The sequence below is a fragment of the Drosophila subobscura genome, chromosome E (assembly GCF_008121235.1).
Source record: "Drosophila subobscura isolate 14011-0131.10 chromosome E, UCBerk_Dsub_1.0, whole genome shotgun sequence".
NCBI lineage: Eukaryota > Metazoa > Arthropoda > Insecta > Diptera > Drosophilidae > Drosophila > Drosophila subobscura.
This window is the reverse complement of record NC_048531.1, coordinates 11,794,631-11,927,223: the sequence shown is the minus strand read 5'-3', so window position 1 is coordinate 11,927,223 and position 132,593 is coordinate 11,794,631. Positions and strand designations below refer to the sequence as shown.

General features: G+C 47.0%; 12 protein-coding genes across 25 annotated transcripts; 4 read left to right on the top strand and 8 right to left on the bottom strand.

Moving 5' to 3' along the window:
• The first annotated feature begins 12,547 nt into the window (after positions 1–12,547).
• On the top strand, positions 12,548–23,020 carry LOC117891331 (protein Optix). The gene is made up of 4 exons (XM_034796750.1): positions 12,548–13,615; positions 14,822–14,940; positions 15,003–15,252; positions 21,643–23,020. The coding sequence occupies exons 1-4, from the start codon at positions 13,329–13,331 to the stop codon at positions 22,445–22,447; spliced, it is 1,461 nt and encodes a 486-aa protein (XP_034652641.1). The 5' UTR covers positions 12,548–13,328; the 3' UTR covers positions 22,448–23,020.
• A 9,307-nt stretch (positions 23,021–32,327) lies between these two features.
• Positions 32,328–42,570, bottom strand: LOC117890974 (sal-like protein 1). Of its 2 annotated transcripts, none has more exons than XM_034796111.1 (5): positions 42,304–42,570; positions 34,642–35,853; positions 34,189–34,581; positions 34,001–34,135; positions 32,328–33,939 (listed from the first exon to the last, which is right to left on the bottom strand). In XM_034796111.1, exons 2-5 carry the CDS (start codon positions 35,851–35,853, stop codon positions 33,475–33,477), a joined length of 2,205 nt encoding a protein of 734 aa, XP_034652002.1. In that variant the 5' UTR covers positions 42,304–42,570; the 3' UTR covers positions 32,328–33,474. The 2 variants fall into 2 exon arrangements, with proteins under 2 accessions (XP_034652002.1, XP_034652003.1); XM_034796112.1 differs by having other exon boundaries at positions 34,189–34,548; positions 42,304–42,569.
• A 589-nt stretch (positions 42,571–43,159) lies between these two features.
• On the bottom strand, positions 43,160–44,386 carry LOC117892610. Its single transcript, XM_034798961.1, has 4 exons — positions 44,234–44,386; positions 43,900–44,174; positions 43,675–43,840; positions 43,160–43,607 (listed from the first exon to the last, which is right to left on the bottom strand). The coding sequence occupies exons 1-4, from the start codon at positions 44,235–44,237 to the stop codon at positions 43,468–43,470; spliced, it is 585 nt and encodes a 194-aa protein (XP_034654852.1). The 5' UTR covers positions 44,238–44,386; the 3' UTR covers positions 43,160–43,467.
• Positions 44,387–46,292: 1,906 nt separating this feature from the next.
• LOC117892608 (protein lingerer) lies at positions 46,293–54,570 on the top strand. Of its 10 annotated transcripts, XM_034798957.1 has the most exons (15): positions 46,293–46,721; positions 46,791–46,965; positions 47,035–48,215; positions 48,405–48,482; positions 48,542–48,969; positions 49,140–49,232; positions 49,347–49,451; positions 49,589–49,695; positions 49,776–50,284; positions 51,319–51,453; positions 51,536–51,661; positions 51,732–51,983; positions 52,055–52,210; positions 53,137–53,169; positions 53,649–54,570. In XM_034798957.1, the coding sequence occupies exons 1-15, from the start codon at positions 46,350–46,352 to the stop codon at positions 53,745–53,747; spliced, it is 3,849 nt and encodes a 1,282-aa protein (XP_034654848.1). In that variant the 5' UTR covers positions 46,293–46,349; the 3' UTR covers positions 53,748–54,570. The 10 variants fall into 10 exon arrangements, with proteins under 10 accessions (XP_034654848.1, XP_034654842.1, XP_034654850.1 ...); XM_034798951.1 differs by having other exon boundaries at positions 47,035–48,482; positions 49,152–49,232; XM_034798959.1 differs by having other exon boundaries at positions 47,035–48,482; positions 49,776–49,867.
• Positions 54,571–54,872: 302 nt separating this feature from the next.
• On the bottom strand, positions 54,873–55,675 carry LOC117892609 (vacuolar protein sorting-associated protein 28 homolog). The gene has a single exon (XM_034798960.1). The coding sequence runs from the start codon at positions 55,609–55,611 to the stop codon at positions 54,976–54,978; it is 636 nt and encodes a 211-aa protein (XP_034654851.1). The 5' UTR covers positions 55,612–55,675; the 3' UTR covers positions 54,873–54,975.
• A 365-nt stretch (positions 55,676–56,040) lies between these two features.
• On the bottom strand, positions 56,041–57,559 carry LOC117891451 (sugar transporter SWEET1). The gene is made up of 5 exons (XM_034796932.1): positions 57,361–57,559; positions 57,193–57,270; positions 56,717–56,946; positions 56,478–56,653; positions 56,041–56,420 (listed from the first exon to the last, which is right to left on the bottom strand). Exons 1-5 carry the CDS (start codon positions 57,432–57,434, stop codon positions 56,301–56,303), a joined length of 678 nt encoding a protein of 225 aa, XP_034652823.1. The 5' UTR covers positions 57,435–57,559; the 3' UTR covers positions 56,041–56,300.
• A 1,079-nt stretch (positions 57,560–58,638) lies between these two features.
• On the bottom strand, positions 58,639–63,009 carry LOC117890687 (multidrug resistance protein homolog 49). The gene is made up of 6 exons (XM_034795674.1): positions 62,860–63,009; positions 62,589–62,782; positions 60,730–62,531; positions 60,212–60,654; positions 59,527–60,135; positions 58,639–59,458 (listed from the first exon to the last, which is right to left on the bottom strand). The coding sequence occupies exons 1-6, from the start codon at positions 62,974–62,976 to the stop codon at positions 58,709–58,711; spliced, it is 3,915 nt and encodes a 1,304-aa protein (XP_034651565.1). The 5' UTR covers positions 62,977–63,009; the 3' UTR covers positions 58,639–58,708.
• A 3,908-nt stretch (positions 63,010–66,917) lies between these two features.
• Positions 66,918–70,068, bottom strand: LOC117890939 (cell wall adhesin EAP1). Its single transcript, XM_034796073.1, has 2 exons — positions 69,931–70,068; positions 66,918–68,481 (listed from the first exon to the last, which is right to left on the bottom strand). Exons 1-2 carry the CDS (start codon positions 69,932–69,934, stop codon positions 67,046–67,048), a joined length of 1,440 nt encoding a protein of 479 aa, XP_034651964.1. The 5' UTR covers positions 69,935–70,068; the 3' UTR covers positions 66,918–67,045.
• On the bottom strand, positions 68,592–70,069 carry LOC117890940. Of its 2 annotated transcripts, XM_034796074.1 has the most exons (3): positions 69,931–70,036; positions 69,739–69,771; positions 68,592–69,535 (listed from the first exon to the last, which is right to left on the bottom strand). In XM_034796074.1, the coding sequence occupies exons 1-3, from the start codon at positions 69,932–69,934 to the stop codon at positions 68,676–68,678; spliced, it is 897 nt and encodes a 298-aa protein (XP_034651965.1). In that variant the 5' UTR covers positions 69,935–70,036; the 3' UTR covers positions 68,592–68,675. The 2 variants fall into 2 exon arrangements, with proteins under 2 accessions (XP_034651965.1, XP_034651966.1); XM_034796075.1 differs by lacking the exon at positions 69,739–69,771 and having other exon boundaries at positions 68,593–69,535; positions 69,931–70,069.
• An 837-nt stretch (positions 70,070–70,906) lies between these two features.
• LOC117890088 lies at positions 70,907–83,894 on the top strand. Of its 3 annotated transcripts, XM_034794746.1 has the most exons (5): positions 70,907–70,931; positions 71,852–72,243; positions 72,313–72,474; positions 72,549–72,847; positions 83,885–83,894. In XM_034794746.1, coding segments are annotated over exons 1-5 (864 nt in total). In that variant the 5' UTR covers positions 70,907–70,921; the 3' UTR covers positions 83,886–83,894. The 3 variants fall into 3 exon arrangements, with proteins under 3 accessions (XP_034650637.1, XP_034650636.1, XP_034650638.1); XM_034794745.1 differs by lacking the exon at positions 83,885–83,894 and having other exon boundaries at positions 72,549–72,933; XM_034794747.1 differs by lacking the exons at positions 70,907–70,931; positions 83,885–83,894 and adding an exon at positions 71,399–71,530 and having other exon boundaries at positions 72,549–72,933.
• LOC117890086 (polycomb group protein Psc) lies at positions 82,413–96,288 on the bottom strand. Its single transcript, XM_034794744.1, has 5 exons — positions 95,429–96,288; positions 92,680–93,511; positions 90,694–90,784; positions 86,862–87,065; positions 82,413–86,749 (listed from the first exon to the last, which is right to left on the bottom strand). Exons 2-5 carry the CDS (start codon positions 93,464–93,466, stop codon positions 83,032–83,034), a joined length of 4,800 nt encoding a protein of 1,599 aa, XP_034650635.1. The 5' UTR covers positions 93,467–93,511; positions 95,429–96,288; the 3' UTR covers positions 82,413–83,031.
• Positions 96,289–110,099: 13,811 nt separating this feature from the next.
• Positions 110,100–121,421, top strand: LOC117890614 (protein suppressor 2 of zeste). The gene is made up of 8 exons (XM_034795555.1): positions 110,100–110,183; positions 113,707–113,968; positions 114,067–114,163; positions 114,284–114,451; positions 114,540–114,783; positions 115,021–117,580; positions 117,644–118,801; positions 120,149–121,421. The coding sequence occupies exons 2-7, from the start codon at positions 113,773–113,775 to the stop codon at positions 118,792–118,794; spliced, it is 4,416 nt and encodes a 1,471-aa protein (XP_034651446.1). The 5' UTR covers positions 110,100–110,183; positions 113,707–113,772; the 3' UTR covers positions 118,795–118,801; positions 120,149–121,421.
• Positions 121,422–132,593: the final 11,172 nt, after the last annotated feature.

Genomic DNA, 132,593 nt, shown 5'->3' with positions numbered 1-132,593 from the left:
TGCATTGTCATACAATGTACACATGACTCCTTTAACCTGTTAAACATATTGAATTTGTGGAGTTTAATACAACTATGCCGGCAGAAGCAGAGGCAGAGGCACCGCTACTCCTTTGATGGCAATCCTGATCAGGTTACAGCCGCACGTGGGCGTAATTTTGTCGCAATTAGGATGCGATTATGATAACATGCCCGAACGTCGTCGAAAGGGTAATTGAAGAACAGGCCAGACCAGGCCAGACCAGGCCAGGCCGTTCAACCCATTCCCTTCTTGGCTTGGCTGCTGCTTATGGTGCTGTGCTGGTGTTGCCACGTGCCACAAGACGCCTTCATCTGGCGGTTGGTCTGGACAAAAGTTTCAATTTGATATTCCTTTGCCTTGTTGAGCGTCTTGGGGTTGTTTCGGGGCATGGATTAAGTTTTCAGGCAACTGGAGCAGGCAGCATTCCGTGCTGTGCTGTCCTCTGGCTGGCATCTGTGGCTGCGGAAGTGTGGCTTATGCTTATGATGCCGAGAGGTGGCAGCCAGCCGAGGGAAATCAGCATTGGGATACGAGCGGACTTTGCATTTGACAAAGTGCGAAATCCTTTACACTTTGAAGACTGATTGACTTCTTATCCTTGAATGGATTTGAATAGAATTTTATTTCACTTTTCTTCGCTGCTAATGGGGGGTGCACAAGGAGTTGGGGTTGCTTGGTGGCATGCCACTCTGTGCCGTCGCTGCTTCTGCGTCCTATATAAACAAACGGAAGATAATCAAGATGTAAAACACAATCCGGCAGGCGGTGTGGCGGGGGGTCTGCCAATTGGGGGAGTGAGGGTGAGGGTGAGGGTAAGGTTGAGGATGAGGATGAGGGTCTTAGCACGGCGGCTGTAATTCAAAACCAAACAAAAAACCGTCAAAGAATCAAAAGGCAAGCGATGGCAAATTACAGATCTGTGAGATGTTACAGCAAAAACAGTTCGTTCCAGTTACAGTTGCAGTCGCCTCACAAAGGGGCGCAGAGACGGGGACTGTGGATGAAGAGCGGGCGATGGGGAAGGGGCCGTTGTAAAACGTCGCAGAAAAATTGTGAAACGGAATTTCGCTTTGTACTTGGAAAACTGTTATTAACTTAATGAAGGAGAAGAGTGTTGCGCGTCACATTTACCTGACACGTGATTCGGGATCCGTGCACCCGTGCGCTGGCATGCAGCATGTACCGGAAGCACTGGGTCCAGCAGGGGCAGGGGAATCACCCAGGGGCATCACCTAGTGCTGCAATGAGACTCTTCTTACGTTCATTATTTACTTTACTTATTCACACATTTTCATGGAGGCTTCTTTAGCTGTCGTCTAATCAATTGAAAGAAGTCGTTGGGGTAACGTGGAGGGTGCTTACCTCTTTTACTTTCTTTGATTACAAAGATAAGAAGAATTCATTGATTAATGAACAGAAATAACTAACTAAAGAAATAGATAGTCGCTCTTTTAGCAGATCAATTGAACAGCTTGAGAACAGCCCATTGGGTTGTATTATAAAATGCATTAGATTAAACAAACTGAGCAGAGTTCCAGTCATAGACTTCCACAGACAAAACAGCAGCTAACCAAAACAAGCCACTGGCTGGTGTAATTAAACAGAGGCTAAGAGGAGCACACAGACTCCACTTCACTCCCGCCACAGCCACAATTTAAACGACACATGGTAGATGGGGCAGAGTAGGGGCTCTCCACGCTCCACGCTCCACGAGTGTGTAACCGTATCTTCGCTTTGGGTTTGCCTTCGGCTCTGGCTTTGGCGCTCAGATGAAGCTCATCGGGCAAAGTGGCAAGTTAAGTAAACAGTTTCATTGTGCGAATTCAATTAAAATTTATTCAAAATACGTCAAAGGCAGCTACTCAAAGTTGCTTCTTCTGCAGCTACAGCTACAGCTGCTGCTGCTGCTGCTGCTCCTGTTGTTGCCGCTGTCGCTGCTGCTGCAACAAAGTATCTGCATCTGTGAAACTTTCGTGTGCACAGACACAGATGTAGCGGATGTAAGCTATATACATTGCTGTCCCTCTCTCTCTCTCTACCTCTCTCTTTTACGCTGTCTTGTGTGGCTGCCATTGGGGAAGAGGGCGTGTCGGCACTTGGTCACGCCCCACTACAGCAGAAAAGAGACAACCATATGGATGCAACTTGAAGGGAAAATAAATGCTCAATGAACACTCGCACACAGGCACAAGTCTACACAATGTGCGTGCAGCTGTGTGCGTGCCCGTGCCACTTGCCGCTGTTGTTGTAACTGTCTTTGAGAGTGGTGTAAATGGCAATTTGTCGGGCGGTGTGGCGATGGTGGCGTGGCAGAACAGAGCAGAGTAAAATCGCCCCCGCACACGGTAGCGAGTCGAGTCGAGTCGTGTTGACAGGCCGCATTTGCTAGCATTGGCATCCGCCTCGCTCATTTCTGCCATATCATCGCAGTCATTATAGAAACGATCATCATCATCCTCGTTGTCGTAATCATTGACCATGTTTGAAAAGTATTCCTCTTCTCTTAGTATTCCTTTGTGTGAAAACTACCTGCCACACCGTGGGGCCCATCCGAGGACAGGCTGTTCCTTTCCTCCACAATAACTAAATGTTTTGATGCATGGAATTATAAATATAACCTAAGATATCTGCATTTGCAACCCTTTTGTGATGTACTGTAGAAATAAACTTAGACATAAGCTATCCATAATCGTCTTCCGCTCCATTTGGAATCATTCTTAAAGCTTTCCTTTAAAAACCTTCCATCCCACATGTTTTGTCCGCCCCAAAGGACATTGGCAGTGACAGGAGGACAGGAGGGCAGGAGGACAGGCTCGACAATGGCTGAAACAGACCCGCTCCATGACATTGATGTGCACTGACGATGATTACGATGAAGTTCGTTGTGTTCGTTCCTCCTTGTCGCTGCGAATGTTGCTATATGACGATGAAGTAACAAGGAAGAACGACATTTCGCGCTAACGAATTCAATTGAGTTGAATTTTTCATTTAAGGTTTATTTAACTTTTTTATTCCATTTCCAGCAGCAGCAGCAGGCCTCGGGGATTCACACACCACACCGATGATGCTGGAGCGATGGTTGGTATGGAATGGGAATGGGATGGGATGATTGGAGATGAATGTGAAGAGTGCCCAATAGATATGCTTGCTATGCTTTTATGATTGTGCCAATGGCTGCTGCTGTCGCCACACACAGCACAGACACAAGCGAACTTATGCCTAATGGCGGGATTGTGCTGCCCATCCTCTTCTTCGCTCCCACTTGCCCCTGCAGCACACATTGTTGCGCTGTGTCGTTGTCAATATTGAGCTTGATTATTAAATGACACATTATGTGATTTCCAACATGCTCACTGGGGAGGAGGGGACAGCGGTCTGGCTGGTGTCGGACAGTCGTTCCAACTTCGAGCGTAATTCAAAGGAAACCCGATGGGGCGTCATCCCGGTCCATCTGTTCCATCCTCATCCACCGAGCAGCCAGTTACATGACATGGAAGTCATTTTGTAATACATTGAGTACGTGAGCTGATTGGGGCAGTAGTGGGGGAAGCGAGGGGTTAGCCAGCAAGATCTAAGGCTGTGAGGGTGATGTGTGTGTACAAATGGAACCTAAGATAGAATATAAGATAGCAATAATAATAGCAATTCGTTGGTTCTTCCGTGTCGAACATTTTGAATTTACAAACTCAATATTTTGTACTGAGCCCCCCTTTTGCTGCTGACTACGTCACTGGCCACCAGAGCTTATATTTTCCTTTTGAAATGGCGTCGCGCGTTCGTGCCTCACATTTTTGGGCGTTAGAAACCACTCCCACTGGGCGCTCCTTCCACCACTACCCCCCTGCAAACCCCGTACAACACTTGGCCGAAGGCAAACCACCCCCCGAATGGCAACAGAAACAGAAGCATAAATGCCACAAAAGCCACGTTAGCGGTACGTACACTCGGCGAACATTTCCACTCCACTGTTCAAACTTTGCAATACAAATAAATTGAAATTGCGCACATTATGTGTCCGCACGTACATACATACATACATATGTAGATATGTACATGCTCACGCCCATACCCACACACAAAGGAGAGGGCAATGGCAGCCACATTAAATGGCAACAATTTCAATCCCTCCTGCAGTCGGCGAGGAGGAGGGCATTGCATGGTAGTCAACGGGTCACAATCGTCACAGTACATGGAACGCCTATTGTGCGCCATAATGAAATTAAAAAATCAGTTACTGTTGTGCCCAACGAGAGGCCAAACGAACCCGAGCAACGGCCCAGCACGGCCACAGGAAGGACAGAGACCATTGACGCAGCCAGGGCAAGGAGGCAAGAGGCAAGAGGCAATAGGAAGGCAGGGAAGGCGCATTATGCCATTAGCAGAGGCCATGCCATGGTAGGCATACAAAGCACAATACTATATGTACACTCGTACAATGATTTCTATTTCTATTCACGAGTGAATCAGGGAAAAATTGAAAATAGGAATAAGGTGGCACACCAAGAATTGCCTTGTTCCCTGTTCCTGTCCCCTGTCCCCTGCCCCTCCTGCCCATGTCTGAAGCTGAAGTGAGTTCAAATTACAGCATTTGTGCAGAATGTTGGCATAATCTGAAACTCAGTCGGATACCACTGACTGACTACACGGATGAGTCAATTTACATAGTCATGGCAGGGAGGGAGGAGGGTTGGCTTTTCCCCCTCTCCCATTAGTTAGGGGTTAGTTTCTCCACGAGGAATGAACAAGTCCATGCCTTATATTTATGTGAATTAACAAAGCTAATTGTATAATCTACAAGGTTATTAATTGGAACAGTTTTAGGTTCACATCTTCCTAAGAAGGCAGCTGCTTTCTGGATGGAAACTCTTATCAGTTCGTTTTCCAAAGAAAATAACTTATCGGAGCATCTGTGTAACCACAAGCAAGTCCCGCGGTGTCCGATGCCCCGGAAATACTCGAATTGCCATCGACTGCTCCTGCTGAAGGTGATTCCAATGATTCGATTTCAGAAGTACCAACATTATGGAGCATTTGTGTGTGTGTGAGAGAGTGCTGTGCAGGTTCGTTTTGCTGCCTTCGTTTATTTCCTTTTCCGTGATTAGTTTGTGGATTTTCTTATAGTTTTCCTGTTTCCAGACAGGACGATGTTATCGATCGATTGACTCGGTTTCCCCGATGTGTCCTCGGCTGTGGCTTTGGTAATTTCCGCATTGGCTTTGGAGTCATGGGAAACCAGAGGGAAACGAGAGCGGCCTGCACCGGCCAAGGTGTAATTGGCATACCCTATGCCAGAGAGAGGGAGAGATAGCGGCTGACCACTGCGGGTCAAACCACCAATACAGCTGCGGCCGCAATCAAATGCGTTTAATTTTATTGCTGGCCTAACGTTAATTACAATATTATGACAGTTCTGCAGCTCGGCATGAATAATTATCACCTCATAAATTGTGACAAACCGCAAAGCGGCATTTACACATGGCCCGGTTGATGTCGGTAGCCTCTGCTTCTGCTTCTGCTTTTGCCTCTGCCTCTGCCTCTGCTCGTGTTCGCTGGGTCACCGGCCTGGGTCTGGGTCTGGGCCTGAGCCTGAGCCTGGGTTCGGGCTCTCGTACACTCGTATTCGTACTCGGCTCTGGCAATGATTAATCGCCCAAGTTAGTTGAGTCGCAGCCGCCAAATGCAATCAACGGGCAGCAGGCAGACCCCTCGGCTCTGCTCTCTAGCGATGGGTGCGTGATCTTTGTGATAGTTCAACTAAACTGAAATGTCTCACGGAAGAACGTGTAATCGTTATCTTAGTAGATACATATGTATCTATTCGTTTCATGTACCTTTATCTGTCCCTCAGCTAAACATCGAAACGAAATCTTGTTCTATCTTTGGTTTTAATTTGAAATCGAAATAGGGGAACTTACAAGTTGCATGGCAACGCGTGGAACCACTCATTGCTAGACCTGCTTCGGCTGAACGACGACTATACTCACGCGCCTGCCTCTTACCTGTCGACTTTTACCTGGGCAAGACATCGCATTACTACACCTCCACTCGACACTCCACACTCCACTTGACTGCCCTCCCGCCACTCCACTGGGCCGCGCCCCAAACGTAAATGTTGTGAAAAGCAAATCTAATTACGCGAATGCTCGCCGTCTATTTGAAAATGGGCAATTTCTCAAGATACTTATCTAATTAATAGCCAGGCTGTGTGGCACAGTTCCATTCACAGCCACACTCAAACACTCACACACTCGCACACTCACACTCGGAGACGTCAACACCCATTCCGCTCCTAATGAATTTGTGGCCAAGAACAATGGACAGCGGATATTACGGGTATACATATGTAGGTACAACATAGGTGATCGCTCGCTCCCTCTTGCCAAAACCCAAAAAACAAAAGGTTGCTCCGCTGGGTAGGCGTTACATTCATTTATATTTGTATGTCAGAGGTGGAGAAGGAACAGAGAGAGAGAGAGAGAGAGAGAGGAGGAAGGAACAACACCACACACAGTAATGTCACAAAGCATTCCCGTTCAATTAAGCAGCGAACGAACGAACGACAGAGCCGAACCGAGCCAGCGAAAGAGCAGCAGAAGTCAAAATACTCTCTATCTCCCTGCGTCTTCCCCCAAGGGGGGAATTAAAACAAAGGCAATCAACGCAATTGACCGAAGAAGAGACATGGAGAGGCAGAGTAATCGAGAGAGGGAGAGAGCAAGTGGTGCGCAGGCGCATCGAATTAAGCTCATTGCTCATTTGACGCGCAGTTTGACGTTCGTTTCTTTTGTGTGTGCTGGAGGGGGGAGTGACGGGGAGGGAGGCAAAAGCAGATCATTAATTGACACTCCCCACCTCCATCTACTAGTTTATAATTGAGTGCGCTCTTCTTGTCATACCCCGGCAGAGGGTATTATTTCTTGATCAGCAGCGAAAGCCCCCTGTTTCTTTCTTGTTACCGTTTTTACTCATTTATTTTTCGTATGGCAATCGACATGCGCATGCAGATACAAAAAGTGAGAGAGAGAGGATTGATCATTAGCTGCGGGTGGGGGGGCCACCATTGTCATTACTCGGAGCACGGAGTCAGCATGGCATAATGATGCTTTTTAGCAGCGATCAAGACGATCAGAGCTATCGCCAGTAATTATCCACTTAGCGCTTGTTAGGCAACCCAGCCCCGATTATTCCCACTTCGACTCCGATTCACATGCTTAGTTAGGCCACAATCAGTTGAGTCCCCATGGGAGAGCGGCCTGCAAGTTGACAGCAAAATGTCAATCGTATTGATGAATGTGCCGTGCAGTAGCCCATTCCCATTCCCATTCCCATTCTACGCTTTATAATGGGCAAACACGCTTGCATAATTTATATATTTATATGGCCAACAGTATCGCTTCCACGGACCATTTTCGATCAGATTATTTTGACCAAATATGGCAAATTCGATATTGTCCACAGGGACAAAAAGCAGCAAGCGAGAGGAGGGAGAGTTCCCCCACTGCAGTGCACTGGCAGCCCCTGGTGTTAATGACTTAATTAAACCACCAGGCAACCAGTCCAGTCCGAGGCTGGAGCTCCTCGACTCACCTCCTCTGCAGCGAGGCTGCAGCGGTGTCTGCTCCTGCAGTAGTCCGACAATTTCACACTTTTTGCGTGGCGATGGCAATATCAAAAGTGGCACGACTGGTCAAAGTGTCGCAAAAAACCCCAACACACAGGCTCACCTCACTCGCACACAGGGGCAGACAATGGCGTAGTCGGGGATTCATTTCGGAGGGACATTCAGCTGGCGATCTTCACTCGTTGAAGCTCTTTTATATACTCCTTCTGGCCAGGCCACTGGTCCGGGCTTAATCTTGCCTTGGCCACAAGATTTCACGCATGTTCCGTGCCGCGTATCACTTGACGATGGCTTCTCATGATGATGATGATGATGATGATGAGGATGCTCGTTTGCTCCTCTTCGTCGCGCACCTCTGCGGAAAGTTGATTAATATGCGCAGCTCTGACTAAACAGTAGCCGGGCCAAATGGTTCTGTCCTGCTGCTCCCGATACTGATGGGGCAGGCCTGGGCATGGGCAGGCAGATGACACTGAGCTGGTCTGTCGTCTGCCGTCTGCCGCCTCCCGTCTGCTGCCTGCCGTCTCCCGTCCACCGTCCACAGCGAGACTGTCTGACATATCCATTAGGCGGAACAGCCGAAAAGTCAGCGAGTCAGCCAGGCCAGCAAAATGCGGTTCGTTTGCCTGAGTTGTCGACCACGTCCCCATCATAATTATTAAATGCAGCTCAATACATTTGCCACGAATTGCCGGCATTCCTCCGCAACCTAATGCCCAAAGATATTTCTTGGGGCAACCGGAGCCGCCGTCGCCAGCCTTATGACTATGGAATGCAGCCCAATCGCACCAGAAGCGGGCAGCAGCCACAAAAATGTGACTGCGACTGCGACTGGGACTGAGGCAGGGACGACTGACTTCGATAGGGACTGGGAGTCCTCTAGGCTCCACACTCTCCACTCTAAACGCCGGCGCGTCTGCAGGAGCCAGAGCCGAAGAAGCAGAGCAACAAGAACGATGTAAATTAAACGAATACCTTGCCACAGCGCCGATCTTTCATCATTGAGGATGCCTGCCCCCTTCTGCACCTTTTGGTTTCTTATAAAGTTATTCCATCTCTTCATTTTCAATCAGTGCGACAGTAATTCTGGCTTTTTCATTTCATTTCTCGATTTATTGAATTTCGTATAAATTAAAATATTAAATATTTCCAGCGACAAACTTGTTAATTGCCAAGTTTTGCTTGTTGCCAGTTGTTATTCCCGGATGCGGTATTTTGGCCAAACATTTCATAACCTTTCCACATGGGTTAACGAACTGTAGTCCAAAAGCCACAAGCAACAGACGGGTATACGGGAGTACGAAGGAGAAACGAATTCATCTAACGTTTAAATTGAATTTTGATCCCTTTTTGAATGTGGCCCAGTGTGAGGTCCTCACACACACACAATGGGACACACTTGGGTCAAATTATTCTTTAAGAAAGCCCAACCAAAATATTATATAAATTAAATTGAATGAGATGTGATTGATACTGGCCACCACCCGCTGTATATTGTGTGTTTGATGTGGCACTTTCAACACCTCCAGGTCCAACAACCCTTGTCCCACTGTCGCTTATAAATATTCAGGTACATGAAATCAGATTAAGTTATTGCCAACAAATTGAGACCCAGACAAAGGGATACCAACTTACTTACCCTCGAGGGAGGACCAACGCACATCCTCGGCCAGAACTACACAAAAAACGAGCAATCTATTTAGATTTGATTTTCCAACAGACCCGGCCTGGCCCTGTTCCTGTTCGTGTCCCAAACCCCAGCATATGTAGGGCACACTAGACTGCAATAATAGAAATTTACTTTCTGCCCGCGGGCTCCCCAACGAAACCCCAGCAAGAGTTGCTCTGCCCTTTGTTGTTTGCGGTTGGCTTTTGTGGAGCGAAGAAGCCTTTAGTGAAGCCTGGCCAAGCGAGCATCTAAAAATTGCTTTTAATTGCCTTTTAATTGTTTGCGCAAAACGAATTTCAGCAGCCATCACGGCACTCGCATTTGGCCTAATTGCATGCGGCCTTTTTCCACTTTTTCAGCAGCCAAATACCGCCCTCCCCCTCTCAACTCTAACCATCCAAAGGATGCTACAACTGGAGAGGGCGCTATCCAGTGTAAGCGCGCAAATGTTGTCATTTAATGGACCACTGGGCGTATGATTCGATTGGGCCAGTGACACAGTTAGCCGGAGTCGAGAGTCGAGTCGAGTCGAGGAGTTCCACTCCGGAGTTGGATATTTTGATTAGCACCGCAAGCGCAATTGTCAACAATATGACATTATACGAGTACGGCAGCACTCCCCCGACAGAAATCTCGGTTCGTTACCCAATTCAAATGGAATCGCGATTGCTTTTTGAACTTCAGAGGGAAAATCTAGAGGGAAATCTGTTAGGATAAACGAATGAAATACATTCACCTGATTCTAATTTTAATATTTAGATATGGCCAATGGCGAACCCAAGACATGTTTCATTAGAGGCCTGTCCTCTAATAGATGAAAAATTAACGATTTCTTGAAGCTTAGAGTGTGTTCTTTTCTCTTGTAGTTCGTGGTCTATTATGCGATCCCTTTTTCTTTGATGAGATCTTCAATAGTACTCCCGAACAACACATCCAAATCCAACAAAGACTTTCACACCATCCCCGTCCAAAGGCATTTGCATTTATGTTTATTTCTCTGCCTTTGGGTGCATATCTTTCGATTGTATCTTTCGCTGCCTGCGTCGAATGTGGCTCATGAATGGTGATCGATACCATAATGAGCGTATTCAGAGGTCCAAGGAGCAGCAGCAGGAGCAGTCGCAGCAGCAGCAGGCGCTGCAGCACATAATGTGAGCCATGGAGATGCCGCAATGCGTGCTCTATCTTCTGCCTCATCCTCAGTATCTATGTACAGAAATATGCATGTATCTGACACACACACACACACACACTTGCATACACACGCACAGATATCCCTGAACAACGATTGCTGCTCACGTAATGAAATTGTCCAAAACGCTCAACCAACTACTCAAAAAGTCATCGTTCAGATTTAACAAGAGAGCCCAGCCAGCGGCGGATGGATGCCGATGCCAGTAGCTGGGGGAGGGAGAGTGTAGTGCGAGTGCCAGGCAGGCAATGGCGATGGCAATGGCAATGGCAATACATACATACCATGTACATGTGTATGGGGGCATTCGGGATTCGGGTGTGGGTTGTGGGGTGTGCCTCTCACTCTCGCGCCTCTGCAACGGTGGCGGCAACGAAAACTCATTTACTTGTGGCATGTAAACAACTAATCTGTTAACACTCTGGACAAAGCGCGAACGATACATTAGCGTGTTCTCTGCGTTGCGTCCCCCCCGCCTTCTCCTCAACGCTGTGGCGCCCCACCCTTTCCAGTATTTCCGGCTCCTGTCACCCAGCCGGAGCATGATGAAGCACCACCAGCGACAGCGCCACAATGGCAACTTTGCTCGTGAATATTTCCCTCGCTCGTAATCAAAAGTTCCTTTTTCTCTTTTCTCTTCTCCCTTTTGCCAAAATAGAAACGTGATTTCGTTGTGCAATGGGGTTTGTCTATGTGTGTGTGCAATTGGCGACAAGGATTCGAGGGTTTCGAAAACATAAGGACACCGAGTACATGGGTCAGGATCAGAGGAGTAAGAGCGTGAGCCACAACTTCAGGGGAATAGAGAGAGAGGGGACGAGAGTAGACGCTGCCAGACCACATGGTGTCAAACATTTTGCTACACTTATACAATATGTTTTAGCCACAGTGGGTTAAATATGCGAAAAAGCAGCAGTACAGTTCGGTGGACAATGTACAACTGTAACTTATAGCGAAACATTGCATTCTACCTTAAAGTTTTTACCCTTTACAGTTATGTAAATGTACACAGTCATTTTATTGCCTTAAAATTTGTATATCATATCTATGAACATACTTTTATTTCTGTTATTATTATTATTTACGTTAATGTTTCTTCTAGATTCTAAAAAACAATCAGGTATATGTCTTACCTGAATCTTTCATATAATTGAACATTATATAGTTTGCTTTTCCCAATAATATTTTAGATATAATCCAACAGATCGTAACCACTGTACTACCGTCTCCATGCCCTTCTCGCTGCCGCTTCCTGGTTGTTTTATTTGATTTCTTTATCAATATCAGAGCTGCCTCTGCCTCATCACGCCACTCCACTCCACTGCATTGTACCCCTAGCGTTGCCCCTCCACTCCACATCATATCACCATCCTCCCATCGCCCATCAACCATCTCCATTCCTAACTCCGATTTTAGACCCTGTTGTTATCCTGCAACTGCAACAGTATGGGCCCTAGAGTAAGTGTGTGTGCGTGCGTGTGTGTGTGTGTGTGTGTGTAGGGTTTATATACATTTCATTTAAACGAGACCCAAGAAACGGCGACTGACTGCCACTGCCACCACCGCAAGCGCCAGAGCGAGATGGCAGCAGGGAGAGTTCGGTCCCGGTCTGGGGTCGAATGGCGTTGGTCGAAGCGAGACGGCAATAGGAGCACAACGAACCACGCCCACTGCCACACCAGAAGGCCTCTGGGTGTATGGTGGTGTTTCAGTTTCACTATCCGTATCTGTATCTGTATCTGGCTGGGCTGAGAGTATCTGTGTGCGTGTGCGTGTGCGTGCCTGGTACATGGACTCGGTAGCCAAACTGGTCTGGCATTGGGTATTGGTATTGGTGGCAACTCGTTTCTGTTACCATATCTGCATCTGTGTCTGTGTCTGTGTGTCGGCGTATCTGTGTCTGCAGCTGGCAGCTGGCAGGCGGCAAGGCGGCGGCAGTAGTAGCAGTAGCTTGAGCTAGCTGCCAGAGTATCTGTATCTGTGGCGCGTCATTGTTGTGCTGCTGCTGCTACTGCTACTGCCACTGCCACTGCCACTGCCACTGACACTACTGCTGTGTGTTGCTGTTGCTGTAGCTATTGCTGTATCTGCTGCTGCTGCTGCTGCCGCTCCGTTCCGTACCGTTCCCGTCGCATAGTAGGCAGCTCAGTTACAAGACCATTATTTGACGTATTTTTTGCGCGCTCGGTTGGCCGTTTGGTTGGTCGCTCGGTACCTCGGTTGGTTGATCGGTTTGCTCGGCTGTATCCATAGCACGCCCATTCCCAGCCACAGTCACATTCCCAGACCCCCTTCCGTCGGAGGCTTGGATACAAAGTGGATTTTGGAAGAGAACTTCTGCAGTCTCATCGAATCGTACTGGCACTCGTAATCGCAATCGCACTCGCACTCGTTAACCGGGACCGGGTATCGCATTCATGAGCTGGCTCATTGGCATTCATTTGGATTCGCACGCCGACACCGCCAGTAGTGCGTCCAACGCAGTGGCCACCTCCTCATCCTCAGCCTCAGTCTCATCCTCAGCCTCAGTCTCAGTCCCAGCGATCGCTGTCAACTCCATCCCACGCGAGTGATCAAACCACTTAAATGATTCCTCAACGAAATCCTCAACTAAAGTGCTAACAAATACAACAGAAATAAATACACGTGGATACAGACGATCGATCCATCCCGTTCAGTGCTCGGTGCAAAAGTGTTTCAAAGTGAAGAGAATCCAGCGACACTCCACTAGGACTCCACTCCGGTCAAGTTGGTGGCAAGCAAGATTGCTTCGTTTCGGTGCAGAATAGTATGCGAATTCGTCCACAGTGGATTCAACGAATAAAATGGCCGTTGGACCGACGGAGGGCAAACAGCCGCCCTCAGAGAGCTTCTCGCCCACGCACCACCAGATTATAGCGCCCAGTCCGATACTGGCGGTGCCCACACTCGCCTTCTCCGCCGCCCAGGTGGAGATCGTCTGCAAGACCCTGGAGGACTCGGGCGACATCGAGCGGCTGGCCCGATTCCTCTGGAGTCTGCCCGTCGCCCTGCCAAACATGCACGAGATACTCAACTGCGAGGCGGTGCTCCGGGCCCGGGCAGTGGTCGCCTATCATGTTGGCAACTTCAGGTAGGATTCCATCCCATTCCTCAGACAAAAGCCCCCAGATCGAATAACCTCATTGCAAATAACCGGCAGGGCAGAGCAGGGCGAGCAGGGCAGCCTCCCTGATTAACCCCGACCCAAACCGAACCGAACCGAACCGATCTGATCCGCTCGTCCGTCGCTTGGTTATTCGATAGTTTTGCCCCGAGCTTTGTGCCTCGAACGTAATGAGAGCACAATGAGCTCCTAAATTAATAAACAAAGGAATTAATTTACTAATTAAAGAACTCGCAGCCATCCCAAAGCCAAGTGGAGCAGGCTTGATTAATAAAACACCGACCGACTGAACAATACAGGATCGGGGCACCAGGAATGGGAATGGTAATGGGAATGGTCCGGGCCTGTCTGGGGTCGGTCTGATGTTTCGGCTTCCGTCGCCACTTATAAAATATTCTCACATTACATTTGAATATCTAAGAAACAGCCGGAAACAGTTCATTTCAAACGAAATTTAGGCAGCAATAAGCTTTCAACGGGTCGCGATCACAAAAGGATCGCCAGAAATTAGCCCAAGTGTGGGATGGGATGGGATGGGATGGGATGTGATGGTGGGAGTCTTTCCCTGTAGACCCACTTAGTTATCAGTGAATGCCAGTTACAAGCTACAAGCCAGGCAGGTGGTCAAACAGGTCCCATTTCAAACTCGACTCGATGCAACTCGACGGCAATCGATATAGACAATTATCCGATCGATTCGAGTACACGCGACTATTTACGGTTGCATCAGGTTTTTGCATCTCGTCTATGACAAATCAAATGGGGCTGCCAGGCTATGAAATCTGACTACAATCAATCAATGTGAATGCACATAAAGAATACATATATACAGATACACATACATATGTACAGAGTACGAGTACGATTACGAGTTGTATATGCATATACGGATCTGTGCTATGGCAAGTGATTTGATTGCTTTGACTCGGCAAATAAACGACTTCCAATTAAAATCATTTGACGTACTCAGCGGAGCTGTCAGCGCCAGTGACGACAATAAATGTTTATGAAATTGTTTCAAAATACATATGGCTGCCCGATGGCCAGAGGGATGGAAATGGAACAACTTCGCAGCAGGATATCGAGTAGTCCCAGAGGGAGGGTTGGACTTTCGATAGGGTTGAAATCTTCTCTTATGTGCATTAACTTTGATTTCATCATCTATATTCGCAGGGAACTTTATGCAATAATAGAGAATCATAAATTTACTAAAGCATCCTATGGCAAGCTGCAGGCCATGTGGCTGGAGGCCCACTACATTGAGGCCGAGAAGCTGCGCGGTCGATCTCTAGGTGAGTGCCAAATACCCACAATAACAATAGCCTTTACATATATGTATTTTATCCATTTGCAGGACCCGTTGACAAGTATCGAGTGCGCAAAAAGTTTCCGCTTCCACCGACCATCTGGGATGGCGAGCAGAAGACGCACTGCTTCAAGGAGCGCACGAGGAGCCTACTGCGCGAATGGTACCTACAGGATCCCTATCCGAATCCCACCAAGAAGCGGGAGCTGGCCAAGGCCACAGGCCTCAATCCCACGCAAGTGGGCAACTGGTTCAAGAATCGCCGCCAACGGGATCGTGCTGCTGCGGCCAAGAATCGGTAAGTTTCACCGCAAACTTCTTCCCGTCTTCAATTATCCACTAGGGAGTCACATACCCTAGCAAATTCCAGCTCCAGCTCCAGCTCCAGCTCCAGCTAGGAGGTAACTCGAGATGGACTATGTAAAACGATATCACACATCCAATCCGTCTCCTTCTAAGCGTCCAAGTGGGTTGCTGCGGATCGCTGGGGGAGTGGGAGAGTGGGGGCCATACAGGAGCGTTTCCATTTCATTGATCCGTGCCGATACTCGTATGTGGCAGTGGCGGTGGCTGTGGCGGTGGCGGCACTCAGTGAAGCGTTCTCGATTTCTGCTGTTTGTTGCGGTCGTCGCTTTTTGGCCACATTAAACTGACCGCCGCCGACGATGACTGCAAAGATGGTGATGATGATGATGATGACGATGAATATGAATATGAATGCTGAATGATGATAACGATGACAATGTAAACGCAGCTCATGCTTCTCCTGAAAAGGTGCAATCGCTTGCAAAATATGACCAGAGCCAGAGATCGGGAAAGATCGGGAGAGTACGTGAGAGAAGGGGGGGGCAAAGAAGTTAAAACTCGACCAATTCGCGCGAAGTTGAAATGAAGAAGATCCCGCACAGAAGATGCCCACAAAGTGGAGGAGGAGTAGGAGAAGAAGGAGGAGGAGGAGGAGGAGGAAGGCAAGTTAAGTGGAATGACACTGCAAGAAAGGCCAGGACGGAGTCTCCGAGTCGAAATCGTAGTCCACTCAAGTGCCTGGCTGCTCCTGCAAATATTTCAAGTTCTACCTGCTAAACGAAAACGTATAAAAAATGAAACGGAACGAAACAGAGAGGCAGAGAGAGAGAAAGGAAAAGTAAAAGAAATCGAGACAACATTTGGCATTCTTCGGAGAGAGAGAGAAAGATCTTGAAGCGCAGCACAGCACCAGATATCCGAGATATCCCATCGAATCGAAGGGTCCGTGTTTATTAAGTTAGGAGCAGCTTCTGCGTCGTCTCAAATTGAATGAATCTGCACAAAGCGCCAAGCAACATCACTCACATAAGCCACCAATCCAATCCGTATAGCCCCGAAAAAGCCAACAACAGCCACATGCGAGAGCCTTTTGGAACGGGTCATTAGTTAAAATGATGGCGATTATTTCGCTTGTAAAGCAAAAGCAACACAGCAGCACATCAGCGGCAGCACAGCGGATGGATACGCGGCCATTACAACTCCATTCGTACCCGATCCAGAGCCAGCCGAGATCCAAAGCCCCAGCTCGAGTTCGAGTTGTTTTTTCGAGGTTTCGTGTAGTCATCGTGTTATTAAGCAGAGCCGGCAAAAGACTTGAGGATGAGACAAAAAAGCGCATTGAACACAAATGTCTACAAGCCATAAGATATCCAAAAGATAAATGTACATACAGTCATACAAAAATGTATCTGTATACGTGTAAACATATATAAAAAATATGAAATTAAAAGCCGTTCATATGCCCCAGCGACGGCAAGCAACCACTTCGACAGCGCCAGGCGATGGCAGACAGCAGAATATGAAGGGGATTCCGGCAGGACAGGACAGGGCAGGGCAGGGCAGGGCAGGGCAGGGTAGGGTGTAGGGGCCAGTGTCAGACCAATCTCACCAGAACCCCAGATCGAAAGCCTCAGAGACCTGGCAAAGAACAGGCGCTGACTGTTCAAGCATTGTGCGCTGAAAAATTGTTCACATTTTTGCTACTGCACTTGTGCAAACGGGGAGCAGAGCACAGAAAGATACACGGACAGACAGACAGCCAGACAGCCAGACAGGCAGACAGGCAGAGCAGCTGGAGTTGGAGTTGGAGCTGGAGCTGGCAATGGAGCTGTCGGCCCAAGCAAAACAAGATAGTGGTTGGAGGAAAGAGCCAAAGTGGTGGCTCCAGTTAAGATGGTAAATCAATCAAATACGCAACTTCCACCTGACTACCACTGTACACTCGTACAAGCTGGAGTATTAGAAAGGCTCCACAGAGAAAGGCAGGCAGCGCCTGCTCCCGAATTGAGTAATTAAGACATCAGAGATTGATCGACTCAACTTGAGTCTGTTCGAGTCAGCGGAAACTTGTCACGCTCTGATGCCTTCAACTGCCAAGTGTAGTGCCGCAGTTGCAGTTGCAGTTGCAGTTGCAAGATATTCAAAATCAAGATTGCAGCAAGATTATACAAGAATTCTGACAAGGGGGAGCCACTGGCAATGATGTGAATGGGAGAGTTGTACCTGTGCCTGAGATGGGCCAGATATGAGCGAAAGCCTCTCGAAGCGTGCAAATCTGCTGTGTGAGAGCAAGAGTCCATAATTGTTGAATTAATCCAACATTCATTGCGAAATTGACTCCACCAGCGAGCAGCAATTAAAACTGCCGCTGAGTCATCCGATATTTCACATTAGAAATCCAAAGTCGAAGAAGCTTCAATTCTTGGCAAAATTCATTCAAACCGAAAGCGGCGACTCGGGCCATTAGCCTTAGCCCAGCTATAGACTTGATTTTGATCAATTACAATTGCCACTTGATGATGCACGACAGCGATATGAGAGGGCGAGCTTGGCTCTCGGAGAAACCAGCCACAGAGCCACAGAGCCACAGAATGTGTGCCGACTGCTGCCTCGCCGCGATTGTTTTATTGCGTGAATTACACGAAACCGAAATGCGTGGCGTGGCTCGTGGACAGCCACTGGAGATTCGCCCACACGGATGGATGGCAGCGGAGATGCCATAGAGTCGATTGCCAAATTAGGGGCACACAGTGGGTGGGTGTCAGAGAGGAGAGCAGAGGCGAGCGGGAAACGAGAAGAGCAATTTGTCAAATCCAGAACACAAAATGTGGCAGCAGAAATCAAATCAACGAACATTTGAGTACGGGTAGGGGTTCGGGTTCGGGTTCGGGTTTTTGGGAAAGTCCGGAGTGTAATAAGATTGAGCACACAACACACAACAAATATGTTGTAAATGTCAATTATCAATCAAAATAACAAACACGCACTTGCGGACACACTTGTGGGGAGAGGAACGAGGCCTGGCCCCATAAGCAGATACATTTACATCAGCCAGCGGAAAAGAGGGAAAGAGATGGGCAGATGTGTGTGTACATGCTTGAGGGAGTGAGGGGATAAGGACAAGAAGCTACCACTAAATTTGAAGAGGTTTTGCCCATCGATTTCCCAGCATCCGAACATCTCAGATCAACTCGAACTCGAGCCCGAGCCCGAGCCCGAATTCTAATGAAGAAAGGAAGATGCAGAAGCAGAAGCAGATCCACATCCACATCCACACCGTCCATTGTCAATATCCGAGTCCGAGTGGGCACTTGTCTGAGCGCTCGGACAGGGCACTCGAGTCACATAAGTACCCATACCCATGATGCCGTGGTGGAAGCCCCCGTGAGGGAGCTCCAACTCGACTGCGACTCCAACTCCGACCAGCGACCGCCACTCGACGCTGTTTGCACAACACCAACTACCGTTTTTCGGTGGCTTGTGAGAAAAATATACAATATAAAATATACAAAATGCTGCATGCAATGGGAGCAGGAGCCAGAGCTGGAGCTGGGAAGTTGGGAAGTTGGGCAGCTGGGAAGCAGGGTGCAGGCAGGGAGCAGGGAGCAGGGAGCTGGGAGTCGGAGAGGAATGGGATGAGTAGAGTTGAATGAGAAGTCGGACACTTCAATGCCATATAGAAAGTGTATTAAAGAAATTAATAAGAAGTCATCATCATGATCTTCATCATCGTCAATGGAGCAGCGGAGCACTCACTCTTCATCGATGGCTACACCGGATGTGGCCTTTGTTCAATTGACAAGTGATAGAGACAGAGACAGAGAGAATGAGTGTAGGGGGGGTAAACGAGGAGTGGAACGGGTCAAATACCCACCCAGAGGGGGTTGCAAATATTCAAATTCAAAGGCGAACAAATTTAAATCCCGTTTGTCAACAGATCTCTCTCTCCCGCTCCAGAACTCAGCAGAAAGAGCACAAAATAAATGTTGATTGCATTTAGGTCCGCCACTCCAGAGATACGGAAACAGGAACAGAAACAGAAACAGAAACCCCTCGGGACCGACTGGCTGGAAATGGCTCTTAGAGGCAGTCGGAGCGATGGGATGGCCCAGGCTTGTTGTCTAAATATTTACACAATTTAGAGCATTCAATTTGAATCGACACAATTATCGAAATGCCTCGACAGCGATGCAATATTCTGCCTGATTTACCATCGACTGCCGTATTGACATTGACTGCTGCCGTAGAGGAGAGTTCATAGAGCGGGGGCTGCTGCTACCTCTGGGTTTTGTCCCTGATTGTGATTCTGTCTCTGGGTCTGGTCTTTAAGCCATATTTAAATCGCAGCGAGAGCCTTTTGTTGGTCTAGCGGGGATCATGTTACCAGCATTCTTCTGCAGCCTGAATGGGTTTCAGTTCGTTTCGTTTCGTTTCGTTTGGATTCGATTCATATTGAATCCGAGTCGGAATCTCCATCTTCTGACATGAGCCGATTAAAGAACATTTCAATGCTTCTCTTCTCGGGTTTCCAGCCAGCCAGTCAGCCAGCCAGCCAGCCAGCCAGCCAGCCAGTCAGCCTTCCTCTGACTGGCCATGTCCAAGCGGGTAATTACATACGTGTCATTTCGGTTAGGTTAGGTGCCACACGGTATCGGATTTCAGCCAACCCTTGCCCCTGGACTCTCTGACTCTGTCTTCTGCCTCCTGCTGCCTCCTGCTGCTCCTGCTGCCTCCTGCTGCCTGCCTCTGTGCCTTGACAAGTCAATTGTGTGGAAAATATATATCAGATTCATGTATCCAAGTTTTTGGTTTCCTGGCTCAAGCCAAGCGTGCCGAGGCAAGCCAAGCCAAGCGATGCTCCCAATGGAGCGTAAAAGTGGCCTTGAGTCGCCCGTGCCAAAATTGTTGGCTACTTACCACAAGGAAAAGAGCAAGGATACCCAGCATCGGGGCCTTCGCTGCACATTTGTGTTTGTGCTACCGCCGGGGGCTTGGGTTTCGTTCCACCGACCCACCGCACACAGATTTCCAATACTTTCTCATCGCTGGAGGGTTCCAATTACCTAATATCAGAGGCAGAAAAACCTTTCTAATCGGCGTAGTGGGCCCTTTTATTTCTGGAGTATCCCAGCAGCGGGTAGTCTCCCAATTCCTCCACTATCCCCATGCTGCTCCCCTGATCGTTTTGCTAACAATTCATCTTGCCAGGGGACACGGACAGTGGCTGTGGCTGAGGGAAGACCATCAGTGATCCATCAAGTTGGCACATTAGGCAACTAAACGATTTAATGCCCCCTTCAAAGGCGAAAGACAAAGGCCACAAAAAGGTAGCCGCATATACATTTCGAGGCTCCAACTGTGCCAGTGTCTCTGCTCTGCTCTGCTCTGCTCTGCTCGTCCACTGGTGCACAGTGGTGGCTGTGAGTGCAAGTGGTGCGCCATTAATCACGCAACACGAGCCGCTCAAGGATCAGCGGTGGGGCAGAGGAGTGTGGTGAACAAATTGCGGCAACTTGAGCGAATCCTAACCGATAATTATGACATTGCAGGAGTCATGGCGCGATGGCAAATGATGATGTATATGAGAATATGTTCTCCCCCTTCCCTGTCTCCCTCTCCCTCTCCCTCTTTCTGTGTCCCACTGTCTCTGTCTGGCTGCTGGTGTCGAATCTACGGCGGCTAATCAAGTCATCTTCTGGTCGGTTGGCGCGCCTTTTGTTTTGGCCACAGACAATTTATCTCAAGCATGTGTGAAAGTTGTGTCAGATTTATGAGCCAAACGGAGTCGTAGTCGGAGCCGCCTCCTTCTGCTGCTCTTGCTGCAGCATTTCCCCCGGCTCCTTTTGACCCCCTGCCGATGGAGGGCAGCGACAAATGAGCCGCCTTAATGGGCGTCAAGCTACAGCGCAGCAGCAGCCACAGCGCAGCAGCAGCCACTGCAACCGTCGGCCATCGACTAATTAACGATGCCAATGCCAATGCATTGAAAGCCCCAGACCGGAGTCCATCAAGTGGTGGAAGAGCGGAAAATTGCGATGGAGCGGCGGGTCTGTGGGAGCAAGAAAAAAGAAGTGAATGCGGATCGAATGGGAGCTTGGGAACCGATCTAATTGTATTAGCCAATCGATCAATTATTATTACTTGATGAAACAAGCACCGGAAACTGCAGCATTCTGAGGCTTTCCATACCTTTGATTAGTGGTTCGATGTTGGACCAATATTAAGAGCCAAAGGGAAAACAAGTAGAAAAGTTTTAGCAGAAGAAATTGCTCTTCAACAGATATTTTTGTATGGCAAGGATAGTCCAGGATCTACTAGGATATAGTCTATGAATGATTTATGTAGTGGAACCCCCTACTAACCATTTTCCTTTCGTTTGCAGCCTTCAGCACAATCAGAACTCGGGCATGGGCTGCCGCAGCCGGCGGGCAGATGGCGCTGCCTCGCCCACGCCCTCGGACAGCTCCGACTCGGACATCTCGCTGGGCACCCACTCACCTGTGCCCAGCAGCCTGCAGCTGCAGCATAGCCCCGGGAGCACCTCCAACGGAGCGAATGACCGCGACGAGAGCCTCAGCGTGGACGATGACAAGCCGCGGGATCTGAGCAGCTCCCTGCCACTGGCCTCGCCCGGCCTGACCCCGCCCCAGCTACCCCACGTGGGAGTCGTGTTTGGTGGCGCGGGTGGAGGCGGTCCACCACTGGCCGGGCCTGGGGGTTGTCTGCCGCCTTTCAAGCTGGATGCGGCCACCAGTCTCTTCAGCGCCGGCTGCTACCTGCAAAGCTTTAGCAACCTGAAGGAGATTTCTCAGCAGTTCCCCATCCAGCCCATAGTCCTGCGGCCGCATCCACAGCTGCCACAGCTGCCCCAGCCGCTTTCCCTTAACGGAGGAGCCGGCGGTCCACCGCATCTCCATCATCCCGCCTATGCGGCCTATGTCGAGTGCGTGCCCAGCCACGCCCAGCAGCCCCCACCGCCACCCAAGCTGCGCATCAACTCCCCGGAGAAGCTCAACTCCACGGCGGTGGCGGCGGCGGTAGCAGGAGCGGGAGCGGGAGGAGGAGGAGGTGCGTCACATCATCACGAGGCAACGAACACGGGCTACCACCACAGTGGGCAATTGCTGCTGCACAGACCCTTCTCCACGTCGCCCGAGCTGAAGCACAGTGCTCCAGAGATCACATGATATCAGCGGGTCTGAGGTGTCGCCACATCCCCGCACCCATACCTGTCTCCCCCCATCTATCCCCCGAAGCACTAAGGCCCAGCTATTCAAATTGTTTCAATTCTAATTCTAAGTTAAATCTAGTAAGTTCCAGTTCGAGCAATACTCTGAATCAAGCAAAATCGACTTAGCCAGCTCCTGATTGATACGGAAATCTGGAAATCCTATAGCCCCATAACCCCATATCGCACCCTACACCCAAGATTAAGGTACACCCCACAAGTTCCAGTACTCGTACCACAGCAAACCGCAAGTGTCGCACACTCTTCAAAGATAGCCATTTAAGCCAGTTGGACGGAGAGTTACAGTTAGTTGCAGCCAGAGGAACCAGTGGGATATTTTAGTGACGGAGGCGAACAGTCCTCAGAGTGTCCTCCCCTGCCACCTGCCGGGGAGCTGAATGTGAACTTGACTTCGAAACGTTTTCATTCAGACTTTTGTGTGTGTACGTAATTGTAAATAGAGTTTAAGTGTGCAAAATCATAGAGCTTACGTATACCTTTAGATTGCAATAAACACCGAATGAACAGTTAAGAATTTAAAATCATTACACGAACTTGTTGTTTCTTTTGTTTCAATGATTCAATCAACCAATCTGTTGAGTGAAAAGTGCATAAGGAAAGACATTCTCTTGAGTAAAAGATAATACATTTTCTTCGATGTGAAATGATTTTTCCCTACTGTGTTTTTGGCAAGAGAAACTAATTAATGGCATTGAAGGCTGCCTTTTGCTGGCTATCATTTTCAGCTTTCCTCAAGACAAACGTTAGACGCGGAGTAAATAAAAAGTCAATAACTTCCACAGGATCGGGACTGCTGATCCTCCTTTTATTCATCTGCTGTTGTGGGCTCTGTGTGTGTGTTTCCTCTCCGTTTGTTGTTGATATTTTGAAATAAAATATCAATTTCTGTGTAAACATCAACAAGAGACCACGAATGCATGCGGCACCAAAGTCATCTGCAAGCCAAGTCAAGTCCAAAGGGAAAGAACAACAACGGAGAACGTCTACCGGGTACATACATATGTACGAGTATTCATGTATCTCTACCCCGCATCCTATCCAAATGATGGCAGCGTCGGCGGATGGCGCCAACGATGACATGTCCGGCCTTGCCATGTCCTACTTGAGTGGTTTACTTAGCTGCCTTATGAAAATATCCAATGCTGTGGGCAAACGCAAACACACGAATGCAGCCACAGAATAACCACAATGAGCAGAGCCACAGCGGACGGACGTACCTCTTACCAAAAACAGATGAGACTGGAGGATAGAGGAGTATCCACAGAAAGTGACGCGTCACTGTCACTCACACACAAATGCACCACATCATCGTCATTATGGGCTCAAAAGTCGCGTCTGTAGTGTGCCCTGGGAACACTCTGTGTCCCTATCCATGCCCATACATACTCGTACTCGTACTATGCCATACTATATCGAATGTGGAATCATTTCGACTGTGCATATGCGATCTAATCTGGGCAAGAGCAAGCGCCAGAGGAGCGCCAGAGGAGCGCCAGAAGAGGAGACGACACGACTCTTGCGGCAGATTGATGGACTGACTGACTAGTTGGATAAGTGCTTCCTTTTTACAACAAATTTTCGGCTCAAATTACAAGGTGAATCCATGGTGGTGGGGTGGGGCTAGAGCATGTGCAAGTCGTCAGACCATCAGACAGTCGTCAGCGCTAGAAACACTTGAAAGCGCAATTATCAGTAGCCGGCCAGACCGTCGAGCCCTGCCCCGGCATTAAGTATACGCCGCATTGTCAGTTAATTTTCCCCAATGCATGAAGGCATTTTCGGCCATTTCATGTTTTATTTTTAGTCCCGTCTCGCACCGTTCGCGCCGCCTCATCACCGTCATCATTATGCATGATGTGACACTTTTGACCCTATTTCCCTGCACTATCCTCCACCAATTTTTGGGCCACCTCTTGGCGTCTGCGGTCTGCGTTCTGCGTTCTGAGGGATGGGGTCTGGAGTCTGGTAGTGCTATTGGTAGTGGAATCGATAGGCGATAGACGAACACCATATGTCTCCAATTAGCCGGCGACGCACCACTCCACTCCCCGTCTTTGCCACATAATGGATTTGCTAGTTTTGGAGGGAGCTTCCAGGGAATGAGTCATTCGGGTGCCAGTGACCAATTACATGTGCAGACAAAGACGGTGTGAGAAATCGGGACAAACTGCACAGGCCATTTATTGAATGGTGGGCTGAGACTGAGACTGAGGCTGAGACTGACTGCCCTCCAGTTGCTTCTGTTGTTTTATCCAATTAATGCGTTGCGGCCATAATTTCGAGGGTTGATAATTATCAAGCTACGCCCGGGAACAGTCAAACAAACTCTGACTTCTATAGGCCCAAGAGAGAGGGTGTGTGGCCTGTGGTGTGGTCCTGCATTTGCATATTTTACAAGACGACTCAATTAGGTTAACCACAAAATACCAAAAAAAAACCGACTCGTTCGCTGCAAAGGTTTACACACACAAATTTCAAATTGAATTTATGCACCCTCCAGGAAAAAGTGTTTCGCTTTCTGTTTTGTCGTCAATTTGTGCAGAGTTTCCTTCCACATCCCATCCACGTTCTTCGCCTCATTCTGGGTCTCGTCTCGTTCGAAAATTGCTGCTCAACTAACTCCCCCGCTCACTAACAAAAGCCCATGGTTACAGTGGAATGCACTCTCATTGTGCGTGCACAAAATATTAGGACAGGCCACATTGAATGTTTGTTTTTCTAAGAAGGCAATTATGTATGATGACCATTATTGGGTATGGCCCTTAGAAAATATTATCGTATGTAGATGCAACTGTTCCAATAACTGTGCAGAACTGTGACAAGTTGGTCCCACTGTCTCCGAAGCTCATTGACAAAGGGAGAAAGCACAGAGACAGACAGACAGGCAGAACGACAGACCGGAGACAGGGGAACGTTTACCGCAATATAAAACATTTAACGGGCACATCTTTAAATCTGTTGACTGACATTTGCTCACTTTTTCGCCGCCTGTCTGTGGGTGGGGTGGCTGTTCGGCGGGGATGGTGTTCGGGCAGAGGGCGGGGGAACACAACGAACCCCATCATTAAGTGCGTAAATGTACTGTAAATAGACAAACGCGCTTTGAATATAATTCAGCCAAAAGAGTTGCATTGTTGTCTCCCTTTTCGTGGGGGTTCGGGCAAGAGATTGAAGAGCAGGACGGACAGCAGGGGAATGGGAATGGGAATGGGCATGGATGGCGGAAGCAATGCAAATTCCCCAAACAAACAACAGTCGAAGCCGAGAAAGGCCCATCTGCTCCGCACTGTTCCGGACTGTTTCGACAATTGTGAACAGCAGTCAACAAGGCGAATCAATAAATTCCGACTTTATTATGATAATTTCCAGTGACAAATTGCTGAAGAGCAGTTCGGGCGGGGTGTGAACTAAATGGCCCGAGGGACTTGGATAGGCTTGAACTTTGTCCAAATATTTGCAGCATTAAATGAGCAACGCAAACACTTCACACATGCTACAGACTACGAGTATATGTACTAGCATAACCCTTTTCTTTCAGCGAGGACACTCGTAAGGGGTTCGCACCGCTTCAAGCGAAACAAGCATCCTCGCTTATGGAGAAAGCTTGTGGGCGTGACTGTGGGGCACCTGGAGCACCTCTTAAGTTTGCTTCATTAATGGCATTTACTGTTGGCTTCGGTTGCGGAATAATTCGACACTCGTACTAATTGTCGCCGAGCATCCCAAATGAAAGGTGAGTCGCTTTCCCTTTTGTGTGTCTAATGAGATTTTCCCCTGGATATAATCATCGATATAACGATGGGGGAGTCATGTTCAGCCGGGGATTCCGATGCCTGATGCCCGATGCCCGATGCCCAACGGTTCGGTTTCGAGCGAAAGGTGCACCAGACAAAGGGAACAGGAGGCGTCGATCCGTAATTCATAAGAGCATTGAAAAGGCAGTAACAGTGACAGTCCCATTCTCTCCCTTTATGTATATATACCTATCAAGATGATGTCTTCATCCTGGCTCTGGTTCTTGTTCTTGTTCGCGCTGAGAGACGGAGGGCGTGGCTATTGTGGTTGCGTCTCGGTGCTAAGGAGACTCGCCTCTGCTTCTGCTTCTGCTTCTGCCTCTGCCTCTCCTCTGCTGGGTCTGGGATCTGGGTCCCTGCTCAGTCCCTCGGATTCGGATTAACAAAAGCACTCAGCCAACTCTGTGGATTCTGATTCTAGAAACGTTTCCGCTGCTGTTTCTGTTTCTGTTGCTGTTTCTCTTTCAGTTTGTGGCATTGTTATTCTTGCCCACAGACCGCATGGATTTAGAGATTTTGAAAACGGATTAGATGGAAACACAGAGGGGGAAAATGCATTAAATGCTCTCGCTGTCCAAAATATTCATGAGGACGGCTGGCAGATTTTCCATGTGATTACTGAAACGCCATGTAAACGGTTTTCGCCCCGATTGCATCGTACACCAACGATGCACGGCTGCAGATACGAATAAAGTGTACAAATTCTGTTTGTTTTTAATAGCATATTCCCCTGATGATCGATACGCTGTTGAAAGTTTGCTGAGTTCATTAAAAAGCACTTTCCTTCGACAGAAACATAGATATTACCGCTAAATAAAGCATCCTCGTTCCCTTTTGGTGCAGGCTGCTGCAATTGGGAAACTTAATTTGAGATGCATTAGGTTTAATCGGCCAGTGGTTGCCTTCATTCGAACTAATTAAACTAAATTGCTATTCCAATTTTCCACTTGCTGGCCAAAACATGCCTTGGGACAGAGCATTCTACCATCCTCCCATCATCATCAACATTATCATCTCGTTTAGGAAATTGAGGGCCTGCCCGAGTGAGCTTTCCCATTGAAATCATCTCTGAGCTGCTCTCCATTGTTGGGAGATTGAAAAATCGTATTGAATTACTGAAACAAAAGTGAAATAGGGAGACCATGGAGCGTAGAGCTAGGAAAATTGAAGTTAAATCAAAATCCATAATGTTGCCAAATGTTCGATGCTTTCCATGCTCTCTGGTCCCTGTTCTATTGTGTCTTCCCCAGCGATTCCCGATTGAATTATGAATTAATAAAGATGTTTGCCCGCAGGCCAGATTTGGGTTACGCCAGCCAAAAGACAAAAGGGGACCCAGAACGCAAGTTCTCTGGCTACAGAGAGAGATACAGAGAGTCGCCCAAGTACAACCCCTATGGAAATGTGCGTTCATTCGTTCTCTTTGGCTCTGGCTCTGGCTCTGGCTGTGGTGCTGTGTTGCTGTGTTGCTGTTTTGGCTTTTTGGATTTTGGGCAAAACACACACATACAAATCCGTTACAACAACATGCGTGTAACTTGAGGATGCACTTTTGCTGCTGCCCCTTTTATTGAAAGATAATTGGGTTCGTTCGCCAGGCGGGCGATGAGGAGGGCAGGACCTGGGCGACCAGACAGGCGTAAAGAACGGACGTTCTCGTGCTCGTTCCCTTAAACCAACGATTCGCAATTCAATTGAGATTCAAATTCACTTACCCCAACTTCCAACAGAATCAACTTATTATATTTCAAATGGAAGTGAGGATCTGACACATCACCACCATCATTCGTAACGCCCTCATCCAGCCCCAGTCCCAGCCACAGCCACAGCCACAGCCCCAGTCCTGAACGCTTCTGACGTGTAAATGTTATCTCTTTTACAAATTAAGCCCGAATACATTTTCTATGCCGGATTTTGGGATTCGACGATGGCCTTGTGGTGGCTTTTCATGTCTCTGCATCGTGTATCTGCGGATGTGTACATAGATGTGCGGCTGTGCGTGCACCACCCTCGCCCTCCCGCCCTCCCGCCCGCCCGCTCAACGAATCCAAAAAATGTCCAACAATTAAATGTAATTTGAACTTACTGACATGAGCGTTAACGCTCCGATGGGAGATTGTGTGTCAGCCAAGGGGGAGAGGGCAGCAGCAGGGGCCGGGGGGCCAAATAAATCTGCTTGGGAGATCAACAAGAAGTGGATAGATAATATTTGAGAACCATTGCTTTGTTAATTATTTTACTCGAACAGATTGCAGCCTCCATTCGGCATTACATACAAGAAATTTATTTCAATTTCAAGATACAAATCGAGGGGATCTTAGAATAAACAAGAAAACTTCTTCGGGTTCCATAGGGTAAATTCCATTAAGAATTTGTTTTTAGTTTGGAATTATCTTCATTGGTTTGTACCTTGGAAAATATCAGTGAAGGACAGCCAATTGATTCATCATTGGATACTAATACTCGTTCCAAAAGCCACACATACGGTGGCTGCCATACGGTGTAGAATGACAACCAAAGTGTCTTTGGGACTTTTTAATCAGCCATTGGTTAAGTCCCCTCGATATTAACCTTACTCCGGGCTGTGGCAGCCTCTAATCGGGTTAGGTTCGCCCACACACGGAGGCAAAACCCAAGGGAGGAGTGAGCGATGCACATGCCACAGGAGAAAATGATCCAATCCATCGATGGATGGCCAGACCCCAAAAGACGACCGCAACTTGTGGGAGTCGTTTATTGGTGAGACTCTTACACTCTGCCAATAAAGGTGCATCTATCCATGAAAAAGAGTTTAGTTTTTGGGGTTTTTGCCGTGTCCTGCCTGGACGCTGGTGTCCCTAAGCTGATGTCATGGATCGTTTTGCATGCCTAGAAATCGTCGGGGCTAAAACATTGCAACTGCATCTGTGTGTTGGGGTGTCTGTGTGTGCATATATGCTATGGTTGGGCGATACGTATGCCAAATCGGCTTAGGGGCAAGTTATCGGCATTTGAAAATAAAAACAAGCGCATTATTGACACCAACCCGAACAGAACAGAACCAAAAACCAAAACAGAATCAGCCTGCGATTATGATATGTGGAATTACACAGAGAGAAACACTGGAAGAATTTCGATTTAAAGTATGTTTCTGAATAGGGAAAACCTTTGTGAATATGTACCCACTCAGTATCTTCAGCAATTATTCAAATCTGTACAAAAATTTCGAAAAGTGAAGATTGAAGGCAACTTTCCAGTGATTTCTCTTCGTGTAGCTCATCGACAGCAGCGATGGCAATGCTTCTGGCAGGCTGGAAATGAGGATGAGGATGTCAAAGCCTTCGTCTGTCTGCCTGTCAATACGTTTTCCATTTGTCGCCTCTAATGACACACATATTTAGGTGTTAATCGCCTCATTGGAACGCTGGCAGCGGATTTGCTCGCATTGTTGTCCGCCGGCCGGTCGGCCGGAGTCGGGGTTTTGGCTCAGCTCAGGCAACGGCTACGACGGATCGGCACCAGAGTCGGTCTTAGGGTAAATATTGATGCTGCGATTATAACTATTGATGCGTACACAATAGACTTGCCGGGCATTATCCTCAGCCGATCAGCCTGGCCATCCATCCTCCCAGATCACTCTCTCTCTCTCTCTCTCTCTCTCTCTCTGTCTCACTTTGCCTATCTTCGCTCTATTCCGATTAGTCGTGACCGGCGACTCAGTCAATCGTTTTGGCTTTATGGCACATTATCCCCTAAATCGCAAACAAAACTGCAAACAAATTGCCGCAAAGCAAAACCCATGCACATGGGATCGGGGCAAGCAGAGCATATGCTCGGAATCCGGATTGGGATCGTAAAGGTATTAGAAAAATTGTCAAATGGCTTCAGTGGCGACGGAAGTGAGCTGCCAATGATACCACAGTCGCCGCTCTATCTCACTCCTAGGGTGTTGTTCAAATTTATGCATGTACATATGTACATAGGAATGTGATAGTATTTAGTATGTTTACAATTCGTTAGAAAAAACGATTTCCATATTATAATTGTATATAATATTACATTCATACATGTACATATGTTTGTATTGTTCGTTGAGCATATTTTCATATGTATAATATCAATTTCAAAAAATTTAAATCAATAACTCAAATAATCAGTTGTTTAGTTCAAATGTAGTTAGGCATGTACATATGTACATACATATGTGTTTATATATGCACACACATAGTTAACATATTATGCCTAAAGACATATCAATTCAAATTTTTAAAAGTGCTACGCGTTCCAGCGCGTCTTACAACGTTCCTCCTTGTTTTCAATGTAAATTTGGAATTTTCCCCTTTTAATTAGACAGTATAAATAGCCATGAATGTTCGAGTGTGGTTGCAGGCACAGATGGATCTAAAAAAATAAACTCGGTTTTATTTAACTTTTAGGTGAAGTGGTAGATGAAAACCCCAGCATCGCCCTGCTAGAAAGAGATGCATATAGTGCGTGGTGCGTGGTGTGTGTCTGTGCACAGTTGTAGCTGCTCTTATTGGTAGATTGCCATTTAACCAATCCACAGAAAGCAGGTTAACAGAGCAATGTTATGCTTAACAGCTGCGAACTGCTTGTCGCGCATGGCATGTGGTTAGCTGCCCTGCTTGCAAGTACTGCCTGGCCTGCTTGCTGCCGTTAGAGATTTGAAAAACAATTTCAAATAAAACACTCTGCTTTGTTGTTTTCAACCGTTTTTATTTCTAAAAAATTAACATGCCTTTTTGTTGTAGCTATAATTGTAATCACTAATTAAGTAAATGTTTTGTTTCTGCATTTGGTGTTTTTTCCCTTTTCTTTTTATCTTTTATCGATTTAATTCTATTAAAATTCAACACGAAAGTTCAGCTAAAAATTGCTCAATCGTTACATTCAACGTTATACGCTTTTGATTTCAAAATGGATTGGTTTTTCATAACAACTGGATGCTAGTTTATTAACAAAGTTTCAATGCGTACGCAGGCGTACGTGTATGTATAAAAACAAAAACATAATTAATCCCTACGATAGATTACTGAATATACTATATTAAATGAACACAACAAACCATTTTTACAAAAGGGAATTGGCTAGAGAAGAGCAAAGTATTGTAAAAAAAAAAGATAAAATGTACAATGAATGCGCTAACAGAGATGAGAAACAAATAAAAAGTCTAACCAAAATCTTCGACTAATGATTAAATCTAACTAAGTGTAAATAGATCATGAACAACCAAAAGAGAAGAACCTACACATTGGGATGGGTTTAGTTTATGCTCCTCCTTATCATCATTATTTTACACAGATGTTTTATGAATAAGTTGGTTTACTTTCGCTATCAGGCCTAGAAATTTGTGAACATCATGGACGGATGTTAATCTGAAGTAAAATTTGGCGACGTCAGCCAAGATTGGGTAGAGAGTGGATCAAATGGGAGATGGGAATGGGAATGGGAGAGGGAGAGGGAGCTGGAAAGAGAATGGGGAATGGGAAAAGGTGTCAGGGGAGTATTTAAATTTTGATTTACACTAAAGTTAACTATACTAATCAACAGCTTCGTGTCCAAGTTGGCTTCTCCATTTTGTTTCTTTTGTACAGTGTTTGCGCACACGTGCTCGTATCATAGATGTAAATCTACATATAAGTATACTTGTCAGTATATTTATAAATGTGTGTGTGTGTGAGTGTGTGTGTGGTGTGTACTTATGTAATGCTATATCATAGGCATCTAAGGCATAGTTTTTATCTAAACAATAAGGTTCATTTCATGTTAATCCATGTTTCAGTTTATACCAATTATTTACAACAATTTCGTATCACAATTGTAATTTTTGCATTTCTTTTTGCGTTTTGCTTGTTTCATAAAATGTTGCTATGCTTTGGACACACAGTGGGCGATGTATGCAAACTATTGAGCAGCACTGTGCGGATAGTCGAAAATGTTACTTTTTTGTTACGTTGCTGCGTTACTGCTGCTTCTTCTCTTTAATGCTTCTTTTGCTGCTTTTGTTTTTGTATTTTGCTGTTGTTGTTGGTTTGTTTTTAAGTAAAAGTTACGATTATAATAATTGAATTCAAAATTCGTTAACCTCTTGCTAAGCTAAAACAAACTGTGTCTATATGCATGTCTGCAGCTGTATCTGTTTCTGTTTCTGTTTTTGTTTTTGTATACTTTTGTGTATTTGTATCTATGCATCTGTACCTGTGTAAGTGTGAGTGAGGGTCTTGTATATAACCTGGCTATGTGTGTGTGTGTGTGTTTATATATATCCTGTTTTACATATATTTATGTAACGTTGCTTATATTGCATTTCATATAGATCTGTTATAATTAAACTTGTTGCTGTTCTATTAAACTCTGAAAACATAACAAATTTAAAGCCTTTGATGAAACTGTTTAGGCATTTTTATACGATGTTCGATGTGTGTATATGATGAGGGGTAAAACATAAATTGCCACCTTTGAGGCGCGTCCCGTAACTACAATGCACTAAACCGACCTAAGAGCACTCACGTCACGTGAAAGTACTGTACTCATCACGTATCGCATGATCGCATGGTGACGTAAGTGTTGATGCCAGTTGAACCGGCTGGAAAATTATTGCCAAGACTTAAAGACTAAAACTACTAAACCTAAGGCATAATAACACTACATAACAGGGTTCGGTTCGATTCGGTTGTGGGGAAGGTATTCAACATTATAATCGGTATCGGTATCGGTTTCTGGTTCTGATTCCGATTCCTTTTTGTTTTGTTTTGTTTCCGTTTCTGTTTCTTTTCCTTGTCACGTTAAACGTTCATGTAAAGTTTCGATTCGTTAAGGGATTAGGTAACTACGTAGCTCTCATTCCATGCCTCGCCTGCAGAGGCTCCGCATGCAGATCATAAAAATATGATGAGTGTTATCTCTATATGTATGTATGTATATAACTATGTATATAATGTAGATGTAAACGTAGATCTAGATGTACAACTAGATGGTAGGTGTATAATCATTTGCTCTGAGCGTAACTGTGTGCCTGGTTGTGGAAAATCTCTCAAAATTGAGCTAAGTAAATATTCGGAATCCGCATCCGTGTCTGTCCATCACTGGAGGATCGCCAGACGCGCCCATCCCACTACATCCCATCCAAGTGCCAGCCGGCTTACATGCCGCCGCTGGCGAACTGTGGCTGCTATTGATGACTCTTGCTCAGTAGATGAGCATTGAAGTCGTAGACGTTGTTCAGCTGTTCGCCGCATATGTTGCACTTCCACGGATTGCTCTCGCAGTGGCAGCCCTTGTGCAGGAAGTAGAGCGTCTCGTCGGGGAACTCGATGCCGCAGAAGTGGCAGGTGAGGATGAGCTTGCGATTCAGCAGGTCCCCATCCTGTCCCGTCGACGTGATCGTTCCATTGCATATCTGTGTGGAGCCGGACCCATTGCTGGGATTCGGCACCGCTGATGCGGCTGTGCCACCGCCGTTACTGCTGCTGTTCACACCACCCGATGCAGACCCTGGACCCGACCCATTGCTCAGACTGTTTGACAGCACGCTGTTGCTCTCCAGTGGTGTGGCATTACGTGTGATCCGGTTGTTGGCCTTGGCGCATATTCGACGCTTCAGATCCTCGCGCAGGAGAGACTTCAATGGGGAGACCTTATCAAAATAAACAAAAAATGAGCAATTATTGTTGGATATTATTTTGTGATTCACCCACCTTGATCAGTGAGGTTCTGTTGTTGTTGTTGTTGTTGTTGGTGCTGCTGCTGTGGTTGGAAGATTGTTCTGTGTCGCTGCTGGGATCACTGCCACTGATCTGCAACTTTTTGTCCACATCCTCTGTCATTGGCTCCTGTTTGAAATTGAATTTAAGATGAGCATTTGCTTCTATCCGCAAGAACTCACCTGCTTGATTGGTATCAAACTAATCGAGGGCGTTATGTGGTTCTCGTGGTGGTGATGGTGATGATGCTGCTGCTGCTGCTGCTGGAGATGGCTCTTGAGGCTCACCGTTGTCGTTGTGCTCGACGTGATGGGTGTGGCCTTTGTGTTGCAGTCCATCGGCAGCTGCAGCTCCACCGGCGACTGCATGATCAGGGCGCGATCTTTCACCTTATCCACATTGGATTCGCTGTTTCCATTGCTAATGACACTAATGGTGTTGTTGTTGTGGCTGTTGCAATTGTTGTTGTTGTTGTTGATGATGTTCGTGTTGGCGTTGCTGCTGCTGGTGCAGTTGTTGCTGTTGCTGTTGTTGTTGTTGCCCTGCAATGCAGATTCACGCCAAACGCAAATCAGCTGTGGGGGCTTACAATAAGCAAGGGGGATTGGTGGAGGAGATGCTCGAGTGGAACTTACGTTGAACAGCTCCGTGTTCCCGTTCTCGCTCAGCGTGGAGATCTCCACGTGCGGCGTGAGGAAGTGCATGGGCGGTGTGGCGTTCTCCAGAGAGCGCATCGACTCCCCGCTATCGCTCTGATGACTGGCAGGAGGAGGCGCCACCGAGGACGACTGCTGCTGCTGCTGCTGGGCTGTAACGGGAACGGGAACAGGACTCATGCCGGGCGGAACATAACTGGCAGCGGCCGCAGCCGCCGCCGCCGACGCCTGCGACTCGAGAGCCAGAAGCAGGGAGGAGGTGCCGCCGGGCCCGGGATTGTCCAAGTCGATCCCATGCCGGTTAAAGAAGTGGATGCGCAGCGACTTCATGGAGCCAGCCCGGTAGCTGCAGAGGGGGCAAGTCTTGACCAGATCGTGCTGCCCCACGTGCTCGTTCTGGAAGTGGGCGCGCATCGCGATCTGCCGCTGGAAGCCGCGGTTGCAGATGGGGCAGTGGTAGGGCAGCGTCTTGGTGTGGGTGGTAAAGTGCTCGGCCAGGTGGTCCTTGCGGAAGAATCGCTTCTGGCAGACGCGGCACTCGTACGGCTTCACGCCCGTATGCCGCATCTTGTGGCGCCGCATATTGGCTCCGTTGGAGAACTTCATGTTGCACACGTCGCACTCAAAGACCTTCCTGGAGCTGCTGCTGTTGCCACTGCCGTTGCCCGCCGGCGAGGAGCTGGCCGAGGAGCTGGACCCCCCCACATTGTCCGACGAGGGCTTTCCCGTGTCCATGTGGCTGAGGCTCATGTTCTCCGGCTCCCCCAGGTCCTCGCTCTTCAGGCGCACCGAGGCAGCTGCCGCGGCCGCCGCCGCCTGTCCGGCCAGACACTGCACCACGTGAAGGAGCAGGGTGGCCCGGGAGCTCGTTTCGAAATTGTCACATCTCTCGCAGCGGAATGTCATGGGCGGCGAGTGGGGGCCGCCGGTACTGAGATTCGTGGGTGTCGGCGTCGGGGAGCGCGGCTCGGGGAGCTCTGATTCCGAGGCGGAGCCGGAACCCGATACGGACGCATCCCGATGGGCCACGGCCTCCTTAAGGCTGCGCAGGGCCATCGCATTGTGGTGCAACAGAGCTGCCGTGGTCGGCGTCATGTCCACTAAGAGTCCGCCGCCCACTGCCACCGATGGGCTGGAGTCCTTGAGGGCCAACTCCATGCTGCTGGCTGCACTGCTGATCGTTTCGGCCATCTGCAATGGATAATGGAGGTGGATAAGTGCCAAGATTAGTCCGAGCCACGCCCAAAAATCGATGACAAGTTGCGGCTTTTTTTTTGGCATTTCAAGTGCTTCCAAAGCAACCAAAACCCCAAGCCCCAAACCCCAAACCCAAACTCAGACTTTGACTTCGACTCTAATAAGCCAAATTGGTGTCAGCGTCGAAGCTTGTCTGGCAGAGGGGGGCACGGAGGGGAAGGTGGCCAGGAGGGGGCGAGGTTGAGCGGAGACCTGCGGCGAATTCGCTAAGAACCAACAACGACCATTTTTGGGCGGCCTCCACATTGTGGCTGTGGTTGTGGCTGTGGCTCTGTCTCTGGCTCTGGCTCTGGCTATATGCTTGTTGTTCTGCCTGTTGTTGTTGCTGTTGTTGGTGGCACGTTGACGTCGACTTCGTGCGGGGCCTGCTCTATGAAAATACCAAAGTTATTGGGGCCAATTACTGGTCTTGCAGGTGGGCATTCGTTTGGACACCCATACAAAGCCAAAACAGACTGCTCGGAGATTGGAGATGGAGAGACCACACCAACAAACACCAACAAACAGCACAAATCATTCAAAAGTTTGCCACCGAACACAATGCTTGGTATTCGCCCTAGACACTGTGATGGTTCTTTATAGAAGAATTTATGCGAGATGATTCCCATGCCTTAAATACTTAAAGATAATATACCAAACCTTTCCTCAATATCAACTTCAATCTGAATGATCTTTGCATTAATGTAATTAATAAGATTTCATGTAAACATTATTCCTTTCTATAGTTTTTTATTAATTTGTCCCTAACCCAATATCCAAGGCCCTGGTTTGCCTACAATCCTTTGGCAAAAACTCAAAGACTGATGATTTCAAACGATTTCATAGTCTCTCAGGGAACTAGGCTCTCGTTGGGTTCAGTTTTATATTGTCGTGGGGCAAAGCCCACAGCATTTATACTCCATGTGGGTTTGCTTAGACGCATGTCAATTCGTTTGGGTCTGGTCTAGGTCTGGATTTGGCAATAGGTCAAATGTGAATACTATAGATACAAATACATATACAACACATGCTCATGTATGATATATCGGTCAGAGTATAAATCATCATCCATAATCATTCAGCAGAGCTGGTCCGAAGCTCTTCTCGCAGCTAATTTAATTCAACCTTGAATGCTGCTTGTGCATTAGCATTAGCCAGATCACAAAAGCCAAGAGCCATGGGGGACGACCTCAGCCCCAGAGCTGAAGCTGCAAAGCTTCCCCATACCTATCCACCATTCGAATGTGTGGATGAATGGATGGATGTGTGTGCATTTCTGGTCAGGTCAGGCAGCAGATTGAGGGCGCCTTCTCATCGTCTCATCATTATCATCCATCACCATCACCATCACCAGCCGCAGAGCAGATTGAAATGTGTGTCGTAGGGCCAGGCCTACCACTCGTGCGAGAGGAGCATAAAGATATCAACATACATAATTACGAATTCATTTTTCGATGCATAACAGGTTTCACCGACTGACTCCCCTCTGGGGATGGTGCTTGGGCTGGCACTGGGGATGGGGTCGGACCCATTTGAATGTTGTAAACCTGTAAGCATTAGCATCGACGGACCAGCGCAAAACTAAAGCACAGAAAACGCACAAAAACTTGGTTTGCATTTTGAGTAATTATGAGGGGCTTTTGCTTTGCGTTCGGCTCTGCTCTCTGGCATTATAAATGCCATAGTTAGCCCGGGCCTCGAGTTGTTGCCAACCCAATGGAGTCATTGGGTCAAGTTTTAAAGTGCAACTGGGTCATGCTTTATCATTATCGTCAACATCATCATCGTCATCCTCCACACTGCTGTCCACCGTCTCTGTTTGGGCGACCCAACTTGGTCTTGGCTCTCGGGTTAGGCGCTTTGGGGTCTGAGGTCCGGTGGGGTGTCCCGCATTTTCACTTGCTGGGTGTTCCCAATTCGGAATACCAAAAGCCGAAAGCAAAAGAAAATATATAAGCGCCAGCGCCTGAGCTTGAGCTGCTCCAGAAATGAGAGCACATACACTCATACACATGCACACACACACACACAAGTGAGCGACATAATTGGAGCGCTTTGAGAGCCCTTAATGATGTTGTACACTGTCCGCAGAATGGGAGAGAAATGTGTGCAAATATTGGGGCTAATTTTAGAGCGATTATAGCGTAAAAGTAACCCACTCATAGTCAAAGTTCTTCCAGTGTACATTCAAGAACTCTAGAATAGATCTGAAGATCTTCTCTGATCTGTGCATTTGTTATATATCGGAAAGCGTTTTCCAATGATACTCAGACCAGTGTGCACAGTGGCTCATAGGCCAAATGAATCTTTTGAATAGCCTCAAGACTCGCCTCGCTTCGCCTCACGATTCCGCTTCCAATTCAAATTCAAATCTAAAGCCGAGTGTCCATTAGCATTGCATTGACCAGCCATTGGAAGAGAGGTCTTCGAATGGTCTTGGAATCTGAATCCAAATCCAAAGCGGACGCATCTTTTGGTGGTGCGGCCCGATGCTTAAGGCTGGAGGCCCCCCCACCACTTGATCGCATGCAAAGCAAACAAGAAAAAAAGACAAAAGAGAGCGAATAACTGATTTGACCTTAGGAAGCATTTGCCTACCGGTTTGCCAGTATGGTTCGGTAGGGGAAAGGAAAGCAGGAGGGGATCGCGCCCTCTGTGCCATTTACTCCAACTGCTCCGGGTCGAGTCGGCTGTTCCATTTGCCTTTGGCGTCACGCAACAAAGTGAGTCAGTCGGTCGATGGAGCGCTGAGGCGTCTCTAGCAAATCAATGAACCATTCCCCTTGCAAACAACAGCAGTGGCTACAACAAGAACAAATGAGCGTTACATGTGCGTTGAAACGAGAACCAGAACAAACCGAAAGAGACACAACAACAGAGAGGGAAGACGGAGAGACAGAGAGAGAGAGAGAGAGGAGAGAAAGAAACCACTTTCCATGGCGACACACTTTTATATGCTACGTGCTCTTTTGCTACTTTTGCCACACTGCCGCCGCTGCTGCTGCAACAACAACATGGACTCGGGTTCCCCATAATAGAAAGTGGAACAGGAATTTCCCCCCCATCAATGCCACCAAAACGGAGGCAGAGGAGGCAGTAGCAGCAGCGGCAGAGCACGATGATTTCATTTTGGCCTGCACTCATTGCGAAACACTTGCCACGGCCAACAACCAAATGGCGGCAACAGCAATAGCAACAGCACCAACAACAACAAGCGGACATCGAGAAAATCAAGAAACGGAAAAGAGATTGAAAAAAAATAGTTCAGTGGGAGCAAGTGGGAGCGGAGCCAAAGCCAAAGCCAGAGCAGCAGACAGCTGAGTAGCAGGCGAGAAGAGGCAAGACCAAAAGAGAGAGCTCTCTCTCTCTCTTTCCCCACTCACTGTCTTCGAGTGGAGCGCATGTCCCATTTTTGTTTATGGTTTGCCGCTGCGCTTCTCTTGTTGTTGTTTTCGCTGTTTCTATTGCAGGTGCATGCGCGCTCTCTCTTTGCTCTTTTTGCTATAGTTCTTCTTCTCGCCTATGGTTGCACCAACAATTGCAATTTATCAGCATTAGCCGCGTGAATTAATTTCTAATTGATGGCCTATGCAATGGGCTCTGCCCCACTTCCGATTCCGTTTCCCGACCCCACTCTGCTGCTGCTGTTGCTGCTGCTGTTTCGGCTCTCTCTTTATCACTCCCTGTCACCGCTCTCTCTCTCTCGCGCTCTCTTTGGTAAGTGGCACTGGCTAGCGTATAATTTTTGTTGTGCTGACCTAATTATACGCTCATTTTGATTCACTTGATTTTCTCTGCTCACAACCACACGGACGCACACATAGGCGTTTCGTCACTGAGACGACAAGTGGAGCAGCAGCAGCAGTGGCAGTGGCAGTAGAAGCAGAAGCAGCAGCCCCACATTGGGGCAGGCGACCGTAATTTCTTGTGGTTACTGGGACGCACATTATTGGGTTTCCACAGAACATGCACATGCCAGGGAGCGGTCAGAGGGAGATTGAATGTGCAAGGGTGGGAGTGGAGGCGTTCGCAGGTGCAAGGGAAAGAGACTCAATCTTTTTTCACACAATTTATCACTCACTATTTATAGGTGAGATAAGTGTATATGAACGTAATCTGCATATGTCACTGTACATTTAGAGTATTCTATAGTATTCCAAACTCCTCTTTGATCGAAGGGGAGCGACATAGGCTCGAACCGAACTGAAACGTACCACAAATACAAATTCAAATTGAGATTCAAAAATGCAACGGCAATTCCACCAACAGCCCGACCGACTGACTAGGAGACCCAACTGTATCTGTCTCTGTTTTGTTAGGGAACGGAAATGCCAAGGGTGGCGTCTAGCCCGAAGAGGGGTCGCCCAGTAAAAGTACAAAAGGCCCCCACAAAGACGTGCAAACGTAGAGTAAGAGCCAATATATGTATGATGGCTGGGAATCTCGAATCAAACACATTTAACCTCCTAGGGAATCAATCCCCCTTAGCAGCACCCAACACTGCTACCACTGTCAAAGATTTGCCAATCGTTGGCGCGCTCTGGCTCTCCGGCAGACACACACATACGCAGACTCTCACAGCTACAGAGACACAGATCAGCAGCAGCACCAGCAGAAACACCAACACCAACAACAAGACGCAGCAGAATTTGAAATTAGGTCAACAGGTTTGGTTGATTGTGGTAGTGGGCCTGAGCCAGTTACTCGAGCGTATGCCGTCCGTCGTCTTTGCCTACGACCTCGGCTGTCATCATCAAGAGAGAAGCAGAAGCAGCAGCAGTAGCGACTAAGGCAGAGACAGCCACATCCAAAGCTATCGCTGCCGCGCCGCCGCCGCCGCCAACGCAATATGCGTTCCGTTCGTTCCGTCGTTTATTGCACCAGAGTTCGTGCAGTTTGCAGTGGCTGTGGGGGAGATGCACTCGAACACACACACACACATATACATATATCTGAATTGAGCACACCGCAGTGTGGGTGCAAAGGGGAGACAAGAGGGCGCCCGTTACATTTGGGTAAATGAACCAGGGATGCAGCACAACTTCAGGGCTTCAGTGATGCATGAGGGATGAAGAGGGGGAGAAAACCCTTTTAAAAATCAAATATTTCCATTATAGCCACAACAAAATCCAGGCCGTAGCAGGGATTCGTTGCATCCGTTGTTGCAAAACGTTGCGAAAATCCGCATATGTTCTGAAATGGAAACTCAACTGGCAACCAACTAACTTGGGTTTCTGAATTGATTTCGTTGCAGCCAAGAGATTTCCACATACTTCTTAGTTGGTTTCTGTGTCACAATCACAATCGCACACACATACAGCGATGCGAAAAGGTAGACAGAAACGGTGGATGGGGAACGGAGGACGGACGAGTGAGAGACAAGGCAGAGAGGGGGAATAATGAGGCTCCCAGAGAGGCAAAGCTGCTGCAGCCACCTGCAGCAGAGACAGACACAGAGCCAGAGCCAGAGGCAGCGCGGCAGATAATCCCAGTAGAAATTGAAACTAGTCGCTGCGGCAAGTTTATAGAAAACTGGTATAGAAAAAAGCACACATAGAGGCAGGCAATCGACCTTGTAGGAGTATATTTTGTCTTGGAGCATGCCCGTAAACTGGGCCAACGCGATTGCACTGAAATCAGGTGGGCGTGACGTAGGTAAATATGTTGGCCAATGCGGCCGTCTATCTGTGTGTTGGTGTGTGTCCCAGTGTGCCTGTGCTTGTGAATGTATGTGTGTGGGAACGTTTTTGGGAAAGCAAGCACCTAGATGACGATGACGATGATGGTGATGGTATAGCTGCTGCTGTACCCTTGGCGCCCATAATCCATAACAGAAAATCCAACAAAATGTGTCGCAATCCAAGATCCGAAATAGCCACCACTCGAAGGGAGTTTCGTAATTACAGATTGTGCGATACATACCCGCCAAAAGAGATTTCTACAACCAAAAACAGCCTTGGATGTGGATGTGGTTCTTGCCGTCCGCCTGTCTGATTTTTATTCAGTTTCTGATGTTTTCTGTTACCTTAGCATTAGGCACAGCTGGAGTCTTTTGCAATGCTTCTCGAAAAAAAGAAACGTTTTGTGTTTGGCAATTTTTAGATTTCAAAATACCACAAGGTGCATTCTAACACACCATACACACACACACACACTCGCAGAACACATTGGCGCGCTCTCTGACTCGCGCGCTCTTTCTCTCTCCTTCGTTCGGCAAGCGGCAGGCACCTTGCCTCTCTCGCACTCACAAGCACACACACATGAACACAGAGCTGCAATTCTTGGATCTATGTTTCTCAATGGACTCGAATGTGGAAAGGGGTTGGGTGGCAGCTACAGTGGGGGGATTTTGCAATTTGCGTACACTTTGGAGTCGCGTCGCACACTTATTATCCAACAACTAACCTCCTCCCACAACCCGGACGCGGGGACGCTGCTGCAACTGGAACACAAATATATGCACGACAGAAACGAAAGGGCAAGCGCAGCGGATCGGATCCACAGTTAAAGCCTAAATAATAACAACAATAATAATAAGAATAATGTTAACGGACACCGCGCGCGTCGTGGCCACATCCGAATGGGCCAAAAGAAAAATTTACACTGAAGCGGCGTCGGCAAAGCAACGAGGCACCACCACAGAGCAACGGCAGCAGAGTGAGCTGTGTGCTGCTGCTGCTGCGCCGTTGGGGCGGCTGGCGCTCTCTGGTGAACAAAAACAACTCAAGCGATTCCGATTCCGATTCCTCAAGGCCTACTATTTAGGCCACAAAATAATGTACCACAACAGCAGCAGCAGCAGCACAAGCACCAGCACCAGCACCAACAGCAACAGCAACAACAAGAAGGAGAACAGCAACTCGTTTGCTTTGCTGCTGGTTTGTCTTACAGAAATGTAAACGTTCTAATTGAGTTCTCATTTATGGCCAGCGGTTGTAGCTCCACCGAAGTCTGCTGTGCACTGTGCTTGCCACAAGAGTTGTACTCGTAGTTGTTGCCATTACCCATTATCCATAGTGCCATAACAATCGGAAAATGCATTTGATCCGGCTGCAACGAACGTTTTCCAATGGATATCAAGTTTACTGAACTTAGTAAAGTACGCGGACCTTCGATTGCCCAACACACAGTTTTCTCTGCCTATCATCTGTCTTTTCAAGATCCTTATTTCATGATCCTGTAAATAATAGGGAAGCTATTGATTATGGGGATAACATGATCTTTTAGGTGTGTGATCGTATTTAAATACGATTAAAACGATTTCAAACAAAACTATGTTTTAATGAACACAATAACCTGTCTTCGTTTTAAAAATGTAACATCTTAAAATGATTGGGGTCACTATCTATGTATCTCTTTCTCTCAAAACAATATTCGTAAAATTCAGGAAGATACTAGAGTAAAAACTTGGTTATCAGGTAATTGATTCTTTTTTCTGGCTTAATGTGCTGCCCGTCTCGTTCAGTGTCTTGAAAATGTCTTTGGACTCATTGTCAAATTGCCTTAATGATGTTAGTAACTATACTATTGTCACATTTGCTTTTTCTAAACACAAATTCTATACTGAACTCAGTCAAAGATTTTGTTCAATTTACTCCTCTTCATCACATCGTGTTTTCTTTTATGATAGCGCCGCTTTAGTGTGTGGAAGGTGATTCTTATGTCTGCGATGTAGTCTGCTTCAGTATATCCACTTCTTTTTTGAATCTCTAAATAAATAAACGTCGATTAATTGCTTTACATGCAGAAGCATACCATTATGTGGATTAAACTCACCATAGATGATCTTATTAATATTCGTAAACTGCCTAAACGGCTGCTTCTGATGCACACCATCAAAGTTGAAGCCCATTATTATTTCCTCTCCGAATATCTTAAGAATATTCTCCTTCAGTGGCTGTATGACACCTTCTGGGCGCAATATTCGCTTCATCATAGGAATCTGCAGAGCTAAAATTAACACGTGCGAATGGTAGACACGATCCTGTAGAGTGTACTCACAAAGCTATTTCCGGGCTTGGCCAATTCAGCGTCTAATTTTGTCAGTTCTTCTGGATCTCGCACTGGGAAATATGGCGTTCTGACCTCAGTGGATTCGGTATCATCAGACCCGTTAGTGCTTAGCAGAGGGTTTGCTACTTGGCCTAGGAGGTTGATTATTACGTCTTGGTTGCTCAAGATATCCTCCAATTTATCCTGCAGCTCTATTATTTTTATTTGCAATATCTCATCGTCGTTGGACGATAGAGGATCTTCTTTCTTCTTCTTGGCAAACGCTGTGGATGTAATGCCATTAGTTCAATGAATAGAGAATGTGGCTAATAATCTGTCTTACCCATCGCCTACGACTGCAATGGTGTGTTTGCAAATATATGTAACCAATTGGCTTAGATTTAAGCAGAAACCCCGGTGCGCTCGTTTGGTTTATATTTGTTTTTGGCCGAGTACTTGGAGATGCGACGCTCTGCATTGTTTTCATACTCTCTTGAGAGATATCGTTAATTGCGCATTTCTAGATTGTGCTCTCGTTGTTGTTGCAACTAGCCGATGGTTGCCGACTTCTAATCGATAAGTATCGCGATGGTGCTCTCCAACTGGCGGGCGTATTTCACAGCACTGTTTTATTATAAGTGCGTTTCTCGGCGCATTTGCAGGTATTTGCGTGGCTCTGTTTTAAAAATTTGTTTACACCTTAAAAAGGCGTGATTGATATCCGAATTAGATGTTAAAGTGTAGTTAAAGTGCTCATCCGCACATGTGCAGTGTTTTGGTGGTGTTTTCCAATCTTTTTGTGGCGTAAAACTTAGTTGAAAATTCAATACTCGCCCGCTGTCTGGAGCGGCAGTGTCGCCGTCAATATAATTACTGTGGCCATAAGTTTACATAAGAGAGAGCGAGTCGGCTATATTGTTTGCAGAAATGGCGTCGAAGTGTGTGCACATGGCCAAGACTTTAGACAATGGCCGGGGCTGGTTATTAATTATTTATAACTGCGCTCCCATTTCATGTGTTTAAAATACACTCGCACGCTGAAAATATATTGATAACAGTCAATTTAATTGCACACTGGCAGTGCATTTCAAATACAGTGTACACCATTTTGTCCGGTTTTGTATTCCTCTTTGTGCGCTTCATTCGGTTTCAATGCCCTCGCATTCAGTGTTGCCAAGTGCCGTGGCATGGCTAGTGATGTGAAATTGCGAAATATTGTTTGAAAAAGTAAATTTTTCACACAAATATGAAATTTTATTACAGCTAATTGTTAGAATAGTACATGCAAATTGTTTCTTTTATTATCCGAACTATTGGTAAATAAATTATCGCAACCGCAGGTCGCCGGGCCCACCATTCACACCTGGCAATACCAAGCGCTTGGGATAGTGCGACAGGGATGGAGCTATGGCAGCTGTAGAAATACGAGCACAAAAGCAAGAGCAGAAAACCGAAGCGAGGAGGCCAAGAATTTTTAAAATCAATTCTTTTCTATGCCCGAGCTCGCAATTGTGACATATTCAAGTAATATTTGTGTCTGCGCTTCCCATATGCTAGGACCGACAAAAGAAATCTATATAGTATTCTTAGAATAGTGAGAAACGAGCGATAGGCGGACGTGCGAAATTTGTCTCATGTGAAAAAGTGTATGCGGCAGAGGGCCAAGTGTGTGTGTGTGTTTATGTGAATATGAATAATGTATGAAAAGTGATTATTCATGACGAGATTTGATAAAACTGCGGTGACAACAAAATTAAATGATTCAGATGCACTTGGTATCGGGGTCGTGCACCGGGCTAGAGCGGACTCTCAGAATTGGCCATTGTCGTCTGTGCAGTGCTCTCTCGCGGCTCCAACCCCCCGGCTGTCTACTTCACCGTCAGCAACCACCGATTAGAAAAGCGGTCGACGTTTTTCGTTGTGATGCGTTTCGGTCACGTACCCCGCCAACGTCCCTCTCCGCTCACTTTCCATTACCTGTTTTGCCAATACACACCCCTCCGTCGCCGCCTTCACTTTAGCATTGCTGCTATTACTTCCTATTTTTCCTACCCACCCCGCCCCGCATGCACGGTTTGCATTACATTTTTGTTATTTCTGAATACTTGCTTTGTTTGTGCCTGCGTGCTGCTCTCTCGCTCCGGCTCTCTCGTTTGCTCGCTCGTGTATTTGATTAGGAGTGCGTGAGTGTGTTTGTGTGTGTGTGTGTGTGTGTGTGTGCGTGTCTGGCTGTGGCTCTTTCATTCTCTTTGATTAAATGTACATTGAACTCTCATCTGTCGGCAGCTCTCACATCTCTCTGGGTAGCTTTTTTCTATGCCACTTGTTTAGCAAAATATCAAATTTGGCCTCATACAGAAGGCGCCGTGACAGTGTTCAAGACAGGAACTATATTTAATAATCCTTCTGGTTGATTTCTTGTCGCTTTCAGCTAACTTGTATATACAGTGTACATAGAGATGAGCACACAAACTCGTTCAGGCGGCGGCGGTGGCGGAGGAGGCGGCAACAGTCGCAGCCAGAAAAAGTCAAATTCCGCCAATGCTGGCGGTGGCACGGGTCACGATGCAGCCCCACACTCAGCAGCGAATAAGAAGGGCGATGCTAACAAGACAGACAAGCCAGAGAAGGCCCAGCCCAAGGCCACCACGGAACAGTTGCGCATTGCCCAGATTACCAATAGCACCACAGAGGATCCTCAGATCAACGAAAAGGTTACCCTCTTACTGACCATGACCCAACGTTCCGAGGAGGAGGTGTGTTGCGCCCTCAACGAGTGCGACTACGACTTGGAAGCAGCAGCGAACTTCTTGATTGAGGAACTCCCTCAGGTGAGTGATTCTTCTACAACCACAAGGCACACAACCTCCATTGAAGTCTCTGAATCTGAATCCTTGCAGGGCGCCTTTGCGAAGTACGAGAAGAAGCGGAAGCGGCCGGCAAGCACAACTGCCGATGGCGCCGCTGGCGAGGGCGAGTGGGCCGATGGCAATGCAAATGCTGACAAGCGCGAAAACACCCGGAACCGCAGCTCGAACCGCGGTGGCGGTCGCGGCGGCACTGACAGCCGTGGATGTAAGCATATTATACTTACCTCTTTCCCTCATGCATCCTCTGATTTAATGCTGTTCTCTTTGCATCCAGGGCGCGGCAGAGAGACCCGCGAGAACGAGCGCAACACTCGCGAATCTCGCGGTGGCGGTGGGGAACGCGGCGGCGAACGTGGCGATGACCGGGCAAACGAGAATTATCGTGGTCAACGCAACGGCGGACGAAGTGCGCCAGGAGGAGGTGGTGGACGAGGCGGTGGCTTCGTTTCACGCTCTGGACGTGGCGGAGGTCGCATGGGAGGTCGCAGCAGTGGTCCACGCGGAGATCGCGCCAGTGGCAGCGGTGGCTTTGGAGCTGGGCGCAGTAGTAATGCCAACGAGGATCACCACGAGGTTGAGCTCTGGGATAACACCATTGCGCAGAATGCCGAGAAGCAGCAGCCTGGCCACGACGATGCCTGGGGTGACTGGAACAACGAGGAGTACGAGGGATCCCTCAAGGACAGCAAAGTGTTCACCACCAGCAATCTGTCCACACAGACGGCCGCCAACGTGGTCAGCGGAGGAGGTGCCGGTACAGGTGCAGCGTCAGGTACTGGCTCTGGGGGCGAGCTTTCGGCCCCACCCGGACTGGAGCATCATCTGGGCAGCAGTGCCCTGGCCCAACAAGGATCTCATCTGGGTGCCCTAGTGTCTTCGGTCGCAGTGGGAACAAGCGGTGAGGACAACAGTGGCAGCAGTGGACCGCCGGCCACACCGCCATCAGCACTGTCTGGCTCGGCCACCACGCCGCTCCTTCAGTACAGCGCCGCGGTCAGCAATCCACCGCCCCAGATGCAGTCGCAGGGCACGCAGCACAGCAGCGGCGGAGGCACTGCAGCTGGTGGTGGGGGCAGCGCTTCATCATCCTTTGTATCCGCCGCATCAGACACATTCACAAGCGCCGCCTCGGCAGCAGCCACGTTAGTGCAGCAGGCCCAGCAGCAGCAACAGCTGCAGCAGCAGCAGACGACTCCCATCAAGCCGTCGGCAACCCTTTCGGTGGAGCAATCTCAGTATTTCAACTCCCTGGCCAGCCAGGGCGTCAGTCCCGGATCCACGGCCGTGCAGCCAACGCCAACTGGATATGCCCCAAGCTCTACCACCGCCTACTCCCAGACGAGTACGAGTGGGGGTGTGGGTGTGGGCGTGAGCGTGGGTGGTAGCCAATACCCCAGCACGTATGCGAATGTGTTTGGCTCCGCAGCCGGTGATCAGTCGCAGCAGCAGACGCAGGTAAGGAGGGCGCGCGTCAAGCTGCCCCCTCCCTCGAAGATTCCAGCGACCGCAGTGGAAATGCCCGGTGACAATGCCCTGAACAACATTGGGTACCTGGATGTGCAATTCGGTGCCCTGGACTTTGGAACGGACGACAGCTTCGACGCCATGCCAGAGAAGTTCAACGCGGGCGTCGAACAGCAGCAGCAGGACGACTACCAGAACAAGTCTCAGCAGCAGCAGCAGCAGTCGACTCTGACAGCGGGCCTGCAAAGTTCTCAAATTGTGAGTCTTCCCTTTGCGAATGGTGTCGAAAATCTAATCCGTAATCATTTTATCAACAGGGTGATGCCTTAAGTGCTGCCGGCTATGCGGCCCGTTCAACGGCGCAGCAACAGCAGCAGAGCGGTAGCTCGGCCGTTGCCAGCAATGCGCTGGATCAACTGACCAAGAACGATCCGTACGGGCAGGCAAGCAGTGCGGGCAATGCCTATCAGAATGCGTACCAGAGCAGTACGGCCAGCAAGGCGAACAGTGCCTACCAAACGCAGGGCGGCTACGGCGGCTCCAGTTATGCGAATGTCCAGTCGTCGGTGGCCAACAGCTACCAACCGCAGAGCTATGGCTCGTACCAACCAAACGTCAACTCATACCAGCAGCAGCAGCAGACTGTCGCAGGTGCGCAGAGTTCCGCTGGTGGTGTGCCTGGAAGTGGTCAAGCAGCAACGCAAAACATTCCGGTCGGAGGAAGTGCCAGCCAGAACAGCTCCAGGTAAGCTCACGCCGTTTTATGTTGCCATTCGTTGATCTAACATATGCCGTTCTGCTGCTCTGTTCTGTTCTGTTCTGTTTTCTCTTCTCCTAACACACGTTCTCTGTTTGTTAATTTGCTAAATATCCGCCTCAACCCGCCATTGTTCTGCCCCGTGTTGAATGTTGCAGTGGCAATGCCAGCTCTGCGTATCTCACATCGGGATACTCGACGCCGCAAAGCGCTTACCAGTCCAGCCAGAGTGTCTATGGCAACAGCAGCGGGTATGTATGCTGGGAATGCTGTTCTCTCCCCGTTTGCTCCTCCGATTTTTAACCACATGCTTCCTCGTTTTGTTCTGCCCTGACCAATCTCCTCCCCCACAATCGCCTATTCAGGTTTGCTGGCAGTGCGAGCAACGCGTCATCGCAGTACGCCAGCTTTAGTGCCAGCGCCAAGCTTAAGGATGCGTCCACTGCCAGCGGCGCCACGCACTACGACAGGTAAGCTCACCCCCGCATGCTGATCCTCGGTTCGCTTACTAAAACACAGCTGGATGCAGAAGTTGAAAGTTGAAGCTTCTGTCGCTGTTCTGTCGAAACTGACTAATCAATGCATTATGTTGTGGCTTTTGTTTCAGTGTGTCCACGAGCAGCGGCGTGAGCAGCAGCAGCGGCAGCACGGGCAACGGAGCGGCAGGAGTCGTGAGTGGGCAGCCAGGTGTTAACCAGGCGTCTGTGTCAAACAGTGAGTGAAATAACAGTGGTGATGGGGGGGCTTTCCAAGCAGCATTTGATGGCATCCTCTTGTGTTTGGCTCATCCGCAGATAACAATGTGAGCGGCAGCAACTCGAACAGCAACGTGACGGCGGGCGTGACAAGCGGCAATGTGGCTGGAGGAGGCGTTAGCCAGAGCGGCGTAAGTAGCGGCGGCGTGGGCGTGGCCGGTGTCAGCGGTAGTGCGTCCAGCGTCGGTGTGAATATGAACAACAACAATGCCGGCTCGGTGGGAGGAGCGGCGGCTGCAGCCCAAACAGCTGCGGGCACCGCAGCAGTGCTGGCCTCGCTGACCAACAAGAATAGCAGCAGCAGTAACAGCAGCGGCAGCGGAGGTGGCGGTGGCGCCACAACAGCGGGCGGCGCAAGCACTGGCAGTGGCGGCGGCGGCGCTGGTTCTGGTGCTGGTAGTGGTGGTGGCGGTGGCAGCGGCAGCGGCTTGGTGCCCACCAACATCCAAATGGTTAGTCAATATATTCAGACTGGATTGCCATACTATCAGCAACCGGTTTATTCCTACGAGGAATTACAAATGATGCAACAGAGAGTGCCACATGTGGTGAGTTTATGGAGAAAAGCAAAAGCAAAAACCAAACCAAAACCAAATCAAATCAAACCAACAACAAAATGCAATCTATCGAATCGAATCGACTCTAACATCAATATCAATAATCAATCAATTGTATCCGTATCCGCATCCGCATAAGCCACAGTCCAAATTCCATTCACTCCACTCGTACGATAATAAGAACTAGAACTACTACTATTACTACTACTACTACTCATCGTATTGTATATTCATCATAAAGATAAATGGCTCGCGCGCATCCCAGCAGCTTCTCAGCCGCAGTCTCTAGCTAGTCGGGGCTCTGGCTCTGGCACGCAGATGTTCCACTTCTAACAGATCCGATCCTTCTCTCCTCAGTGTGCATTGTACCAATCGAACGATGTCGGTGTCTATAAATCTATGTCTTGTCTATGTTTTTGTCTGTGTAATCTGTACATATGTATATATCATCACGATTTCTTTTGCCACTCTATGCACTCTTTATATATATTTGTCATACCATTTCCGCTTCCACACTCCCATCATCCCCATATCATCTTAAATAATTCGGCAAAATATCCATAAATCCAGATCACCCACATACTTTGCTTTATCCCTCCATAGCCAAAAATGATCATCTTATGCAAAATTAAAAAAAAGAAACGAAAAATAACTAATTACAAAATTATACAAATTTTCTTTGCTTTAATTTGGGTTTTGTTTTCTTACTAATCTCGCAACCGCATCCTCTCGCCACTCCACTCCACGCTCCTAACCTGCTCTCATATTTGTATATGTATATTTTCCATGTCATTAATTTAAGCATTTAACAAATCATTTGTTTTCCATTTCCATCAAAGTGCGCTTTGGGGTGGTCCGTACCGCACACAGCTTTGCCAAACTATACAGAAATTACGGACCTAACATTGAGTTCCAATTGCGCAAAAGTCTGGCAAAGCTGCGTCCGCCACCCATCGTGCCAACAGGCCCTACCGCTCCCCCTCCGACGGCCACCTAATTTTGTGTGTGTTTTGTGTCAATTGCAGCAGGGTTATTACGATCTGAACTACACACCAACCAGCCTGGGAGCTGGACGCGACAATCTCGGATCTGTGGCGTACTCAACCATGACTGATGGACGCTTTGCCCGCACTGACAATAACTCCAGTCCAGTTAGTAACGTGAGTCTTAACTCTGGATAGGAGTTCAATACGCGAACATTAGCTAATTGTCGCTGTCTGTGTGTTTGTCTTTGTCTTGCAGGTGTCTAGCACAATGTCTCAACAGGCGGGCTCAAGCGCACCCATGCTGAATGTTCCTTATGCCTATTTCTATGGTGGCAATGTGATGCCTGGTGGTTTCCAGTACGGCACGCCTGCCATTTATCCAGTAATTCCTTGAATATTCTTTGTACATATTATGTCCCTGTGCTAATGTGTGTCATTTTATTTTTGAACAGCAACAAATACCGACGGCAAACACTGCATCTGGTGGACAGTTCCCGAAGCCATCGTACAGCGCGGGCTACGGATCGACCAACTACGATACTCTCTCACAGACCACACAGGATTACAGCAAGGGCGGCTACTCGTCGAGCGTGAATCAGCAAACGAAAACCCAGACGGTTTCCAACCAGCCGCAGGCGGGCACTGCCTCTGACCTGACGTCATCGATGTACGGCAAGGGCCACGTGGCGCTGAACAAGGTTAATGTACGTACAGCTTGTCCAGTCATTCTAGTCGCGCTAACACCCGATTCCGGCTTTTGATTTTCACCTTACAGTCGTATGAGAAGCAGAGTTTCCACTCGGGCACACCGCCACCGTTCAACATGGCCAACACGCAGACAGCGGGCGGAACGTCGGCTCAGCCGTACGGCATGTACTTGCCGATGCCCGCAGCCGGACACCACAATATGATACATCAGCCCATACACCAGGTAGGGTCCGAAATGCAACAAGTTATTGTGATACGAGGCTGCGAGAATCAATTCGTTGAATTTGGAACGCCTGTTGAATTCAATCACGAGCAAGTTTGGAGGGATCCCCGCTATGTCGGAGGTGGCCCTCAACCAGAGAGCGAATACTGCGATGAAGAATGCAACTACTATGTTGAGGAAGAGCCATAGCAGTCCTACAAGCTTCAAGATAACGTCTGTGGAATATCATTCATAGCCGATTGTTAGGATAGGGGGGAAATAGGGCTGCCAGCGCACCCCACAGTCGTCGCAACCAACCTCCATTGAGCTCAAACCCGAAAACAGCCCATCATCATTTGCTCAGCATAACACACAATTCAAACACAATAAACAAATCCATTTGCTTGAGTTTGCTTTACGTTAATCTACACGACGACTCTCTCTCACATTCTCGTAGACACTTTTAAATTGGTTTGGTTTTATTTTTAAGTTGCAACATAAACTGTTCCGCAGGATAAGCATTCATTGAAACGATTTGCAAACCCAAAAGAATAACTAACATCCCATATAATCCCACTACCACTTTATATTAATATTTATATGCGTGTGTACATTGAACATTTTCTTAAAATTTGCCTAATTGATCAAGTGGTTTTTTTCCACTCGTTTTTTCTGTAATCGTACAATCGTGACTAACCCAAACACATTTCATGCATTTTCTGATATTTGTGTTTTGTAATTTTGTATTTTGACGAAAGTTTGCTCGGTTTTAGTCTCGGCGGAGTGTAGACTCCCATCGAATGCATAGAACACTGAATTGAGATATACAGCCGCAGCGGCCACATCCAATAGCTTGGAGATGTTGAGAGAATTCTAAAATGCATGAAATTGTTCTATTGTATGACCTTTCTTTATAATTTCTTTTGATTTTTTTATGGGACAACTAGATGGACGGCAGGATTCATAGCTCATCCCGCCGGGTAAGTTCCTTTGTTGTAAATCATGTGTAAAAGTTGCTTTTTTTCTGGTAAACACGCACAACTCGTATCTAACCCCCCCATCCCCATCCCATTTCGATGCAAACAACTTTAGATTTTTATTCACTCCACCCACATCGATTCAATTAGTCTGTAGATTGCATGAAAACTCCTCTATAGAAACGACGACAGCTCCTAGCTGAGAACACACAAAAATGAAATGAGAGGAATTCAGTTGTCGAAAGGCCCTAGATAAATCAGAATCGGAATCATCACTCATGACCACATATCATGCCATATCTGCTGTGTAAATAAGTGATATACTCTATATGTGTACTTTAAATGTATGTTAACATTTGTGTATTGATGGCTTAGTGGATACCGGAAGAAGGGAGAGCACTGTTCTTCTGGGAACAGGGAATTCAGAGTCTGGTTGTTTTTTGTTTGTTTGCCTAATTAGTGACATTACCATTCTGTTGCAGGACTCGAACAGCGCAGGCCCGCGCCAGCAGTCGAGCAGCCAGTCCAAGTCGGCCGGCAAGCAAGGCTACTCGCCCTCGTACTGGACCGGACAGAACTAGCTTCCGGAGAACGCAATCTGGCAGATCGCTCTGCAGCCTGCCGCCTGCCTAGCGAGCGAATTTTATAGCCTTCGCACCACGCCCATACACATTTACAAGAACAACCACAGCTACAACTACAGTATCAGCAATCCGGAAGCGTTTTCCGTTACGGACAATACGACGACAGCCGCATTAGTGACCACTACAGAAGCAGCCGCCGCAACAGGTGCCGCCACAGACGACGCCAACAAAACCACAGCATCAGCCACCACTCCCAGTCAGCTATTAATGCTGTTCCAGGAGCAGTCACAACCATAGCAGCCTGAAGCCGAATCCAATCCAATCAAATCCCCACACCAAACACCCACACACAACCCGCACGCCGTTGAAGAGGCGAGCGAGGAGCCGTCGCCTTCATCGGACGATGACTATCTAATATACGAAGATAAGCGATCATACTTTACTTAATAAGATTCGTTTTTACTACGAGCGCACCGTAAAAGGCCACGCCTCCTCCGTCAGCATGCCCCTTGCCCTCAACCAGCACCCATGCCCGAGACAGGAGCACAGTGAGAGAGAGAGAGGAAGGAAGTGTGGTACAGGTTACAGGTGCAGGGAGGAAGCTGCTCCTCTCACGGACACATATACGCATGAATGCCACACATACATACAAACAAACAAACAAAACAAAAAACATACAGCAACATCCGCATAAATATACCAAGTACCATTTTCACATTGCATACAAATAAATCTACAAAGATAAAGAGTAACAATTATTAATTATTAAAGGCGTAAAGCGATGTAACGGATCAACAGATCAGATTAGGTGCGTAAGAGGAAACACAGAACAGAACAGAGCAGAAACCGAACAGAAAGCAGAACAGCAGAAGAGTAAATTAAAAACTACGAGTATATATATTAAAGAGAACTAAAACAAAACAACAAACATTACGTGGATGATAAAGATAAAGCGAAACAAAACAACAACAATTATTGTAATCGGTTTAAACTTATATGTATAATTATAACCTTAATATTTAAACTAAATACAAAAAAAAAAAGAAGATACGATTAAATCCAAACAAATGCAAATCTTTTACCCATTTTTGTTTATCTGGAATGGAATAAAGACCACAGAGCTTTTATACACGAATATATATATATATTAAAAGTTTTAATGCGGAATATAATAACCTATTTTAAATTACACTTGGAGACTAAGAAACGACATCTGCTAATTACATTACTGGCTGTGCAACAGTTTGTTAAAGTCTGCATAGGCCGACTCCAAGTCGAAGAGGAACTGACGCACTTGGCCCTCAGTCAGCTCATCCGATGCCTGCATTTCGTTCAAGCTTCCCAGCCACTTGTCAACCTTTTGTTTGGCATCAAAGTCCTCGGGAATAAGGGACAGGCGGTTCATGTTGTCGGCTAGGTCCTTCACGTCCGGCTGCAGGGCGTCCATTGTATTGATCTGGAGACGCAACTTGTCCATAATCGTAATGAACAGAGAGACAATCTCGGCTATGCACTTGGAAGTGTTTCCCTTGTCGTCGCGTATGGTGATGGGGCGATCCTCCCGAATGCGCTCCAGTGCTGCTGGACAGTCCAGGCGAAACTTTTTGACAAACGTCTCCACTGTGGGGAACTCGTCGCTCTGCACCTGCTTGAAGGCCACCTTGTACTGGACCAAGTACTTGGAGCACGCAGCAGTGTACTCCTGCGGCGTAATGCAGTCCCGAATGTAGGCCTTCTCCAGCTGCTGGATTGTGTTTATGATGGCGTACAAATCCGCCATGTTGTCGTACCTCTCCCGCTCGCGGGCATTGCGATGAAGCTTTACCTCCTCGTACAGCTCGGGACTTTGTTCTTGCATCATTTTAAAGTCTTTAAAAATATTTTAACAAAATTTTAACAAAAGAACGGAATTCGTCACTTGTCACCAGTGTGACCGCAGAATTATCGATAAAATATACAGACAGACTCTCCGAAATATACCTTCGCATTTTAAAAATATGCCTCGTGTAAGTAAGCAATAACTACACATTTGCTACATATTAACTTCATATTTATGTAATTACAACAGAGACACCTACCGAGGAAATGTATATGCTTGTTGACAAGTTTCGCCGTATTTCCTTCACTACTGGCAGAAGCGCCAGTGTGAAAGCCAATCCGTTATTTTTAAGCCGATTTCAATATTTGCTATATAAATTGCTTTATTCCGTCATTTCCCATGGCTCCTCGTAGCCGTGACACAAAATTTATCTTGTAAATTTAGCATTTATCCAGCCAGCATTTATCTTGTTTCAAAAACATTACAGCGTTTTATTGTTTAAGCAAGGACATAATATACAGGATGAATTCCGCTGAGCGCCACATATCAGCACAGTGATGTAAGTACACACTTTTGAGACAAATAATTTAATAAATACTTTAAAATATACAATCACTATTACGTAGGTCTGTAGTAATTAAGCAAGCAGCATATCCGCCCTCCCCACACTCCGTATATTAAAATATACATATAATTGTGGATGAGACATGCTCTCAGCATCCACTTAATCTCTAAAATGGCACAGCCTGCTCGACTAATTTATATCCCTGTCCCGAGTAGCTGCGTGGAGGGTACAACACGAACAGACTCAGCTGCATCATGGACAAGAGGCAGCCCAGAAAGTTGGGTATCTAAAATAAAGAAGTGTATAAATATGTGTTGGGATGGCAAAAGGCAAAACTGGGTACCTGGATAAACGAATCGGATATAAGAATGCCGTAGATTAGCCACTGGAGGCTGACCAAGAAGGATGTGGCTATGAGGGGCAGTGGTAGGCTCTCGGAGTTTTTCGCCCTAATCACGTGCAGCAGACTGGCCAGGGGGGCGGCAAAGAAGCACACGGTGACAATACAGCAGAATATTCCTGAAAAATGCAGATTCGATTTGAGCCTTTGATCGATCGTGAACAGAATGCATTCTTATGTACCTGTAATATGTATCATTTGATTGCGCTGATCCTCCAGCCGATTGGTGTATATTATAACTGCAATCAGGACGGCAAGAACGAAGGCAAATTGCTTGACAAAGGCACGTTTGTTGATGGTGAATACATAGTAGATCAGCGTGTAGATCAGAAAGAGCGTTGATCCAATTACATTGACCAAAACAATGCTCTGCTCTTCGGTTAGCACGCCGTAGCGCAGCCAGAAGCTGCAGCTGTTGAAACAAAGTTTATTTATTTAAATGTGTAAGGGCGCGAAAACGTTCAGCAGGTGCCAGCCATGCAAAAATTGACAATCGTGTCCCTTGACGTGTTACAGCCTCAGCACGAACGCAATCTACTCTTGCACACGGCATAGACCGGGTGTACGAGAAGAAGTAAGAGCTGAGCGTAGCCAAATCAAATTTATCTAGGCTGCCGAGCCATGTGGACGGAAGGCAACGTCGACAGTTTGTACTTACGATAAGAAGCCGCATATGAACGGAACTCCGGAAGAGTCGCCAGTGCTCTTCTTCTGTATGTACTTGCGGCATATCATGCTACATGAAAATAAATCGTTAGTTCTTAATTGCTTAAAAACACACATGACATACATATGTATGTATGTACATGCATACATTAATACTTACGCGCCGGAGAGAAACTGAAACACGGTGCTGATCACCGCCGTTGTGGACAGCAGCTCATAGGCCACCGCCGACATAGTGCTATTTCTCTTTTTCTTTACAAGTCTTATGCTAAAGTTTAACAATTTAATCTAATAGTAATGTAATTTACGCGTATGTACAACGTCAACAAAAAATTGGAACAGCTGCAACTGAGATGGAATATCGCAGAGGCATGGAAACAATCGATACATCGATTGCATGCATGGCATAATAAAAATACCAGATATTTATTTAAGTTCGTTAGTTTGGTTAAATGGTTTCGAAATTACAGGAAATAATGTTTATTGCCATGCAGAGTGTACATTCAAGTGTACATTCTATCAGCCCACTCTGTTGTTCTCTTCGGAATATGGAGAATGTCGTCAAAATAGCAGCAAAGTTCATTGACGTTTACATTGTCAATAGATCGACTTGCGCTCTTTATATTTTCGCATTCTTCCATCAGTGCATTTATATTGTAGGTATTACTGTAAACGCTCCTTTCTTTGCCCAACACATTGGCTTTCACCCAGTTTTCCGTTCCTTTTAGTGCCGCCTGGTTGCACGCCTGTACCCAATATGCCCGTGTCTTCGATGTATTTTCCAAATTTTGCAATTTCGAATACCTTATTACGACAACGCCCTCCGCCCTGTGCCGCATTCCGAAGGCATTCCCGGCCGAAAGATCATGCACCCTGTCAGAAATTGCTCCAGCATGATGTCCTGTTTCCGTCCTGTACTGCATATTCTCATGAATGCCTGGATTGATTAGCTTTGCGCACTCTTGAGCCAGGACATGGAAGTCGTACAAATTTCCGTAGTCAGTTTTACTCTCGGTTATTCCATAGCACTCTGCCCAGTTTTCCAGGCCTTCCATTGACGTCTGGTTGCTCTGGACCCACCTTTTTTCCTCAGCATTCGATGTGTTATCCGCATATTGCAATGAGGAAGGATTTAGCACTGCCTCCGACCTGTGCCACTGCATCAACGGGTGCCCTTGAATTTCGACCCCGACCGAAATTTCTTGTCTGTACATTGTGTGTAGGGTATCCCAATATCAGTGTTTTTCATTGACAAGTCAAGGAAAGCCTACTAACAGCATCCATACTGGGAGGAAGTCCATTTCATAGTTAATATACCCGGTACTCGAAGAGTAAATAGGGTATATTGTATTTGTGCGGATAACGGTTGTATGTAACGCACAGAAGGAAATTGAAGCGTAAGAAGCGTCTCACACGTCCCTTCTCGTTATCTTTCCGCTTATGCATTTCTATTCGAATCTAAGGTACTTAATCTAACATCTCCTTATGCTATAATACTAAACACTGTCTTATCCCGACACCTGCTGCATCAGGTAGAGATTGGCGTAGATGCGATTCAGAGCCATCAGCTCATCGTGCGTGCCATGCTCGACGACCACGCCCCGCTTGAGGACGCATATCAAATCCGCGTTCCGCACCGTGGTCAGACGGTGGGCAATCGTGAGGCAGGTGCGTCCGGAACGAGCCTCGTCCAGCGCCTGCTGCACCACCTTCTCGCTCTGCAGATCCAGCGCAGAGGTGGCCTCGTCGAGTATCAGGATCTTTGGATTCCTCACCAGAGCCCGTGCAATGGCGATGCGCTGCTTCTGGCCACCAGACAGCTGGGACGACTTGCCCAGCCGCGTCTCGTAACCCTGCGGCAGGGAGCTGACGAAGTTATGAATGTTGGACTTCTTGGCAGCCTCGATGATCTCCTGCATGGAGACCTCGTCCCGGAAGTTATTCCCGTAGGCAATGTTCTCGGCAATTGTGCGGTCGAAGAGCACTGGCTCCTGCGAGACGAGGCCCAGCTTGGAGCGCAGCGTGTCCAGCGGGAAATCGGTGCTCGGCACTCCACTGAGATTCACCGATCCGGAGACGGGGTCATAGTAGCGGAGCAGCAGCTGCACGCAGGTGGACTTGCCGGACCCGGAAGGGCCCACAAGCGCCACAGTCGTCGACTTCTTGATGGTGAGATTCAGGCTCTGCAGGATGGGAGTGCCCTTCCTGGTCGGATACTCGAAGCCCACGTTCTCGTACACAATGTCTCCCTCGGATTTCTGCAAGAACCACAAAGCAAGATGTTAAAACCCATGACAATGGGACTTGCAAGGAGGCAAGGACTCACCTCCACTGTGTTGTAGGGATTCTCTGGCGGATTGGGCTGTGTGGAATTGCTCTTGAAGAGCTCCATGAGTCGGCCAGCGGAGAGGATGGCGTCGTTCACGTTCGGCGCATAGGCCAACGCCTGACCCAGCATCCAAGAACCGAAGATCAGAGCTTCAGCCACCTTGATAATGTCCTCATAGTTGATTGCCTCATCGGCCACGAGCAGCCCTCCGTAGTACATGGAGATGCCGTAGGCCAGGAAGGGAGCCGCCTGACCCAGCGCAAAGACCACTCCGCGGAAGCGAACCTTGCGACGACAGGCGACATCCACGTTGTCGATCTGTTGGACGTAGGTTTGCAGAATGCGACGCTCCAGGTTGAGTCCGTTGACAGTCCGAATGTTGGTTATCGCCTCCACAGCCACCTGGGAGGCCTCCTCGACGGCCGCCTTGGCCGACTGGGCGCTCTTCATGATGAAGCGACCCTCCAGGTACACCGACAGACAGACCAGCGGCAGGGTGACCAGCGTGAGCAGCGTCTGCTGCCAGGAGTAGACGAAGCCAATGACCATGCCGATGACCAAAGTGGAAACGGCTTGCAGCATGACGCCAACGCGAGCACCAGTGGCCTGTGAGGATAGAGGATTGGGAGGATTGGGAGGATTAGCTGGATGTCAGCCAGTCGCTCGACTAGAGCTAACTTACCCCCTGCACGTTGGAGCAGTCGCTGGCCAGGCGGGAGCACAGAGCACCCACCGAGTTCCGCTCATTGTCAAAGTAGGCAATGTCCTGGCCCACAATCGTGCCAAAGGCTCTGTTACGCAGCCTCGTGGTCATCTTCACGCCAGCCGTGGTGAACATGTACGTCTGCAGCATCGTTCCCAGTCCGGCCAGCACGCCGATGCCGATGAAGATGCAAGCGATATTGATGACCTCGGCACGCACCACGTCATCGTCTCCGTTGGAGAGCACGCCGAAGAAGTCGCCGAAGAAGAGGCCCCACAGCGGGAAGGTGGCGCCATGCAAAACCGAGGCAATGCATCCGACCACAATGTAGCGCCACTCGGGGGCATTCAGTCTCATCAGCTGCGTGAGGGAGAACTTGGGAGGCGCTGGCTTCTGTTTCTTGCTGCGACGCTGCGAGCGACCTGCAAAAGGAGGAGTAATCGGATATCCTGTGGGTTATCCTGTGGGCTTCAGCACAACTTGTTCCTGCTACTTACGCTTACGACGGGTGCTGGCGCGGCTGAATGCACTCTCCCTGCTGCTGCCCGCTTCCAGTCCTGGCTCATCATCTTCGGTTTCATCGTCCTCGTCCTCATCCTCCTCATCGGAGAGGTTCTGTGCCTTCTGTAGCGCTCTGTCCCCGCCTGTCTCCTCCTCCTCGGTGGTCTCCTTGCGTCGCGTAATGTTCACCAGTTCGCAGTACAAGCCGCGTAGCTGCATCAGCTCGTCGTGGGTGCCCTGCTCGGCCACCACTCCGTTCTTGACGAACACAATCTTGTCGGCATTCGTGATGGTCGAGAGGCGATGGGCCACCACCAGAGTGGTGGGTCCTTGGCTGGCCAGCTCGAGGGCGCTCTGCACCCGCTTCTCGGATGTGGGATCCAGAGCGGAGGTTGCCTCATCCAGCAGCAGGATCTGTGGCTTCCGCACCAGTGCCCTGGCAATGGCGATGCGCTGCTTCTGCCCGCCCGAGATCTGGGCGCCCTTCTCGCCCACATGGGTGTCGTAGCCCTTGGGCAGTTTGCTGATGAAGTCGTGACAATTGGCGGCACGTGCCGCACGCTCGATGTCCGCCTGCGTGGCTTCTGGGTGGGAGTAGCGAATGTTCTCTCCGATGGTGGTGGCAAAGAGAACCGGTTCCTGGCCCACGATGCCGATCTGCGAGCGCAGCCAGCCAACATTCAGCGAGCGCAGATCCCGTCCATCCAGTTTGACGCTCCCCTGCTCGGGGTCGTAGAACCGCTGCATCAGCTGGATCATTGTGCTCTTGCCGCAGCCCGAGGCTCCGACGAAGGCCACCGTCTGGCCCGGCTCCACGTCCACGGTCAGCCCCTTGAGGATCTGGACGTCTGGTCGGGCGGGATAGCGGAAGTGAATGTTCTCGAAGCGAATGCGTCCCGTGATGCTCTCTGGCTTGGCTCCCCCCTCGACCATGGGGTCGATCTGGGACTGCCGGTCGATGATTCTGAAGAGGTTCTGTCCAGCGGCCGTGGCCACTGCCATCGAGTCGACGTGCGGCGATGCAAAGCCGAGGTTCTGCGCTCCCATAATGACGGCAAACAAGACGATGACAAGGACAGCCGGCGTGTACTGGCGGTCCTCGAGGTTGCGATCCTCCAGTATGAGCTTCGACCCGTACCAGATGGCCAGCGCCATGCAAAGGTAGATGATCAGCCAGGTGGCAGCACTGCCCAGGCCCGTGTAGAGCCCCTTCTTGCGTCCGGTGGCCTCGGCCGGGAGCAGCAGCTTCCCGAAGCGCTCCTTCTCCTTCGTTTGCCCGCTGAAGGCGAACACGGTGCGGATACCGCTGAATACCTCCTCGGCCACATTGCTAGCGTTGGAGTAGGCCTTCAGCTCTTTGTCGGCGAGGGATCCTTGCAGCTTTCCCACCACCGTTGTGGCAATGATGATCAAAGGGCAGCAGCCGACAATCACCAGGGTTAGGCCCCAGCCATAGAGGAACGATGCCACAATGCCTACGACGAATGTCATGAACAGAAAGGTGACTATCACCACCTTCTCGCCGATTCCCTCCTTCAGCTTGTCCAGATCCTCGGTCATCTTGCTGGCGAAGTTGGTGCCAGAGGTGGTGTCGTACCACGTAATGTCCTGCCGCAGCATGGCCTCCAGGAACACCTTGCGGATGCGACCGATCTGCTTTAGCGCCACTCGGTTGGCAATGTCAACGGCCAGTGTGATGAGCACAAACATGGCCACAGATCCCACAAGACTGCCCACACCAAAGGCTATCGAGTCCTCGATGATGGCCTGCTGATTCTCTTCCTTGCTGGCGTTCGACCTGCAATGGATTTCAGTTATATTAGGAATGCTCCTGCGGGGTGGGCTCCGGACTTACAGTCGCTTTCCGCCGCCAAACATGGCCAGCGCGAAAGTGGGGGAGGAAGTGCCCACTCTCACTGTGCGATCGACCAGCAGGGACGTGAACTCTCCGTAGATAATCATGAAGAAGGGAATGAATGCCGATGCCACGGCGGCCATCACAATGCTGAACCCAATCCACGCTCGCTCGAAGCTCGTGGAGTATCTAAACTGCAGATCGATGAGCGAGAACAAAGCTCAACGAAATAAGAACGATTCCACATACAGACTGAGCAGCGGGGACTCACCATATCCAGGTAGCTGTATTTAGTTTCTGTCTTTGCCTGGGCAGCTCCCTCCTGTGAGAGGAAATCGCCCACTTGCGGCAGCTGCGAGTCCTCCTTTTTTGTTTCTTTGAGATCCATTTTGTTGATTTTTCACACAATTCCAACTGAAAGCTATAAACAAGACGTTTGGTTTGTGGTTAAACAAAGCTAACAAGCACTTCATTTTGTTATAAATGATCATTATTATTCGGAGGTTTAAACAATAGAACCATGAGCTATCGCTCAGTTCGTTCAGTGACCCCAGAATCATCTCGAGCTGATTGCCAAAAGAGCAATAAATGCCACTGTAAAGTACTAATCTTGATGTCTAACCAATTTAAGGTTTATTGCAACAATTATATGGCACTGGCTAGCCATTGTAAAAATGATATTCGGCTTGGTCAGTCAGTATTTTATTTTATTAAGGAAATGTCATGCCTCAACCACTTTAATTACTCCTGCACTCCTGACACTTTCGTTTGATTTATTATACATTAAGTAAAGGAATTTAGTAGATTTATTTCTTTAGTTTCATCATTTTAAGGCGTAGAAGCACTTGGTTTGGATTTGTAATTATTCACTTACGTATCTATTATTTTATTTATTCAAATTGAATATGCATTTTAGTTAAATATATTTATAGTACATATGCACATATAATTGTGTGCGAAACGCGAGCTCAGCTCGAGCCCACAAAGTGCAAGGGCTGATTACAAAGTAAAAACTATATTCTCAAGTCAATTTAAAGGAAATTAGTTTGATTGCGCAAATAAAAAATGCATCCATATATTAATAAATTAACAACAATTGGAAAGTGGGGATATTTTCTCGTTCATTACGATTCTCAATTGACAATTGTCGATCACCGCGCACTTGTTCACACTCTCCTCTACAGACCACAGTCTAGCGTCTACAATCTAGACTCCAGGCAGGTATTTGAGCTTCACAGATTGTACACACACTCCGCAGAGATTTCGTTCCCTAATTTTGGACACTTACGCAGCACGTGCCGATTTTTCGGACGGCAATCAACGACGACAACGGACTGATAGGACGCGACGGAACGTTGCGATTCTGTATGGTGTGGCTGAGGGCCAGGCTATTTTGTCTATCACTTGGTCAAGTGCAAGTGCGAGAGCAAGAGCAAGGCAGGAGGCTGGCGTCTGTAGCCAGCGAGAGCGCGATTTGAACTGGACGACTCTCCAGTCAATTGGTTGCGACGACAGCTCGGTTTCACATCTCTCGGCTCGACAGCGGCGACCGCAATAAACACGATCGTATAATTTAATCGGTGCTCCCCCTGGCAACCGACGGACGTCGGACGCGCTCCAATTGGGGGAGCAATACTCATTCCTTGTACTGTCCTGACTGGTAAACAATGTCAGGCCAAACAGAAAGTTCGACAAGTGATTATAGCCCCCATGCAGATACGTTCCATAGATTAGATATACACGGATAGACGACTCTGCTCGGCTCGGCTCAGTTCGGCTCGGTTTGGCTTGGTTCGGCTCGTTCAGTGCCTACTAATCGGAGGCATAACCTGTTTTTCTGTATCTGTTTAACCACTCTAAACCAGCTTCGCTTGCAGTCTGCAGAGGAGGAGGCTGGGCTGGACTGGGCTGCGCTGCGCTGGGCTGGGAGCAAGTGGCTCTTCCAATTCCAATTCCAGTTCCAATTCCAATTCCATTTGCGTGCATGGATTTCCCCTCTGGTTGCCGTTTAAGCAGAACTCTCAAGATCGGGGGACTAACCGAGACGAATCTGTATCGCGTGCGAAAACCGTGATTCATCCGCTTCCCAGGTGTTCTGTGGAATACCTGCGGATGCGTACAGGCGGCATTCTCACGTGTGCCAGCGACTTCCCCCTAACAAATGCTCGCGTTTGAAAGTTCCGATGGCAATCAGTTGTTGATTTTGTGTGATTATTTCACCATTCCTGCCAACAACTCCGTTGAACAACCGAACAACTGATGTTTTTCGAAAATTTTCCAACAAGAATCATCCAGAAATAAAACGGAATCTAATCTGTAAATGTAAGAACTGTTTATTATGCCATTAAACTATAATAAACAATTATACGTTTATGCCAATTGTTTATTCAATTCAGAGATGTGCGAGTATTTTTTGCGTGCAAGATAAGCCACATTGTCGCCATTTAGACAAGACGAATCGGATAGATAATTGCCACAACAAGGTCCAGTCTGGCCTCTAGTTTCGTGGTGAAATAATCGGATTTCTTTTTATTACCTTTGTGCCAGGTTATGGTTGTGGTCATTGTTCTGACTTAACGAACTTCCGATTCGAAGCATGTACATGTTTTTTTGTTTGTTTTAGATATTGGACAAAGAGCCGCATGTGTAGATACGAGGAGGAAAGCGTGTCTGTATTTGCCTTTACTTGGATTACTTGGCTGGCTTTTTATTTGCTCTTTTATTGTACACTTCAAGATGCTCTGTTGGAGATATTATTCTTGCACCAGCATACATATATAGGCTGCGACCCCTATATTCTTAATTAGTATTCCACGATCCGTTCACACTTAAATGTATGTATATGTGTATATTCTTCTCGCGAGATTTGAAACTGTTTCCCACTCCCGAAAATGTAATCAACTCCAGGCGTTAATATTCAAAGAGGTCATGCGGATGAGAAACTTACAGCTCCATCACACTGCACTGCACAAATCATGCCAAATACTTGTTCTATTCACTAGAGTCGAATGCGATTCCACAGAAGAAGACAAGTTGATGAGCTTTCAGAAGCTTTCACAGCATCACCAAGAGAGATCTTTTCTGCCCAGCTGACCACTAGGAAATTCCAATTATTCGTAGTTTTCCCAATGAAAATATCTACTATGTATGTACATGGTATATGAGCATTAATTTTCCCATTTTTTTAAGTGGAAGTACAAAAAACAAAACAAAACAAAGCATGGCATGACGCACATTAAATGTCTCTGGCCCCACGCTCTGTCTCTTTTTCGTTCCATGCATCTCTTCGACCTGTGACGTTGTTAAATAAAAACCCCCAATTCGTTTAAAGAAACCTTTGTTGTTGATAACAAGTATTTTGGCATGATCATAAGCTGCATTTCGGAAGAGTTACGAGAATATTTTATTGAAGTTCTTCCCCGAGCTGTTAAAATGTGGCTGCTGCTCCATTCTCGAGTTTCAACAAATGCCATTTCGACTTCATTAACATTTATAGTTGCCATTTTATCTAGAGTCTGTTGCTGTTTTAATGTTTTGTTTCGCACTCGTCTATTGTTTTCTTGCTTCAAAGCCTCATTCGAATAATTTCACGATTTATAATTACGCGCCAACAACCGCGAAACTTAAAAAATGTTGCTCAGAAAGCTAGCGGTGATACATTTTTAAGTGCTTTATTTTTTTAATTATCGATATATTTTGCGGACTGTATTTTGAACGGCACTTGTCTGAATTTGCCATATAAACGATTGCTTTTTCGAGTTGTTTAATGTGTTAAATTGTTGTTATATTTTATGAACGAATGGTGAATCTTATTTGATTGTATCTTTTTCTATCCTTTTTTCTCCATTCACTCAGAGGGCGACTGCCGCAACCAGGCCACGAAAACAGCAAATATGAAATTAATCTACGTGAAATATTGAAGCATTAATAATTAATATCAATGAATGTAAAGGTGCAGCTATTATTTAAGTAGATAAAGTAATCAATACATGCATATGTATACGAGTATGTACGTATATTTGTGATTTCAGCCATAATTTGTGATACAAACAAATATGTATTGGCCATTCTTTGCTTTTAGCGGCAAAAAAATAAATGCATGTGCCCCTTAAGCAATTATCGAGCTGAGATTACATAGAAGCAGAAGTCAAACGAAATGCAGTTGCAGGATTTTACGATCATAGAGGCTAAATGAGGACTCCATACACACAGACAGGTGTCACCTGATTCGCGACTTCTGAACAAAATGAAGTAAAAGAGCAGCAAAAATACGGTTCCATCGTTGATTAACTCAAAGGGTGAGTAAATATAATTAGTGCAGGCAGCATAATACACATAATTCTGGTAAATATATATAATAATTAAGGAAGCCACAATGCAGGCAAATATATTGGATCCTTTTGGGATAATGAGGTAGCTGCACTCGTTTCGGTAGTTTCGGGTTTGGTCTTGGACACTCAGTAGACCAGGAGCATGGCCTGCTGGCTATGATAGAGGTCACTGCGGACCAGAACCTCGTAGCTGCTGATGCGGATCTCCTGGCCGCCGAAAGGGATCTGCAGGCAGCGGTTGGACTGTTGCAGCACACCGGGCGTCAGACTGCCACAGTAGTGGGCGCGTCCAATGTAGAGTGGCTCGCCACCGGGTGCCCGTCCCGCCATCACGGCACCGGGGGCAATGCTGCCCTCATGGGCGCGCACCCAGTGGTACTTTCCCTGGCCGAGCAGCACCTGGTATGTGGGCTCCACGATCTCGCGTCCACCGTGAGCAATGTACGCGCATCCCTGGCTGGGAATCGCCTTGCCCGGCACGTGGACACCCGCATAGTAGGCGCGGCAGACGAGCAGCTGCGCCATGTTGCTGTCGTGTCCACCGATGACGGCATCCGCAGAGTAGAAGTAGCCCGGTCCAGCGGTCACCCAGACGTCATAGTTGCTCTCGTAGCCGTAGGACGTGGAGGAGGACACTTCATACGCCGGAGGCGCGTACTCCGCCGGGGTGAAGGATGTGCCGGCAGCTCCGTAGGAGCCCATTGGCGGCCTGTACATCTCCGCCGGTGTGAACGATGGTGCGACGGCAATTGCGGCTGGAGCTACTTCAGCGGGGTAAAACGAGGGGGTTGGTGGTGCTGGTGGTGCTGGTGGTGGTGGTGGCTGTGGGCGGACAGGTGGCATCACGAAAACGCCGCCCGGCGGCGGTGCATGTGGGGGGGGAGGCATCACAAAGATTCCACCCACCGGCGGCGGCGGCAGAGGATCGGGAGTGGGTGTGTAGGCTGGCGGCCTGTCGGACATTGGGAACGGCATTGCGGCCAGATGAGGATACGGATACTTCTCTAGTGCCTTCTCGGCCACTGGTGGCGCGGGAGCGGGCGGAGACGGTGGCGGCGGCGGTGTTAGCGGACACTTCTCCAGCTCCTCCGGCGGCGGCGGCGGGGGCAACTGCCAGCCGGGCACAACCCTCCTCTCCTCCACAAGGATCTCGTACGAGTCCAGCCGTCGCTCGGCTCCGCGAAAGGCGATAAACAGAGCCCGATGGACGGAGGATATTTTGCCGATGATCAGGTGGCCCTCGTAGTGGCCTCTGCCAATGTACACGGGCTGGTCCAGCGAGCTGCGTCCGCACAGGACGGCCGTCTCGGGTATGACGTGGTCATAGCACTTGACCCAGACCAGGTTCTGGCCACACAGCATCTCGAAGATGTCCTTGGGCAGCGCTTCACCGCGATTGGAGATGAAGCCGATCTGCTTGGACGGCACCACCTTGCAGACCATCATGTCGCCCTCGTGCTCGGCCCGTCCAACGTAGATCATTGCGCCATCCTCGTCGTTGCCGCCCACCACAGCTTCCTCAGGAATGGAGGAGTAGGCCGAGGACTGCACCCATTTGTAGGCTGAAACAGAGGAGAGTATGGCGTGGTTAGTTCTAGTAAAGATTAGTAGAGGAGGAACCACTCAAGTTGGAGTAAAGACTAGTTTTTCTTTGGCTTGGTAAAGGTTGGATTTTATTGGGTTCGATTTTACACGGTTTACACGTTGATCATGATACTAAATGCAGAGTGTGGCTCAGGGATCAGGCATTTTGCGTTCACTGCCTGCAGAGCACTTCGTACGAGTCGAGACGGATCTCCCGGCCACCGTAGGGAATGTAGAGGCAGCGCTGGCGCGACGAGATCAGCCCCGGTGTCAGACTGCCCTGATGGTGTCCGCGTCCGAAGTAGATGGGATCCCCGTTGCGGGCGCGACCCGTGGACACCGCATTGGGCGGAATGCCGTGATGGTGGACATGGGCCCAGACGTAGCCGTAGCCGGTGAGCACCTCGTACGTGGGCTTCTGGAATTCGTAGCCGCCGTAGCAGACGTAGGCGCAGCCCTTGCTGGGAATCACCTTGGCCGGCAGCATCTCGCCCTCGTGCATGGCCCGTCCGGCGTAAATGGGGGTCCGATCCGAGTCGTGGCCAGCGACAACGGCACCGGGCGGAGTGTAGGCTGGCGAGGCCGGGACCCAAACGTCCTGCTGCTGATAGATGAGCACTTCATAGGTGTTGATGCGCACCTCCTGTCCGCCGAAGGGGATGTAGAGGCAGCCGTGCGAGGGATGCACCTTTCCGACGCTCAAGCTGCCGGCATGGTGGCCCCGACCCACGTAGAGCGGCTCCCCGGTGCGTGTGCTGCCGCTGCGCACAGCATTGGGTGGCACACCGCCGCTGCAGCTGGGCACCCAGGCGAATCCCTGTCCCACCAGCACCTCGTAGTGCGTCTTCGAGTGCTCCGCCCCGCCGTAGGCGACGTAGGCACAGCCCTTGCTGGGAATCACCTTGGCGGGCAGGTTCTCGCCCTCGTGGAAGGAGCGGCCCACATAGATGGGACTGCGGTCCGAGTCGTGGCCACCGATGACAGCATAGGGGGGCAGTGCGGCGTATGGAGTCGAGTGCACCCAGGTGTGTTCTGCAAGGAGAGGACCAGAGGAGCCGATAAGCATTGACTGCGCGATAAGATAACACTCGGTTCTTTTTTTCTTTTCTGTCATTTCTTTTGTTCCTATACGGAGGTGCACGACTGGGTTGGGATTGGGTTGGGTTGGTTGATGGATTGATGGGAAGTTTCTAGACTTGAATTAGACTCTCTGGGCTGACGCGCACTCGTCCTACCAATGCTCACAACTGCTCCTGGCTGCACGGCGCCTGGAAGAGTGCAAAGAAAAGCGGAAAAGGAGAACCAAAGAGGAGAGAAATGTACTCAAGTCAGACACAGATCTGCGGGGATTGTGATGTGAGGGCGAATTCCCGACTTGGATCCGAACATTCAACCGATTTGATTGTGCAACTTCCCATGCAGCTTACCCATTTTGATATTCTGTGGAAATTCCTTTATTTAAATCAAATATTCTGTACGATATCGAATATTCCCTTGCCCGCTTTGATCGAAGTGACTTCACGGTTTGAGGTTGGTTTTTTCACTGATAGATTGGTCAGCAGCGGCGCGTCGTTAAAACTGTGCCCCAGCCAAGTCGATTCATCGGGCGTTTTCTTATCAGCGAGCTTTCATGTGCAAATACCCACAAGGGGTGGGTATCGTTGGACTGAGAGGGAGATGGCCTTATGCGAGTGTGCGCAGAGTGCGACAATAGCACTACTAACATTGTTATTGAAATTGAGACCTTGATTCCTACGCCTCGATATCTCTGTTTTGCTGTTCCAGAGAATGTACGTGGAAAAGCTCTTGTATCTGCGAATGAGTCATATGTGCCGTCCCAGTGAGATTTTTACCCTGTGTGGGTGTGTAGGGTTCTGGGCATAGGTACAGAAAGCGAAAGCAGGTGGTGCTCCATTTAAATGAATCCATAAAACAATATGACGCCCGACAAGTAGCAGATATTGTCGAACAAAACCCCCGAAATAATATTCGAAAAGAGTTGATTAGCCTCCAGCACCATCTGCAAGCAAAAGGTGCGAAACAGTTGGAGAATTTCATGAACTTTGTTCATTTATACTTCACATATTCTGTGACGAAAGATGACTAATTCATATAAATATATATAGAATAAGGAAGTACATACTTTGATTATAAATTAACTTTAAATTTGCCCAGCCCATTACAGGGTAGTGAAAAAAAAGAAATTTTAGCAGAGATTTATAAGTCAAAAGGTTGTTTTAAGACAGAAATTTGGCATTTTCTGTATGTCTAAACCGAAATCAGTTTTGAAATCACAACAATTTCGGCCACTGTCATCCAAAATTCAAATGTATCAAAAATAGTCACAAATCTAAGCGGTTTTCGGGTCTCCCAGTGCCAAGATTAGTTCCCATAATGCATAGCCAGAAATCCTACGAAATGGACACCTGTGAGTATAGGATCCAAGGAAAAAAGTACAGGGTTGAGGCATGGACATGTGTGTACGTGTTCATATGGAGAGGTACACTTTATGAGCTTATTGATCAAAGTTATTTGCGACTAACTATTGGCGATAAGATTCCCCTGCGTTTGGCCTTTACCGTGGCCAATCGCTCATAGATAAACGCCAGAACATACACATACAAATGTAGATACATGTGTATATATTTAGATGGATTGACTAATGACTGCTTCCCGTTCGATTGTATTATGTGACTGACATGACTTGAGGAAGCAACAGGAAGATCCCATTACATTAGACTGTTTTTGCCACACAAAAAAACACCCGCGCTGTGACACAGCGACCGCCGACCGAGCAACCGCGGGGCCCTATGGCTTTGACTAAGATATCTTATCGAAGTCGGTTAACAGTGATAAGGGTGATAAGAAACAGCAATAGGCAAAACTGACTAGCCCAGACCATCGGCAGAACAGCTTTTAAAGCGCAACACCCGCCACGACTGCCAGCCAGTCATTAAATTCAACCCGCACTGCACGGTTCTCCCTCGATTTGAAGAAATAATCCCACACTCCACACACACAAAATGGGTAAGGTTCGCCAGGTATTTTTCCTACGAAAAGTGCTCAACTATTAACAGGCTGAACAAGAGCCCAAACCCATCGATACCGCGTTCAGCTGACATCGAAAGTCCCCTGGAGCCACGGGAGCTTTCACATGGATCTTCCGATTTCACACCCAGTTAGATAAGAGACCAAGTTCGAGTGATTAATGTGTTAGGTGTGGTGTGGCAGTCCGCAAATGTACACATCAGCAGTCGAAGCACTGGGCGATGGGACTGTTATCAGCGAACTATACTTATTTCTAGCGAACATCAGGTCTAACCTTGGAACATGTATTCCCCCTTGCAGATCACACCTGGGTCAGCCAAAATGTCTTCGACCAGCTGCCGCCCGGCGCCATCGTCGCGGGACACGACGCAGACAGTGATCCCATCTATGTGGGCCGCGCCTACCACAACGGAGACATGCTGCCGGCCAAGGTTATTCCAAACAAGAACCAGGCCTATGTCGCCTGGGGCGGCGAGGAGATCAACAAGCACGATGTCGAGATCCTCACTGGCGACCACTACGTCTGGATCCCATCCAGCGGCGGCCACGTTCCTCCCCATGCCATCCGCGTGGGCCAGACCTCCGACGGAGAGCCTCTCTTCATTGGCCGCGGCTACTTCAGCGGCAGCCTGACGCCCGGCAAGGTGCATCCCTCGCACCACTGCCTGTACATTCCGTTCGGCGGAAAGGAGGTAACCATCCCACAGTCGTCTCGAAAGGAGCAATCAGACTAACATCCATTCGTCTCCCTTCCCCTACAGCACAGCCTAGAGGCGTACGAAGTGCTGGTCCAGCCGGAGACCTGGGTCTCCTCCTCCGGTGGCCACATCGTGCCCGGTACAGTCCAGGGCGGCCACGACTCCGATGGCGATCAAATCTTTGTGGGCCGTGCCTACCACGAAGGCGACTTGCTGCCAGCCAAGGTACGACAGCTTATCGACAAACCAGTTGCAATCCTCATCCCTTATGCCTCTCCTCGTTCTCGTTTCCCCTGCAGGTTGTTCCCAACAAGGGCTGCGCCTATGTGGCATTCGGCGGCTCCGAGCACGTCAAGCACGACTTTGAGCTGCTGGCAGGATACGGCTATGGCTGGGTTCCCGACAGCTTTGGCAATGTGCCACCAAATGCCATCGTCTGCGGCCGCACCTCCGAGGGCGAGAGCCTGTTCATTGGCCGTGGCTACCACAGCGGCAGCCTGACTCCCGGCAAGATCCATCCGTCCCACCGCTGCCTCTACATCCCCTTCGGCGGCGATGAGGTGCGCCTAGACGCCTATGAGGTCCTCGTCAGGGCCTAGTTTCTGTATTTCGTCAGCAACATAATTTATATTCTCCATCAGTCACAAACTAAACTTTGATTCATTCAAAACTCAAGCCAACGAATCCATTTTGAGATTTTGATTATCACTTGGTGCAGACAGAAAACATTGTTTATCCACAAAAGAGAGAAAAAGTGTACCTACAGAGGTTATTGAACAGACTTTGCCCCTTCCAGATTGCAGAAGAAAAACAGAGTGCACAGATTAAGATGAATGCAGTGCTGGATGTGAATAAGAAGAGAGGGTACATGTAGAGAAAAATATTTATTGAGAAACCTGAATTTTAATGCTAAATTAGGAACAAATCCCTTGGGTTTAGAATTTACTCTAAGTGAGCAACTGAAATCGATCGCTGCTTTCTCTGTGGCTACTCAGCTGTTTGGAGATCAGAGCCGATCCCCAATTAATCCCCATCGTATGCTTCACTTTGTTGAGCTTTCGTAAGCTTTCGCATGGCACTCTACATGGCATGTAGAATGGCACGTAGAGTTACTCGTATCCGTCGGATACTTACGAGCAGATACTTTCCTCCCGCTCACTCTCCAAAAGATTGCTTTCATTCGTTTCCGATTGGCCGGCAGAGTCTCTTCGGCACAGCTATCATCTGATTGGTGGTGGCTTAGCCGAACATCGATTTCTATTGGCTGTGGTGGCAATGCTCGCCGCATGTGACAAATGGGAAAAGGCCAGACCTGGAGGCGGGTATCTTTCAGGGTTCACTTCGTGTCTTCATCATATTCTCAACTTGGTCAAGAAGCATTTCTGCGCACGAAACTGGTTTTGGTTGAAACCACATCTCGGGCCTGTAAATGCCGTCGCTTCGGTGCTTTTGACAACAACCATACAAACAGACTCAAACGAGACCAGAAAAAATACGGTTTGATGGACATTACTCAGTTTCAGGATTTGACATTATGCATAGACTGAATAATTGGCGACATTTGTATTTGAAGCAAATGTGTGCTATGTAAATAGATTCGAAGAAACTAGCTATACCATTATTTTGTTCTGTCTTCTGTCTCACGTAGTGTATGGAAATCCGACGGAAAGTTGTGTCTTGCTTAGAAAAGTCTTCAGTTGAATATTTCGATTATGGTAATACTTCCAGTGAAACTATTTGTCGAAGCTCTCTTGAACGAAGTCTCAATTCCCTTTTCTGGGAAGAATAAACACACTGCTCAAGAGAGGTTGTTTTGTTAGTTCTCCGACCAAATCTGAACATATAAAGGCACCAGTTTATGAGACCGCAACTTGTGTAAAGGATATGACCAGTAAATAATACAAGGTACCTGCTTAATCATACTGGAGTATGTTATTGTTGAAACATTGTACATTAAATTAAAAAACATTTTAAATATTCAAGATACTCCATGAGTTCCATCCAAAGACAAGTCCACAATCCAATTGTGTGTATCTTTTTGAATGATCTAATCTAATTTCTCTTAGATCTGGCGCCTTCCTCAATAACGATAATCTTTACGTTGACCTAAACATTATTGTAGCCCACAAATGTAATGAAAAGATTGACCATAAGCACTCACATACACGGAGAAGCCATAATTTCAAAACCCCTATATACGAGCATATGTATGAAAAAACCCATGTATCACACTCCTTTGGTTGCCCTAAAAGAAGCCCCACAGCCAATATAAATTCTTATAATTTCATTTTGCTATTGAAAAACGCACACACATGAATTTGGACACAGAAGGGGTCCCCGCCTCTGATGTTTTGTATCCATTTAGCTGAAAGATATTAAAAAGCAACTGTGATGCTATCAGAGACCGCATCATCCCAGCGAAGCTTCCTTTGGCCGTGCCGCCGCCAACCCTCGAATAACTGTGAAAATGCTCGAAATTCCTGCCCTGCCCCGAGCAACAAACAGCAACGACAACAGCATCGAGGAATATCAGTTTCTACAGAGGAATGACAAAATTTCGCCTCCGGGCTGTCATTGTATCTGTATCTGTGCCGCCTAGCAGCGTATCTGTTGTATCTGGCGAGTGTCGTGTCGGATGGTGTGTGGAGGGAAACGGGAGTGCGTTGAACGCACACACACAATGCGGATGAGGAAAAAAAATTGTGTTCTACCCACTCATACCTTATTATACCCGTAATACATAGAGAAGAAGCCTTATGTACTCCCAGCGAGCCACACAACAAATGCGATACAATTAGTTGCTGCACAGCCAAAGTACGATTCGATGTTGCCTCTTCTATATACATAGTGGTGTGGATTGGAGTGGTGTGTGCCTGTCCTGGAAGGGTGGGTTGGTTTCGTTCGTTCTTTCTACTGACGCTGGCTGTGGCTCTGGCTGCGTCGCTGCTTGGAGTGAAATTTCTTTCAGCAGAGGATATGCGGAGGTTTCAGCTGGTTCATCGTTTAAGTGTTGTATGAGGGTTGCTGTCGTGGTGGGGGGACAGGAATAAAATAAATACACATGTACATGTGTATATACGAATCGAGAAGACAAAACGGAATCGAGAAATGTACATGGATAAAAATGGAAATGTGCGACTGACTACGCTTTGTTAAGCCCTCAGCAGCAGCGGGCCGTGGCAGCGGTGGGCGTTTCGGTACATAAAACGACACCGAAACCGAAACCGAAAACCTTTCACGAATTTAATATGTACGAAAAAGGCCTCCTATCCAATGCACTGAACTGAAACGCTGACTGCGACGCCAGCGCCAGTTTCAGCTTTTAGACAAAGCTTGGGCAGAGACCTTTAGCTAGTTGGCAGGGTTGCCTAGGCAAGTTTTTACTGTATCTCTGGCATTCGTCTAATTAGTTTTTGGCATCTAAAAATAGAGCAAGATGTTAAATATAATTTCCAAAGGGGGAGCTCTGGCGCATAACACATTTCATCTGGCGCTTCGTCTCGTCTCCGTTCCCGGCTCCAGTCCGCTTATGCGTGATAATTCAATTAGGAATGTGTGAATCAGCAGCAACAACAATCAGCGGCAACAGCAGTGGCAGCCGCGGCAGCGACAGCAGCACCAAAGTGCAGCGGAAGCAAAGAGAGAAAAGAAACAGAAACAAGAAACTCGAAAAAAATTGTCCACCAAAACGCAACCTCAATAGAAACACAAGACCAAAGAGGAGCAGAAGCAGAAGCAGGGAGAAGAGAGAACGAGAAAACCATGTCCATGTTGCAACCCTGTTTGTATCGGGCGACGCCAGCAGAAGCAGAGAAACACAACAGGCAGAGCAGAGCTGTTGTCGGTCTATGGAATGGAGGGACGTGGTGCGGGGCATTATGTGCGCAGCTTGTGTGCCTCGAAAATACATACAGCAGCGGGCATTGAAATATGGACAGTCAAAACAAAGCGAAAATATTTATTTTTCAACTTATTAAAATTTATTAAACTAATGATTCAATGAACAAAACAGACGTGTTTTCGTTTGGTTCATCACATTTAAATTAACGAGCTCCTTTTTCTCGCTTTAATTTTTTCTTTCGTGGATAGGCGAGAAGTCACGTAAAAGCTTAACATCGATATTCCGCCAATAACTTCTATGTTTATAAAAATTTTAAACACATCAATGCTTCGATCGCAACTCAAGCGTCCACATTTCACTGTCCGCTACTGTACCTCAGCAGCGTCGGTGAAACCCCCTCTCTCTCTCACTCACTTTGAGTTTGCTGTGAGCACATACAACTTTATGTACACACGAATGCCATGTACAGCTTTCGCTGCATACTATGTACACATGCATTTATGTAGGTAGTATGTACTCAAGTGCATGCGATAGTGTCGAGGACGTTAACGTCCGACTATCGACAACAGTAACATCAGCGACTCCAACAAAACGAGCTCCTACAACAGCTATGGTCACATTACCAATTTAAATTCCCATCCAATCTCTGGTCTGGCACGTAACGAATGATGTGGCTGGCGGTGTTGAGAGAGGGACCTAGAGCAAGCAGAGTATTTAATGAGCATTGCCAGTTGAACGAATGCGTACCAGAGAATTTACAAACAAGCATATACACATGCATATACATATAAATGTTTATGTATGTACTCATGTACATGGGTATGGTATGTGAGTTGTGTGAGCTATCAAATTAGGTTCGTTTGCTGCCTCTGGGCCTTCCTTCCTTGCTCCGTCTACTTTCTGTCCAAAAGCACCCTTGTGCCGCCACTGCTTTAGCTTCAGCTTCTGCTTCACCATCCATTCTCCCCACCTCCTCTTTTTTGGGTCTTTCTTTTCTGTTGTTGAAGTGGGCGTGAGTGTATGCGTGGCTGTGTGTGTGTATGTATGAGTGAGCCTGCTTATCGACTATGTAAACCGCACGGCTGACTGGCTCTGCCTCCGCCTGTGCTCTGTTGCCGTGGTTCTCGTGGCTGCAGTTGAGTTGGTAGCCCTGGCTGCTGGGGCTGTCGTCGTCATTGTGGTTACCGTTTCATATGTACATATAGCCAGGAATCGCCTGAGTGGTTTAAATAGTAGCACAGTGCTACCCTCACTCCTCCCCTTCCGAGGCACAGCCACCACACCCCTGTCAAATTGCTGTGGCATGCTGATAATTCAATATACAAAAATTGAGGCAAAAGTTGATGAGTTGGTTGCTCTCGCACACAAGTGCATAAACATATGTACATATGTATGTATATATTAATATTCGTGCACGAGTGCGTGTGTGTGTTTGCCTTGTTCGGTACGCTCGTGTGGCTCTTAACGAAAAACACTCGACATCCTCCCGGCGAAAGGGGAGTGGAATGGAGAGGCCAAGTCAAAGGCAGAGGCAGAGAACCACTCGCAAATGGCAACGTCATGCAGCTGTCCCGACACAGCACAGCACAGAATCCATCGCCACCCCACACCATGGACGCCACTGCCACCCAGTCGCAACTTCATTTGCAATGCAAACAGAAAAGCTCTCACTCAGCGCGGCAAGCGTGACTGAAAGAGGGGGGAAGAGGCATTTGGGGAGAGCTGCCTGTGTAATCAACTAATTACAACAGCCACCAATGTTGGCGCCATTAAGGCAACACCAACTCACCAACTCTGCTGCTAAAGTGACTTTTAAGACCCAACCTACATAACACAAAACCACATCGCATCTCACCTCAGAGACGAGACAATTGAGTGGCTCTCCGCCAGACCCATCCGCCACTCAAATCAATCAATGTGTCCCCCTCCCCCACCAAGAAACAGAACCAGATACAGAGATCCACTCAACACCCCTCCACAACTGAGAAAACTTCGCCGTTCTCATAAGTTATGCTTCCCCTGTCGGTCCGGTCCGCACTCGTTTAGCAATTCGCGCAGTTATTATTCCTATTTCCGGTTCAGGATTTTCGTTGATTTTCGTCTTGTGTTGGGTCCAAGCCCAGAACTCTGGTCGTCTCTCTGACGCACCGCAACCTCTACCGATCCCTCTTCTCCTCTCCTCTCCACTCCTCTGCTCTCATCATCCATACCGCTGCTCCTTACCGTTCTCGGCATCAGTAAACAGTATTCGAAACCATTCTCCGGCGCTGGTAAATTGATACTTTTTTCACTTTTGGGGTTCGGTTCGCATTTTTTCAGAGCACGCAAAAAAATAAGCAACAAGGCAGGGAGACAACTTGAGATACGGTCGCGACGACCTATCCATCCCATCCATATTCATAATGGCGCACTAATTGGATCTTAATGCTGGCATTTTATTTGATTACACGACTGAATTATGTCTGATAAATCAAATTAGTGAGTGACAGCCAACGAATCGAGGGAAAGTGTGGTCGGACTAACGCTACAGTGACACCCTTTAGCAAATTTGCGAAATTATTCAATTCAAATGGGGATGGTGGTGTGATGTACACTGACTCTGACAAATTCGCGAGATGCACTTGTAAACGATATTCAAGTTTATTGGATCATTTTCACTGGAAGACAAACAGAGTTATGTATAATAAGGATGGCAATCGGTATTGATTAATTTCAGTGGAATAAAAACAGAGTATTAAAATAAAAAACAATTACTAGCAATGGTTTAATTTTAATAGATGCATTCTCGAACAGCCTTCAGTCTCCCACTCTCCTTGTGATTAATGAATTCTGCTTTATTGACATGAGAACAGCCTGTACAAAACAGCTCCCCCTGCATCAAACCCTCAAACTTCAATGGCTCACATGGCGACAGACCAGACGGACAAAGTTGCCAGCAGCAGCAGAAAGCGACTTTAATTGATTTGGTAACGAAGTTTGCTACTGCCAAAAGTTTTGTTTTGCCAGCTCCAAAGGCGCCCGACCAGCTCCTTCCAATTGCAATTTGCTCTGTCGCACAGGAGGGCTCTTAAATAACAATTTATGTGCTTAACATTTGTTACATAATGCCGATAAATTAGGCGAACGACTTTTCCGACAGCGACAAGTTGTATCGTTCATCAGCTGGAATTTAATTAGCAATCACACGGCTGTCTTTCGATTAAATGCTTCACGAGTCCCTGATGAATGATCGATGTGTTAGTAAATCTGCGATAGAGTGCAAAGTCATAACTACATTAACCATAAACACTAAGGAAATTACTCTCCTGCTGTTTACCAATCGATAAAATATACCAAAATATAGAGGCTACATAGCCTTTCCCTGCAGAACAGTACTTACCTTTTACAAATTATTTAATCGTATACATATTTGGGACCAATTCTATGTCAATTCACTTAGTTATATTATAGCACGACTCCTGTCGTAGCCGATCGTTCCATCACATATTTAAATATATCGCTTTTCAAACTAGTTTAATCCAATTTGAATGCATTAAAGGAAGCATTTAAATTGTTAACAGCATTCATTCATCTTAGAAACGTTTATCAGACACTTATATTTTCACCACTTAAGGAATTTAGTTCAGCATAACTCGCCCTGTGTGAAAATAATGATGACTTCAAGACACACAAAGGAAGTAAACATCAATGAGTTGCGAATTTTTCCGGAAGTTAGTAGCGATTCTAGCAGGACACTTCGAATATCCGTGACTGACTGAGCTGGATTAATTAATTAAAATACTTGTCGAAGGGAGATGCGTTTTGGATCTGACAGCTGGCTGGTGTCTGCCAGATTTATCGACTTCGCCTTGACAACTTAAAGTGCTAACAGAATGGATTTATTGCAGTTTTTCAATCGAAAGTCTACGATTTGTTGGAAAGCAGGAAACGGGTGAGCACTGCCGTTGTAACAAAGAAGTTTAGTTGCTCACATGGAATGAAATGGGCTTTTCTTTTTCTTTTTGCGAGTGCGATAGTGCTGAAAATACCCACGTCTGTTTCAGTTTCAATAATAAAGCATGTGATTGGTTCGGCAATGTGATTCTGTAATCATCAGGAAGAATTATCACAGCACCTGTTTTGTGTGCTTAAGTTGTGGATTGTGCTACAAGAGCAGAAGTTATGTCTTACTTTCCTAAAGTTTGGAAACGTTTTAGTGCTAGAGCTTAGCGCACATTTTCCTAACCTTGCTGACAACCAGAAAGTTGTAAGCTAGGGTGATGCAACGATAATCCCACGAACAAACCTATAAAGTGCGCACAATCTTTGATAACGTCAGGAAAAGCATTTGTGGGAATCATAAACATAAAAGTAACTGTAGAGACGCCCAACTGGTCTTGCGCCACGTGTTATTTTCTTTACTTGCAGAAAGTAAAGTGAAAAGCTTATGAGGGAGGACATTCTGTCCATTATTTATGTGTTCTATTCAATATCTTTAACACATATTAATCTGCATGTACATAGTGAATGTGAAACAACATATCTTCTGAATGATATCTATTTATCTGGGAAATCATTATGATAGTTGGTAATATACATATGTACATATGAATACAGCAGCCAATATTATAGTGTTACAGCAGTCAGCTTCAATAGTTTCAGAACAACAAGTTTTAATGGCTTCAAATTGCTTTATTATTTTCATATTACTCTTAGATTGGTTGGTCAGAACCAAGAAGGAAAACAATTTAATATTCATTTTACGAAAACATTTGAAACATTAATCTACTATATCTATGTACAGTTCATATCAATCGCATTAACATTTTCTTAACAGGAATGACTTCAAATCAATATCATCCCAATGAGTCTCAAACATGAATAGATTTCGCTATGGATATATGAAATATGTAAGTGCACACATATGTATGTATGTATGTATGTATGTATGTACATCCATATGTACCACGCATATGGAACGAATCCCACGATACGGGCGCATTTTCTACCTGAGTGTAATTCTGCATTTGTTGTTGTGCTTACGAGCTACATGTTTTTATGTATGAGAATATATGTATGTATGCATAAATGTACATATTCACATACATACATTTGGCTGTGTTCCCTGCACTCGCATCTTGTACTTACCGAAATGATTTATAAATGCCGACTTAATGCGCTAAAAGCCAAGCATATTAAACCGGTTGTCAGATGTGGCCTGCCACATCGTGGCACTGAAACTGAGGTACCGTACCACATACATACACACTTATGTATGTACATTTTTATGTTCAAATATCTGCGTGGTTTTTGGCACTTTTGGGGCAAGTAAAAGGTGAGCTTTGCGAAAAGGGTTTAATTATTGTAATTGGAGTTTTCGGCTTAGGCAGTAAATTCGCATAAATTATTCAAGCCAAGCCAGACGAGAGTGTTGGCCAGAGATGACTTAACTTCCAGATGGATCAGATGTTAATTGTTTTGTGGAGCCATATGGAGCGTAGCCCCCATAAGTAAGTATATGACATAAATCTCTTCGTGGAGGCAATTGTCACCTAATCCACCCCTGGGAGTGGAGTGCCACTATCTCACCTCTCATCCCATTTCTTGGGCGCCGTGCCCGTGTCTCTTTTATCTGCCAGCATATTCATTATACGAATTAGGTTCAAGGCTCGGATTGGCATTCTTTTGGGACACATTGGCGAAAATTGGCAATTTTTGAAATCGGAAACTCTGCAAAAAGTGCCAGAAAATAGGGGAAAAATCAAGGAAAACAGCAAAGAGACAGGGAACGGGAAACAACAACAAAGGCCACAGGATTTCCAATCGTTTTTATTGAATGTTTCAAAGCGAAAAGAAAACCCAACGTTGGACGAACCAACGGACGGACTAGCGGCCGATGTCTCATGTCTGATGCTGCAATCCCGTAGTGGCCATCGTGTCGTGTCCGTCGCATCCGTATCAGCGAGAAACCCAATATAATCTTTTATTTCTTTGTCTCTCTGTAAGGGTCGTTGGATGGTCGAAAGAACGGTCTGCGTCTGGGCCTGTGCCCGGTCTGGTCTGCGCCGGGTCGTTCGTTGCTGAGCATTTTTCATTTTAAAGACTCTTTGACATTTATTCTCTGGCAGTGAAACGGAGCGACGGAATTGGCAGATTAGAAATGCTTGAAACTCAGCGGTCGGTCACCGGGGAAGGTCGACCTCTGACCTTGAGCAGTTGATTAGCATAGGGATTGGCCGATTCCATTGTCCACAGTGCCACAGTGCCTCTGTGTGTTCCGTTCCGTTTTCAAGGTAGAGGAACATCAAGAAAGGAGAACGCACATTTATGTGTTTTTTTTTGTTGGTATAAATTAGATTTTTATTTTTGCGCTTAGTTTTTGGGTAAAAAAGATTATATAAAAATCGTATTTAATGGATGGTATTTACACTTAGGATTAGCTCAACTTTGCCGCAGCACTTAAATGTATATTCCTATGATTATCGTATCTGCATAAATCGATTCTGAATCGCTGTCTTTTTTTTCTGTATACATCTAATAGATGAACAAATGATCAATATTTACATAGGACTATGGTCTATGGTCTATATTCTAGGGGAAGTTTACACCCATCGGATGGATACGTAACGCTCGACTGGAGGCCGTACGGCATTAGCTACGCTACCCCCTTCTGGGCTGGCGTGGTGGTTGCTTCCAACAATAATTAGGGCGAGGAATTGGTTCTGGTTTTTTGACTCGCGAACGGGGTGGCGGGTCGTCTACGGGTTCAACTAAAAACAAAGTCTTTAAATATTAATTAGAGCTATCCAGGAGCCACTGTTGCTGTTGCTGTTGCTGCTGCTGGTGCTTCGGATGTTGCCTCGCCTTTAATCATGGCCCTCTCACACCTCGCTCCGGATGCAGACACGGACTCCCTTCAGCTTCCGCCTCAATGGGAACGGATATGGACGGGTGGCTGCTGTTCACTTGCTCTTGGTGGCAGCCGCGTGGGGTGCGGCGGTGGTGGCCGCCGTCTGCTGTCTCGGACTAGCCCCACTGCCACTCTTGGCCAGCGATAATGGTGTGTGGCTGGATGGCGCTTTGGATGCTGCCGACACTTTTCCATTGGACAGGGTCGAGGTCTTGGGGCTGGCTGCCGACGTAGCAGTGGATGGGCTGGGCAGGGTGACGGTTGGCAGCATGGGCATGATTGTCTTGTGATCGCCATCGCCTTGCTGGCCGTTGGCCGCACTCTTCAGCTTCTGGAGGTAGTCGTTGAACACCTCGTTGCCTGCCCGCTGCATCCGCGTGAGCTGCTCCATGAGGTACGCCTGCTGGTAGTTGTACATCGCCGGGGACATATGCCCGATCTGGGCAAAATTGTACAGCATACTCGACTGATTGACGGCCGCTTGGGCCTGGGCGGCTTGTGCCGCCTGTGCCGCCTGGGCCACCTGCGCACGGATCAGGTTCTCCTTGATAAAGTTGTTCAGATCCATTTGCCCGGCAGCGGCCGCAGCACTGGAGGCGATGCTCAGCGGTGCGTTCAACCCCGGCAGACCAGGATGGGGCATCAGCTTGCCATGATTGCCTTGGATACCGCCACCCAAACTGGGAGACGATGACGGCGGAGGTGTGGGATTCTTCGTCGTTTTCTTGGCACCCATCTGCTGGCTCTTCAGCGGAGGACTCGGTTTCTGCGCTGGATGGCCGCCGTTGGGAAGCTTCGGCAAGGGCGGCAGAAAGACTGCTGCTCCTCCGTTCGGGGATTTCTTGCTGGTCGGCACCTTCTTGATGCCAGTCTGAATCTGACTCTGGGGCTGGCTGAAGTTGAAGGCGGGCGCCAGGCTGGGCAGCTTGGCGGCCGTATCTGGGATCTGGGCGTTCTGGCGTGGCAGAATGGGCCGGAACTTCTTGGCCGCCGGATCTCCGTTGGGAGTGGCAGAGCCTGGAGTCGACTGTCCTGCGGACTTTGGTGACTTGTTCTCGCTGGCAGTGGGCGAGTGGCTGCCCATCTGGGCAGCGTTGCGCTTCTCCGGACTGGGCGTCTTCTTGGCGTCCGCCTGCGAGGGCGTCAGCACCGGCTTCAGGGGCGTGCCCTTGGCGCTTGTGGGTGGCGAAATCTTGGGCGGTGTGATGCCTCTGGGAGCAGCGGGCGAAGCCGAGGTCGGTGTTGTTTGCGACAACTGTGGCGGCGTCATACGCGAAATCAGATGTTGCGGGGAGGGAATAGCCTTGGAGGGCGGTGGCTGTGGCAGTCGCATGGATGCTGCAGCTGGGGCTTGAGCAGGAGCTTGGACTGGGGGTGGAGTGCGTACGGGAGTGGGCGCTGGAGGCGACTGACGTTTTTGGGCATCGGTGGCGCCGCCGGCTGCGGACTTCTGTCCCTGGTCCTGCGGTTGGTCGGGCAGCTTTACGATCTCGATGTAATTGTTGACGGGACTCTTGTGCTTCGGATGTGACCCGTTGCTGGCCGAAGAGGAGTCGCCATTGTCCCTGGAGATGGTGATCGACAGCGAGGACGGGATGTTGATGTTGCACGAGTTGAGCAGGGACTTGACCTTCACCTGTTGCTTCTCGGGCGCGTCCTCATTGTTGTTCGGACTGGCGCCACGCTGGAAGGCATGGCCGGACGACGGAGCTGCACCCGCTGGATTGGTATTCTGGTCGGATTTCGTGGGCGGTGAGGGGAACAGCGACCCCGACATCGATCCCCCGGTGCCGCTGCCTCCGAGCATACTCTGCAGGTAGCCACCCGCGGTGGCCTGGCTCGGCTTGGGCGTGTACTTGTATGTGGGCATCGTGGGGATGTTGTAGTTGGGCACGTACTGCGGCGAGCTGGGCGAGTAGATGGGCGAGTTGGGCGTGTACATGGGCGTGCGGCAGCCGGGTGGTGCCTCCCGTCCCTTTGACTTGCTGGCATTGAACAGGGCCAAATTGAGGTAGTTGTTGGCCGCCTTGTTCTGGCCACCGTTGGAGCTGGGGGACGCATGGGGTTGCGGTTGATTGTTGCCTCCGGACTTTGCGTGGCCTCCGCTCGTTTGGCGTCCAGCGTTGGCGGCTGCAGCGCCTGCCGGTGGCGGCGGTGGTCCCATCTTGGTGTCAGTCTTGGGTCCGTACACATGCGACTTGGCGGAGGAGGAGGCGCTTGTGTTGCCTCCAATCGACTTGATCTCGGTGCCAGCGTCCTTCAGCAGACGGTTGACCTCGTTGGGAATGTTGGCGAACGGATTGGGCCGCGCTGCCTTCGGTAGGATGGGGTGGTAGCGCTTGGCGATGGGCGTGCGGTTGCCTGGGGCCGCCATCTGCATGCCCGGGTGGAGAGGCGAGGACGGAGAGAATTGTGGCGCGAGCTGAGGCTTGCGGGACGGCAGCAGCGGTGGCTTTGGTGGTGGCGGCATAAGCTTCTCCAAGCTGCCGACAAATGGTGGTGGCGTGGACGGAGATTTCGGCGGTTGAGAATTCGTGTTTGTGGCCGGCAGACGAATTTTAAAGTCCTCGCGGGGAAGGGGCGGTGAGAGCTTTGGCTTCTTGGAGATGGCCTTGACGGGCTCCTTGCTCTTGCGCTTTGAGGCGATCGACTTGGGTGCCATTCCGGCGGGCGGCCTCATCAGCTCCCTGTCCTCCAGGCTGCCCTTGGACCTTCCGCTGTTGTGCGAGTGAGACCCAGACCCAGAAACTGTCGTCTTCGGGGGAGTGGGGGCTCTGTGGCTGCTGCTCGATGGCCTCTCCGGAGATTCGACTTTCACCTTGATGGGCGTCAGAGCAAATGACTTGAGGAACTCAGACTTGGGATCCTCGTAGCTGACGGTGCTGGCCACGCAGCGGGGACTGAGGGTGCTGACACCGCTGGGACTTAAGATGCGCTCTGTGCGAATGGTCAGCGGTGGCACCGTCAGCGGACTGGGACTCTTACGCTTCCGATCGAAGCTGCTGCTGCTGCTGCTCGAGGACTTGGGACTGCCGTCCTTGTCCTTGCTGCGATTCTTGGAGCGCGACTCCTTCTCTGGCTTCAGCGGCTTCACGATCTCCTTGCGCTCCGGATCGGACATGTTGATGATGGTGACGCTGTTGTGCTTGGACAGATCGATCTTCAGCTTGATGTTAAGCTCCCCACTGGGCGATGGACAGGCGGAGGAGGAGGAGGAGGAGGACGGAGTGGTGGGCGTATGATGATTGTTCTTGGCGCTCGATCTAGAGGACTGCGGAGAGTGGCTCTTCTCGCGCTTCTCCAGCATATTGCGATTGATGATCAGCTTGAGGGGCTGCTCACTGGGCACACGGATCTCCTCCTGCTGCTCCTGCTTTATGATGGCGGGTGGCGATGCAGCGGCTGGAGGCGTTATTTGCTCCACCTTGGCCTCTTCTGGGGCCGGCTCCTGCTTCACCACCTTTAGGGGCGCAGGGAGCACGCGACGTGGCGCAGGCTTCACCTGCCGCTGCGGCGACTCGTACACCCTGAAGTAGAAGCGCATGGGCGCGTCCCGCTTCCACGTGTATATGTATGCAATGTCCATGAGGGTGTAATAGTCCAGCAGGACGATCGTCTTCACCTTGTACATAATATCGATGCTGAAGCGCTGCACATCGATGTCGAACTTGTCGTACACGAACTTCTTCAGGTGACTCACCCGGCACATGGCCGGACACTGGAGGTACCGCGGGCGCAGAAACTCCACCTCGGATTCGGTGCTCAGCTCGCTATAGGGGGGAGAGGGATGGAAAAGAGTGGCAGAAAACATAGATTAGTGGATGTGCAGGGGTATGGATCGGGCGCTATAGATAGGATTATATTATTGCTAATGAAACCTACCCCAACTCTGCGTATTCCAGGGACAGCGACATGTTATCCGTGGGGCCGAATATCAAGTGTTCCGTATCATCGCCACGCTGCTCGGGCGTGGCCAGAGCTGCCTCTTGCGGCCGATCCTTGTAAAAGGCGCGCTTCCTCATCAGCTCCCGCTCGTACAGGCCCGGCACGAGCTTGTAGACGATCGCCTGGAGTGTAGTGTCCGATCTGCAAGAATAGGGATTAAGAAAAGAACGGTTACAACTCGGTTCGGTTCGGTGCGGTTCGGTAAGGTTCGGTTCATCCTGGTGCGTGCTCATTGGAATGGAAAGGAAGAGGAGCCAGAGCAAGAGCAGGAGTAGGGGCAGGAACAGGGGCAGAAGCCAAAGTCGAAGAAGTCGAAACAGAGGCACTTCCTTGGCGCGGAAATGAGAACACACAAAGAGAGGAAGAGAGAGAGAGAGAGATAGAGACAGGACAAGAAGCGCCCGTACAAATTAGGCGGCAGATGCAATTTTCTATTGCTTCAATGGCACGCAACAAAAACGCTAAACAAGGAGAGTCAGCAGCGCAGCAGAGGGGGATGACGAAGTGGGATAAATAAGGAAACTACAGCTATTGCTCCTTGGCATGTGCTGCTTGGTGCTCCTGGTGACGATGGTGATGGAAAGATGTGGTGTGGTGGTGGTGCGGCGGTGGCTGAACACAGGAACTCGCATTAAGTCGCCTTTCAGAAATCTTTGCTCTCCTCCTCTACGGCCCATCCATGCAGGCGCTCACTTCAATCATTCCACGCGCGCATACAAATACACAGACACACACACGCAAGCATAAAGAAAAAGACTGAAGGATAGAAGTGAGTGGAGAGACCCAAAAAAGGTCTTGAATGGAATAGAAAGATGAAAAGGGAATGAGAATATGGAACGGGAGGGAGAGTTGATCTACGGCAGAGGTATAGGAGGGGTAGGGGATCGAAGGCAGTGAAGGGCACCGTTCTTCCAGACTACTCTCTCATTATCATATCTGCTTAGTAGGCCGGGTTGTTAATGTCATATCTCTCCGATCAATCTATCAGTATTTATTTACCTCCCGAATTAATTTAGATTTAAGCCAGCGATGTGGACATCAGGGAATGATCAAACAAATTAGAAATGCCATAACTTTACCACCCTCCTTCCACCACACAGGGGAAACTTAACTTATTTTCTTTTATTTTTCTTTATCACACTCAATCATCCCAATACCACCCACCGACTGTCGGGCAACTTCTTCAACTTGAACTAAAGTTTGAGCTCTTTCAACTTTTATTTACTCTCACCCTCACTCTCCTACTCTATCTCTCCCACTCATGCTCTCTTTTTTTTAGCTTCGTTCGGAAATCGCTCTCACAAAAAGAATACCAATGCACGGCAACAGCAAAAAAAACAACAAAACAGAAGCCGCGCTTCCTCTCCCTCTCTCTCTCTCTCTCTCTCTTACATACTGCGCTGTCAGCAGTTGTTGTTTTTCAGCTGTCTTGTCCCCCTGTCCCTACGCCGGTGTCAGCCACAGCGTCTGCGTCGACGTCGACGTCATTGTCGTTTGCCGTCGGCGAAAACTGAGCACAAGACCCGCCCGTTAATTATCTTTGCCGTATTTCGATTTGTTTTCTTGGAAATGCGTGTCGCCTTACGCCGTCAGTTGTTGTAGTAGTGTAGTTTTTGTTGTTGCTGTTCCTCTTTGTCGATGTTCTGCGTTTATTTTCCCTTCTTTCTTTCTCTTATTTCTTATTTTACTTCTTCCCGTTTTGGCAGTTTATATCAGATGATTCCGTCGGCATTCCGTCTCTCCCCTCCACTGCTTAAAGGTAGACGGCGGCAGAGACAGCTATGAAAACATGGCCGGCATGACAAAAATACGGTAAAACCACAGTAGAGGGGGAAAAGTAGTCTTGCTACTTGTATAAAGCAGTAATATTTTCAAGCCAAATGTTATGAAAATATATAGAGAAATATCTAAAAAATAATGTAAAGCTTTCCTAATCATGGCAGATCTTATAGGAGCTAGAGTTACAGTCAGTTCCTATTATTTTGAACCTAGCTTTTGTGTCTTCTTCCCATGGTGCGAGCTTTGTTTGTTTATTCAGCAAAAGTCGAGCTTTATTTTATTTTTGTTTATCTTTTCAAAGACAAACTGAATTCGAGTGAAACTGACTTTTCTTTTGTGTTTCACTGCTGCTGCTGTTTCTTTTTTTCCTTTTCCTTTTCCGTTTCCCCTTCCTGTGGCCCCTTTTTTGGGTTAAACAATAAACTTTCGCAATAAATTTAATTGGAGACTTGAGACTGGTTGAATGCTACACGACTACTTCTGCCACTATGACTAGGGCCACTAAAAATTCATGGAAAGCAGAGCCAGCCAGCGGCATCCAAGAGGCACAAAAGACACTTGTTTGCAGTCAATCTCCCCTCCTCCTCCGGTACCCGGGAGGCACTTCACACCATTTGGCCAGGAACTCGGTGCCAGATCCAACGAAAAGGTTCATCCATTCACCTGTTCTTCATTTAGTCTGCCCCCCCACAATATCGCCTCACTTTGAATTTGTATTCATTATCTTTTGTGTTTGTGTGTATGTGCAATGGGAGAGATTACAACGTGCGACGCTGGAGGCAGGCACAGGCGGCAAGCATTGGTTAGATTGGGGGAACGTGAGCGTGCCACCAGCGGGTGGTTTACTGTACATATTCCGTACAGATTCCCATTAAAGTTGGTGCAGCTTAAATAGATTCTGCCACAGCCTGCCTCTCCACACGAAACGTGTTTTTCATTACGCAGCCACATTCCCGAGCTCCCCCATTCCATGCCATGCCATTCCTTCTATCCACCCAAAACGAAACGAAATGGAATGAAATGAAATGAATTGAAACGTGCCAGACAAGATGGTTCACGTTCAGTTAGAGACGACAGTGACCCCTACCCCTCCCGCAACAAAGCAAATGCTGGCCCGTGGCCCCGTCAAATAAAGTTAACCACAGCCAAAAGTTTTCACGAACAAAGGTGGATCCACCAGCAGCACGTGGTGGGGGATCGGGATCCCGAAAAGTGTCTTGCCTCAGTTTATGCCCCACTTTGGGGCCAAAGGTTTTTGATAAACTTTCTGCCTGGGCTCCGCCTCTTAACCACAATTACCTCCCCAAACGATACGGAAAGTTGTGCGGTTCCAAGCAGTTTTATAAAGAAACTACAACTCCAATTCCAGACACTGGTTTTCCCCGGGGAAAATCAATCCCTAAGTGAACTAAAACGGAAATGTTACAGGAGAGCGTTCCCTTAGCTCCCAACCCAACCCCCTGAGACACACAATTGTAGGCAGGACGGTGCCACATGTCAATGCGAGAAAGTACTTTGGCAGGAGTCAAAGCTAATCAGTGAAGCTAACTGAACGGAACCAATGGAAAACTGGAAGCAAAGATTTCGCCCGACCTTTCGATACATCTCTGACTTATGTAAATGCAATTCTATTAACTGAATTAAAGAACACCTAAATACGTATACATACAAACATTTCCCCATTGCTACAGAGGATTACCACCAGTCGGCACTAGGTGGTAGATGTACATACCAACAACTCAAGGCAGATAAGTATCTGTTTTCAAAGAGTTTTTCCATTGCCTGGGCTTCCTTTTACATTCCCATTCCCATTCCCATGTCAAGTGGCAGACAACAAATCGCATCTTCAAGTATTTCCCCATCTCTGTACAACAGCAGAAAGCTCCTTCACCTTTCCATTCCATTATTGTATCTATCATCTAATCGCTGTTGTCAAAGACAGACAACACGACGAACGACTCTATCCAGTCCCGCTGAAGATTCTACTCACTTGATGTTCGGCTTGGCGCTGTTGATGACCATCTCGCACCGTGGACAAAAGCGCTCCTTGCGCAGGTGATTAATGAGGCAACTGTGGCAGACTGCAAAACAGAAAGAGAAAAAGAGAGCGAAAAGTGCATTAGTAGGGCTTTTCAAATTCCCATTGATATCCGAAAGCTACTCAGTACAATAGTGCAGCACAAAGAGGCAAATTAGGAGGGGAACTGCGAATCGGCATAAATAAATTGTACAGATTTCTGCTTCCCCCGCCAAAATGAAACGATTCAAATTTATGTAAAAACATCTCTTCTGCTCCGCTTGGCATATTCCGAGCAAGCCCCAATGTTCACCCCAAGCACCACCTTCTGGGCAAAGGAAACGCAATCAAGACCCGCACCCACCCACACCCGCACCCACGCAGTCAAAAGGAAAAGCAGGAAAATACAGAGAACAGGCTTAAACTGAGGAATACAGAGGCAGAGAAACCTTCAGGGAAACGAGCCAAGAAAAAAAGTACTGCAAAAAATGTGTTTTGACTTTAATGTCAATGTTAGGGTCCTGCACGCTACAACTGTCACCCAGGAACCAGAGACCAGATAGACTGGGGGTCTCGCAGAGTCCAAGTCACTCCAAGCTGACTCTCTCTCTCAGTCTGCTTTTGTTTGGCCTGTTACGCTTGTCCGTCAGTTTTGGTCCAATGCCGAAAATGTTATACAGGAGGGAACAAAAAAGGAAGGAAAAATTCGCAACAGTCTGTCTTTAGTAGGGTGGCAGGCAAAAAAAAATGTTGCTGCCCACCAAATGGCCTCGAGTGAGAGATGCTGATGCTGCTGTTGCCACAGCGACTGTGAGAGTGCAGCAAACAGAATGTTCCACACGATGACGACGGCAGCTGTTGCTGCCGCCACCAAACACGGTCCACAGTACACAGTACACAGTCCAGAGTCCAGGTTTGCCTCTGGGCAGGGAGCCCAGTCCAGTCTGGCGCGTTTGACAGTTAGATGGGACTCCCGGGTGCTCTATATATCCGTCCGTCTGTCTCTCTGGTTGGATGCTCCATTTCGATTCAGTCTGCCATCCTCCCTGCCAGCGTCTGCCATCTCGGGCTGTCTGACCAACAGATTTAAATGAGCCTGACCAAATGTATCCACGGCCACTGTGTCTGTCCATTATCAACACATTGGTTTGCTAGATTTACGAACATCAAAAGGGGGGAAGGGGCGGAGGCGAAATAAAATGGGGAGGAGTTGCGAAATTAACCTTACGCCGCAAAAGGGGGAGACATTTAATGTCAGAGAGAGAGAGAGAGAGAAAGAGAGAGGCAGGGAGAGCGTATGTGATGTATGGTTATATTCTTAAGTTTTATTGCTTTTATTTCTCCCTGAGAATGCTAATGTCATGTGTTATTAGGCGATTTCTTTAATTTATAGTTTCAATAAAGAGCAGAAAGCAAAAGATCTACACAATTAAAATAAAAGAAGTGTCCAGAGCTAAAATAAAACATGAACTAAAATAAACCATAATGTACCTATGTTTAAAACCAGTAAAATATTTAATTTTATTTTAAACTTGTCTGGTATGATGTTTCGAATTTACTACTCCTTCTTTCTCCTCATCCAATATCCCACAGTTGCCTGTAAACGGCTTCCCAATCAAGAGTCAAGTACTTAGCCCTACTCCCCGTTTCCCTCCTTGCATGACTCGAACCATTAATGGGCCCACAAACTTATCGCCCGACAACATCTGCGTGTCGTCTGTGGCACGACACCCCGCACCCCACACCAGCCCGCGTTTACGAACATAACTCATCGCGCAGAGGCAATTTTGCCCAGTTTCTAGACAGATACAGCAGGCAGTGCCAGTGGGAGAGGCATTGGGACAGTGGGAGATGTGAGAGCTGAGTGGGAATAGAGATACTCATTCTAATCAAGGCAGAGCGATTAGACGATGCAACAGAGCTAATATGGGAGAGGGAGACGGTGAGAGAGATACTTACAGGAGTGCAGACACTCGACAATTGTCGTGGCATTGATCAGGTAGCCCTGGCACAGGTGACAGATGATATGCGGATTAACGGCAGTTAGCAGCACAGGCCGTGGCGTTGTTGCTGTTCCCACTGCTGTACCTGGTGCTGCCAAATCGGAAGTATCTGCTGCCTCCTCATCAGCGGAGGCGCCACCATTGCTGCTGGCATCCTCTGATGTGGCTGTTGTAGTCGACCAGGCCGACGACGAGCAGCATGAGGCGGAGGAGGAGGCGGGAGCCTCGACTGATTCCACATTAGGAGTAGTTGCCGGTGGCGTTGATTCCTTCTTGATGCTCTTTTCTAACATGTTTTTTGCTGTTGCTGCTGCAACTGTTGTTGCTGCTGCAACTGTTTTTGCTGTAGTTGTTTTTGTTGTTGTTGCAACTGTTGCTGTTGCTGCTGTTAATGTGTTTTCACTTTTTACTTTAATGTTGCTGGCAGCAAAAAGTTGCTGCTGTGGCTGCTGCTGCTGCTGGCGTTGCTGCATTTGCATTTTATCAGCACTTGTCGACGTCACATTTGTGGCAGTGGCAGTAGTCGCTGTTTTTGTTGTTGCCGTTGTTGTTGTTGTTGGCGCTTTCAAAGACAAAGCCAGCTTTTTGCTGCCGTTGCCGACAGCGCTGCTCTTGGCTGCTGCCACTGCGGACGGCTGCGACGCTGCCGCTGGCTTTTGAGTGTTTGCCATTGTTGTATTTTCAGTTGCAGTCGCAGTTGCAGTTGTTGTTGCCGCTTTCGACTCTGGCGTCATCATAATCATAATACTCGTTGCTCGAATTCGCTTGTGTGTTGCACAAGCGTCAATCTGGAAAATAGACAAAGCAGAAAGTTGAAATTAAATGCGAAATGGAAATTTTTCGAGCGGAGGAACTTCCATGCAGATTATAGACAAATCCAGAAGCAAGAGCTTCTTTATGTTTAATGTTCTTTATGTTCCTCTCCGCTGAATAGCGTAAAGATAATAAATAGAACTGTAATAATAGATCTTGAAACCCCGCTGATATCCTACACGATCAGATTTCAAATTCTGCTTTCCTTGTCATTGGAACTCAGAAACTGCTGTTAATTAGAAGAGCTGAGTGTCGGAGCCAACTGTGATTCAAATTCTGATCGAAGAAAGAAAAGTGATAGCTATGCATTCTGTTATCTTTTTTAACCCCACAAAACAGATCCAAAAACAGACTTCCACAGAGCCATTTCTGCCACATTTAAACCCAAAATGACGGCCCCAAATGTCCAAAGAGTCAATAGAGCAAGGCCTTTAAGGCCACAAAGGAGCAGTAGAGGAAGTACTTCGTGGTAGGGCACACATGCTGGGGAAGGACTTTGCACGTAAAGGTAGAAATACTTTGTTGCAGGAGTCAGCAGAGCAGAGCAGAGGTGGTTCCCTATTCCACTGCTGACATTAAACAATATGCGAGGCATTATATGCAATCAGTCGATGGATGCGGGGCCTCCGATAATGGATGTTTCTGTTGTTGTTTGGCTATGCCCGGGCATAGCAGTGTTGCCCCGGTTGCCATGGGAATGTTTGCAAATATTGAAATCCACAGCACTCGGGGGAGCAGCATTGAGCTCACAGACTCCGACCCTCTCGCACTCCCACTTCTACTCCCTAAAAGGGGTGAAGTGAAGTGATGGTCGAGTGGTGGGAGTGAATGACTGCCCAGACACCCGGAGTGCCAGTGCCAGTGCCAGTGGCAGTGGCAAGTACATGGAAAATGTATTCCAAACAATTTCAAGCTGTTTTTGCATCAACGCCCCGTTAAAAAGTCAAGGTACAAACATGAAAACTTTTCCCAAAAACTTTTTCAGTCAACGAACCGAATACGAAAATCATACCAAATGGGAAACAGGAATGGGGAATGGGAATACAAATGGGAATGGAAATGGAATATGAATGAGAATAAGGAAGCGCAGGACAGAGAAGGCCTTGTGTCCGGGAGAAGCCCCTTTAAATCCTTTTTACAGCAAAATTTAAGAGGCTGCCGACACAAGATTTTAACCCTTCCTCCATTCCCATATTCTGTTCCCATTCCCACATCATATACAGGCGGCTGTTGGCAGGGTGGAGAAGAAACGCGCGCGCAAAAAAAATGTGAGTACCAACATGAAAAGGATAATAAAAAGCAGCGGAATTTCTCATTTCTATGTGTGTGTGTGTGTGTGTGTGTGCAGAAGAGTGGAAAGGTTGGAAGGGAGACGCAAAGGGATGGAATGGTAAGAACCGACCCTGCAGAGAGCGGGGAGGGAGGTAGAGCTCAGAGCTCAGAGCAGACTGTGACAATGCACGGCGACGCGACGAAACGACAGCGAACGCAATTCGGAGAATGCAGAGGGCTCCGAAAGCCGAGACTGCGGCTTTATCTCTTCTTTCGCACACTCACTCACTCGGGCACTCTTGCAAGCGCCGACCGACGACCGCTTTCATTCAGTAAAAAGCAGAAGCAGCAGCAAAACAGAATGAAAGATAATCAGAGGTTGGAACCCGCAAACATACACACACATACACGCACGTTCGAATGCGGCTTGGGGAGACTTTCAATTGTGCCCAATCGAAATTCTCACTTTGGGGCAAGTTGTTTTTGTTGCTTGTGCTGTCAACGTGTGTCGCCAGATAAGGGCCCTCAGCTGTGGGTGGGGAGAGAGCGGTGGAGCAGAGCACGCAACAGCTGTGCCTGAACAGTGTTGAGCAACGGCACTTTTCGTTAGCTATATTCACCTTTTGGTTGGCTGTGTTTGTATGCTGCTAATCCAGCCAGTTAATTGGCATCGTGATGTGGGAGGGGGTACGGGCCACGTACAGTATCCAATTGCAGGGTATGTATAGGTAATGTAATCCACAGTGTATGCTAACGCTCAGCTTTAACACAGCGTTTCATTTCTTTTACTTATTTTCTTGCTTTACTCCACAAACACACACTCACACTTTGCGCTCTTCGGCGCGTTGCTTTCGAGCACCTTTATTGTATTTTCCGCTTTGCTCTATGTTTACCGAGCGCGCACACACACGCACACGATGCAGACTGAACCGAACCGTTTACATAGCCGGGCACATAAATAAGACCGAGTGCTGCTGCTGCCGCCGACGTTGCTGTGGCATTTGTCACACACGAGCGAGACACAAAGGAAATTTCGAGCATGCAACCGATAGTTGCTGTTGCATTTAATAATACATTTATTACTTTTCGTAATTTTTTGTTTTAATTATGTTAGTTTTATAGAACACTTTAACCGTCAATACTTGGGCACTGGCAAATACAGTAATTATCTCGGAGCACACTTAGATAGCGCTAGCGCGGTCCACAAATTCGCGTCCAATCGTTTCAACTGTTTCCGTTCGACTGCGGGGTTCGACTGCGGGCCTGATACCACACTGTTTCCGTCGTTCGCTGCTATGTACATATGCAGCTGTCTCGCTCGCTCTGGCCTCTCACTGGACGGCTGTTTCTTGCTTCTTATTTTTCCTGCTCTCTCTCTACTCACTCCGCGTAGGGTCTCTCTCTCTCTCTCTTGGGGCGTTTTATTCATTTATTCTTGTATTCCTTATTTCTTTGTTCCGTCGGCTCGCTCTCTCACTGTCGTCCGCTACGAACCGTTCTCTTTCTCGTTTCGCGTGTATCTGAATCGCTGTTTCGTTCGCTTTGCTGTTGCGGCGCTGGCTGCGACGGTGACTGCGACGCTGGCTTCGCTTTTGCGTGTTTGCTGTTGTCTTTTCTGTTTTGCCTTGCCTGCTGTTTCTTTGGAGTTGTGTGTCTATGTATCTACTGCTTTGCTTTGGACCTTCTTTGAGGTTGCTTTTCGTAAGGCCGTCTATTATATACTTTTTTCATTTCAATCGCAGGCACGGCACTCTTTCCATTTTATGACTCTTCAACTTCTGATCCAAATGCAAACAGTATATACTGACATGTGCATGTATGTATGTACTTAATCTTATGTGCAAACACTTTGTAAAATGGCTCTGTACATAAGAGTATTACCTTACCTACTGGACACATTTGCAGGGCACTCATGTTACGTCGCTTTCCGTAGACGGAAAATTGCATATTTGCACGTAGGCGTACAGTGGCAGTACAGCCCCTCTCCCGCTCGCTCAAAGTCTAGGCCCCAAATTGGTATATTGGCACTCGAGACCGAGTCCCAGCAACAAAAGCTCTCTCCAATCAGTGTGCCCCAACCAGAGCAACAGCAACAACTCCTCTCCGCTTACGTTTCTGCGATCGCGAATGTACCGTTGGATTACGTAACAATGTAGATCTAACAGATAACAAAAGAGTCCCAGTCCCAGTCTCAGGCCACGACGAGATGTTGAGGCACTTTCTATGCCATGCGAAAAACGGAATGTTTACGCGTGGGTTGCAGATTTCATCAACCGAGTATTTGGGCTTTATTTTACTGTGAACATGCTTTATGAGGAATGCAAGGCTTTCATAACGAGCTATGTACATATGTACATATTTACATATGTACATACATTGTTGGGTTTCAGTCGGATTACATATTTTGAAAGATTGAAAAAAAGAGTTTCCCTACATAAGAACTAAAACAGCATTAGTTTCAAGGATACAAATGTTCAGTAAAACAGGTTTGCCAATATGAATATAGCTGATTACTTATCCAAGACCTTCTATAAAAAACAAAGATATTCGCTCTTTTGCGCTATACCGAAAAAAAGCATTGCAGAAAATACAATAAGCGAGATTCTACTGTACCAGTATTAATATTTTCGTAATATTCCATCCTGAAATAATGATTACATTTAGAAGAGAATTGGCATTTTCGTAAAAGTCCAAATCATAGCAGTTTCAATTTGGTTTCATGATTCAACAACCTCACTAAGGTTGTAAAACCCGCACTTATTCACCATGAATCAGAGTTTAATTTAAATAAAGCATATGAGTAATGATTCTCCGAGAATACAAGAAGTTTAATTAAGCGACATTTTAATTAATTGATAAGTTAATAAGGAAATAATTGAAATTGCCAAACTTTTGTTATTTTTTTGTAATTTGTGGTTAAAGAAATGTTCAATACACATAGAATGTATGTATGTACATACATATGTACATATGCATTAAAATATGATTGTACATTGTATATTTACATACATATGTACATATGTGCATATGTTTGTACAAGCGAGTATGTATGTATTAAATATCGCTTAGGGTTTTTTAGTAAAATGATGGCCAGGTATAGTTTGTTTGATATAATACATAAATATATAAATGAATACATATGTACATACATATTTACATAAATAAGTATGCACAAACAACAACTAAATAAATCTCTAAGCAATCCTCAAATGAAGTTTCTGAAGTTATAGATAATATAATCGGGTTTGATCAAGCCCTATCCGGTACTCATTCAATCCTAAATGATTTTTTGTCCGAATTCATTGACTGGCAATTTTAATTATTTTCATCTATGTACATCTAAGATATCTTAAGACTTAATCGATAAATCTATAAAAAGCTTAAAAGTCTGTTGAGGTGTATGACTAAGTACTCAACAGACTTTTACGTTTTTCTTTCTGTTCTGTTTCACAAGAATGGACTTTTACGATAATGCAAATTGTTTTACGTGTAGCGAAAGGTTATCCTTAAAATGTAATCATTATTTGTTGAAGGATTGTTTCTGAAAATGTTCAGTACATATTATGTATGTACATATACAATAGAATATCAGATATTGTAACCGCTTTGTTTCTGGTCTGATTGTAGTTTCTGCAATGCCATCATTTCTGTTCATTGTTTTCGGTGTATCGCAGAAGAGCTGAAATCATAAGTACTAGTTGAAGGTCTCAGCTAAGTAATCAGCCATAATTATGATAGAAAACTTATTTTATTGAACATTTGTATCCTTAAAACTAATGCTGCATTAGTTTTTATATGGTATAACTCTTTCTTTCAGTCTCCTAAATCTTTCAATATAGTCCGACTGAATACCAACGAATAATACATTCTTAAAAGAAAAACAAATGCTTAAGCTGAACGTTCAAGTAAAAATCCATTCTGATGTCTCGGACATGTTTAAAGCTGTCTGAATTATTTCAGTTATTTGTTATTTTAAATTGACTCCCGTTTGTTTGTGGTGCACTTTGCAATACGATATTGAAGCTGTTTTTGAACGTTTTTTCAGGAACTTTTGGTTGCTTTAGGAAGAAAAGATGTGGATAAACATTTGTCTACGTTGCAATCGAAGCTTTCTATTGCTTTTCTTAGGTTTTCAGAACTTCTTGGTTAATGTGTCGCTTGTCCTCTTGTAATATTATACCCAGCAGCTAAAGCTTCGCTGGCTCTGTAATTTCAACTCCCCATTGTGTGGAACCCTTAGCATGATTTAACTGTTATCAGCCATGGGATTACCCATGTTTGAGGACTATAGAAAATAAATAGGTTGATAAGAACAAGGTCCTTAGTTCGCTCAAACGTACATCTAACATTTCCCGATAACTTTCCCGCAGTTCATTAACAACAATTCTTTTCAACTAAAATCAGATACAATTTATGTTTCTTAAAATCTAAAACTGAATTAATATTCAATATTCATCCTGATTGACAGTAAAGACGTTGCCACATAAGGTTGACTGTGTTTATCGCTTGGGACTATTGCTAATTTGTTCACTCCCAGTTTCATCTGGAATATCACTTACATTCTAGCAGACTCTGAGCGACTAGAGCCAATTTAGCAGACACTAATCCCCGACTCACTTGCTCTCTGTAAGCGGAATCATTAGCTGTGGCTTATTATGTAGTCGCAGGGGCATCCCCAGCAGTCCCGTTCCGTTCTGCTACCGTTGGTGGCAATCGGAGGCGGACGCCATCTTAAGTCGGCCGTCTCGCCGTCATCACCGCCTGATTGAGCTCATCCTGTGCGGCGGGCGTTCGCCTGTAGCCTGGTGCACTCTGATGGGATGGGACTGGACTGGACCGGACCTGGGGGCCCAGAGAGCAGTAAATTATTGATTGGCTTTAATGCCGAGCGATAGATTGCCTCAACTGGTTTTAACAGCTTAATTGAGACCCCATGAAGCAATAAATGCGATAAAGCGCCAGACCCAGACCTCGACGCGGGCTTAGCTTAGAGTCCATGCCATAGTATACTCCAGTGCGGTGGGGCTCAGGCTCCAGCAGCACGAGAAAGAGAAACTAATAATGTGCCGCACTGTGGAAAGACGAAGACGTAGAAGCCAGAGCAGAGTCGTGTCTATAGCTGCCCACTGTCCGTTGTCTGATCTTGCCCCCTCACGTTGCCAGATGCCCAGTAACCAAAAGCAACAACAACAAAGGAAACACTTGATTTGGGAGCCGAGGCTTTTGATACCCTTACAGATCCATCGTTACCATTAGGCACATCCACTACAGTTATGCTGATGCTGTAAAATGAGGAACAGACAGACATGGATTATTATGGAAATCTCTATGGGTACATTTATTCAAAAAGGGCTTCGTTCTCTCTTTAAACATCTTGCAAGGCCATAATACTCTCGGTAAGAGTATAACAAGCAGCAACAGCATCTGAAAAAGAGAGGAAAGGCAGCAACAGCAACTCCAGTAGCAGCCCCCCAGTGAATGGGGGGCATTTAAGTTTAATTTGTGTGCCGCCGCTGACGTTAACGCCGCTGCCGCAGTCGCCGCCACTGTCGCGTCGATGCTGTCGTTTTCTCCTCTTCTCTTTCTCGTTGGATCCGATCCAACCCGACCTGGCTCTCCTACCACTTCCCACCTTAGCAAATCCCCACAAGCAATGACCGAACGGCTCAGAGATTCGTTGTTGTTGCTGCTGCTCTGCTGTTGCTGCTGGCGCTCGCTGGCTGAATTCAGGGCGCATGTTCGAGACGAATAGCACAAATACAGTTGCATTTGTATGTGTGAATGCATGTACATATGTATCTGCCAGTTGAATTTTCCCAATACGCTTTGCTTGTGACGTCACAAGAAGCATCATCAGAGAGCAACGTCATAATCATCATCGCTCGCATCATTATTAGCTCAACAGCAGATGTTTATGTGCGCACCGTGTGCGCGTGTGTGCGGTATGTGTGAAAAATTGTGCATCTGTGTGCCTTGGCATACAGTGAATAGTACATGTCTAGGGTTGCCAGAGCGCTGAGCGCGATTGAAAATTATGGTAATTGAAAATGGTCAGTTTGTGGTTTTTATAATTATATTAAAGGTTTTTAAAGGGTATGAGTTTACGAATTACATTTTGGGCTTATACAATACTTATTCGTAAATGAATATTTTATTTACTTCCTCTGTACATTTTATACAGGTTTAAATATTTGTTCAACTATTATGTTCTCAGTTTTTATTATAATCTATTATAATTTGAAAAAATTTGCCTTATTTCACAGATTTGTCAACAGGATTGAGCGTTTTCATTTCCTTGCCGTAGTCGGCAACCCTGAAGCAGTTGTTATTGCCTCGCTTTTATCTACGCTCGCACAGGCCAGGGAGTCGGAGTCAGAATTTGTGCTGTACAAAGCATAATAATGAGTTTTCTCACTTCGTCTCTCTCGTTTCCACACAGTTTCCCGATGCACGTTTAACGAGGGTTAGGGCAGAAGGGAGGATAAAATGGAATAATATTGGAATTATAAATAAGGTTGCCAGATACAAGATACGACCAAACGATACGAGCCACGCTACATGCTACGCAATACATACAACCCCTCGTACATACATACCATATGTATGTACATGGATATAAAACTGGTTGCTAGCTCTTCGTCGAGTTCGACAAAGCGGACTCAACGAAACGCAGAACAAGGCAGAGAGGCAGTACATAAGCGACCGAGCGTATGTATGCTCATTTACTATGTTCGGATGTACATATGGTTGCTTTTGTATGAGTGTGCATTGGCGTTGCTGCTGCTGCTGACAGTAACAACGACAGCAACAAAGACAGGGGGCCAAAAGGTTGGGAAACGGTGGCAGAGACGCCAGCAGAGACGCTGGCAGAGCCCAGCATGATACCGCACCAGCCTTGAGAAGAACGCCTCATGTGGTTGATGTTGGCGCTGGGTTTCTTTGGGTATGTCTGTGTGTGTGTGGAAACAAAAGGTTGCTGGCACGCTGCTCTTGTTGCTGTTGCTGCACAGTTCATAATTAATCAAAAATATTTTAGTTTCAATTAAACGTGGGCCAAGTCGACCCCTTTGAAGCCCATAATGAATTAGTTTATTAACTGAATTAACAGACAGCTGACTTTCCGCTTTCCAGCACTTCCGGGCATTGGGCAGTCCATCCATTTAATTTTATTCATTAATTGGGGTCCTGGCAGCCAATCCAGTTCATCCAGTAATGATTCCAGATAGGGGAAATCTAGTCTCTCCATTCAGTAATTCATGAGCATTACATTCCCACAATTCCAATACTTCTAGAACTTTCGCATTTCTCTTCCAGTCCTTCCAGCCATTCCAGAGAGCGACGGAGCCCTCAGTCTCTCCATTCCCCACCCAATCCATTTTATACGAAACGAGGACATGATAGAGGTAAGGAAGAGACGCTGATACAAGGAGCACGAATAGGTAGGGAGGGGAGGGACTGGAGGTAGACTTGACAGAAAAGTTACCCAAAAGTTCACTTCAAGTCGTGAAACTTTTTTTATGTTCACGCCACTTTTATGCGTTGTCTCTTGGAGGGGGTGAGGGCCAAAGGAAGCGCAACACGTAAAGGAAATCCGGGAGCGGATCAATGCGTCGTTTGGTTCGGGTCGTCAATAGAGGGGTTCTCTCTGCCAGCCTCTGAAGTCCTTGCCAAAGTTGAAAGATGACAGGCGATGGGCAAAACCCGGCCCATTTCACAGTTGAAAGCTGATTTGACGCACTCAAAGATGCAAAATCAATTTTCCCGAGACAGCTTCACCTCGAAGTTCGGCCGGTCCCCAAGAAGCTGATAAACTCCCGAGTTGCAGAGATCCCTCTTTCAGATTATTGAATTACTCTGAATACTTCCTTTCGATTTATTTATACGAGTACATCCCGAATGCGAGAGAGACGAGATATGCACATCAAAGGGGAGTCTCAAAATAAACAAATCATGATTTTCGTTTGCTTTTTGCTTACCTCATTTTCCGCGTTGGATTTTGTGCGAATTTTTTACATGTTGGCAGAGATTTGGCAAATATGATATGTACATACATTCGGTCTGTACATATGTATGTATGTACATATGTAAGTTTCTCACTAATCAGCAAAAGCGCAGCAGCAAAAGTCGAAGCGTTGTGAGTTACGGCACACGAGCCTCTATTATTCTACCAGGTACTCAGTTTTCATATTTGGAATTGTATGGGCTTTGCTTTTAAATTCCCATTTTCCGTCGGGGAGCCACCAAACGAGAAGTACGCACAAAATAGACTGCGAGCTCGTAAGAATTAGCCAAAGGAAAAAGTACCTAATCTACTGCAATCTGGAAGACATACAATTACTCAATAAACGGAAGTTTAAACTCCCTTGGAAAGTCTTTTAATCCAGCGCGTTGTTCGTTGTATCTATGTATGTATGACCCCGACTTGGAGAATATACCCAACAGATAAAAGGACATTCATATGAGAAACAACTGCAGTGTCGGAAAGCTTAACGCCCAATTCTTCTCAGTGCAAACTCCAGATACCGGACGAGAATAAAACGGCATCACATATAAGAGGATTATCTCAATTACAGATATCTTTTGAACCGGGGCCAACGGACACATGCTTCCAAATGTGAAATACAAAAATTGAGGTGAGGGAGTAACCGAAACTTCATCTAGGACAAGGGTGGCTAGAGGCCGACTTGTTCGAAAGAAGTCTCATTTAAATCATTGGTAACTTGTGAATCGAAGCACATGCTTTTCCGCAGCGCGAGAATCTGATTTGGGCAATGGATCAATAATTGCCTTGATGGCTACCAATCCACGGAAGGGCGTGTCCTCTCCCATTGGCTCTTAATTGAGAATTGAGTGAAAGGTATTACTATTTTGTCTGTTATGTTTCATGTACAGCTTTAGCAGAAACTTTCAATACGTTCAAAGTGATTTTATTGTGGAATACCGTTGTGGCCTTTGGGTTGTATCGAAAACTTCTTCCTTCCCATTTCCAATTGTAGAATTAAAACAAAGTTTTTTTGGGGCCCAACATATGTAAATATTCCATGCAGACTTCGGTTTTATAAGCGCCATTACTTCTGAATTTTGTTGAAAGAACAAAAACAAGTTCTAAAGCCGCACCCATTCATTCTGAAACTAATCATTAGGGGACCAAAGCCGGAGCCGACTCGAACTGAATTCTGATCAAGTTGAAACAGACTTGGTGAGCATTTTATAGCCGCTCTATATTGAAAGTTGGGACTATAATTATGCAAATTTTAGTGTCTGAGACAGCGGCAGGCCGATTCGGTCTCGCTCGGCCCATTTCAATCCACTTTAATGGGGAATTTTAAAGTTAACTGCGACAGAGATTAAACAGCAACAACAAACAACAATTTAATCTCTTAAATTGCAAATTTCGCAATATCCTTAGGGAAACGGCGAGTGCCAGGGCCCGACTAAGAGCAGGACGGACGCTTGGGCGAACCATGCCGGACGGGCGTCGACACAGTTCTCCCTGCCTCATCCTGTTGCACGCTTTCTGGTATTTCAATTTCCACCCTTCCCCCACTCCCAACAAGCTGCTCTACCTCCTGAATGTTGCCAGCATAAACTAATTAGTGACATAATTTCAAAAGTCGCGACTGGTTTGCGCTCGGGTGGTCTGGGCTTGGGCTTGGGCTCGAGATTTTTGGGGTGTGACAAATCCCGCAGGTTGTCAAAAGCGAAGCAATTTCTATTACATAATAATTATGAAAAATTGCTGTGTCATTACACGGACCTGCGAAACCAAAGACAGACGACTGGCCATGCCACCACTGCCCTAAGAAATTAAATATTTGCCTAAAGAAATTGAAACATTAGAGACCTTTTTGTTGCCTTTTACAACTGTAATAGATTTAACAATGAATCGGAATCTTGAGGGAAATCCAGCATAATACTAAAATAAATAATGAAAGACTGATGAAAGAATTCTGGAACAAACAGCAACTTATGAAAAGGATTAGAGCTCACGCTAAAGATTTACCATAAATTATTTCAGATATCCAAAAAGATACTAGTTCATATAATTATGTATGTACATGAAAAGAGCATACATCTATCCATCACTGTGCGAATGACTAATTAAAATGGATGCAACATCCGTGCATTTATCATCGTTAAACATTTTAACGGAAATCCAACTTAAATTACCTTACAGGAAGGAATCCAAGATTCAGGGTGTGGAAAACTACACAACAGTCGTTGCAGTTAACATCTAACTATATCCAAATTTGTTTCAAGTTATGTAGTTAAGATACGATATGAGAAACGATACGGAGAATGTGCAACGAATGGTTAAAGGAAGAACGCCGATTGATAAAGAAGTTAACTTCATGTAGAAAGAAATTAGAAACGCCATAGATAAGGTAATTAGGTGTAAAGTAATTGTTAAAAGATACAAAATTTATAAAAATAATATAAAAAAAACAACGGAATTAACATTTTTGCATGTTTTTCATTTTACACCTTGGTACTTCGATCTTTTCTACAAAGAACTTATGGTAAATATATGTATGTACATATGTACATAAATATTTTAATATTTCCCAAACTAAAGCTAATGTTATAACAAGATCTCGAGTTCATTCATTGCCAAAACTGGCTTATTCTCCGTAAACCGTCACTGTTACCATGACCATTTGGGGAAATATTTGGAATACACAACTCAATTCTATATAATAAAGTGTGTTTCGATTGTTTAGAGATTAGCGTTTCTGTCGTCCCTCGATTAATTAATCATACTTCAGGTATCATTCTTCTTGCCGCTACTCTTGTCTCAATATAAAAACACCGCGTGATAAATCGAAACAAATTATAATTGGACAAAAGTGGATGGGATAGGATAGCAATGACAGCGCCCCCAAAACAGACACACGCACACGGTCAGACAGCACGCTCACACGAACACACACAGCTCCAGCGAGAGATAAAACGTGTATATGATTTGTTATGTGCCCGTAAACGAAAAAGGAAAAAAAGACAGAAAACAACGAGGCAATAACAAAGCAAAGAAAAACGAAAGAACGACAACAACAGAATGCTAAACTACACCCACGCCTCGCCATGTACACACAAATGTAGCCGTAAAGTGAGCCTTGGGTCGGCGGCAGTTTCCCAATCAAAATGTAAATCCACACAGTCCGTTGGGTTGGGTGGCGGTTTGGAGTGGGAGAGGGTTTGTTTGTTGGGCTGCAATTTAAGAATATTCGCTCTGTCTTTCCTTCTGTTTCTCTGGCATGGACAAAAAATGCAAAAGCAAAAGCAACGCCATGTTTGCGCTCGACATCAACGTCAAGCTGCGGCAGAAACGTCGGCATCGACGCTGACTGCGGCTGGCAATGCCGACAGCCACACACACACACCGGCATTCTCTCTCTCTCACACTCTCTAGCGATAGTCAACAGAAAGAGGAAACAGAACAGACCCAGTTGAGAATTTGAAGGAGAGCAATAGCAGAAAATGTTTGAAAACTAAGAAAGAGATGAGAGTATGTTTAAGTTACTGTACCCACAGACATTTTAGGCTTTAGTTAATTTGGTTATTAGCCAAAATTTTAAACCATGCAAATAGAAGAAACCCACAATATGTCATGCGTACAAAATATTTGTACCGTCGCCAGCGAATTGGTCACTGGGGTGCCTCGGCATGCTTGTTTGCTTGCGCCGTAAATGGAACGATGAACGAGAGAAGCAAAGGCAACAAGAGCAAACACAAGCATAGTTGTGTTTGAGTGTGTATGTGCGTCGGATAGATAGAGAGAGGGAGACTGAGAGAGTGGCAGGCAACGTTCGTTTGGTGTTTTCGTCGTTGCTTTGCTTTGCTTTCTGTATCCACGCGTTGAAATACCCCGCATTATCCGTGTACCGCAAGTACTCATTACGGATTCACACACAAACACACACACACACTGTATCGCATTTTTTTCGAGGGTTAATATGAAATGATATTTCATTGCGCCGCACAGATTTCTTTTGCAGCAGCAATCCCAATCCCAATGCAAATCTTTCATCTTTTTGTACCCTGAAATAAAAGGTCGTCGCATTTTTTCGCTGCCGCCACTCCGTTGCTCTCTCGCTCCCACCCACCAACAATCTGGTTAATAAATTATGCTCTGTTTCTCCCTTTTCTGATAACTGTCACGTTGAGCGTACATTTTCTACTAATTGCGGGTATGTGGCGGCGAGGGGTGGTGGCCCAAGAAGTGGCAGTGGGCGGGCGCACAGTGTAATTGCTGGAAAGCACCGTAATAAGTGCACCTGTCAAAATTATTTTTCAGCAGAATAATGGCTTTTTGGGTTAGGTTGAGGATCTATTGCGGGGCTTTCACCGCAAAAAGCGGCAACCATACAGTGAATGGAAAAATGCTTAAGTAAGTCCTATGGTTTATATCATAAGCATATGTACAAATTTATGTACACATACATGTGCAAGTACATATGTACGTAAATACGTGTAATACATACAAATATTTGAAGATACAAATGTACGATGAAATAACGATGAGTTTCCAGGGTTCATGCGACTCCCTGGACGCGTTTACACAACAGACATTTATATTCAACATCTCTCCTTAGCGGAAACATCCGTTCCCATATGTATGTACATATGTATGTATGCACATACCGCTAACTTTTTTATGAAAGTACGGAGAATCTCCCTAAAAGAATACACTTTTGGGTCAAAATTATTATAAACGATTTCCCTCTGACTGACATCTCTCGTTTGTTCAATGATATCTCCCCTTGGAAACCAGTCAACTTCAAGAATCTGCAAACCTTATTGTATCCGGAAAAAAGTGTACCCTTTGTGTACACAGAAGTAGGATACGGAAATGTTACTGCCAATGCAGATTTAATTAACACCTGACGCAAGGACATGTTCCAAATATGCACATTTATATGTATGTATGTATGTATGTATGTACATCTCCACTTAATTGAAACATGACGCAAATTCATTTTGCAACAAAATTGAATGTTTATGCCCTTGAAAGTCAGTGAATTCCCCAAACTCTTCAATCCGGCATACCATCGACAGAATCGACAGGACACGAGAGAATGCAATTAGAGCCATTCAGCCATCCCACACCCAAGTACCCGTTCACCCACACACCCAACATCAAATCCTTGTGTTTGCGAGTATCTGCAACGCCACCGACAAAACCGCAAAGCAGTTGCTACATTAATTATTCATTTTGCCAGAGGATTCGTTTTCCAGAGAGTCAAATTGTTTCACAAACACGATGTGCATAGCCATGCATCTGTGTCTAAGTGAGTGTGTGTGTGTGTTTGGAGGTGCAATTTAAGCACAGGGGCATCGAGTGGACTCTTTTTTGGGGCAGAATTCTTAATTACTTTCGAAAATATTGCACCGTTTCGCAGTGCTCGATTCTGCCATTCTACTAGTCAACCGCATTCGAAAAGCGCGGGAATGTGAACATTCAATAGATGCACTCGTGGTTGAAAAGAAGGCATAGCCCACAAAATAGTATATAGCTTGATATTGTGCATCCTACAACAAATTGGGGGATAGAAGTTATCGTGCTTATTATAAACACTTAAACATGATCCTTCTTTTACTCTGTTGTCGTTTGTTGTAACGTTAAATCTTGTTTGGTGTTTATAATTAAGAGGTAAAACTATTAAGAATTTGTAAAAGATAATACCATATGGTAACTTCTGCACGTACACTTTCAATATACATAAAAGATAGAAAACAGAAGCCAGAGATAGAATGTTCTTAACTCTAAGTTTATTTGAAAAGATGGGCTTCCTCGAGTTGAAGTTTTCATAATAATTCCAAAAAACCTGTGGTCGTTTCTAGTGTCCCAAAGTTTTACTTTTACTGAGCATGAGCTCCTCAAATTACAAAATGATTTCCCCTTCCCGTATTTGCATCTTCTGTGCACACGGGAACACATCATGTCCGCATTTTGTCATTGCTGAATATTTTTAATTCGATCATAACCTTCCGGGTCCCAGCACTGCCCCTCAATTTTGATAGTTTCCGTTGTGTGTTAGGGAACGGTTGTTGTAGAAGACTGAAACTAAGACTAAGACTGAGAAAAAGAGTCTAATTTGAAGCTACTTTCGCGACTTTCATTCAAATTAACAGAATGAGAATGTGAAAGGCAGCAAGTAGCTAATATACATTGCACATTTTAAACTAGTAAATCCTAGTAATTCCTAGAAAATCGAAATTTCTTCAGGTACTATCACGAAGTCAGTCTAAAGATACTTAAGCTAAACAGAACCATTCGTCTGAGTTGCAAGTGGGATGGACTTGCCCGCCATGGCAGCTACAGCGGCAAAGGACTTGAGGACATGACCGACATGGATACAAGAATCTTTCATCATTTATCTCTGTCAGTTGATCAAACGTGAGATGCCTTCCAGTTGAACAGGACGTCCTCTGTTTTCGGCGTGGCATGTCGGTTGGAGCTGGGCAAGGGCAAAGCGACCGTGAAACGCTTCTGTGGTACGTGCTGGAAATTATCCAAGGACATTTTGCTGCTGTCCCTCAATTTGCCATAATCCTTTGTAATGCAAATTCAGATCGAGTAAAACAGTTGTTTTTCTGTGTGTGCTGTAAAAACACATTTTCCCCCTGCGGCGACTGTCAAGTGAAGTTAACATCGAGTGGCATCAGTTTCAGCACGCGAATGATGTCAGCCACAGATACAACGCACTTTGCATATGATATGGCTGTGGACATGGGCAGGGACTGAAACTGCGACTGTGACTGGGCTGGAGCCAAAACAGGTTCAACAGATTTAACAAAATGAAATGCCCAACGGCTGTGCTGCGATATGGGGACATGGCCAAAACGAGCGAAAAAAAGATGAAGCAACAGCAAAACGAGAAATTTTGCGTTAATTATAAACGTCAAGGCCTTAGAGGCCCCAACGCGCGTTAATCTCTCATTTGACGGGAGTCGTCGAATTCAATTAAAAACACCACCCACACATACACTCTCGCGGAATCAATCGGGAACGAACGGAGCGAACGATGTACGTGTATAGCACCCCAAAAAATCAAGTTCTTCTCTCGCACCACACACAGATACACACACCCACTCGCGAGTGACGAAGTGTTCGGGCAGCCAATCGAGCGGCAGCACCGACAAGGACAGCAACGAATGCGCATCGATCCATCTCGCTCTGGCCGCTCTCTCTGAGTTTGCGCTGAATATCGTCTCGTGGAGCGGCGAACGAAAAGCTGGCCCGAAACGGTTCAAAGCGCCAGCAGGTCTATCAGTCTTTTCAGACTTTTCGTGGCGTGTGCACTCTGATCGAGAAATACGGTAGAATACTACGCGTTTCACAGCGAGAAGTGATAGAGCGAGACGGACGGAGAGGTATGGAGTGCGAGCAGTAAAATCTCTGTCTGAGGATGGTTGGGTTGGAAAAAGAGCGTGTGTATGAGAAATCGATAAGAGCCAGCAGCAGCTGAAGTGAAAGAAGAAGCAGCAGCAGCAGCTCTGTTGATGCCGCTGTTTCTTGGGTGTGTGCTTCATTGTGTGTGTGTTTCAGTGTGTGTGTGTGAATACGGATTTCCATTTAGTGTAAATCGATTTGAAAAGCGCGTAAAAACTGATTCGACACTCGGCCGGGAAAACTCTCCTCCAGCCCGTGAGGATTCTCAATTTGCGTCGCAGTTTCCCTCAGAACGGGCGGAAAAGTAAGCCAAGTGGAAATGGGAAAAATAACAACAACGACGAAACCCATTTCTAATCTGAAAATTTCACTTTACGCCGAAAAACTGGTGTGTCAGTGTAGTGGTGAACATTTTGTAAACACACGTACACGTGACCAGTGTACACGTGTGTGTGTGCGTGTGTGAGTGTCGTATGGGAATTTCGTCGTGCGGCGAAAAGCGGTTCGTAAAATCGGCTTGAGTGCGGCGAAAATGCGCGCGCGCAAAAGTAGAAAGTTTGCCGCCTGGTCTCTCTCTCTCCCATCCACTCCCACTCGGAACTCGCCGCCAGAGCACGCTCGCCGCGGCGAATGTATCTACAAATTTGTGTCGTCTCAATCCCAAATACAAATACACGCACATGTTGATGTCGCGTTTTTCGCCGCGTGCGCTCTTTCGGCGCCGTTCGTAATTGTGGCGAGTACGAGAGTACGAGAGCGAAGCGAATGAATCTGAAACCGCGATTTAGTGTGTACCGCACGTAGCATTTGAATTTCGTCGTGCAATGCTTTTAGTTTGTCTTCGTGCCCCAAGAAAAGCTATACAAGGCAGCAGAGCTGCCGTTTCCATATGAAATTTGTTTGACGTGCTTTATTTTACCTTTTGCTGAGTGAGTTTCGTTCGCTTGTCGGTCTCGGTACCTCGTCGTCTTCGTTTTCCAACATTCGGGCAAGAGCTTGTTGCGTATGGTTGCTCCACATCTACGAGCGTGTGTGTGAGTGTGTGTGTGAGTGGCAATGGCAGTAGCAACCACCACCCTGCGGGCGGGTCGGTGGGTGTCGTGTCTCGTACCGGCGCTTGTCGTAACTTTTGTTATTATTGTTGCCGCTGTCGCTGTCGGTGTCGCTGTCGCTGCCTCTGCTGACGTTTCTTTCAAGCTGTGACCATTTCGTCACTGTCACTGTGTGTGTGTGTGTGTGTGTGTGTGTATCTGTGTGTATGGTAGTGCGCGCCTTTTACGAAATTGCGGCGTATAAACAAAAAGCGTGGACAAAAACGTCACACTGACGACGTCATCAATACGAAACGTCATCAAATCATCGGCCAACAATGGGTGGCATTTTAACGAGCACTTATACACATGCATGCGTCCTCTCACACCTTTGCCCAGCTGAGTGGGCGGGCCTATGGGCGTGTGGGCGCACGCCCCCACTCTGTAATCAAAAGAAACAGCAGTGGCAGCAGCAGCATCACCATCACCATCTTCTTAATATTCCATTTCCACCTCTTTGCGCCCCCTTTGTAGCCTCTTTCTTACTTCTAGTTTCTTAAGCTTTTGTTTTTGTTTGGGTTTTTGTTTTGCTAGCTCAGCCTCCCTTGCTCAGCTCTTCTCTTCGTACTCCCTTTCTTACTATTTCTCATCTCCTCCGTTGCTTCTCTGCTGTCATTTTGCCTGCTGACAACTACAACACAACTATTTCGGTCTTCCCTTCACAAAGGCCGAAGCTTTCGTGCCAGTTTCGCGTGAGGGCAGCAACTAGAAACTGGAAAGAGGCGAGGGGAAAGGAAAGTGGCAATGGAGACAATAAATGGATGAAGCTGTGCCGACTACTGGCTGCCCTTTGGGGTGGCAGAATCTCAGCCTAGAGGCTGGGTGGAAAAATGGGAATATTATTGTGTAGATCTTCAGGAAAAGGGGTTTGATTTCTGGAGTATATGGGGGAAAAAATATTATAGAAGGTTTCAACGTCTCTTGAAACTTGATTGGATGTGCATTTAGTATCAATTTTAGATCTGATTGGAAGATTTGGCATATTAGAAATATGATCTTGGAGATACTTTCAAGATAAACAGACACACTCGAAGTTTTAGGCAACTTATTGCTACTAAAAGTAATAAAATTGTTTGAGCTTTCTTTGTTTATATTGATGGTTAAGGGTAGGAAAACGGACAGCTAATCAACCTCTAATGATATACCACTGGATGGATAGATTATAGTACTGTGTACTCTACAAACGAAGATTAAGTAGTTATTTATAAAGTATAAACGATTAAAATCCTTTGCTCAGGGGTTATACATTATAGACAGATCTGGAAAGCAGCTGGAAATCCTGTGGGTTGGCCAACAATCCCTCTGTAGCAGTATCTGTACCACCAACAACCTGCTGAACTTTGCCCGGCCATCACCTTTCCACCTTCCCTGCATCATCATCATTATCGTCACCATCATCATCATAATCATCGTCATCATCGTAGTAGTCGCTGTAATAATGATGGAAATTCTGTTACTTACTCTGCCCTGCCTTTGACTGACGGACTGACTCGCTTGTGTGGGGCACAAAAGCGTAATTTTCGTAGTTTTATTCGTTTGCACGGCAACATCCAGTGCCAGTGCCAGTGCCAGAGCCAGTGCCAGGAGAAGTGGTGTGGCCCACTAGGGCTCAGGGGGCGGAAAGGGAGGCAAGCTAAAACTAGCTTCAAGTACACCGTCGAGTGCACATCGTTTTCTGTGTCTCTGCCTCTGTCGCTGTCGCTGTCTGTAGCTGTAGCTGTAACTGTAGCTGTGTGAGTGTGTGTTTCGCTCGCTCTCGGTAGGTGCCCTCTGTGGCACGAAGGGCGTCGCTTGTGCGCCCGAAAGACTACAGACCCTGCCCCTCCCCGCCCCTCTGGCAGCCTTCCATCGTGTCCAAACCTTATAGAGTTGCTACTTTTGTACTCTTTTTTTGTTGTTGTATCCATATTTTTGTTTTCATCATTGTTCCGATTCATGGATATGGATGGCTGCCTTACTAGTCTAAAGTTTTCCGTTTTGTGTCTAGTTTTCTGTGTCTGTGTGTGTGTGTGTGCTGCTGCTGCTGACGTTGCTTTATCTTTGAGGCCAGATACAGATACAGATACATAGTTGATGGATGGATGTACATATCTCTCTCGCTCTCTGTGGCTTTGTCGCTGCCGTTGACGAGCGACAACCACAAAGATGTTGACGACGATGATGGGCGAATGGTGATGTGATGATGGGACTTGGCTCAGTCTTGTGTTTCTCACAGTTATGGGTTTCCCCATTCACCATTCCCCCTTCTATCCCGCTCTCACTCTCCATCGCTTGTCTGTTGTGCCAGTTGTGGGGTCGAGGCTCGCTCGTTTTGGCCATCATTAGTGGGGTGCACGAGCGTGGACCCACAGTTTATTACCCATAACTTGCTTAGCACTCTCTCTCTTAACCTGAATGGCTTCCTTTATTGCAGGACATGCTAGCCGCTTGAGTGTTCTCCACAAAGAGGCTAACTAAAACACACAATTCCGGCAGGAGAATGCATCTCCAAACCACGCACAAAACGGCTCAACTCGCGCCAATGGATTCCACAATCGCAACTGCATCCAGTTCCTCAGCTGTCTCAACTGCTGCCACACACTGCGACGTGCGGCAGTTTCACGGCTTGATAACATGCGGCCTCTGTCATGGCTACATGATCGATCCCACCACAGTGGACCATTGCTATCACACATGTAAGTCGACTTCCCTTGCCCTCCCTTTTCGGAGTGTTGTCCTTTTTGCCGGGATCCTCATTTGAAACATATTTGCTTCCCATGTGTCTTGTTCCCAGATTGCCGCAGTTGCATATTGAAGCATCTGCTGCGCGTTGCCTACTGCCCGCAGTGCAAGTCCAGCGGCGGCAAGGAGATCAGCGAGATCAACCTCAGGTAGGCCCATACAAATATTCCATCCACCCATTGTACAACTTTCAATGGCCCAGCAAGTTGCACGAATCCATTGATTACCCCTTAAGTTAAATGATTTCCATTAAATCTAATCCACCACAGATCGGACGACATTCTGCGATCGCTGATCTATAAGCTGGTGCCCGGCCTGTATCGAAGGGAGTGCGATCAGCTGGCAGACTTCAAGGAGCAGCATCGGGAACTGTTCGATGGGGACGACCAGCAGGCGGTGCCCGAGCCGGAGTTCTTCACACCGGCGGATCTTGTGAGGTGAGATTGAATATAAGGGAAATTCAATTCCTTGGGTCCATGGGCAGGTTTTAATGCCATCCATTTTGGCTTGTTGTTTCGTGTGCAGCCTCTCCCTGGAGTACCATCCGGCGATGCTGGAGAAGTGCACGGCGGCGAGCGAGGTGCCGCCGGTTATCTACCTGCAGTGCCCCGCCGGGCTGAAGGTGGAGCTGCTGCGGCGCTTCCTCTGCTCCAAGTACAACATCGATGCGGAGAACAAGCTGGTCGAGGTGGAGGTGACCTACGAGGACGAGGTGCTGCCCTCCAGCTTCACACTGATGGACGTGGGCTATTGCTACAAGTGGACTGGGGTAAGTTTCGCAATCCGCAGCTACTCCCTGGGTGGGATTACGGGGCGGGCGTTGTGTTGTGTCTATTGTCGCTTTTTGTGGCTTTTCCAATTACCGGAAAATTCGAAAGCGGCCAAGGGGCGGGGAATCGAATCCAATTGTGCCACCAGATTAACGTTCAATGTCCACTTTCCATCCCCTGTCACTGTCCATCCCCCTTCCATCCACTGCCCGCTGTCCGATGTCCACCCCTTGCAGCATGCCCCGATGGCCTTCTGCTACCGGATTATGGTGTACGAGAGCGAGCGAGCAAAAAACGACGAGCACAATCTGTCGAGGATTAATAGCCAGGAGGTGGACAATGCGCGGAAGGTGCGCCGCTCCAAGAGCGGCAAGTCGGTGACTTTCGCCGAGGACCTCGAGGTGGAGATGGACTCGCCCTCGGTGTCGGGCTCGCCGCGCGGCAAGGGGCGCAACAAATCCGCGAAAGTGTCACCGCCACCGAAGGCCAAGCGCCTGGCGACGGCCAAGCGCGAGCTGGAGGACAGCTCCAGCTCCAGTTCGGTGAGCAGCTTCAAGAGTCTCCGCAGCAACGACATGCGCTACAGCGACTATGCCGTGGCGCGTGTGAAGAGTGAGCCCGAGGCAGAGCCGGATGCGGATGCGGCCGACCAGCCCCGAGAGTCCGCACTGCCGCCCCACATGAACATCGTGGTGAGCATTCCGCCCTCGCAGCTCAGTCGCTACGTGGACGATGCGGACTTTGAGCTGAAGACGGCCAACAAGAAGGGCAACCTGCCCAAGCTGAAGATCGAGCTGAACAGCATGAGAAGCAAGCTGTCCATGCCGATGTCCGCGGAGCCCCGCCTGGAGGACACCTCCTGCTCCGCACAGCAGCTCGATCTGGAGACCTACGCCAAGAACATTGGACTCAAGCCCATCGAACCCACCCACTCCACACCATCGGTGGCTGCAGCGGACACGAAATACAGTCCGAACGCCTCGCCAATGTCCTCTTGCTCCACATCCACCAATGGCTCTGGGTCGGGCTCCAATGTCTTGGGCACAGCAGATGGCAACAGCTCCATTCCCAACGCAGGTTCTGGGTCCAGCTCCCATCGCAAGCGCAAGAAGAAGCACTCCAAGGAGCCGAAGGACGCGAATGGAAAGCGCAAGAAGCTGCACGCGGAGATCTCCTCGCAGACCGATGGAAAGATGAAGGTGAAGATCACTTCCAATCCCACCACCAACCACAAGCACAAGCTGGACCTGAAGCGATCACACTCCCTGGCTGGCGGCGAACTGGGCCTGGGATCCTCAGCCTCCGCCTCCGCCTCCGTCTCCCTCTCCCACCTGAAGTTGGACGAGACGAGAGGCGCCACCAGCGAGGCGCTCAACCGGACGCTCAGCGAGGAGTCGCGCAGCATCAGCAGCCTCATGACCGGCGCTCCCACGCCGCCCCCCACGCCCACAACCGAAACGGATGCGACCAAAATGGCGCTGGTGGCCAAGGAGCTCGCGTTGCCGGCATCGCCCCCGCTGCCGCCGAGCCTCTTCAAGGCCTTTACCCCAGCCTCCGCTCCAGTCGCGATGCCATCCACGACGATTTCTGTGACTAAGCCCAAGCCACAGCAGCAGCAGCAGCAGCAACCAGCAAAGGCGGGCACAAAGCCTCAGCACACCAACAACAACAACAATAACAACAATAACAACAACAACAACAACAACAACCGGAAACAGGCCCAGTCGGTGTCGCCTGGCGGACACTTTGTGGTGCCCCAGCCACCGACGCACGCAAATCGCAACATGTACCACATGCAGCGCTACCTCTCCACACCCAGCTCCATCGCCAGTTCGGCCAACAAGCAGCCGAAGCGCTCCGTCTCCGTGGACGAGTCCCTGGCCAAACAGGCGCGCCTGCATCAAGTCCAGGCCATGCCCAGCTACGCGGCTCGCTTCCAGATGCACGCCAATGGAAACGGACCGAAGGTGGCCTCCGCCTCCTACCTGCCCAATCCCCAGACGCGTCTGTACGGCCCGGAGATGGCCAAGCAGCAGCAGGCGCTGCCCAGCCCCACCATCAGCAGTGGCTCGCTGACCATCACGCCCCGCGGTCGTCCCAGCCAGCAAATGGCCTACTCCTTCCCAGAGCCAGCCAGCCACATGCCCGCCGTGGAGTTTGTGCGCCTGGTGCCCAGCAAGCCGGCGGCGGGTGCGATGCCCAAGCAGCCGCCCGCGATGATGACTGGCGGTCGCATAATGGGACCACCGGCGGCACTGCCCAAGCAGCAGACCCAGCACCAGCACCAGCATCAGAATCAGCAACAGGCTCAGAGCCAGGCCAAGGGACAGGCGAAGAGAGCTGCTGTCCAGTCGCCGCCAATGCCCATGCCCATGCCCATGCCGATGCCAATGCCGATTCCGGCGATTGTCAAGTCGCCGCCGCTGGCAGTCGCACTGAGTGGGCAACGTGGCAGCCACAACTACAACAACCAGAACCACAACCACAAGAGCAACAACAGCAAGAGCAACAACAATGCGGCTTATCGAGCATCTCCGCCTGCATTAATAAATCTGCGCAACACCGATCCACTCCCGTTTCCATCAAAGTCAAGCGCAAAGGCAGACGCCAATTCAAAGAAATCCCCGCCAGCAGCTGCAGCGGGAACTGGAGCTGGCTGCATCGGAGGTGGTTCGACGGGCAGCAGCAGCAGCGGCAGCGGCAGCGGCAGTCAAAGCAAAACCAATGGCACGACTGCATTGGATCCATCGAAAACTGGTTTGCGCGAATTTCGACCGCCGTTTGGCACAGCGTTGCCAGCGGCAGCAGCAGCAGCAGCAGCAGCAGCCACAACTACAACTAAAACGGCCCCAACAGCAGCAGCAGCAGCAGCAGCAGCAGCCAAGGATGCCGACATACTTGATTTATCAGCGAACCCTGGACGCAACAGCAGCACCAGCACCAAATTGGCTGGGACAAGCAGGGCGCCCACATCCACATTACCGCCTGCGGGCAGCACCTCAGGCAGCAGCAGCAACAGCCTGGAGGCAGCCTTAAACAAAATCAAACAGAACATATCCGCCAACAGCAACAGCAATGGCAATGGAGGAGGATTAACCTCTGGGGCGGCAGCGACAACAACAACAGCGGCAAATGGCACCACCACCAACACAAGCACTCCAAGCAGCAGCAGCAGCAGCAGCACTGCCACAGCCACAGCCACTGGCACTGGCACTGGCGATGATCTACAGAATCTGCATTTGCTCTCCGAATCGGCGACGGCGCGCGAGAAGATCTCGATAAAGTCGGGCGGCAGCAACATCTTCGAGAACAAGCCAAAGAATGGGAATGCAGTGGTGCGGCCACAGAATGCCTCAGTGCGGAGCATACCCAATCCATCCGCACTGGCCTTTCGCAATCAGACAACGCTTCCAGCAGCAGCAACATCGACAGCAGCAGCAGCATCACCAGCAGCATCTGTATCTATGGCCAGTGCAATCACGAAACCGCTGACGGTGAAGGCCGAGGAAAAGTCCAAGATGTCAACCACCGCGCCGGGCCAGCTCAGTCCCACCGGCAGCAATGGCAGCAGCCACAGCAGCTCTGGATGCAGTGCAGCAGCCACCTCGCCGCGTGCCCTGACCAAGAAACCGACGACGATCGATCAAGTGGCGGCCAATTTGAATATTCGTGCCGAGGCCAAAGCCGCTGCCCTGGCCGAGGAGGCTCCCCTGGTGCTCACCACCAGCTCCGCCAAGTCCCCGGAGCTGGCCAAGACGACAGCGGCAGTCACAGTTACAGCCACAGCGACTGCCACAGCCACAGCCACAGCCACAGCCCAACCCGATCCAGTCGCAATCGGCCCGAAGTCAGAGTCGACCAAGGAGACGGCAATCACCGTCTCGGCGGCCAGCACTCTCCTGTCCATACCCGCAGCGGCGGGCCTCGTGAGCCAGTCCGAGGCCCTGCCCAAGCCACCCGTGCAGATCGCCGCCACTGACACCCTGGCTCCGGTGGCGAGTTCCGCTTAGTCACAAGGTGAGTGCCACATAACTGAAGAACTTTCAATTGCATTTAGCTAGTAGTAACTAATGATGTTCAATCCAAAGTTAAGTTTATTATTTATTGCCTTTGATTCACTTTTCTCTTCTCCTCTGATCGAGGCATTTTGTGATAGTCCCTTAATTGGAGAATGGAGAATAGATCCTCCATTAATTTTATTTTTACTTGGATACATACATATGTATGTAGGATTTTGTTCTTTATTGCACATTTTCGATTTAATATTCCTAATTCTTTTGATCAGCAATATTGATTGACACAGCGAACATCTCCTATCTGTCTTTTATAATTTATTTCGGAGCCCTAATTTAATTCAGGCAATTCAAGGCCCCGTATTGTTGTTACCAAATTCTGGTTCTGGTTCCTTCAGCAATGACTTTTGGCTGATTCTTTCTTCAACTCTGAAGAAAGAACAAACTTGAAGCGAACTTTTTTCTATTTCCCTTATGAGTTGGCTATAATTTGTACGTTTTGGCGCATTTCCCACACTTAATGGAACGGAATAGAGACTCGAATTATACAAATTGCGTTTCGTGTTTTGTGTTTTGTGTTTTCTCTCTTCCCATTTTTCCGGCCTCTTCTTCCATCACACCTCAGCTCACCTCTTCACCTGCTGCTGTTGCTTTTCGTTTCTACTTTTACGTTTCTCAAGTAGTCATTATACACAAATAATGTGTCTTCTTCTACTTGCTCTCTCCCTCTCTCTCCTAGTCTGTACCTCTCGCGAACGTACTTCTTCCTCCTCTCTCTCTCTCTCTCGCGCACTCTGACTCGACTCTCTCGCTCGTCATTCGGCAACGGTCGTGGTCGGTCATTCATACCGAACTCTAGTCTGCTTTTATTTTTGCCGTTAGAAGCATTTGAGTTTTGTTTTCGTACCCTTCCGACCGCTGAGTATTTATAATTTTTGTTAGATGTTTGACCCCATAATTACGATACAACAATGCACATACCCTTCATTCTGCTGCAAAAAGTTCCTAAATGAATCCCTCACATGCTCATGGCTCATGGAAAACGAAAAGAAAATCCAGCCAAACCTTTCAAGTTGTATTCTTAAATCCATACTAACTAATGGATAACTCGCTTCAGTTATCGGATTACTGAGCTGCCAGAGCATCAATGGTTCTGCAGGGTATTTAGATATTTTCTAGCCTTCTTCTCCTTCTACTTCCTATGTTTCGTTTTGTTCTTTTGGTTTTTCGGTTGGCCTTTTAATGAACAACATCATTACATCATTTTGTATTTTCACCCATAGAAAGGCCTAGAACAACATTTTCATTCATTCTGGTTTCTTCCATCTTCTCTGATTCTTTTCGCTTGCAGCTTTTCTGTGGCTGTGCGGAACGCAAATGTATCTTGTGGCGCCGTTGGAGAACCTACAAAATAGCAGCAACAGCAACAACAACAACAACTAAGAGAGAAGACAACGACAACTCACCTGTCAGTGCTCGCTCCCGAAGAGAAAAGTGCAATTTGTATGAAAACAGTTAACTTGAAATAGACGAGATTCGTAAGCCTTAAAACCGACCCGAAGTATCCTCAATAGAAAGCAATATAGAGTAGATTAGAGACCAAACCGAATCGTTTTCATGGCCAAGCAAATATTTTGCCACTGTATTAGGATGCCACAAATGAAATATTCCATAATAGGCGGGGAAGCAAATGTTAAAAATATCGTACATAAATAATTAATCAAATATACACACTGACAAGCAAAAAAGAAAAGGTTAGGCAAAAGCACAAAACAGCAACGAATTAATTATAAAATATCAACAAAAACCTGAGATAAGGTCGCATACGCATACGGGTAACTAACGATTTTGATGTATCTTCGTTTTTTCTTGCCTTTTCGGGTGAAAGTCCAAACAGAATCAGAACCCCAAGCCCCAGTAGAAGTAGGCGATAGAGAGAGACTTTTTTAAAATAGGATTATGGTATTGCGATGCCCGATAGGGCGCCTGAATGTTAGGGGAAGTGTAATCGCATCAAGAATATTTGATTATGGAAAGTGTTGCCGCACACTTGCGACCTGCCACCAGTGCGGCGTGGAGAATGTGCTCCGAAGTGTGAAGTTGTGGTTTTCGTCGCGCTGCTGGTGGTGGTAGAGTCAAAAATGTGCTGTCCGGGTGGATAGAACAGCACTTACAGAACACCCATAAAGAAGATGAAGAGAACACACAGATATACACAAACGCCGGGATAGAGAAACAAACATACAAATACCCCGATACATAGATACATACATACATACATACATACATACATACATACATACTCACGTTCTTCAGCGAGGCGATAAAATTTTAACGATTTTGCGCCGCTTTGAGGCGAGCGTGTCAGGCATAAAAATACAAAACAAAACAATACTACATATAAGCAAATCAAACAAACAAAACGGAATAATGCAAATAACAGACCCACACACATACCGATAAACGTATGCAGATACGCGTATATCTTGTAGATACTTTTTTTCGAATTAGTTGTTTAAGCGCGTTACGTTTAATTGCAGCACGAACTTTGTACATAAATTTAAATCGAATCGAATCGCAATGAAATGAAATGAATCCCGGGCAAAGCAAAATGAAAACAAAAACAACACACCACACGGCGAACGATAATAAATTTGGACTTTTTTTTTAGAGCTTTGACCAAATAAAAATACTATGCTATTATACTTAATGCAGATATGATATTATACTCTTACATTTACGATATTCATAGACTTGAAAAAAGGCTTTAGGTTTTCATACTTTCCCTCTAACCTTTCCCGCTTTTAGCTGATATTTTGTTTTTGTTATTGTACATATTTTACACTCAAAAAAATATATATAAAAAAGGAAGAAGGAGGATTAGAAGGAATCGTACTAAGAAATACTTCAATGCGTTTCTTACGGGAATAGCTATAGCTGTAATTGTAGAATGGTGTCCACCACAAAGGGAAAGAGATAAAGACCTACCCTCTATTTTCACTCGATTTCAACCCTGCGGCATTCGCAGCAGCATCCCTCGTGATCTGTACGAAATTAACATAATTTCCAGGCAATCAAACAAATTGAAAAGCCTCGGGATCCAGCTACAGACTTACGTACGAGTATATTCCAAAACTTTGTCTCGATTCCTGATTGTTGTATATTTATTTATCGCTATTATTGAGATACATATACGAATGTATGTGTATGTAGTTGTATATTTGAAGGTCCGACATCCGATCGCACCTCTTGACTTGTGTAAGCTGATATTGTATTGATCGGAATAAACCCTATCTAAATAATATAAAACCTATTAATATATAAATATGTAGAATATAGCTCTGATTGTACGCACTCTTGTATGAAATATTGTTAACCCACACTCGAAATGTAATCCACACACACACACACACACACACACACACACACTCTAAGTTAATTTAGCTGATTTTCGAAAACAATAAAAAATCATCAAAATGAAACACCCTGTGCAAGAAAATATATTTCAAAAATGGGATGGCAAAAGCGAATGCGAATGCGAGTGCCAATGCGGTTCTCTATATATTTTTATGGATATGGCTGTGGCTGGGGCACAGATAAATCAGAGCGATGCTTCGACGGTGGCGACAGAAGGTGTCGCCCCAGTCGAAGGAAGTTGGATCAGGTTACAGCCTCGGCTTTGTTCCTTGCCACCCCTCTTCTACTTGTTGTTGGCATTGCAGATTTCAACGCTTTTCATGCCTCACAGGAGGGGGAACTGGAGCTGGAGCTGCCACTCCAAGTATATGTATGGAAGGGAGCACCGAGTGGAAGGAGTTGGGCGGACACTTGCCGGAAACATATGGCAGCACGCTAAAACCAAAACCCCGTTGTCGTTGTCGTTGTCGTTGTCCATGCCTTCCTCCCCCACAAAAGCCGCAGAGCCGCAGCCACATAACGGGGCACGGGACACGTGCCGGCGGCGTCCCAGCAGCGTAACCTTCTGCAAGGGCGATTGCTGTGACAGCACGAGGACGTGCACAAGGACGAAGGCGAGTAAACGATTGCCGAGTGAGCTCGCTCGCCGAAGCTTCAGTGGGTGGTGGCAGGGCCTGCTCTGCTGCCTGTCTCTTTGTGGCCATGTGTATATCATCCAACGGCAAGAGTGTGTGTTTTCTGTCCCAGAGATGAGAGCGTGACGGTGAGCTGTCATGCCAGTTTCGTATCCCAAGGGGAAAGCTGAATATTAAACATATCGTTTATTTAAAGTGGTAGGCAGCTTCAGGGGCTAATGGACAATTTAGAGGCTTGACTTACGGAATACAAAACTAATTGAATTGATCAATGTACATTTGAATATTCTGGGCTCAAAGAACACGTGAATATATGATTGATTTCACTGTAATACCAACAGATTTATATATTTAATTACAGTATTTCTTCCGAGCAAAACTGAACTCACGAGCAACTCACTCGTGTCACGCTGCCAGCACCATTTGGGCAACTTGTTGTTTTATTTGCCTTGTCGTACTTTTATTAAAAACGAACGCTACTTAATCAGCAGCAAAATGTCGCACTTTACTGCGCACACACCCACACCCCCACGTCTCCCCATCAATCCGTAGAATCCCTAGCGTCGGCGGAGAGAGAGCGAGCGGGTGACAGAGAGAGAGAGGTTGTGTGAGAGAGAGTGAGTGGGTTGAGCAGGGGGAAGGCAGACGACGTTTGACTTTTTGCTGTCGTTGCGAAAACAGACTTATCAGCTTTTGTTTCTGTTGCTTTTGCTGCCTGCCTGGTTACGAGAGAGCTTTCCAAGCCGCCTCGCGCCGCTTTGCTCCATCCGGCCACCCGTTTGGCATGTGCTGCCTCCCTGCCACACCCCAACAGTGCCAGCAACAGCACCAGCACCACCCCCCACCCCGTGCCAGGCCTGCTCCGCTCTGCTGATAAATAGCATTTAAGTATTAGTGTTGCCGTTGCTGTTGCGCCTTTGTTGTTGCCACAGTTGGAACGTGCCCCGCTTTGCGATTCGCGATTGGTAAATTGGGTAATTGAAAACACTTAACGGTTATGATTTATTATCTGTTTGCTTTCCACTTCTGCCCCTGTCGCTGATGTAGCTGCCAGTCAAGCCGACTCAATGCGACATTGTATGGAAAATCTCATTTGCTTCACAAACTCTATTGTCGGCCTGAATACCTGCGATACTAGTAATTAAAAACGAATTTATCAAACGCCTGTATCAGTATTCTAAGCTCCATTTGAAGGGTTGATAAACGTTCTCGGGAAACGCGGCAAGAAAAAAGATATGTGTACTACGTCCTGCAACAATTAATCTTTTGCATGGAAAAGTTTTGGGCTTTTTTCATTAGCTTAAAAATAAGACAACCGTAAGTCAAGTGTTGGAAATTGCCATAGCTTCTCTCAGTTGATTTACTTAGAAATAGAGTCACGGGCTCGTCGAATAATCTGAGACTTTGCAACACTGATAGCCACGCAGAATATGAAAAATTTTATGGACGGCATAAATTCGAAACCATTTTATGGCTGGTAATTATCCAAGAATCTTTCAAAAACCATCGCAATCCAATCGTTTGCAAAGCCACAATCAATGAAGTCCTAGAGGCGCTTTTATCTTGACATATTTCTTCTTGTTTCATTGTGATAAACGTGCAAAAACTATCTATCGAGGTACATAGTTGACTGATCAATCAGAGAGTGTTTGAACGGTGTTAGTGGCCAGCAGCTTACGTTTACGTAACCCTGCATTGACATGCTAATTAATCGAGTATTCGATTTCGATTCCTTTCCGCTTGCGCAACCGTTATCAGTGTGTAGTGAAGTAATTCCAGTGGAATTTGCGCAGCCCGTGCCAGTCATTTGTCTCGACGGGTTATTAATGCTAATAGATTGCACTTACATATAGTTTGCATAAACAATTTGCACAGAGTGGGCAGAGCAGAGCAGGTCAGGCTAATCGAACTACATTGTGTGCAAATTTGCTGCCTAGGTAAGCACGTGTTCCATTAGTTGGTTCGGTGACCAATTAAGTTCAATTCAAGTTGAAAAACTCTCCCGAAATTCCATCAAGGCTGTGACTGTGACTTTTCGACTTTGCTTTCGTTTAAACTACTGCACAAACATCTATAATTCTGCTTCTGAAAGCTTAATATTTGGCAGACGGTAAGCTTAAACCTCAAAATGTGTGGGTATACTTTATAGATGCATTCATTAGCTCTTTAGAAGGGCCAATTTCATTACAACCAGACTTAAGACACTTACAGATTACAATACAGATTGAAGCTATAATCTTGATAATTATTATAGAGCACAAACAAATGTGTGAATATTACTCAGTAGCGGTGTTTATTTATCTTTAGAAAGCACAATTATACTATTATTTCTGGCAATCTGAAATAACAAAGTCTGGAACGTATATTTTGACTTATTCAAGGAAATATGTACATACATATTTAGAAATAAGATTTATAAAATGTTATCACTATTGGCCGGGAAAGACACTGCACTTTCAGTAGTGAGTAGAGATGTAGGAGCAATACAGCTGATGTTCACTGACAGAACACAGTTTGCATTTGACTAACAATTATCCAATACGTACTCCAAGTGAGTATGGCTTTTCGAGTACGTTTCTCAGACGGATGATTGGACATCTTCATGGACTAAATCAAATCTCGTTGTCCATAAATCTCTAGCAATTAGGAACGTATTAGTTTTAGGGTGGCCGTATATATGTAAGTAAAAGTGAAATCGAATCTACAACAGCGAGTTTTTCGTTCATTTGATTTTGAGTTTTGGTGCTCTCCACAAATCGAGGCAAGCAAGATAAGTGCAGAAGCACAGCCTCAAGTATGCCTCAACTTTGATCCCAGATGAATGCAATCCGAGGGCTTTATATTATTTTTATAACCATTAAAATTAATGAAGAGGGAAGGCAATGCAGCCAGAAAAAGAGACGGACAGAAAGAGGCAGAAACACACAGAGAGAAAGAGAGAGAGAGAGAGAGAGCAAACGAAGAGAATAACAACAAAATGAGCGTTAACCAAGCGAATCCTCGGCACGTTTTGGAATTTACACGAGGCCAGGAGTCGCAGAGTGAGTACGGAGCAGGGAGGGAGGGCGGTATCAGGGGCAGAGGACGACCAAGGTGTGTCCGTGACTGGAAGTGGTTGGCTTGCGGGGGGAAGGCATGACTGGGGTGTGGGGCAGCGCAGGGGCGAAGCTCGAAACGTTATGCGAAACACGCAAAGCGATTCGATTTCGCCTGTACCGATGCGATGCCGTTGCCTCCTCAATTTCGCTGTTGCTGTTGCCGTTGCCGCACAGTGTGTGCCATGGCAAGGCACAAGCAACCCCTCTCTGCACCCCCCACACTCACACTACTCCCCCTCCCTGGAGTGCATGGCTAGCATGGCAATTTGCCATTTTGAACGAAGCGCAGAGGAGCCTGAGAGCTAGTGCCGGAGTCGGTCTCGGGAGTAGGGAGTCGGAAATCGAGTGAGGAGGACAGGCCACAATTTTGCGGCTCCATTGGACGCCAAAGGCGGCGGCTGTAGAGCGTGTAGGGACGCGAGGGTGGAATGCCACCGCCACTGCCACTGCTGCTGCTCCTGCAGCCGGTCTGCATGGGAGCCGAGCCTTGGCCAAGTGTGACCAGGCAATGCAAAATATTCGGTAAATTATGGTTTTTGTGGTTAACATTACAGCACGGGGATACAACTAACTAACTGTAGTTTCTAGAACTTTGGAGTGTTCAAGTATTATTTATGAATTTATGATTAAACAAATACTCTCTCAAACAGGGGATTTTTACATTTTGGAACATGGAAACACAGTGGCTGAACAGGCTCTTTTATTCCCCAAAATCAATGTGCATCCCAACATAATAGTGGTTAATTGGAATGTACATACATACATACATATACATATGTATGTACATACAGATGTACATACTTCCTACTACTTTGTGCCACTTTGAATAGAGTTCGGTTTAGTTATTAATTTCCTTTACGGGGCATGGAATATACATTCTTAATCATTTCGAAACTGTTTTGAGCCGTGTAAGCAATCTGTCTGGTCTCATCTCTTTGAATAGATTTCTTTCATTATATTCATTCGCAGCTTTTCATATTCCATAGTTCTGAAATCACAGCCGAGCAGCAGCGCCTTCAGGCTCTCATCTCCAATGGTGATGGAGCGAACGTGCTGCAAAAGGGAGCGGGGGTCCAAAAGTCGCCCCCCGAACTTCTGAATCAGCTTCAATCAGCGCGCGTTGTGTGTTTCTGTGTGTGTGAGAGTGAGCGCACCTGTTACGGTCGTGCCTTTTCATCTGTACCTGTATCTGCATCTGTATCTGTTTCGCTGAACTTTGCCTTCTCCGATGAACTTCGTTTTGGCTGTTTTAGCCGTCGGTGTCTGCCTGCGCCTGGCCTGGCCTGGCCTGGCTTGTTCTGTTTTAGCTCTCCTCCTGCCCTGCCACAGAGCCGTGTGCCGTCTGTAGGCGGAACTCGAATAAAAGTTATATTGCCGCTGCAGGGGGATTCGAGTTAATCGAATAATAAGCACACAGATACACCCCATATACAGACACAAATGCAGACTGATTCGCACACAGAAACAAAGTGCAGCCCCCCGACGAGGTCGAGACATGACCAATTGGCGTGTTTTTCAAAATATTTCGCTTCGCTGGAATTGAAATTGGAATGGAAGATGATAGCCTCCGTGGCAGCCTTCTCGCCTTGTTATGTTTGTGCGCCTCTTCTGTTTCTGTTTCTGTTTCGTTTTCTGCTTTTGAATTTGCCTCTTCTCTGTTGTCTTCGCTTCTCTTCTCTTTTTTGTTCGTTTTCTTGGGGAGCTGTTATTGCTGTTTTATTACCTCTTGCGCTCCACCGCTCCACCGCTCCAGCGATTTCCAGCTCGTCAAAAATTATGTGCACTCATTTGTGAAGTACGAGACGTTCCGTTCGGCGCTCGAATGCGTGAGAAAAGCAATGTTGCGACTTCTTCCCTTTGCGGATGCCACCGACTGCTGCTCCACCCAACCGACCTCCAATGAGATACACAGACACACACACACTCACTTCTGTACGGACACTGGTCTGTTTATGCAGCTCTCTAGATCCGCTCAAGTGCCGGGTGAACGGTGCGGCGGTGCTACTTGAAAGCAAACTATCCGAGCGAGTTCCTCAAATTCACTTCTAATTGATTCAAAATTGCTTTCAATTGTGGCAAGCTCGATCTCCAGTTGGATTAGGTTGGGGAAGATGCAACGTACGTCAATTACGAATCAATAAGAGTCTGATCTACTCCACATGTCATGAACAATTTTAGTAATTCCATTGATTTTACGTTGTTCCTCATTTGCTTGTAGCTAAAGTATTTAAATATTTATTACAAATTTTTAGATTTTCCTAAAATGAAGGCAGAAAACATAAAAATGATGGGCAAGCAGAGGAGAGCAAGGACTCATGGCCATTCTTAAGCTGATTACAAGATTACGGCTCATTAATTAAGGAAATTGCTTTAGTTTAGCATTAACTTATCTTCATTGCGAGAGCCACTCTGATTTACTATCGCTTGTTCCGTTCAGTTCCTAATCCCATTTAACATCTAAATTTACATACTTGTCTACACATGCTTCAAGGTAAAACACACAAGAACGTAGCCTCGTAGAGGAAAAGGTAAATTGTATAAATAAAATAAAGCATATCATGTTATTGTTTAAGATTCTTCTGGATATAGAAGAAAGGAGTGTTTAAAAGGAGAGGTATTAGTGTTGCGACTGGAAATGTAACTAAAATCGATCAAGCTATACTATGTGGTAAAAGAAGCAAATAAATCATTGTTATAGGACCCGTTTAGCACCTCAAACATATACAATAGAGCCCTATTAAACCCATATCAGACAAACTATTTATTTAAATTATTACGTGCTGTGGTTCTGAATTAGATTGGTGTTTAAATATGCCACATTTATGTAAATATCCATCTGACATCTCCATTTTGCATTTTCCCAACCCCTAAAAGGGTCCGCAACCACAACCCTCTTTCATCGATGATGAGCCATAAACATGATGAATATTTATGGCTTTGTTGCTGTTTTTTTTGTTGTGTTATAATAGTATGGTGTGTTTTTACGCGCGATTATTTATCGAGAACATCTCATATGATCCACATTCCACATTTGACGCTTCCACACAAAGCGCTATAACAACAACAAAAAAGCTTTCAGTGTCGGCTGAAATTCCAGAGCGTCTCGGACAAGCGATAAATTCGTATGAACAAATTGAATGTTGCTGCTGCTGCTGCTTTTGTTGGTTGTAGTTTTTTTTTTGTAGCTGCCCTGCCCCACTTCTCCGCTGCTGTTGGGGCTGCTGCTGGCGTATTTCATTTCGTTTCGTTGCATGACTGACTGGCTGACAGCAATTTTAAATTGCAGCGCGCGCCAAAAATGGAGCACTCACCGCTTTTTCAGCTTCTCTTCGTATTTATTTGAATTTTCGCAGCTCAAGGTTTGCTTTTGCATAGAGTATTGGATCAGAGAGACTAGAGAGAGCGAGAGCAACACGCTCTCACATACATATACAGACATTTTATTTTGTCCACACTGCCAGCGTTGTTGTCGTCGTCGTCGTCGTCGTCGTCTCCATCGTCTAGTGCGCCATTTGTCATGTGTCGCTTTGTTGCTGTCGACGTTGCCTTTGCCGCTGGTTTATTGCTGCTGCTGTTTGCCGTTTGGGCGATAATTCTGTCCACCCACTTTGCCCCCCTTAGACATTCCATTTCTCCTAGCTCCCATTCATCAGTGAGCAGTGTTCCTTTCCTTCTCTCAGCAGCGTTGCTCAGTCCTTCGCCCAGAAACAGCCATGAGCACTTATAAGGTTTACACGATCGAAATAACTCGATACCGAATTTATGCCAAAAACATTCGCTCAGTTCCTAAGTTCTCTACTAGTCCTCTTCATATCGGGGTTTCGTTATCGCAAACAATCTCCCAGCATAAACGTAGCAACGACCGCAGTAGCGAAACTTTTTCTTGCCTGCTGCCGCCCTGCTTCACAACCCACACACAACCCACTGCTCTCTTTTTCTTTTGCTTGTTCGCTCTCTCTCTCCACCACCCCCTTTACAGGGCGAGCTCTCTCACTACACTCTCTCTACAACCATTCGCTGCCCGCACTCTCCCCAGGCTTTGGCAATTTTCTAGCTTTTTCCACTGCTCCGTTCGCCTGCAGTTCGTTGGCTGCTTGTGCTGTTGGGGGGAGGTCTGAGGTTCCCGTTGAAACTTGTGTACCGTTCGGAGGTGTGTGTGTGTGTGTGTGTGTGTGTGTACAATCAACCAACTGCTTCGCTTTATTTGGCATTTTATTTATTTTTTTCTCTCCTCTTCCCCTCTCTGTCCACCTTCTTTTGTTGCCAACTTTGCTCGCTGCGAAATTTCATTTTAAATTCCATGGAAAATCGTTTTAATTATATTCGTAAAGTTTCCTTTTTCTTTCGTAGCTTTTTTTATTGTTTTGCTGGCTGCCACTCATCCGCCGTTGGCATTTGGATAAACTTTGCGGCAAGCTTTTCATTATTCAGCGTTTGAAGAGCATTTCATAAATTCAAATTAACCGAAACGAAAGTGTTAACGCAATTAGCGTTTGGCTGCTGCTTAATTACAAGTGCCCTTCGAGCTTCTTGATGGCCCTTTCACATCTCTGAACGCCAAACGCAGCTCACAAAAAGTGGAGGCACTGCCACTGCCACTGCCACTGACTGATGTGAAAATGGCGGCACCTTCTACGGCGCTGAATGCAATGAAAGTCCCCGCATGACAGCCATTTGACGTCGCCCTGTGCACGTAGAACCAACCTCATGCATCCTGCCGCATAGTCTACGTGTCCGTCCTCCGTAATTTGATTGGCATTCAGAGAAGCCACCAGAAGCATTCGCATGGATGCTGTGCACAGCTTTTCTCTGCTCCAACCACCATCATCTTCCACTTGCGGCAACAGAGTGTAGACATTTCAATAATGTATCCGATTTGTTCGCATCACAATGTTACGATACGGAAATTGATTTTTCTACACATATTCTAAAAGTATTATATTCGAATTTAAGACTAGAACCTTGTTTACCAATGGCTGTCATACGGTTTGGAGACATTTTTCTTTTGGCGTGATTTGAAAAGTTTTAACTTGAGAGAAAGTTTTCTTGTTCAAAGTAACATATTTGCAGTTTAGACAGTTCGTAAAGATGGGTGAGAGGTGATTTCTTGGAGCCGGAACCTCGTTAAGCTTACATTTTTGACATATGTACCTAAGAACTCTTGAAAAAGAAATCACATTCAAGAGATGTGAAATACTTGCTTTATAGAGTTTCATTTCTGGTTATTATCAGTATATCTGTTCACTCTGTGAAATATCATTAACTGAAAACCAAAATCTGCTGCAGTAAGAGATTATTTTCCATGGTGAGGAGGGACGCGACTGTACTTATTAAATATACATATTTATGTACATGCATACGGCGTATGTAAACATGTTTAAACTACATAAATTTTAAGCTTAAATATGTATAAAGAAAGCTAGTTAGAGTCTTTTAAGCGACTCTTCCTAGTAGCCGTTGCCTGCTTAAGTGCTAATGCGACTGTACTTTTGAGTTTACTGCACATTTCTACTTATCGAGGCTACAGTTTCTGTTTATTCGCACTATCTGATATCGGATAATTCTGGCACTTGTGTATGATCTGTATGACAACTGCATACACACTTATATTTCTCCTATAATCCCAAATAATGTTGCACTGCAGGCACCATTTTTATTAGCCCCAGAAGTATATTTTCTGTTCCCTGCCTGCAACATTGAGCACACCACACCAAATTAAACGAATATGAAAACAAGCTGCGGCCATTTTGAGACGTCTTTTATGGCCCATAACTCTTGGGTTATGACAAATATAGAAACCAAAAGCATCAAATTTGGCGACAGCCAGAATATCCATAAAAAAGTCTCGGCAAATTGATATTCAAGCCCGACGAGATGCACGGAAAGAGGGGCCTCAAAGTGTGTTTAGCTTTATAAGGCAGCACAGACGGATGAATAAGGTAGTGACTGTGTGAATGTATGGGTGTGTTCGAGTTTATGTGGATGTCACTGTGAGTTGCTCATTACAGTCATTGACTCTAATGAATAACGCAATGAAGTCCAAGGCTAAAGAGGCCTATGAATTGACTGAATAAATACGATTATGGAAATATACTGGAATTCTGACATAAAAAATGTATAGTTTGTGCGCAGTATCTGAATAATCTACAGTTTAACCCTTTGACAACGCAGTCTGATGTCTTTATGATCTATGTATGTACATATATTCCTTTCAATTTCATTACGATCGATTATCTAATCGTGTGAAATTTCATTATTGGTTCGATTATAAAGATAATATGCTTCTTATTTGTAGAATTTGTATACTTTTAGGTTCAATAACAAGTAAGTAGATTACTTTGTCGTATTTGTGAGCATTTAACGGGAAATTTCGGAAAAGTTGTCGCTAAAATTTATATTTTTCATCGAAACTTTGATAGACATTTTAACGCAGGAACTGCCGGAGCCATAAAAGCTATAAAAGCCATAAAGATAACACTTTGCATAATAATGTGTGGCTAATGTGGATTGAATATCTCTCAATTTGCTGCCTCAAACACCGAGCTGCCGGAGTGCCGGAGTGCCGGAGTGCCGTGTGTATTCGTATTCCCCAACACCTTCGCTGACAATTGCCATAATTTGCTCAGATATGCATTAGGCCATTCCT

Coding starts and splice junctions, on each gene's coding strand:
- LOC117890614 (XM_034795555.1), top strand. CDS start 113,773: ATGCATCTCCAAACCACGCACAAAACGGCTCAACTCGCGCCAATGGAT. Junction 114,784..115,020: donor ATTGCTACAAGTGGACTGGG/GTAAGTTTCGCA, acceptor CACCCCTTGCAG/CATGCCCCGATGGCCTTCTG. Junction 117,581..117,643: donor GCCGTTTGGCACAGCGTTGC/CAGCGGCAGCAG, acceptor CCCCAACAGCAG/CAGCAGCAGCAGCAGCAGCA.
- LOC117890086 (XM_034794744.1), bottom strand. CDS start 93,466: ATGATTATGATGACGCCAGAGTCGAAAGCGGCAACAACAACTGCAACT. Junction 90,785..92,679: donor TGTCGAGTGTCTGCACTCCT/GTAAGTATCTCT, acceptor TCTGTTTTGCAG/TCTGCCACAGTTGCCTCATT. Junction 86,750..86,861: donor CTGGAATACGCAGAGTTGGG/GTAGGTTTCATT, acceptor TCCCCCCTATAG/CGAGCTGAGCACCGAATCCG.
- LOC117892609 (XM_034798960.1), bottom strand. CDS start 55,611: ATGATGCAAGAACAAAGTCCCGAGCTGTACGAGGAGGTAAAGCTTCAT.
- LOC117890687 (XM_034795674.1), bottom strand. CDS start 62,976: ATGGATCTCAAAGAAACAAAAAAGGAGGACTCGCAGCTGCCGCAAGTG. Junction 62,532..62,588: donor TTTGGCGGCGGAAAGCGACT/GTAAGTCCGGAG, acceptor AATCCATTGCAG/GTCGAACGCCAGCAAGGAAG. Junction 59,459..59,526: donor ATCCCTACAACACAGTGGAG/GTGAGTCCTTGC, acceptor TGGTTCTTGCAG/AAATCCGAGGGAGACATTGT.
- LOC117890940 (XM_034796074.1), bottom strand. Junction 69,536..69,738: donor AGGAGCAGTTGTGAGCATTG/GTAGGACGAGTG, acceptor CTCTCCTTGCAG/AACACACCTGGGTGCACTCG.
- LOC117892610 (XM_034798961.1), bottom strand. Junction 43,841..43,899: donor CCAAGCCCGGAAATAGCTTT/GTGAGTACACTC, acceptor TTAGCTCTGCAG/ATTCCTATGATGAAGCGAAT. Junction 43,608..43,674: donor TATTAATAAGATCATCTATG/GTGAGTTTAATC, acceptor TTATTTATTTAG/AGATTCAAAAAAGAAGTGGA.
- LOC117890088 (XM_034794746.1), top strand. Junction 72,244..72,312: donor TTCCGTTCGGCGGAAAGGAG/GTAACCATCCCA, acceptor CTTCCCCTACAG/CACAGCCTAGAGGCGTACGA. Junction 72,475..72,548: donor GCGACTTGCTGCCAGCCAAG/GTACGACAGCTT, acceptor TTTCCCCTGCAG/GTTGTTCCCAACAAGGGCTG.
- LOC117891331 (XM_034796750.1), top strand. CDS start 13,329: ATGGCCGTTGGACCGACGGAGGGCAAACAGCCGCCCTCAGAGAGCTTC. Junction 14,941..15,002: donor GCTGCGCGGTCGATCTCTAG/GTGAGTGCCAAA, acceptor ATCCATTTGCAG/GACCCGTTGACAAGTATCGA. Junction 15,253..21,642: donor GCTGCTGCGGCCAAGAATCG/GTAAGTTTCACC, acceptor TTTCGTTTGCAG/CCTTCAGCACAATCAGAACT.
- LOC117890974 (XM_034796111.1), bottom strand. CDS start 35,853: ATGGCCGAAACGATCAGCAGTGCAGCCAGCAGCATGGAGTTGGCCCTC. Junction 34,582..34,641: donor GGAACACGGAGCTGTTCAAC/GTAAGTTCCACT, acceptor AAGCCCCCACAG/CTGATTTGCGTTTGGCGTGA. Junction 34,136..34,188: donor GTTTGATACCAATCAAGCAG/GTGAGTTCTTGC, acceptor AATTTCAAACAG/GAGCCAATGACAGAGGATGT.
- LOC117891451 (XM_034796932.1), bottom strand. CDS start 57,434: ATGTCGGCGGTGGCCTATGAGCTGCTGTCCACAACGGCGGTGATCAGC. Junction 56,947..57,192: donor TTCATATGCGGCTTCTTATC/GTAAGTACAAAC, acceptor TTGTTTCAACAG/CTGCAGCTTCTGGCTGCGCT. Junction 56,421..56,477: donor TATCCGATTCGTTTATCCAG/GTACCCAGTTTT, acceptor TCTTTATTTTAG/ATACCCAACTTTCTGGGCTG.
- LOC117892608 (XM_034798949.1), top strand. CDS start 46,350: ATGAGCACACAAACTCGTTCAGGCGGCGGCGGTGGCGGAGGAGGCGGC. Junction 48,970..49,139: donor GCCAGCCAGAACAGCTCCAG/GTAAGCTCACGC, acceptor TGAATGTTGCAG/TGGCAATGCCAGCTCTGCGT. Junction 49,233..49,346: donor GTCTATGGCAACAGCAGCGG/GTATGTATGCTG, acceptor TCGCCTATTCAG/GTTTGCTGGCAGTGCGAGCA.